Source organism: Durio zibethinus, chromosome 25, assembly GCF_047325235.1.
Source record: "Durio zibethinus cultivar Kanyao isolate XHJ-2024 chromosome 25, ASM4732523v1, whole genome shotgun sequence".
NCBI lineage: Eukaryota > Viridiplantae > Streptophyta > Magnoliopsida > Malvales > Malvaceae > Durio > Durio zibethinus.
Window position 1 is genome coordinate 9,134,663 of NC_143186.1, and position 138,247 is coordinate 9,272,909.

Consider the following 138,247-nt stretch of genomic DNA (forward strand, 5'->3'; position numbering starts at 1 on the left):
ATTTTGATTAAAATTTTCTTTTTTTAATTTCTTATTAACTTTTTCAAAATTTTTGAAATTTAAAATTATAATAATTTTTATAGTTTATAAAAGTATTTCATTTTTTTTAATTTTTTATAAATCTTAAAAATTTTTAAAAATATTTTAGCCTTTTGGAAAGTTTTTAGAAAATTTTAGAATTGTTTTGAAATTTTGAGAATTTTTTAAAATTTTTTAAAAAGTTTTTAGAATTTAAAAAAAAATTCTATTTTTTGAGAATTTTTTTGAATTTGTAAAATTTGATATATATCCATAATTCAAAATTATTATTAAAAAAATTAGAATAAATAATTAATAAATAATGGAATTTTATAAATTTAATAAACAAAAGTAAAAGTTTTTAGAAACAATAATAATAATAATAATAATAATAATTATTATTATTATTATTAGTTAGCACAATGAATTTGTAGACTATAAAGAAAAATAATTTAAAATTTAAACTAACAATGAAAGAAAAAATTCATAATTATCATTAAGAAAAGTTAATAAGCATAAATAGTATTGTTTTAAACTTTTGGTTCACATTAACAACTATAATACATAAAATCCAAAACCAACACAAAAAAAAAATACCAAACAGAAATATTAACCTAATAAAAAATACATTTCAAATCATCAGCATAGATGAGGAAGTAATTATTGGATTTACAATTTTTGTATATTATTATCTCATTTTATTTTTTTACAAAAAAAAATCATAATTTAAAAATAAAAAATTACAAATATTTAAATTATTAAATATTATCTCTTAAAATTATTACATGAATGAAATAAATTAAAACTTTGACTTCGTTCTTTCATCTATTCTACAAAGCAAAGTTTAAAGCAAGAACTTCTAAAGTGATTTTCACCCATTTAATGTGGTTACGGAATTTTTTTTCTTTGCTTTTTTTTTTTCTTGCTTCGTCTGTACCAGTTGCTCTGTTTAATGGGGATTGTCAAGATAGCGACGTTAACTTGTTTGTTGAGCTGGATAATTTAGAAGTTTATTGAGCTGGGTCTTAAGGCCCGTTTGGATTTAAACGGATCCACAATGAAAATACTTCGTTGGAAAAGTTGTGCTAAATACACCATTCATATACTTGGTAAACAACTCCAGTGCAGTTTTAAACGCATCATGCCCTTTTTTTTCATTGCCCACTCTCCTTTTAGTGGAAAATTCAGCCTCCGTGTCTGTAATTGCCTTATACACACACATATATATATTACTGAAAGAACAAAAATATCTCATACAACTGCAGCTTTTAATTTTGTTTTTTAATTATTTTGTTTTTTTATACAAATAATATATAAAAATAATTTTAAATATTCAATAAAAATATTATTTGAAATAAAAATAAATTTAATATTTTCAATTTATTAATTAAAATATTACTTGATATAAAATAATTTTAATATTTATTAATTTTACAAATATCAAATATATTATAAATTTATTATATAAGTTTTCATTTAATGTTCTTAATTATCAATTTTTTTCTTCTTACTACAATTTATCTTACAATCATGTTACTTTTTAATCGAACCATATATCCTACCATTGATTTTAACCATATTATTATAGTATTTAATTTCATCATTATAATAATTAATCTCATATTCACTACTATTTTCAATTTCATTAGAGTTAATTTTACTATTCATTCAAATTTACCCTATGAATCTATAATGAGCGATAAGATTGACTTCGATGAAATTAAAAATAACGATGAATGTGAGATTGATTATTATAGTGATAAGATTGGATATTATAGTGGTAAATTTAAAATCAGTAATGGGATATATGTTTGATACAAAAATAATAGTAATGGTCAAATGAATTGTAATAAAAAAATGACCATTAAAGATATTAGATTAAATATTTATATAAAAAAATTTTAAATTATTTTTATTTATAAATTAATAAATAATTAAAATTTTATTAAATTATTTTTTATATTCAATAATTTTGTTAACAAAAAATAAAAATAAAAAAAATTAATTTTACAAAAAATAAATCATTTGAAAACTTTTAAGTAAAAAAATTAAAAATAAAATAAAACGAAAAAAAACTAAAAAAAAAAAAAAGATAGGAAAAATGGACTTAAAAGTTGCCTTACCTTTTAATACAAAAAGAAAATTATAAAAACGGATAATTATGGAAAAGGGGCTGTGGTCACTTTCACTGGACGTATGAAGGTCCAATCTCTAATTGGAGATAAAACACAATTAAATTGTTTTCATTGTGTTATCTTTTATTATACACACATGTTTATGGTGCGATTATCCTTTCTAATCTCGCCGCACCGAAGGAACTTTTAACTCCCAATGAGCATTAAGGCCCCACTTGGTTTCAACTGCTCGTTCAGTTGTCAAAAACTTTTGTGTTCATCGGTGGCAAACATCTATTTGTATGTCAAATTAAGCAGCATTACGATTGGTTGTGTTTTTTTCATTGATGATTTTAGCTTTAGTTAAAAAATGCACGTCTTCAATTTTTTTTGTTTCCTTTTTAATCTTTTATTCTATATTACTAAGACAAAAATATCCTTATAGTTTAATTTTTTATTTTTAATTTAAAAATTATAAAATAATTTTATTAATTTATTATAATAAATAAAATTTATTTATTATATAATAAATAAATAAATAAAATTTTAATTAATTTATAAATGTTAAAAAATTTTAAATTTTTGTTAATATAATTTTTACTTTAATATCTTTAATGATCATTTTATTTTTTCACTATAATTCACTTTGTTTTTACATCCAAACATATATCTCATTATTGATTTTAATTTTACTGCTATAATATTCAATATTACCGTTACAGTAATTAATTTCTTATCCACCGTTATTTTTAATTTCATCAAAATCAATTTCACCGTCCATCCAAATAAATCTTAAGCCAAACTAAAAGTCTTTTTAAAATAGAAATTGTGCATGAAAATTATGTGGTTTGAGTCATATGTGCTCAAAATTACAGCATATTCTTCGAGTTAAATGAATTACAAATTCCTATCAGTACCAAAAAAATTTATGTATTCACACAGAGTTTGATTTTCTCTATATTATGGATTTAGAGATTTAAATGTTGATTTTGTTATCTGACCTCTGTTATATAACAAAATAGATTGCATCTAGTGTTGGGTGTTTAAAGATGAATTTTATTACTTTACTATGGGCTAATATTGAATTTTGCCATTATATTTTAATTTTGTTAAATTTCGTCACTTAATTTTTAATTTTGTTAATTTCTTAATATGAAATAATGAAAATGATAAAAAAAAAAAGTTCCATTTTCTTTAATAATGTATTTTGTAAAATATTTTAATTTCATTACTTATCTAATAAAAATTATCAAAATTGAAAGTATGGCAGCAGAATTTGCCATTTGCATTAACAATAAATTTCATAAAATTTTCCAATTTCGTTATATTTGTGTCTAATAATCACTGAAATTGAGAGTATAGTGACTAAGGTTAATAAAATTTCCTATACAATATGTTGTTGTTTAAGTGCTCGTGCAACCCAAGGTCAAAAAGTAAAGACTTCGTATTATGGAATTGAGACATGATAAATCATATAAATATATAAAATTCAAATATTTTGTAATAAATGTTAAATTTTTTACACTTAAATTCTAAATTTATATTTCTTAATTTTTTACATAAAAAACAATAGGACTTTAATTTTTTTTCTATTTATGTTCTTTAAAATTATTATTTATTAAAATTTGTTAAAACTTTTGATTTTCTAACATTTATGTTTCTAACTTAATTTTCTTATAACTTATGATTTTTTAACTCTTTTTTTAAAGATGAAATGATTATATAAATGTATTTCATATCTGTATTGCATTTTCTATTACCAAATCGTGAGTTTTTTTTTTTTTTTAATTGCGTTTGTTTTTTATAATTTTTTATCTTTTAATCATGATCTATAATTTTCTATTTGACATTTCAAGTTTTTTAGCCGATTAATGTATTTTTTAGTATTTGCATTTTTATTATTTTTTTATTTTTTTGTCATGATTGTATTTTTCTATTTTAAGTTTGCCTTTTCCTCAATTAAAATTTATCACGATTGCTAAACTAACTATTGAAAAAGATGAGAATGATCAAATTTTGTGTTTATCAATTGTTGGAATATTTATAATTGTAAGAATAAATAACGTGTTAGCATAGAAATAATATTGGTTAATAAAAAGGTAACTAAATAAATTTATTTTTGTTTTTATTTTCATTATTTATTTATTTTATAGTTTTTTGTAATTCGTAGAGATTTTATATTCATAATATTCTTTGAAGTTATAATGCATATCGATTGAAAAATAAAAGTCATGATGGGGTTTGTATTATATCAAAAAAATTTCTATTGTAAAAAATAAAAATAATTATCGACTAATTGTAGCTAATAATATGATTCATTTTCTTACTAATACCGTCACCAAAGATAAGCTCGATGAAGTGTAAATATTTTAGGATTTTTTTTATTTATAGCTTATGATTTTTTTTTATGAGCGTTCAGATAGGTACTAATACTTTAATTTTTTTGATAAATATTTATGAATTTTGAGTTTTTGTACTTTTTAAAAAAATGTTATTTAAAATTTTTTTCATTATATATCATTGGTACTGTTATTGGCATGAATTTGTCTCATCTTCAAATTGTTGGTGACGAGTCTATAAATTGTACAATGTTATGCTTTCAAGATTTAGGGTATTTTTTTAAAATATTTTTTATATTAGTAATATTATAAAAGCGATGATTTGTTTTTAAAAATAACTTTTATTATTATTGGAAGTAAATATCAATTTAATCATTTCTTTTTTTATTTATGTTTTTGTTTTCCTATAAAATATGTGCAATCTCTTTAATTTTTTAATCTTATTTATTTTCATCTTTTAAGAATTTTTTATTCTTATAGTTAAAGATATAATTTTTATTGTCTAATCTCTTATTTATTGCTTTTTAAAAAACAAGAGTTATTAATAATATATTCCTTTTCTATGATGAATTTGTGAAAATGGTTAAAATTTTTTATATTATTTCTTGGTTTCTTATAAAATTCATATTGTATTATTTCATATTAATTTTTGAGTTTTTATATTCAATAAATTTTCTATGAATTACATTAGGTAAGTAAAATTATACATTAATTTAATAGGAAATAAAAAAGTATAGTTTTTCTCACATATTTTTTTACAAGTTCTATTTTGAAACTATTATTTGATATTATGTTATTCTTTCTTATTTTTCACAATGTAGTTTTTATTTTTTTTTTGTTTACTTTTTTGTGTTAATTATTAGATTTCAAGTAATTTTAATAAATTTTATGCGAGCAAAATTATTAGATTACAAGTACATTTTTGTGTTAATTGTTAGATTTCATGTAAGAAAATAAAATTCTATCAAAATTAAAATTTTCAAATTTTTACCTTTTTTGCTAATAAATTTGATTTATTTGTAGTAATCATAAAATAGAAAATTCATTTTTACTTTAAAAATTGTATCATTATTGTTATCAAGTTATAATTAAATATAGGAGATGTTTGAGGTACCTTCAATTTGTCATTAGTTATACTATTTATAAATTGTAATTATTATTGTAGACACCCATCGCAAATCGATTTTTTATTATTGTTATTATTATTGTTATTATTATTTTATTATTGTTACTGGTATTATATCATTATACTATATTATATTATTATTATTATTATTATTATATTGATGACTATTATATTATTATTATTATATTATAGTATGTTATATTATGTTATTATTATTATAGTATATTATAATATCATTATTATTATTTTTTTCTTTTTCAATCTGTGACGAGAATTTTAAAAACTAAAATTCAATCAATTGAATTAGAGGATATGCATGGTCAAAAGGTTTTAATGCAGAACCAAATCACATGATTTTTAATTCGATTTTAGCAAAGATCCAACCTAAAATCATACTCGAGTAGAATCCAATCATAGGATTCAAACCTAGATTAGTTATATCCAATCCTTAAAATTGCTACTAGATACTACCTATAAATTGGATAGATTACTACATAACAGAACACGGTTGATTTTTGGGGGAAAAGTGAAGAAAGAAAAATTTTGGGAAAAGATTCTAGGTTTAAGTTTCTGCTGTTGGGATTTCTTGGATTAGGTTTTAGGAATTTTAGATTTAGATTTTCGGGGTTCATTTGAAGTTTTTGGGTTTGGATTTAGGTTTCTGAGGTTATGATTAAATTTCTAAAAGGGTTCTTAAGAAATTTGGACAAAATTTGGAAATTTTTGGGTTTTTCTGAAAAAATCTGGGTTTTAGGATGAATGTTTGAATTTTGCCATTGAATTTTTCAAATAAGTTTAAATTTTCTAGTGGAATTCCAATGACTTTTCTAGAAACCGATGAAATTTCTTAGTTTTGGGTTAAAGGCTCTTGGTTTTTCTAGAGAGGTCAGAGCATTTCGACTAAAGAAAGCAGGAGGGCTTCTGAAGAAAAAGGCTAAAAGTTGGCTTTTATATCCATCCCAAATGACATCATTTATGAATGCCCAGATTCACGTGTAACCCAAGTAGGATTCACATGCCACCCATGGTTTAACTGACCCGATTGCAAGTTTTTCTTTTTTCATTTTATTTTTATTTTTTTGGCTTTGATTTTTATTTATTTTTTATTTTAAGTTTTATATTTTATTTTTATTTATTTTCAATTTTATTGATTTTATTAGTTATTTATTTTTGTTGAGTAATTTGTATTTTTAAAAGAATATTTTTGAAAAACAAAAAAATAAAAAATATATTTTCAAATAAATTCATAAATCCTACCAAATTATTGGATAACTTTTATAGTTTTAAAATTTTATTAAATCCATCAAACTATTGAGAAATTTTATGAATAAATAAAATTTTTATCGTACCAAACTATTTAGGGATTGTTTCTTTATTTAAGTCTTACCAAACTATTGGGAGGCTTAATGAAATTCACAAAAAAATTTATAGTTCTTTTTTTACAATAAAATCTTATCAAATTATTAGGAGATTTGCCTTAAAGTAAATCTTACCAAACTATTTAAGGACTTTACCAAATAAAATACATTAATAAATATGATAATTGAGCTTCTTCAGAATATGACACTAGTTTTTATAAATACTTCTAAGATAAGATAATTATCTTAAATTGCTATCGAACTATTTGAGTAATTTTAAGATTAATTCTCACTATTAAATATTTTGGTAAACCATAAGTAATTTTTAAGGCTTATATAATTTGAAATCAAACCGATACCATCTTTTGATAGGCGTTGTGAGGGTGCTATAATTTTCTTCACACTTAATCGTACTCTTAAACCTAAAATCTGGTTTCATGGATCAAAATCTACTATTTAAAGATACCTAAGTCAATTTGGTTTTTTTTATTTCTTTATATTGCTTATAATTTGTTTAGTTATTCATTTATTCATTTTTATATATATCTACCATTCATTTGCATATGCATAATACAAGTTCTCCACCCGAGCTCTACCTTTAGGAGAGAGTGAAGTACCTATGCCCTTGTGAGATTTTATGTCTCCGTATAGGCCTGCGAAACACTCAAACTCAAATTGAACCTTTTTCGCTTGTAACCTATGGTGGGTGAGAAGCAGGGTACCTTACTAGTCTGTAATGGAAATGATGTAAGGAATAATTTGAGAATCTTTTAGAAGTAATCCAAATCGCATATAATTAACTTTAAAAGCCTAACCATAGGTAGAGTCATGTCCTTCCATCCTTTATAGTTAACCCAAAATTTAGGGTCATGCTGTTAGTTTATTTGCCTTATAATGTTTATTCTATTAAATTAACTAACTAGTTTTTTTGTCTTCTTTTATTTCTTTTCTTTCTGTGCATATTCATAAACATACATGTAGATTGTATATTGTTCTTGCCCTATAAGTATTTTCAACAAAAGCTTTCATGGAACCTACAAAATACTAAGTTTACATCTTATCTATATTTTTCAAATATAATTTGTCCTTAGATGTGAAGATAAAGTAAAAAAAAAAGGTAATAAGAAGAAGGAGATTATTTATCACATGGTTATATCTTTACGTTACCAAAAAAAGGTTCGCTTGCTCCTCAAACAAAATGATGTGAAAAGCCTATCAAATATATGGAATAGCATGGTTCTTTCAAGCCAGCAGGCTTTTTGGCAGAAGTTTGGGTATATTGCATATCTCATGTCAGTTGAGGTTGATAACTCACTCATTAAGGTGATAGTATAATTTTGGGATCTTTCTTATCGATGTTTCATCTTTAATGAGGTTGATTTGGTGTTAATAATAAAGAAGTATTTGACTTTAGTGGCTATGCATCTTTGGTATCCACACAGAGTGTATGTGAAGAAGCACAAATTATAGAATTACAGGAAGTTGGGTTAAATTTTAAGAGTGGAAAAGGAGCTCATAGATTAATATATTCGAGAAAAAGAAGAGCATAAAGGTATTCCATGAGAGATTCTCAGAGTCACGTCAGTTTGAAGCTTTAGTCTCGACCCATGAACAAGTGGTATCAGTGCGATCTTAAACCATTCGATCCACGTCAAGCGCCTCGAGAGAAGTAGGTAATGTGGCTAGCCTCTGTGATGAGGGCGTCATGAGGTTGGGTGGGAGAGAATATCACGGACCTAAGGAAGAGTCTTGAATCTTACATCGAATATAAAAAGAGGGTCACTGGGGTTTAAAAGGGTTCACACTATCTCTTCCTTGTGAGACACTTTTTGTAGAACAAAATCGTGAGGCCATGGGGCTAAAGCGGATAATACCTCACAAAGGTATGAACTGTGATGGTCAGGCTGATCTGGGATACCAGAAGGGTGAATGCCTGGGTCCTAGAGCCACACGGGTTCAGAGCTTAAGTCTCAACCCGTGACAATAGCATGAAGCTGAACAGTTCATAACATACAAGCTGAATCAGTTTGACTATTCGTATGAAGCGCCTAAAACTTTTAAAAAGATTGATGGTGTAATTAAGGCCTAGAAGAAATCCAAGAGGGTAAGTTCTGGACCATTTGTTGATAGAACCACTTAAAGATATTTGATTTGGAAAGCTAAAAAGAAGCAAGAGGTTATGCTTATGTTCAAAAACCCTTACTAGTTAGTGAACCAAGAGATGGGTAAGGTACCTTTAGAGTCAGAACTTACAAAAAATAAACATGAAGAGGAGAAAAAAAAATTGAAACAAGAAATTCTAAGGCTTCAGAAAGAAAAAGAATAGTGGAAAGACAAAGCGAAAAAATTAGAAATTCAAGTTTATAAGATTTCCAAAGAATGCAATAAGGTTCAAAAGGTTATAAGATAATGGAAAGATACCCTTAAAGAATTGATGGAGCTACAACAAGAACACAAGAGATTTTGTATACAGATGCAGGTCAAAAAAATAAATAACACAGATTTGGCTTATGAGAATGAAAAGTTGAAAAAAGAATGCTCTCAAATGGAAAATGATTATGTTGAAACTCAGTATGAAAATAAAATACTTAGAGAATATATCTAGACACTGAAGCAAAAGTTGAATGAGCAAAAAAATCATATCATAGCACTCACCGAAAGGCACAAAAAATTATCTTAACAGGTGTGGTTCAACAAGAAATAAGGGTTGGAAAGACAAAGGTATATAAAGCATCTCACAGGCAAGACAGACAAGGCAATGATTAAGGTGGGTAAAATGGTAGAGGAAGCTAAGACATTGAAAGCTTTGGTTATGCCAATAAAAAAGTATCAACAGTGACTACTGAAATTCATTGAGGAAGCCAAAGATGAGTATAAGCAAGTTAAGGCACTTTTATAGAGGAAAAGTATTAGATTTGATGTAAAACAAACTCCTGTGGAATAAATAAAATTTACTTTTATTGAAATCATTAAAGGCGTAAATATTTTTTCTTTTTTTCTTTATCATGCGTTGCATCTCATTCATTCATTATCATATCATCATCATTAATTTTAAATTATGGTACTAAAATGCAAGAATAGCTCAACATTCATATAACACCCGAGCTAGAGCCAAGAAAATAGAATAGGATAATGCAAACCATTTTGAAAGATTAGAAAAGGCCTAGAGATAATTAAAGGAAAACTAAACAAGATTTTGGAAGCTCTGAAAAAGATAAACAAGGGCAAGTAGTAGAAGAAGATATCTCACATGAAGTTACTGAGTCCTTGTATCCTCCAGGTTTTGATCCATATCAGGCCTAAACCACTCCAAGCTTCAGCTAAAACAAACCACGTTCTCAAACTATAGTTACCTACGAATGCCTTATACATGTAGTTAAGAGAATGTCTAGAGTTATAATAATTCTGTCTTCGCTGATAAGGTAGTTGATCCCATCCAAATCCCTAATCTAGATGAGGCAAAAGAAAAGCAAAGTTACAGATGGCTACGCCCTCGAAAGACTCTAAAATCGATCAAGCGATAAGCATAATTGAGGAAAGATTGCAAGTTATAGAAAGTACCAATTTTATGGATCCATAAATGCCGTGGGGCTCTGTTTGGTACCAGACGTGATGATCCTACTTAAGTTCAAAGTGTCAAAATTTAAAAAGTACGATGATACTAAGTGTCTCATTACCCAGTCATAATGTATTGTCATAAGATGGCAGCACATGCTAGCAATGAAAAGCTACTTATGCACATTTGTCAAGATAGTTTAACGGGGGTCTGCTCATGCACCAAATTTTACAATCACAATATCTAAGAAAAATCATACAAATAAAATGGTACAATGGTAGCTTTCATTTTTATGATTTATGTTACTAAATTTCTAAGATTAGAAAGAAAAATCATATAAATAAATTTGTAAAATATACAACATAAATAACTAAAAAAATAATTTTAAGATTAAAAAAGACAATATAAAATAATTGATATTTTAAAACTAAAAAAAAATCATTAGGATGAATACTAAAATTTGTATTAGTTATTGTTGTAATATTGTCTATAGTTACTTGATGTTGATGATAACTTAAAGGGGATGTTAATCAATTAATTTTGAAAAAGACTTCGTTGACTTGGATTAGAGGTGTAGGAAAATATATATATATTTTTTACTTCAATTTCAATTATCATATTAAGTACAAATATTTAGTATCATTAGTATTTTCAAGAAATGTTAGTTGTATAGTTTTTTTCTTTACTAATTAATTGTTTTACATCTATTTCCATTTACAGGAAGCTAACCACAAAATAATTAAGTATAGGTGAAAAACTTGAATATCAAATTAAAGTGTTGCTCTGTTTTCCTACTCTGGCTATGCATCAACTATTTTTTGTTAACCTTTGAGATTTTTCTATGGTGGGGATAATAGCTTTCGAAATTTATTCATCAATAATGTTAGCTTTTTGAAATCTTGTAATTTATTATTAATGGTGTCAATTGAATTTAGTCAAACCCTATTTGAAACTCCTTTGAAATAAAGAGACATGTTTTAAATACTACACCTAATGTTTTTGTATAAATTATATGATAATGAAATGAAGTACTAAAGTGTGTTCTTAGCTCATACCCCTTGTTTTTTTCTCTACATTATTCATTCCATTTTTCTTTTACAATATCACAACATGGTATCCAAGCATTAGAAATGATCTTAAGAGCTGTAACTTAAAGTGCAAATCAAAAAAATTTCCTTCTTGAAAACCTTAAAACCTTTAAACCCTAGTGTATGGCTTATAGTAGTTTTGTAACTCCATCACCTCCTATTTTTATAGGAGAAAATTATCCTATTTGGTCAATAAAGATAAAGTCACATTTGGGAGCATTTGATTTATAGAAGTAAAGGAAATAAGGAGAGATCCATCACCCTTAAGAGCAAATCCAACAATTGCTCAAATTAAGCAGCATAGTAATGAGGTTTCTAAAAGATACAAAACTTTGTCTTGCATCTACTCAACTGTGTTAGATGTGATTTTCACAAGAATAATGACTTGTGAAATAGCTAAACAAGCATGGGATAAACTTAAAGAGGAGTTTCATGAGAATGACAAAATAAGGCAAATTCAAGTGCTTAGCTTATTGAAAGAGTTTGAGGTTCTACAGGTGAAAGCCACTGAGACTGTTAAAGAGTATTCTAACAAACTCATAAAGGTAGCTAACCAACAAGGTTGCATAAAAAAGAATTGTTAGATAAAAGGATTGTTGGAAATATGTTTGTAAGTGTTTCCTAGAGGTTTGAATCAATGATTTTCTCTTTGCAAGACTCAAAAGATTTGTCTAAGCTTACTTTGATAAAAGTTGTGAATGTTCTTAAAGCTTTGAAGCAAAGAAAAGCTATCAGACTTGAAGAAGCATTAAAGGAAACCTTTCAAGTAAGGTTAAAGGAAAAACATACAGTCAATGGTGAAGGCAAAAAGTAATCTAGAGTAACAAGGGAAAAAAAAACAAATGGCAATAAAAAGAGAGATAAGAAATGAAGGTATCCACAATGCAAAAAGAAAAACCACACTAGGAACTACTGCTAGTTCAGGCTTGGAGTTAAATGTAAAGTATGCACCCAGCTTGGTCATGTGAAAAATGTTTGCAAAAACAAAATAAACCAAGAAACATGAGTTCATGTTATTGAAAACCATGAAAGAAATGAGGAAAAGTTTATTGTTGCTATATGTTATGCAGCTAATAGTAGCAAAGAAGCTTGGTTGATAAATTGTGGTTGCACTTAGCAAATGATCCATAATGCTAGAATTTTCAAAGAGTTGGAAAACTTTTACATCTTAAAAGTAAAGATTGGTAATAGGGAATATGTTGATGTCAAAGGAAAAAGTGTTGTTGCAGTAGAGACTTCCTCAAGTACAAAACTCATTTCTGATGTGTTGTTTATGCTTGAAATCAGTCAAAGCCTTTTGAGTGTAGGACAAATGCTTCCAAAAAGATTATGTCCTTATTTTAAAAACATGTCATGCATCATATTTGATCCATTTAGTTGTGAATTAATGTTAGTCAAGATATATGTAAAAAAGTCTAAAACTGAAGTGTGGCTTATTGTGTGATTATATGTGGATGACTTGTTAGTCATAGGTGGTGATGAAGGTTCTCTAAAGTAATTCAAGTTGAATATGAAAAAAGAGTTTGAGATATCTAACTTAGGCAAAGTGAGATATTTTCTAGGAATGGAAATCCATTAAGATGATATTAGGACTTTCATTTCACAAAGGAAATATATTTTGGAAATTTTGAAGAAATTTAATATGGAAAAGTGTAAATCAATGGTTACACCATTGTTGGCTAATGAAAAATTATCAAAGAATGACATGGCTAGCAAGGTTGATGCTTTTGTATACAGAAGCTTAATTGGGGGTTTGTTTTATCTTTCACCCACTAGACTTGATGTAATGTACTTAGCAAGTTTGCTTTCAAGATTCATGCAATCTCCTAGTTAAGTTCACTATGGTGTAGTTAAAAGAGTTTTGAGATATATCAAAAGTACAATTGATTATGGCATATAGTACTTGAAAAATGAAAGCAACAAGCTTGAAGGATATGCAGATAGTGACTAGGTAGGAAGTGTGGATAATTCCAAAAACACTTCAGATTATGTTTTTTCTTTTGGCAGTGGTTTTTCTCCTAGAATTCAAAAAAGCAAGACATAGTGGCTCAATCCTCAACCGAAGCTAAGTTTGTTTCTATTGTAGCAATAGTAAACCAAGTCATTTGGCTTAGAAAAGTTTTGATAGATTTGAATCAATACCAAAACGAAGATATTACAATATGGGTTGATAAGAAATTCGCTATAGCAATCATAAAGAATCCAATGTAACATGGCAAAATCAAGCACATCAATGTGAAGTTTCATGCAATTAGAGAAGCTGAAAAACTTGGTAAGTAAATTTAATGCACTGTAACTCTGAATATTATATTGCTAACATAATGACCAAAGCTTTTCCAAAAGTAGGATTTGACTTTCTTAGGGCTAAGGTTGGAGTCTCAAAGAAAAATCTCAAGGAATACTGTTAGACTTTGTGATTTTTGGATAATAGTTTTTGAAATTTCTCCATCAATAATGTTAACTTTTTAAAATCTTGTAATGTATTGTTAATGACGTCAGATGAATTTAGTTCAAAACCATGTGAAACTCATTTGAAAGAAGAAGACATATCTTAACTATTACACCTAATGTTTTTGTATAAATTATATGATAATAATATGAAGTACCAGAGTGTGTTCTTAGCTCATATCCCTTGTTTTGCTCTCTACGGTATTCATTCTATTTTTCTTTCTCAATATCATAACATTTTCTTCACACTTGTTTCAATTGCTTTCAGTCCAATTCATAATTATATTACTAAGGCTCAGTTCACAACATTTTTAAATGTTTTTTCTTGCTTGTTTTCCCTATCACATACGTATCATTTAGTTCTTTATTTTGACTCGGCAGTTTGTAAATATTCTTGTTTGTCTTATCATCGCTAAACCGTTACTGAAATTCCTTGAATCAAAATATGAGATGCTTACCGATTTTGTATCAGGTTCTCTGCCTTCTTTTGCTTTGCTTGAATTTTCGAGTTACTCTTTCTTATGACGAGGCTTCTGCTTTAATGCAATTCAAGAGCTCCGCTTTCAGCAACGAAACAACTTCTGAGAGATGCACTCTATCGTATCCTTAAGACTGATTCGTGGAAGGAAGAGACTGATTGCAGCTCGTGGGATGGAGTCACTTGCGATAATATAACAGGCCAACTGATTGGACTTGACCTCAGTTGCAGCTGGCTATATGGTGACATTCCATCCAACAGCAGTCTTTTCCATCTGCTGTTGTCTGTCTTCATCCTAGAAAGCCAAGGCGATCTGATCAATTGAATAGTACAGTCAATGTTTGATATCTTTTCCTGAGTTGGCTGTCTTCATTGTAAGAATATTATTTCTTATACCATATCACATTGTCTGTTTGATAATTGCTTTGACAAACAAAAGAAGAAAAAAAGAAAAGGTAAAATATTTTTCATTAAATCTAGCTAAACTATAGAAAATGGGAAATAAAAATGTATCAGCTATGCTATCTTCTATCTTTATTCTTACAATTTATAACAGCAAAGGCTTTTTGGAAAGTAGAAAATGTAAGAGGAAGAGGACATCTCATTTATCCTCAGCTGGTTTGGATGCATTTGGATGCCACCACTGACATCTTTTTTCCCCACAACTGCACCTGTCGGTGCTCTTTGGATAATATCGTGCGATGCAGTTAAATCCATATATCTCCTCTCCATGGCATCTATGGACCTGTCCAAAAACAGCTTGCCAAATCATCATCTTCTTCAAAAGATGTTTTTTTAAGTGTTTTGAGTGAGTCATAATTGTTTGACGCCATGGGCATTTGATTTCAAGAATATTTTATTTTTGAAAAAAAAAAGAGACATATTTGGAATCAAAATAGGAGTGGAAATATTGTCTTTTTGGTCTATGTAAAAAGGCTATAGATTTTTGTTTGGTTTCAATATGAATTATTGAATTTGGAATACTATTTTTTGCCAGATATTTTTTTCTGTGGCTTGAGACGCCTATTTGAACTTTGATGAAGCCAATTTTATCTAACTTGGTCAAATCTTATTATGTGGAGAAGATGATGATTTGGCATGACATTATCGGATGAGACTATGAATGACGTGGTAGGAAAGGTCTATCTTATAATTTCACAAGAAGAAGGGTTCAGTGCAGTTACTAGTCTCTCGAACAAAATGCCTCTGTTGTTCAATTTTTATTTCTTAAAGCTTTTCTAAAATAAAACATTTTTTCAAAATTTATATTTTGTTATTTGTGTTTAAATTTCTTATTTTTATAGACTAAAATACTTTAAAAAAAAAACCTTTAAACTATTCCACTTTTCTTAAATAAGTTTTGGTCTTACTTTCCACACTTGACTTTAAAAATGATTTATTATTATGTGTTTTATTAAGTAAATTCCAAAATTTTATTTTAAATTACAATGATATATATTTGACAAATCCATAATTAACATTTATCTATAGAACCAAAGGTAGCTTAACTTACTAGCTTATTAATTTGTTAATTGTTAATCTCTTAGGTTTTATTTGATTGATACTTCTACTATTTATCTTTGGTTTTCCATTCCTTATTTGTTTTTTTTTCTACTTTTTAATTTTTATAAAAATAAATAAATAATAAAAGTATCAGTCAAAAAAATGTAAACATATTAGAATTACCTTGTGTTGTATATATTACTTTGCTATACATTGTACTCACTCTTTATCCAAATTTCTAGTTTGGTTTTAATTGTGAGTAGCAGCTTAATTAGCAACTTTAATAAGATCAGAAGATTATGAAAATGGTTAGAATTTTGGAATTAGAACAAAGCTGAATTGGAAGCAACCTAAATACTATTGTAAACTAAGAATTTTATTTAATTGATTCATATAATTAATAGAGATCTAAATTTTTTTGAGATATCTACTTATAATATATATATATATAAATATATAATATTATTAATGAATTTATCAATTTTATCAATGAAAAGAGTGTTCAGAAAAAAATTTTTGAGGACATTAAGAGAAAATGTTCTTTTAAATGTTCTTAGTTTTCCTACTTTTAGGGTGTCAAAAGAAAACTTTTCAGTATTCAAAGAAAATTTTTTTCTTTAAATTTTCTTGTTTTCTAATTTTATGGGTTAACTGTTCATGCATGGACACCCCCATCACACCATTTGGATTTACTCTTGCATGCAATCACTCTTAAAAATTGATATCTAACGGATCTATATTAAAATTGTAGCACTATAATTCATTTCTCTATCCTGTGACAATGACCTTCTTCGTATTGAAAAAATTGGCTTTCCTTTTCCTTTATATAAAAACTTTCCCAGTGTACAATGTAATTCAAGCAAATATGTTCAAATTGTAGTCTTTTTGAGTTTCATCGCACGCCAATAAGGTTTGATCAAACAATTTACTGTAGATTAAGGAATTAAGATGGGCAAATTGAAGAAATTGCTTTTAATTAATTTACAAGATAAATCAACCATGACTTTGGGAGCATCTAAGATTAGGTCTGGAGACTAATTAAATGTTGGATATTCAACATTTTATTTGCAATTATTTTTATTATAATCTTATAATTATCAAATTATGATAAAAAATTATATAAAGGTTTATCATTTATAAGCGTGAATTTCATATAAACTTTTTATGAATCTCACGTAATTTTAAATTTTAATTTAATTAATTATAATAATATAATAATTATAAATTCATCGAACTCAATCAATTTGAATTTTATGCAAATGAATTTAAATTTTATAATTCCACGATATGAAGTCTTTGCTTTTTGACTTTGGGCGGCAAGAGCACGTCTCCTACGGCAATACATTTCAACCTGAAATTTTCACAAAATTTCTGATATCTTTATTAAACAACATACTCTATAGGATTTAGAAAGACTAAAAATTCGAACAGTCCTTTGGAGCCAAGAACAAGGCAAGTAAAAAAATAAAAAAAGTGAAAAACAACTAATTATGGCTTCTTCTTTACTAGATAACTCTTAAATTTTTAGATCGAACGATATTTAATCTAAAATTAATTGACATTAGATGAATAAATTTTGATTATAACTGTGTCATGACTCAACATATATATATTTTTTTTCATCACCATTTCTATAGGAATATGTACTAAGTTTTATTTGCATTGGACAAATTGGGACTGAAATTTAATGACACTAACTTCCGCGTTAGAAAGCAAAAAGAAGCAGCCCTCAAAATTCAGAACCGGATTTCTACAGTCATTGCATTAAAGCTGCAACTGGTAAGAGTGGCATGAATCTGAGACGCTCATTTACCTGCATGACTTGAGATCATATTTATTAGATTGCACTAATAATCTAAAAGAATACCTACATGCATGATTGGAGTCATAGAAAATTCCAATACCCTGAATAAAATTAGGGGTAATTTTCACACAGACAAATTAAGCTCCAATTATTTAATCTATAATTCCTGTGTTTAGAGAATTTTTTCGGGCTTAGATAATCAATACTCTTAATCTGAAATGGAATCTTCACATCACTTCGAAGGTGAAAACGTTTTCATTAATGTTGTAATTAAACCATTCAACTCAAAAAACAACTTAAAATCTCCAAAAACAACCTATCTCAAATGATTGTATTTTTTATTTTATATTTTAAGTTACTATGATTTGAATTTTTATTACTGAAATTAAAAATTTAATATTCTATCGACAAGTTAAATAATTGCATTTAATTAAAAGACATTTGATCACCACAAATTAAAATATCGGCATAAAGATGAAATTTGCTATTGTATCATAAAGAAGTATTGAATTATATCACTCTTCTTTCAATTTCCTTGAATTTTGCCACTATACTATCAAATTTTATTGAACTTTGCCACTATGCTTTCAATTTTATTGGTTATAGGACAAAAAAAAAATGATGAAATCAAAATATTTCTCGAAATTTATTGTTAATGCAAATGAAAATTTTTGTTGCTATAATTTCAATTTTATTAATTTTTGAATAAGAGAAATGAAATTAGAATATTTTACAAATACTTTGTTAAAGAAAATGAAAATTTTCCATCATTTTCAGTGTTTCGTGTCAAGAAATCAACAAAATTAAAAGTGGAGTGACAAATTTCAACGAAATTGAAAGTAAAATGATAAAATTCAATAAATTTAAAATATAATGACAAAATTCAATATTAACCCACATTATAATAATAAAATTCACCTTCAAGCAACCAACACCACTACACTAGTGGCAATCTATTTTGGCATAAAGCAGAGGTACGTAAGATAACAGGATCAATATCTAATTCCACTGTATGGAAAACGACAAATCAACCCTGTAGGAATATGCCATAATTTCATTGCCGTGTTTAATGCACAATTTCTATCTTAACAAGACTTTAGTTTACGCAATTTAATAAAATTCTAAATTATCCAGCCCAATAAACAAGTTAAAGTCACGATCTCGTCAATCGCGTTAAACAAAGCAACTGGTCCATGATATGAAGTTTCTATAACCGCCTTAGATTGGTGAAACTGAAAATCAACTAGAAAAAGCATGTTGCAAAATTCATTTTTTCTTCATGAAGCATCTTAGAAACTTCACAACCATCTTTCTTTTTCATTTCCATAACATTAAGCAATTATCAATTTCCAACTTCTTTCTTAGCAGTTACTGTTTTCAGATTGAGATATATGAAGAAATTTCAATCCTGTCTGCCCAATTATTCAACTTGGAGCCTAAATTTTCTAATTGAAAAATCTTAGCAGTTACTGTTGTAAGATTGAGATATTTGAAAAAATTGCAATCCTGTCTGCTTAAATTATTCAACTTGGAGCCTAAATTTTCTAATTGAAAAATCCAGTCTACTCAAGACATTGGTTTTCATGAAAATCTAATGACATTTAAAATATTTTTTGTTCTGATTAAAAAAAGTTCTACGACAAGCATCAAAATGCAACTTTCAATGACTTTACTTGGCTATTGTTACCACAGATATAGCTCTTATATTAATTTAAGTGTATCTCTCTTATATATATATAATTTATTTACACTAATATAATTTTTATATTTTTTGAATCAAAATGATTAAATTTAAAAATATTATTTTAAATTAAATAAATCATAATTTTAATTTTGATAATTTCAAAAATATATATGTAAATATAATTAAAGCTGTCCTGAACGTCTCACAATTCTAGACCACATATGCACGGACCCACATAATTTAATTAACGTGTATTATACGTTCATCAACTTGACGCATAATTCATAATGGAAATTCTTAATATTAAAATTGTTCTTGAAATATGTAAGCCTGAGGAAAGGGGATTCAAGTACTATAAGATAATAGGATGTCTTTCTAATTAACTCCCATTCAAGAACTTTTCCTTATTTTCAACACGAAAATATAGAAGAGTAAGATACATTACCACTAATAAGTAAAAAATAGATAAAGTTATTTAAGTGAAATTTATGAAATTTAATATTAAAATTTATTAAATAAAATTAAAATAAAATAAAATATGATAGATTAAAACATTTTGTTACATAAATTAAATTTATTAAATTTTAAAAAATAATAATAAATTTTGATATATTTTTAATAGATATTTATTTAAAAGTTTTAATTAAATTTTCATCTTTAAATAAATATTAATTAAATTTAAATTATAAATAATATTTTTAATAAAGAGCGGGCTTATCTTACACAATAAGATTTTAATAGATTTTAATAGTAACAATTGATTTTAAATTTTTTTAATTATTAATTTTAATAGATTCAAAAAATAAAATTAATATATTTTTTTCTTTTCACTCGATTCTTTCATTTCTAAGATCTATTGAAATCCATAATTAATCAGTATAGTTTAATACAAATATATTATTGATCTTATATCAAACTCTATGAATTTATTAATTTAAATTTTTTATTAAAACTTTTATTTATTTATTTATTTTTAATGAAAAATTTTATAAATTTTAGTTAAGTCTTATCCCAATAATATAAGAATACTTATTAATTTTCCAATTGCAAGCCAGAGAAGAAATGAGAAAAATGACCCCACTGTGTTGGAAATAAAAAATATTTGAGGAAAGATACCGGAAGTGGTACTCTCACTCTCGTAGTCTCATCTCTCTCAACAGTCCCTTCTAGCTTTTCCTCTGTTTTCTAAATGTTTGCTGTTATTGCTTTTGGCTTTTGAGGCAAAGAATAAGTCTTCCCATTCTAATTTGAATAGGATGCATGCTACAGTTTAAAATCAACTAGAACTTTTTTCTTAGACTCATAACAATACAAATTTTGTGCATATCAATGAATTACAACACTGCCAACTGAATATATATATATATGAAACAATTATTTTTCATCATGAAAGATTTAGAGAAAGTTTTTTAAGTGAAATTTATAAAATTTTATATTAAAAATATTAAATTAAAATTAAAATCGAAAATCAAAACTAATGGATTGAAAGGTTTTACTAAATAGATTAAGTGTGTAAAATTTTAAAAATATTTAATGAAGTTTGATATATTTTTTACAATCATTTTTAGTCATTCAAATAATGTTAATATAGAAAGTCAATTATTTATTACACATCGCATGTATAAGTCTATTGAAATAAATATTCACCATTTAATTATCACAAATGATGTATAATAAATTGTTGATTTTTTTAATAACATGACTATGTAGTAAATTTTGAATAGATAAAAAAAGATGAAGGAGAAAGAGAGGATTGGTGTCATTTTTCAAAATTTCATTTGATTTTATTATTTTAATAATTATTTTTGGTAGAAAATTTGATTATAAATATATTTTTTCACATAAAAGATCCAGCTTAAAGATAAGAGAAAAAAATTAAAAGTGTTTTGATTTGAAATCCAAATATATTAAATGTTATTTCGTAAAAATAATTATATTAATCTACTGAATTAAGTTCTACTTTCGATTATAAATATACATGATGAATACTTTCTCACTACCCTTATCCATCACATTACACATCCCTTGAATTAGCAAGATGAGATATTTGCCAATCTTGTATCAACTACTTTGCTTCCTATTATTTCTATGTATTCAAGCTACTCTTTTATCATCTTCTTCTTCAGCAACACAATTGTGCTCTCGTGATGAAAGTTCTGCCTTGTTCCAAATCAAAACCCTATTTTCCATCAAGAAAACTGCTTCCGTAGGTTGTGAAAACAATAGATCTTATCCTAAAACCAACTCGTGGAAGGAGGGCATAGATTGCTGCTTATGGGATGGAGTCAGGTGTGACAACATCAACGGTCATGTAATCAACCTTGACCTGAGTTGCAGCTGGCTTTCTGGCACCCTCCCTTCAAACACCAGCCTCTTCCTTCTTTCAAATTTGCAAAGGCTTGACTTATCTTTCAATGATTTCAAGAAATCCAAAATTTCATCCAAGTTTGGTCGCTTTGCAAGTTTAACACACCTTGACCTTTCCAATTCTTGGTTTTCTGGCCAAGTTCCCTATGAAATCTCCTATCTATCCAAACTACTTTTTCTGAATCTGTCCCCCAATTCATCCTTTTATCTGATTGACAGTAGTCAAGCACTTGAACCAACACTGAAACTTGAAAAATCTACTCTAAATGGAATTGTTCGGAACCTAACAGAGGTAAGAGAAATTATTCTTGATGGAATAGATATGTCCTCGGTTGATCCTAACTCCTTCATGAATCTATCTTATTCTCTGACATCTCTTAGTCTCTTTTATTGTGATTTGCGGGGAAAATTTCCAGAGAACAGTTTCAGCCTTCCCAATATCAAGATCCTCAATTTGGGTGTAAACCCCAGTCTCACTGGTCAGTTTCCAAAATCCAATTGGAGTAGTCCTCTTGAAGATTTGGATGTTTCTCTTACGTCTTTCTCTGGAGAATTGCCTGAATCAATTGGAAATTTAAAGTCTTTAAAGGGTTTGGGTCTTGTTGCTAGTAACTTTTCAGGATCAATTCCAAGATCACTAGGAAATCTATCCCAACTTCGTTGTTTATTCCTTTCATATAACAATTTTAGTGGTGGAGATTCTGTCTTCACTTACTAACCTCACACAACTGAGAATTCTTCACATTTGTTCTAACCGATTCGAGGGTTCCATTCCTGATAAACCAAATGCATTTCCAAATCTCCGCTTTCTAGATTTATCTGATAACTTACTTAGCGGTACAACACCATCTTGGATTTACAGCCGTCCAAGTTTATCTTTATTGAATCTTGGAAACAACCAGTTCATTGGTCATATCAATGAATTCGAACATAGCATTTTGGGCTTTCTAGTTTTCAAAAACAACAGCTTTCAAGGTTCTATTCCAAGCTCAATATCGAAACTTGTGAACCTTACTATTCTTGACCTATCGTCAAATAGTCTAAACGGTACAATAAGTTGGGACATGTTCTCAGAGCTTCAAAATCTAGAGCATCTTGATCTTTCATCTAATAAGCTATCGCTAAGCTCCACTAACCGAGTCAACTATGTCTTACCTAAACTTGAATATTTGACTTTATCGTCTAACAACTTCAATGAATTTCCTAGTTTTCTAAAAGGGTAAAAAAAATTAAAATCTTTAGACCTTTCTTATAATATAATTGATGGCCAAATTTCCAAATTTCCATGGAAAGACATTGAGTTTCTTGACCTCCATTCCAATTTCATTCAAGGTGATCTACCAACATTACCCCGTAATATCACATTCCTATCAGTCTCAAACAACAACTTGACTGGAGATATTTCTGATATATGCAATGTGAAGTTTCTTGAGATTCTCGATATGTCTCATAATAACTTTAGGGGAATCATCCCACAATGTATTGGAAGCTTTAGCCAAAGGCTTTCATCGTTGAACTTGAAGATGAATAAGTTCCATGGAATCATTCCTCAAACATTTGCAAAAGGATGTGGATTGAAGAATCTGAACTTGAATAGCAATCATTTGGGAGGGCCTCTGACCCAATCAATCAGCAATTGCAAAGACTTGGAAGTGCTAGATCTTGGCAACAACAAGATAAACGATACTTTTCCTCATTGGATCGAAGCACTATCAGAGTTGCAAGTTCTTGTACTAAGTTCCAATAAGTTCGCAGGTTCAACAGGTGCTTCTAAGAACCCTCAATCTCTTCCAAAATTGCGAATTATTGATCTCTCCAACAATAGCTTTTTCGGTCCTTTACCGACCAGCTATATAAAAAATTTTAGAGGAATGATGAATCTTGACAAAGGCAAAGCTAGGAGCTACATGCAGGAAAGAAATTACTCGTATGATTATTCTGTTGCCTTAGTCGTAAAAGGGTTGGAGATTGAATTGGTTAAGATTTTAACTATATTCACCAGCATTGATTTCTCTAATAACAAATTTGAAGGGGAGATTCCAAGAATTATTGGAGAGCTTAGTTCACTCCGAGGCCTTAACCTTTCTCATAACAATCTTGTTGGTCATATCCCATCGTCCCTTGGAAATATGACTAGTCTTGAATGGTTAGACCTTTCTTCCAATAGATTGGTTGGGCGAATTCCAAGGGAATTGGTAGATTTGACATTTCTTTCCTTCTTCAACGTTTCATGTAATCAACTTGTTGGGCCTATACCACAAGGCAAGCAGTTCACACTTTTGAAAATGGTTCGTATGAAGGAAATAAGGGATTATGTGGACCTCCACTCTCTAGAGGTTGCAGCAGTAATGAGTCACAACAACCAGCACCATGGATGAACTCCGGGAAAGACGATGGATCAAAACTTGAATTTGGGTGGAAAGTTGTTTTGATTGGTTATGGATTTGGATTCATATTTGGAGTGGCAATCGGATGTTTTGCTCTTCGAATGGGTAAACCCAAATGGGTCGTGACCTTTGTTAAATAGTACAGTCTATGCTTGAAGGTTATGATCTACACATCTTTTCCTCAGTTTGATGGGTTTGTCTGTCTTCATTGTAAGAATATTATTTGTAATACCATATTACATTGTCTGTTTGATAATTGCTTCGACAAAAATTAAGACAAAAAAAAAAGGTAAAATATTGTTCATTAAATCTGGCTAATAGAACTAAAGAAAATGGGTAAAACGAAATAAAATGCCTGAACTCTGCTATCTTCTCAACCTTTATTCTTTTAAGTTATAACAGCAAAGGCATTTTATTGAAAACGAACCAACTGATTTGGTTACGTAGGCAGATGCTGTTGGTTCCGAAGTAATAAATACAACAACATAGAAGCAATATATCATAATAAATCCACAGTAATAGACAATAATCAATAATTAACAACTCAGGACAAATAAAGTATATCAAGATTTACGTGAAAAACCCTCCAATGTAGAGGAAAAAATCATAAACCATTAGAAAAATCTCCACTATTAAATAATGGATATACAAAGTTCTTCTCTAACTAAAACTAGAGCTAATCAACAACTAGAGAGAGACAATTAGAGAAATCTCACCAAATAGGTGACTCAACAAATATACACTATATTTGTTCCTAGAGAGCTTCAAACCCTATCTTCACCATTTAGAATGTAGAACTTTGAATCATAAATCTGTTGACAAATTTTACCTCAATTGGATCACGGATCGACTTCCGTTCAACCAACTCTACCTTCTTCTTTTTCTCTCTATCTTTTTGGCTTTTCTTTTTTCTTTTCTTAGTTTGCGATGCCACATCAAAACAACCCCATCTCTTTTTATTAAGTAGTTAGAGCTCTGTGTAAAAAAAAAAAGACCAAGGCCTTTGGCCTTTAATTGGTCCAAAACCAATTGCATAGGGCTAGATCTCATTTTCCTAACAATTTCCCTTTCCAGCCCCATTAAGAGAAGATTCATCACTATAGCAGTTTCATTTAAAATTTACCTTGGCCAAGGAACTCATTTTAGCCAAGTTACTATTGAGCTCAAGCTTCTTTTTGAAAAGTATTTTAGTTAACATATCTGTTAGATTTTCATCAGTATAGACTTTTTTAAATAGCATTTGTTGTTCCTCAATCACTAAACATAACCAGTGATATCTAACATCAATGTGCTTTATTCTGGCATGGTACATGACATTCTTACTCAAATCTAAAATACTCTGCCTATCACAAAACATCACATACTCTTTCCGATGCAATCCCAATTCAAGAAGAAAACATTTCATCTAAAGCATTTATTTACTCGCTTTGGTTGCTGCAATATACTCAGTCTCTGTACTTGATAAAGCAACACATTTCTGTAACTTAGACTGTCAAGACATAGCTTCTCCTGTAAAAATGAACAAATACCCTGAAGTAGATTTTCTATCATCAAGATCACCTATTATGTCGGTATCAGTAAACCCTTTTAGAACTGGTTGTGAAACTTCATAACTCAAGCACATTTTTGAGGTGCCTCTCAAATATCTGAAAATCCATTTCACTGCTTCCTAGTGAACCTTTTTCGAATTAGAAAGAAATTTACTTACTATACCAACCGCATGAGCAATGTCAGGTCATGTACAAACCATAAGATACATTAAAGAACTGACTGCAGAAGAATAAGAAATACTAGACATAGCTAGTTGCTCTTTCTTAGACACCGGACAAGATTTTTTACTTAAATAAAAATGGTTGGCAAGTGGATTGCTAACTAATTTAGCATGTTGCATGTTGAATCTACTAAGCACTCATTCAATATACTTTTTCTATGACAACCATAGCTTTTCAACTCTCCTATCCCAGATAATGCCTATACCGAGAATTTATTTTGTTAGACCTAAATCTTTCATATTAAAAGACTTAGACAATTATTTTTTAACCTGCAAACTATACCAGTATTTTGTTCCACAATCAATTTATCATTAATATATAATAAAAGAATAATGAAGTTACCATCAGGAAATTTTTTGACATACACACAAGGTTTCGCTATCGTTCTTTTATAGCTATGATTCACCATAAAAGAATGAAACTTTTGTACTATTATCGCGGAGCTTGTTTTAAGCCATTTAAGCTTTTCTTTAGTTTACAAACTAAGTGCTCTTTCTCTTTTACTTCAAAACCCTCAGGTTGATTCATATAAATGTCTTCCTGTAAGTCACCATGCAAGAATGTAATCTTGATGTCAAGTTGCTCAAGCTCAATATTCAAACTAGCAGCTAATCCCAACACCACTCGAATAGAACTCATCTTAACAACTAAAGCGAAGATCTCATCAAAATCAATGCCTGGTTTTTGAAAAAAATGTTTTACCATTAATCAAGCTTTGTACCTCACTAGTTTGTCATTATCATTCTTTAACTTGAACACCCATTTATCTTTCAATGGTCTCTTTTCTTTTGAAAGTTTAACAAGATCATAAGTACCATTTTTTCATAATGACTCAATCTCTTCTTTCATTCTTTTTAACTAGTGCTTTCTATCTTGAGTAACTTACACATCTTGAAAGCTTTTTGGCTCTCTCTCATTGATAACTAAAATAAAATTTGAACTTGGATACCTAGTAGATGACCTACGCTCTTTAGTAGATCTATTAGGCTGAGACTGTACATCACCTGATGTCGAAGGTAGCTCCCCATGCTCAACACTCTCTGATGGAGAGGATTGTTGCCCCTACTCAAAATTGATTGCATCTAGCTCATCACTAACTGTGATTGACTTATTTATAGCTCCAAGTTTTATTTTTTTGCTCATTTCCACCATCTGTGGTTCTTTCTTGTGGAACCTTTATCAATGTTGAAACATCACATTTAACAATAACTCGTGTAGTCTTCTCATTTTTTTCAAGGTCTACTATGATTTCTTTTTCATAAAAGATCACATCTTTGCTTCTAATTATCTTTCTTTTTACTAAATCTCATACCCTGTAGCCAAATTCCTCATCATTATATCTTACAAACACAAACTATGTGGCTTTACTGTTAAGCTTTAACCTCTATTTTTTTTGCACATGCATGAATGCTTTACACCCAAAAACTTTCAAGTGAAAGTATTAAGTATCTTTTTCTATCCACACTCTTTCTGGAATGTCAAAGCTTGAAGGAACTTATGGTAATATGTTAAACAAATAATAAGTTGTGTTGACTGCTTCACCTCAAAATGGCTTTGGTAATTTTACCATCCTCAATATACATCTGACTTTTTCCATAATGGTGCAGTTCATCCTTTCAGCTACACCATTATACTATGATGTTCCAAGTTTTGTCATCTCATACCTGATCCCATGCTTTGAACAATACTTTTCAAAGTCTTTGGATGTGTACTTTCTACCATTATCAGTCCGAATACACTTCAAGAGTAATCCTATCATCCTTTTCATCATGACATAAAATTTTTAAAAAATACTACAATACTTGGCTTTTGTTTTTTAACATATATACACAAGTCTTATGTGAAACATCATCAATAAAATTAACAAAATAACTGCTACCATCAATGACTCAACTTTAATGGGATCACATACGTCAGAATAAATTAATTTTATTCTTTTTTTTCTGAGAACTCTTACTAAAAGAAACTCTACAAAGCTTACCAAACAAACAATGATCACATCAATCAAGATATATACCTTTGGTCAAAAGAATGAGAGACTGTCTTATCAAAATCTGTAACTTTTTCTCACTCATGTGTGCCAACTTCTTGTGTCATAAGTTTGTTGAAGCATTATCCTTAATGGCATTTATCTGATTACCGTTCAATTGTATCCATGTCTTATATATTGTGCAGCATAGTTTTTCTCTTGCAACTACCATAGATCATTTGAGAAGCTTTCACTGTTCATTCTTTTGTCGACTCTCATATCCTTTTTTATCAAGAACATTAATAGCAAGTAAGTCAATTTTCATATCTAAAATGTATCTGACATCTCTCAACGTCAACATGCAGCTCGTACTAGTTTATACAATATTATCACCAATCCTAATAATCTATAACACATTCTTGTTTCCCATCTTGGTGTAACCAAAGTCTCATGCTTTGTAAGTTATAAATAACTCCCTCTTAAGAACATAATGATATGCTGCTTCTGTGTCAACTATTCACTCAATGTCAGGATCACCAACATGATTACAATTATTATATGTACAAATCAAAGTAACTGAATTACTATCTAAATTTACTACTACAATATTGCCATCATTTGAACTATTACCTTTCTCATCTTTCTGCTATTGCTTTAAGATTTTACATTGTCATTTTATATGACTTGTCTTACCACAATGAAAGTACTTCATTTTATCTCTAAACTTGGATTTATGTTTAGACTTCCTATGATCTTCAAAAATGTTAAATGTATTTTTGATATTTGCATGAATTTGATTTCTATAGGAAAGCTTGATAATAAAAAGTTTTGTAACACTTTTTGTGATAGTCAGTGGAAGCTCACTGAAGGTTCTCTGATTGTAGTTAGGGGTACGAAATGTTTCTTATTGTATTTGATGTAGGCAAAGGTATCTAATTTCATTATTAATGTAATAGATAATGATGACACAACTAAGCTTTGGCACAAGCAATGTAGTCACATAAGCAAAAAGGGTTTAAAGATTTTAGCCAAGAAAAATCTTATTTTTGGAGTGAAAAATGTATCTTTGAAGAAGTGTGCCCATTGCTTGGCAGGGAAATAAACCAGAGTTGCATTCAAGACATCCATTGCATCAAGAAAGTTAAGTATACTTGATTTAGTATATTCTTATGTTTGTGGTCCCATGAAAACAAAAACACTTAGTGGTTTCATCTATTTTGTGACTTTTATAGATGATCATTCAAAGTAGATATGGGCTTATACCTTGAAATCAAAAAACTAAGTGTTAGATGCGTTTAAACAATTTCATATTTTAGTTAAAAGACAAACAGGGTTAATATTGAAATGCATTAGAACTAATAATATGGGTGAGTACATTGGACATATTGATAAGTATTGCAAACAGTAGGGCATTAGACATTGGACATTAAAAGTCACCTCTTAAAACTCCTCAATTAAATGGGTTAGCTAAAAGGATAAACAAGACACTAGTGGAAAACGTGAAATATTTGTTTTCACAAACACAATTATTAAAATCTTTTTGGGGTGGGCTTTAGGTACAATTGTACATATTTTAAATCTTTCATCATGTGTTCTTTTAGATTTTGATGTTCTAGATAGAGTTTGATCAAAGTAAAGATGAGTCCTATGATCACTTGCACACTTTTGGATACAAAGCTTTTGTGTATATTCCTAAAGATAAAATATCTAAGCTTGATGCCAAGACTAAACAATGTGTATTCTTTGGTTATGGCTAAGATGAGTTTACCTAAAAGTTTTATAATCCATTGCAGAAAAAACTTATGAGAAGTAGGGATGTTGTTTTTATTGAGTACCAGACTATACAAGATATTAAAAAGATTGATACATCAATTCCACGATACAGTGATGGTTTAATTGATCTAGATTTAATTCTTCTAACACATGTGTCTACAAAGGTTGAAGATATTCAGGATAACCAACATGATATAGGTGATGTCAATACCAGTCTTACACAGGTTGAAAAGGTTGATGATACTCATGAATAGTCACCAGTATCAAAGGTTCAACTAGAGGTTTTACCAGAGTTCCACTTAGGAAGCTTACTAAATATTGACAACCTTCCACATGATATTCTATTGATAAATATATACTACTAACGATGAGAAAAAACCCGAATGTTATGCAAAGGTCATGAAAAATGAACATAGTAAATAGTAGGCTGATGCCATGCAAGATGAGAAAAAATTTTTGTATGAAAATAATACTTTTGAGCTGGTAAAGTTACCTAAAAGAAAAAGAGCTTTAAAGAATATATGGGTATATAGAATGAAGCAAGAAGAACACATTTCACAACCATATTTCAAAGCTCTATTGATTGTTAAGGGATTCAATCAGAAGAAAGGTATTGACTTTAATGAAATCTTTTCTCCAGTTGTTAAGATGTCATCTAATCGTGTGGTTCTAGGTTTAGCAACTAGTCTTGATTTGGAGATTGAGCAGTTGGATGTCAAAATTACTTTTTTCATGGTAACTTAGACAAAGAGATTTACATGGAGCAACCAAAGGTTATAGTAAAAGAAAATAGTACTTTGTGTGTAAGTTGAATAAAAGTCTTTATAGGTTAAAGCAAGTATCGAGCTAATGGTATAAAGTTTAAGTAAGCTGTGGGTGAGCGAGGCTACTAAAAAAATTACTTCTGACCTTTGTGTGTTTATGCAAAAATTCTCTAATGATTTTTATAATATTATTGCTTTATGTTGATGACATATTGATTGTTGACAAGAATGCTTTTAGAATTGACCAGTTGAAGAAGCAATTGAGTAAATCCTTTGTTATGAAAAACTTATGATCAATACAATAATTCTTAAAATTCGAATTCATTGAGGTAAAGCAACCAAGAAATTGTACATGTCACAGAAGCACTATATTGAAAATGTATTTAAAAGGTTCAATTGGATCAAGTCAAAGTGGTTAGTTCTCTTCTTGCTACATATTTTAAGCTAAGTATTAATCAAAGCCCTTCTATAACTAAGGAGAAAAAGACATAAGAATAGTTCCATATGCTTCAATAGTAGAAAGTTTAATGTACGCAATGGTATATACTAGGCCAAACATAGCCCATGCAATTAGTGTTGTTAGCCGCTTTCTGTCAAATTCAGGAAAAAAGCATTAGAATAGAGTTAAGTGAATTATGAGATATCTACGAGGCACTTTCAACTTGGGACTCACTTTTAGAAATGAGAAACCAAAGCTAGTTGACTACATTAGTACAAATATAGCAAGAGATGTTGATTCCTTAAAGTCTTTATTATATTTTGAAATAGGGCTATATCTTGGCAATCGAGACTATAGAAATGTGTTGCACTTTTTACAAGAAATGAAAAGTATATTACAGTAATTGAACCATGTAAGGAGTTGTTATAGATGAAAAAGTTCATACAAGAATTTGGTTTCAAGCAGCAATGCTATGTGATATTTTGTGAAATTCAAAGTGCAATTCACCTTGGTGAGAATTCTACTTTTTATTTAAGATCAAAACACATTGATGTGAAGCACTATTGGTTAAGAGATGTTTTCAATGATAACTTATTTGAACTTGAGAAGATTCATATTGATTATAATGGTTCTTATATGTTGACAAAGACACTACCAAGGAAGAAGTTTAAAGTTTACCGTTCGATCTCCAAAATGGTGATTCCCTTCACATAGTAAAAAAAGAAAAGATTTGTTAGGCCTAGTTTCCTCAATGTGAAAGTAGCTTAAAACCAAAACACATTTACCAAAGACATTTTAGTTTTTTCATGCTTGGTTATAAGGTTTCAAAACCTTATATATTATGTTATGTGGCTGACAAAAACAAGAAAGAGGCATGGCGACAATATAGGGGAAAAAAAAGAGAAAAAAAATGAGGTTTTGTGTAGTTCCAATCAAGTGGTTTGATCGAGGTCAATCCATGATCTGATTTAATTAAAATTTTATTAGTGTGTTTACGGCTCATTGTTCTTCAGTCTAATGGTGGAGATTGGGTTTTGATTTTTTTACCTACTGATTTTGTGGGTGTTTATTAATCCTTAGATTTAGTGAAACTTCTCCAATTTTCTCTTGCAAAATTTTTTATTTACCAAGATTGTTCAATCTTGATATATTATGGTTGTATAACTCTAGTTTCAACTAGAAAGAACTTTGTATTCTCATTATTTTGATAATGAAGATTATTTGTTGTTACCTGTGATTTTTACTCCTCATTTTGAAAAAATTTTCCACATAAATTGCTTATGTTCTTATGCTCTTAGTTTGGAGATTTATTTTTTAGTTTTATTTATATGATTCTTGCTAGATTCACATAAGAAAGTGATGATTTGATTTTTTTCCTATGTGACATATTCGATTTAAATATTGTTTGAGGTTATTTTATCTCATCAAAGCTAACCATAGAATAGTTGAGTATCGATGGAAAACTTGAATACCAAATTGAAGGTTTGCTCTATTTTCCTATTTTGGCTATGCATCATCATATTTTCTTCACACCTGTTACAATTGCTTTCAGGTCAATTCATAATTATATTACCAAGGCTTAATTCACAAACAGCTTTAAATGTTTTTTTCTTGCTTGTTTTCCTTATCACATATGTATCATTTAGTTTTTTATTTTGACTTGGAAGTTTATAATTATTCTTGTTTGTCTTATCGTTGCTAAACCATTATCAAAATTCATTGAATTAAAATATAAGGTACTTAACAATGTTGTATCAACTTCTTACCTTATTTTGCTTTTTTTGAATTTTTGAGTTACTCTTTCTTCCTTTTTGCTTTCCCCTTCACCAACACCATAATGCTCTTACAATGAGGCTTATGCTTTGTTGAAATTTAAAAACTCCTTTTTCAGTAATGAAATAGCTTCTGAGGGATGCATTTTATCTTATCTTAAGACAAATTCATGGAAGAAAGGGACTAATTGTTGCTTATTAGATAGAGTCACTTATGATAATATAACAGGCCCTTAACCTAAATTGTTGCTAGCTATATGGTGACATTCCATCCAACAACAGTCTTTTCCATCTTCCACTCCTACAGATGTTGAAACTCATTCATAACGATTTTAACCATTTGATGATGCCATCGGAGTTTGCTTGGTTTACAAGTTTAGTGCATTTCAACATGATTAATTCATATCTTTTAAGATAAATCCCACCCCAACTTTCCCATTTATCAAAATTGGTTTCTCTTGGTCTTTCTTGGAATGATTATCAAACACTTGACGAACATATTTTGGAAAGACTTGTTTAGAACATAACAAAGCAGAAGCAACTCGTTTTTTATAGAATCCACATGTATGATATTAATCCTAATATCTTGATGAACATATCATTTTCTTTACACTATGTTTGGATTGAGAGGAAGGGAAGGAAAGTAATGGAAACAGAAAAACCATTCCTTTGTTTGGATAAACTTTTAATTTAAAAGAAAGAAAAAAGGTGAAAACTTAATATCCTTTAGTTTTCCTTATAATTCTCTTTTTTTTTTAATACCCTAATTTAAGGGAAAAGCTAAGGAAAAGAAAGTTGAAAAAAATTTATTTTTATAAAAAGACTATTATATCTATATTTTTATTATGACATTAGATTTGATTATGCAACTAATACTTCTTTAAAAAATAATTTATTTTTATGAATATTTTATATAACATCACAGTTTATAAATATTTTATGATTTTCTAAGTCTTAACAACAAAACAAGCCAAATTATTATCAAAATAAATTAAAAGACTGAATTAAACACAAAATTAAGAGTAAATTAATAACTAGCTAATACATTTTACCATATTAAACATGCTCAATTTTGTTAAGAAAGATTTGTTTACACAAGCTAGGTAGTATAAAGATATATTTGTATATTATATGTTAGTTTTCAAAAAATTATAATTAGAAAAAAATATTATAATGAATTATTTCTTTTCTTTTTCATTATTTATCCAAACAATGATTGTTAGAATTTCTTTTCTTTCCTTACCTATAGTTTTTTTAACTATCCAAACATGAGGTACATATATCATTTCCTTTCCTTTAAAAAACTTTTCTTTCATTTTTTTCCTCTTTTTTCTTTTCGTTTCTTTTATTTATGTGTATCCAAACATAACATTAAGCTCTCTCAACCAAAGAGGATATTATTTGGAAGGAAACTTCCTCGAAAATATTTTTTGCATAAAAAACTTAAATCTTTATTTTTCATCGTAGACACCTAATTTTGTCTAAATTGATCTGAATTTATTCAATTTTTATACTTGATTTTAACATTTTAATTTAAGCCAACTTAAGCATTTTAACTGAATTTATCTGATCAAGCTCGATTGAATTTTATTTCGAATTAATCATTTTTTGATCATTTTTGCATGGATTTAAGTCTAATTTAGTTTCATGATTGGGTTAATTTTGAATTAAGATTTGAAAACCCAATTAAAAGGCCCACAGTCTAAATTGTGATCCCAAACTCAATTTTGAAACCCTAATTTCATTTTATTTGAAATTAATTACCTAAAAAAATTATAATAAAAATTAGGAAAAGACAGAAGCTTCTTTCATTGTTAAGCCACTTTTCCCAGAGTTTCCTTCCCTAAAATTGCCTCCCTCATTTCTACCCTTCTTTTTTCACCTCATCTTTTACCTTATTCTACCTTAGCATAATTTTATTAAAACTCCCTATGGCATCACATTGCTACAATGTTGCAAAAAATTGAATTTTTTTTTATATGAATATTGGTCCTACAAAAACCAAAAAAAAGATACACATAGAAGGGAGCCAGTTTTGCTAAAAAAAAAGACATAAAAATTTAAAAAAGACCATTTGGCCATCCTTCAAGAAAAAGCTCCAAATTCCCAACGAAAATCCTAGCCTCTTTATCCCTCATCATTGCCTCATGACCCAAACACAGACTAGAATTTAACATCATCACCATAACTTTTAATTCTTAGTAATCAAAATCCACTGACAACATTCCATCCAAAGCTCTTATCATTGAAGATCCATTTGACCTCCCCTAACCAACCAACACTTACCAAAACTCCACCACAAGACCAAAAACAACAATACAACCACCCTTTCAGCAACTTTAACACTCACAACTCCCCTTCTAAACCAAAAAACCACTGCCAAAAAGAACCAATCTTTGCACGCTCCTTAGTCATTGCCAGTACCAGCACCAATCCCTACACGATCTCAGTCCCTACCCACGCCAAGCTCATGCCTACGTCAAGACCCTAAATCCCCTGCAACTTCCCTCCATTAACCCCCATAATCACCATCACCCAGCACAATTGAAACAAGCAAACAAATAGAAAACCTCACAAAACCACAATTCAAAAACCTTCTACCAGCTAAAACCTTCCACCCTTCTACAAACTCTCATTCTGCCCAAAAGCACCGATACCCCTCACTATGATAGTTATTCTCTCCACAAAAAATAGAAAAAATCAATCAAGCCATAATAAACAGAAACCCAAGAAAATAGAACCATCCCATCTCATGACCTCTCTATTCGACCAAACACCCACCTAAACCAAGAACCTAAAAATCCCTTTCATTTTTCTTTCCAAAAATTAAAAAAAAAAAACTAAAATATTTGATTGGATGTATGCTTCTTTCCTTTTATCATTTTATTATATCATGTTATTAATTGGTTTTAATTTAAATAATATAGTTTCATGACTTATAAAAAATTATATTTTTAGATAAAATAAAATGATATTTTTTAATAAAAATAATTTTATAGGCTTTACCTAGATTTGGAGAGAATCTATATAATTATCTTTTATTAAGAAATATTATCTTTACTCTAAAAAATTATTATATAAATTTCTTAAGTGAAAGATTGATTTTTTTAATTCCACTTAGATATTGAAAAATTAAAAATAAATAATTTTTTTAAAACACCGAAAATTCCATTGCCATCATGAATAAAATTTACCTAAAAAATATAATTACATGCATTATTTAATTCATTTTCACATATGCATTTCTTGCATTAATAATAAATGGAGAATGGTAAGGTAAATTTTTTTTTTTTAAAAAAGGTTCTTTTTGGAAATATAGAATAATATTTCAAAAATAATTTTGAAAACTTTACCTAGATATTGGAGGGAATTAAAGTCTTTTTTTTTAATTAATCTTGAATTTTAAAGTGAATGATTAATTTTCTCAAATTTCGTCTAAATATTGGGGAATTAAAAAAATTTTCCAACACAAAATAAATAAAATTTCTTTTGTCCTTGATTTCCTTTAAAATGGGATAATGTTAAAAAAAGAAAATTAAATAAATATAAAATGGATCAAATTGGTCATTTGCATCTTTAACTTATATTTGCATCGTCCATCTGCTTCATATGATATTGCTTGCATTTAATCATTTTCAAAGAAACATAAATTAAGAAGTAATGATTTTGGAGAATTATTTTAAATAAAAAACTAATATTCCTATGTAAAAAAAAAAAATTGTTGGGACCCTACCTGGGTATTAGAGAGCTTCTCAATAATTATTATTTATAAAAGAATATTATGTCAAGTCTTTAAAGGATTTAGTGTGAAAGTCCTAAGTAAATAAATATTCTTCAAAGTTTTACCTAGATATTGGAGAATTAAAAAATGTTTCAATACTAAAGATTTTCATCTTAGTCTAAATAAAAGGCTCTAAAGTTTCTAAAATGGGATTTTTATGAAAAAAATGATGGAATCATTTTTAAATATTAGAATTTAAACCATTTTTATCAATAGTAACGATAACATATGATCAATTCGTACCAATTTTTTAGGGCACTGTAGGGTATTAATCATTCCTCATACATAATCAATTTTCGAATACAACTCTGTTTTCGTAGACCAAATTTATCTTTTCAATAAATTTTAAACTCATTTTATTGTTTTATTAAAAAGATAAACTTTTTAGGTGATCAATCACACTTAGCAAAAAAAGATTGATGAGGACTCCCCTTGTTTTAAAACTTTTAAAATTTTTGTGTAGTGGTCTCCAAAATCGTTATGACATCCACAGTTCAACCAAAGCAATTATCTTGAACTTTTGAATCTAAGTCACACATGCCTCTCTGGATCACTACCTGATTCTATGGGCAATCTACGGTATTTGAAGTATTTAGATTTATCAAAGACTTTTTTATCTAAAGATTTGCCTAACTTAATTGGCAGTTTAGTTTCATTAAAGCAATTGGATTTATCAAGCACTTTTGTCTTTAAAAGACTGCCAAACTCAATTGGTAACCTAATTTCCTTAGGTAGTATTTTGTATGGGAAGATCACTTTAAAAACCATAGTAATAACACATGATGATTAGATCATTATGTTTGGTAAACATTTGGTGATCTTGCATGATAGTGATCTTGGATCACCTAGAGTGATCAAATCACTGTCATATAAGGTGATGTAATTCTCATACAAAAAGGTGAAAAACTTTTGTCATTGTAGTGAAATGATATGTAAAATTAATAGTTGTCAATTTTACTCATTTAATATATGAATTAAAAATTTGCTGCTACTTAAATTGTAATTATTTTACATTATAAATTTTTATATTTTCAAACTAATATTCATTATAGCAAGTTTAAAATAATTACATTTTTTATTTTTTTAATATTTAATATTTATTTTTATTTTTCTTTTATTATGAATTTAATAGATTGTTTTATTTTCTAATTCAAGTATTTTTACTTAATTTATATTATAAAAATTAATTTATTTATCAATAAATGTTTATTAATTTAATAATTTAATTATATTTTATTATAAAATAAATAACTATTACTAATATTTTATAAATTATTATCTATAAACAACCTTAAAAATAGTAATTTGTGTAACTATTACAGTATGCATGGTTATTTTGTATTTTACATAAAATAATATTTGATTTTTAGTAATATAAAATATAATGATCTTTATTTCCTAAGAATTAATTATTATTAACCAAACAAAGTAATTTTAAATTACAAATGTTAAGATTACTTTGTAATAAAATCACCCCGATAATTACATTACTATGATGATTTTGCAAAAAATACCAAACTCTACCTTAAAAGAATTATTACTCCAAAAATATTAATTTTTTAGGAATAATTATGAGATCACTGGGGAACCTATTGCAACTCAATCATTGGACCTCTGGATGAATCAATTTAGAGGAAAATTTCCATCTTCCCTCACAAACCTAACTCAAGTTGAATTCTTAGACATTGCTAGAAATCAACTTCAAGGTCCCATTCTTGATAAGGTAACTGTTTTTCTTAATCTACAATCTCTTGATTTATCTTCCAATTTTTTTATTTGGAACACTCCCATAATGGTTGTATACCATTTCCTCTTTGAAATCCATAAATCTTAAAGATAACCAACTCAATGCTCATATAAGGCAATTCCAATACAAATCATTGGAAGATATACATTTAGGCAATAGTAAACTCCAAGCTCTTATTCCATTTTCAATATCCCAACTTGTGAATCTTGTTTGGCTTGATTTATCATCAAGTAATCTAAGTGGTATTGTAGAGTTTGACATGTTAACTCTAAAATCTCCTATACTTTCATCTTTCATATAATAATCTATCCTTAAACTCTAATAGCAGTTCTACTAATTAGATATTACCTAATCTTCAATTTTTTGTATTTGTCTTTTTAGCATGTCAATGAATTCCCCTAATTTTTAAGAGGCTCAAAATTTTTAAAAGATTTAGATCTTTCTAACAATAGAATTTATGGCAAGATTCCTAAATGGATGTGGGGTGTTGGGAATGACTTTTAAGGAACTTGAATCTATCTCACAACTTTTTGATAGAATTAGAGCAATTTCCATGAAAGAATGTTGAAACTATTGACCTGAGCTCCAATTTCATTCAAAGAAATCTTCCTATTCCACCTTCGATAACATATGCCTTTTTTATCTCTAATTTCATTCGAAATGTGAGTTCTCTTGAAATTCTAGACATGATTCACAATAGTTTGAGTGTAATTATTCCACAATGTTTAGGAAATTTAACCAAAAGCCTTTGGATGTTGAATCTATGTTTGGAACCATTCCTTCAACATTTGCAAAGGAATGTCTATTGGAACATCTCAACTTGAATGGTAATCAATTGGAAGGGCCATTAACACATTCCATCCTCAGAAGTACAAGTGTACAAGTGCTAGATCTTGGCAAAAATAGATCGATGATACATTCCCTTATTGGCTAGGAACTCTTGGAATTCTTTAAGAGCTACTAGTTCTTGTATTGCATTCAAACCAATTGCACAGTTCTATACATGACACAAGTCATGCTCATCCTTTTTCCATGTTGTAAATTTTTTACCTCTCCTACAATAGTTTTACTGGACAATTGCCATCTAGATACATAAATAATTTCAATGCTATGATGAATGTCAAAGAAAGTAAAGATGTTATTCTGTATATTGGGGCTTTGGGTTGGAACTGTAACACCCCAATCCCACATCAAAAGTTTTAGAGGATCTGCTATAATATATAACTAGAGGCTTAAACCTAAACTTGTAAGGTGTCTTTTGTGGGATAAAATCGTAAGACCTTAAAAAAAGAATCAAAGTGGACAATACCTCGCAGATTTGGTGTGAGTTTAGACAAATGGTATTAGAGCAGTCATCAATTAGACAAGAGCTAAATGTTACACCATGGAAGCCACCTCTAGAATCTTACGAAAACTAAGTGCTACACAATGGGAGCCACCTAAAAAATCCTAACATTTGGTGTAATCTTGTGATCTATGTGTGCTTTTTGTTGGGCTTACCCAACATTTTGTGCAATTCGATAGATCCGTGTACTCTTCTCTAGAATCCTAGAGGAGCTAAGTGCTACACAATGGGAGCTACTTCTAGAATTTCAACATCTGGTGTGATCCTATGATTTGTATGTGCTTTGTGTTGGGCTTATCCAACATTTGGTTTGATTCGGTAGATCTGTGTACTCTTTGTTGGACTTGACAGGGATATCAAGTTTTAACGGAAGAAATTTATAACACCCCAATCTCATATCGAGAGTTTCAAAGGATTTATTATAATATATAAGTAAAGGCTTAGACCTAAACTTGTAAGATACTTTTTGTAAGATAAAACTGTGAGAATTTCAAGTCAAAGCGGACAATATATCATAGGTTGGGTATAGATCTCCACAAGAACGGTAATTTCTACAATTACTTTGTTTATATGATAGTAAAAAAGATTTGGATGTTGAATTTATCAAAGTTTTTGCCGCATTAACAATAGTTTATCTATCAAGTAACAAGTTTCAAAGAAAGATTCCAAAGATTATTGGAAAGCTTAGCTCGGTCATTGGGCTTAACCTATCTCATAATAATCTTATTGGTCATATTACACCATTATTTGGAAATTTGATCAATCTTGAATGGTTAGACCTATCGTTAAACAAGCTTGATGGCAAGAATCCAGAGCAATTGCTGAATCTAAAATGGCTTTCTTTCTTAAACCTTTCCGACAATGAACTTGTTCGGCACATTCCTCAAGGCAAACAGTTCAGCACATTTGAGAACAGTTCCTATGAAGGGAATGCAAGATTATGTGGTTTTCCACTCTCTAGAGATTGTAGCAGTAATCAAGCACAATAGCCACCAGAAAAAATCACTCAAAATCTGAAATCAGATTTGGGTGGAAAGTTGTGTTGATCGGATATATGTCTGGATTTACGTTTGGATTGGCCATGGGATATGTTGTGTTTCGAACTGGAAAACCAAAATGGTTTGTGACCTTGGTTGTAGGCAAATGTCATCGAAGGACAAAAAATTCACACTGCAAATGACATTCATGAAAGCACTTTCATCTTGTTCATCAAATGCGATTTGTGTTTAGCTAATAATAGTTTCTTGGTTTAAATCTGTGATTGTGAAAGTTATTCTTTTCATAGCTTATTTTCATATGGAACTAATCTACTGTGTTAAATTAATATAATGGATTTTCTCTTCTACACGTCTGCCTAATGATCTTTCCTTTCTAGGTGATTTTGGAACATTTCTTCTATCAATACATGAAAAACAAGGATTGAAGTCTTGAACAAAAAAAAATAATCGGGCTGCTAAATTCTTTAGCAACACTAATTTGTGCTGATGATTAGAAATGTTTTTTTTTATTAGGTTAATATTTCTGTTTGGTAGTTTCTTTTTTTTTTTTTTTTTCTGTTTTTGGATTTTATTTATTATAGTTGTTGCTGTGAACCAACAGTTTAAAATAATACTATTAATGCTTACCAACTTTTTTTAATGATAATTATGAATTTTTTTCTTTCATTGTTAGTTTAAATTTTAAAACTATTTTTCTTTATAGTCTACAAATTCGTTGTGTTAATTAATTATTATTTTTTCTTCTGAATTTATGAAAATTTTTATTTTTGTTTATTAAATTTATAAATTATCATTATATATTAATTTTGGTTTATTATAATTTTTATTTAACAATAATTTTGAATTGTAAGAATATATATGTCAAATTCTTAAAAAATATTATAATTAAAAAAATAAATATAAAATGAGCAATAAGATAAGTTACAAATTAAGAGAATGCTAATTTTGGTTTAGTTAAGACTTAAAATATGATTACTTAATCAGAGATTTAAAAAAAAAAAAAGAAAAAAGGGCGTGCCTTGGAAAGAAGAAATCTACGGCACGTGAACAACTCGTGACGCCATTGTCCGCTACAGAAATTCGAATTTGAAAAGGCCAACGGTAACACAAAATTGAAACTCTTCTCTTTCTCGTACCTCAAACGAGAAATCAACGCACAAACACAATCACAAACTTTTCATTTCTCTGTCTCTTTTCCTAATTGATTGTTTCAAAAGCAGATTTCCCTTTTCTTTTTCTCACTTTATTCTACAACTCTTTGATTGCTTCTGATTTCAAATCACAGTTCCTTTGATTTCTTTTAGCAATGGAAGATGCTAACAATTTTCAACTGTGGACTGACCCACTTCTCCTTACCGACGTTTCTTGGCAACAAAACTCCTCTAACTGTAAGATTCCACTGTTTAATCCAACCATCCATCAATTTCCCACTTCGTTTTATTTATTTATTTATTGTTTCTTCCTTGGCAGGTACTGAACCAGCCATGCCATCCTGCTCAAAAAACCCACCAATGTCGAATTCAGATTCCTCTCCTATAACACATTCCGGTAATTTCTTTTCCTTTTCGAGAATTTGGTTTTCTTTATAATTCAGTGGTTTAAAAAATGGGTTCGAATCCTTTTTTCTCGTCTTCATCTAAATTCAATTTGAGTTGTTTTTATCGATGTAGACGATCCTTGGCAAAACCAAAGCTCAAATGAAATTAGCACGCCAATTAGAGAATTTGATGGTAAAACTAAAAACCCTTTGGTTAGAAATGAATTTTTTTCACCTTTGCTTCCAATCTATGGGTTGTGAGGATGTAATTTTTATGAAATTCTTGGTTTCAGGACGATCCATGTTGGGGTTTTCTTTAACATCGCCAGATCTTGTTATATGCACTGGATCACCCGATATTCCATCACAAGCCTATGGAGATTCCCCTGAATTCTTGGAAAAACATAGGTGTTCAATTGAGCTTTCTTTAGAGAATGGCATTGATGGATCTGATAATAAAGTTAAGCACAAAAAGCCCAAAACCCCCACTGTAAAGTTCTCTACCGTGTGCCAAACTTTTGATAAAGAATTGTCCCCGGACTCTTCCTTCGAGCTACTTCCTTTACCAGAAACTGCAGACTATCTGCAGAAGGAACATGAACACCTTCCTGTTATAAGCATTAATGCCGGGTGCTTAAATGAAGCAGTGGAATTGGGTGGTTTAATTTATTCAAATGACAATTGTTATGTGGGTGGTGATGTTATAAGGACTGAAAGTATGGTTGGAGATGGAGTGGGAAATTCATTATACAACACAGCGCGATTTGGCGACTTCTCATACATGTTTCCAACATTAGAGTCTGGTTTTTATACTGTTGATCTGCATTTTGCAGAAATAGTTTTTTCAAGGGGTCCAGCCGGGGTTAGAGTTTTTAATGTATATATACAAGAAGAAAAGGTGAGAAAAAACCCGATTTTATGCTTTTGATTTACATTATAGTGAATGAGTTGGTATTGATATTTGATCAAGGTTGATTGAATATATTGTAGGTTGTGTCCAGCCTAGACATATATGGCCAGGTAGGTGCAAATAAGCCTCTGGTTATATCTAACATTAGAACTTTTGTTGATAGTTGTGGGGGCTTACTCATTAGATTTGAAGGATTAATGAGAAATCCAATTGTATGTGGCATTACTGTACGGAAAGATTCTCCTGCAAGTAAGTTTACATATTGACCACTTATCTCTGTTCTCTGCTTATTATTTTGGCTTAAACTTAAAATGTAGGCATACTTATTTTAATGTTATAAGGGACAAACCTCATGTTATAAGCCACCAGTTTTGCAACATTCTTGATGTATAATTTGCTGCAAATCATTTATTTATGGTTTCCTAAGAAAAAAATCCTTCCATCAGATTTGAAGTCAGGAGGAACTCAAACTTTTGCTGAACAAATTTGTGCAACAGGTTTTAAAGAAGCTGAATCAGCAGAAGTCATGGGAATGGCTAAATTGGGAGGCCATGAGTCACCAAGGGTAATGGAACTCCCTATGGTTTTTCAATGTTTGAATAGAACAGCTCAAAATAGGGAGTTATGAAAATTTGAGATCATTTAAAAATGATTACTTGTAGGATATTAGTGACTGTGAGCTAGAAGTAAAGTACAAAAAGCTGCAAAGTGATTATGAATGCCAAAATAAGGAATTAGCAGAGATGAGGAGAGCATTGGAAGGGCTTAAGATGGAGAACCAAGTCAAGAGTAAAGAGTGTCAAGAAGCTTGCAAATCTTTACAGGAACTCCAAAATGAGCTTATGCGCAAATCAATGCATGTTGGTTCATTGGGTAAGGATTTCTTTTTCCTTTTCCTTTGATAAGTTGTAATTACCTAATAATTACTTATATATGGAATGAATGGTGTTACTTTTATATGTAGCGTTTGCAATTGAGGGACAAGTGAAAGAGAAGAGCAGATGGTTCTCATCATTGAGGGACATGACAAGAAAACTAAAGGTAAAAAAATAGAACTGAATCTTGCATAATGAACCAATACAAAGCTAGAGCTATGATCACAAACGTTTTGAAAAGTTCAAATTTGCAGATAATGAAAATGGAACACATCAAGCTATTAGAGGAGGTATCACTTTATAAGAACTGCATTATGGATATCAATGAAACTGGCACTGCAATTCTCTCGAGAAGTAAGTTAGCATTTACAAGTACATGCACATCTGATCAGACTTTGCAACTTTTAATCACCACATGCATCTTTTCTTCCTTTCATAATCTTATTTATCTTTCCAAAAGTAAACCAGCAAGCAGATTTGCATGAAGATCTCAAGATAAAATTTATCAAAGGGGCCAAAGAAAGGAAAGAACTCTACAACAAGGTTCTAGAATTGAAAGGTTAGTCAAATTGATAATTCTAGATTTAAAAATATGAAATAAGTTGCAAGTTTAGAGCCTAACTGAAATTTCAACTTCTTGCAGGAAACATAAGAGTCTTTTGCCGATGCAGGCCCCTAAATTATGAAGAAATAGCTGCAGGAGCTTCAATGGCTATTGACTTTGAATCTGCAAAAGATGGTGAACTCACTGTGGTATCAAATGGTGCTCCCAAGAAAACCTTTAAGTTTGATGCTGTTTTTGGCCCACAAGCTGAGCAAGGTAATGCCACGGTCGATTGCTGTTTTGGACTCACTGCAATAGTAATATGAATGATATTTATTTATTAATTTCATTGCTCGTGATGTTTAGCTGATGTATTTCAAGACACTGCTCCATTTGCTACCTCAGTTCTAGATGGGTACAATGTCTGCATTTTCGCTTATGGGCAGACAGGGACTGGAAAAACGTTTACAATGGAGGGTACAAAAGAAGCTCGTGGAGTTAATTTTAGGACTCTTGAGGAATTGTTTCGCATAATTAAGGAGCGACAGAAGTTATATCGATATGAGATATCTGTCAGTGCTTTAGAAGTCTACAATGAACAGATAAGAGATTTACTGGTGACAGGCTCTCAGCAAGCCATGGTGGCAAAAAGGTTTCCCCCAATTTGTTTCAGCCCTTTTTCTTTTTCATTTCACTTTTCCAGGGTAGGAAAATTATGAGAGATAGTTTTGTTGCATAAGTTTCATACATCATCTTGTTGCTAATTAAACTTGATGATCTAAACTTTACTACTTTTGGCTGATTAAGACTATAACTATGGTAGTGATTTATCCAAACATTTTTCCTTTACTCTCTGATGACTGAGACTATAACTGCTATTAGCACAGTCAGTTCTTGGGAATTTTCACAAGGCCTAATATCTTTTCACTTTGATGTGGGTACTTTGTAGACTTGAAATAAGGCAAGTGGGTGAAGGAATGCATCATGTCCCAGGGCTGGTCGAAGCACATGTACACAACATGAATGAGGTCTGGGAAGTTCTACAGACTGGCAGTAATGCAAGAGCTGTTGGCTCAACCAATGCCAATGAGCATAGCAGTAGATCCCACTGGTCTGTCTATCACATTTTAATTTAAAATTAATTAAATTCTCATTGCACAGAATGCCTATAAACACAGCTAAATGCCAGCTTATGGGTTTCTCTTGATGCAGCATACACTGTGTGATGGTTAAGGGAGAGAATTTGTTGAATGGGGAATGCACAAAAAGCAAGCTATGGTTGGTGGACCTAGCAGGAAGTGAACGAGTAGCAAAAACAGAGGTGCATGGAGAAAGACTTAAGGAAACTCAAAATATCAACAGATCCTTGTCTGCACTTGGTGATGTCATATCTGCTCTCTCTACTAAAAGCCCTCACATTCCCTTCAGGTTATAGGAGATGAGCTCGTTTAAACTATTAAGAACGTAGAAACAGCATTGTTTCATAGGTTTTAAACTCGACTGTACTGTAATCATGCAGGAATTCAAAGCTTACACATTTGCTTCAAGACTCTTTAGGTACATTTTTATCTTTATTCCCCTATAGTGAAATTACTGATATAGATGACAAAAACAAGTCAGTTGAAAATTTCCTTTTTGTTAGGAGGAGATTCAAAGACACTCATGTTTGTACAAGTCAGTCCTCACGAGAATGACCTTGGTGAGACCCTATGCTCTCTGAATTTTGCAAGTAGAGTTAGAGGGATAGAGTTGGGTCCGGCAAAGAAGCAAATGGATAACTCGGACCTTCTGAGATGGAAACAGATGGTACAACCGGCAACTTATTGGTAAATATGTATTTTGATAATTTTGATATTACTAATGACAATTCCTTTTTTTACATAAAAGGTTGAGAAATCAAAACAAGACATGAAGATCAAAGATTTGCAAATCAGGAAGATAGAGGAAACAATTCATGGATTAGACTTGAAGGTGAAGGATAAAGACCTAAAAAACAAGAACCTGCAAGACAAGGTATTGCATACTGTAAACTTATCAAACAATCTTGAAAATATTCATTTTTTTACTCATAGAGCTGCAAGTCTTCAACTAATCTGTTATCTATTCTCCAAACAGTCTTTTTATGTTAAATTTTGGTCCCCATCAATTTCATTTTCCCAGGTGAAAGAACTGGAGTCGCAGCTACTCATTGAAAGGAAGCTAGCACGTCAGCATGTCGATACAAAGATCGCTGAACAGCAGCAGCAACAGCAACAAATGAAACAGCAGAATGAGGAGGTTAATAATTCAGCAATGAGACCACCACTAGCAACTCGACTTTTGGGAGCTAACAATAATTTAAATGAAGTTACAAATGGTACATTGATGAAAGAGCAAGTAAATCTCACTCGTCCACTTATGGAGAATAGTTTGAAGCCTGCTATGCCTCTTTCTGTAACAGATGGCTGCATCAAGCACATTGATCTAGCAACAGAAAAAGAAAACAATCCCGAGGTGGCTGAACAACTACGACTACCAAAAAGGACGGGAAGAGCCTCAATCTGCCCAACAGCACGACGAATGTCAGTATCCTCAGCCCCGAGGCGCAACTCTTTAATACCATTGCCAAGTACACCAGGCTTAGCGCAGCTGGCACCACCATTTCTCCCATTGCCACTACAGCCAGGTATAAAGGAAGAGGTGGATGAGTTTATTCCTGAACAAACGGTATGTGACAGTCCTAAAGAAATGAAAAGTGGTGGTAAGAAGCTGAGCAGTATTTTGAGACGAAGCCTTCACAAGAAAGTTCAACTAAAGTCCCCAATGCAGCAACATTTGAGAAGAGGTGTAAATGTGGGGATGGAAAGGGTTAGAGTTTCAATTGGAAGTCGAGGGAGGATAGCCAGTAGAGTACTAGTGGGCAATGGCAGAAGAGGAGGAACGAAGGAAATTCAGCAGAAACAAAACCAGAAGGAAAAGGAGAGAGGGTGGAACATAGGCACAGTTGGGAGGACTGCAATCTAACAGATTAATAGTTGTTTATGTATAGTTGTTTATGTATTCCTTCGTTGCACAGGCGACAACCAAAAAAACAAAAACAAAAATTGTGTGGATCTTCCGAGATGATGTTAATCATCTGTTTGGATTCTTGTGATTGCTAATCGTAAATGGATTGATTTGATTACTAATCCAGAAGTTTGTAATTATGTGCTTCTAAATGCTAGGAAATATTGATAAAGAAGTTCCTGAAAGCTGGAACCCCCATTTTCTCAAAAACGTCACAAATGGCAGATACATTATAATTATAGACGTCCTAACATAGTTTTCAATCTCTTTATTCAATCTAGAAAAAGAAATAAACAATAAAATATCATTCATTCATAAAACAAGTAATTAAGGCCTGCCAATCGAGTGACCATTAAGCAAATTGGGTAGAATTTAGCTATCAGCCTTAAACTCCAAATGTGAGAAAACATTCATTATTTACAAGAAGTTTTTACCCTTGTGAAATCAGTTTTTACCCTTTTTTAATTTACGAAATAAGTCACGGCTGGAGGTAAGAAAAAAATTATAAATGTTGAAATTTGATGTTATTTTTAAAATAAATTATATAAATTAATTTAATTAAATTTTCGATTCAAATAAGTTGATATTTGATCCAATATTTTATCGTACACAAAAATAAAATAATAAAATATAAAAAAAATAATAAAAGGAAAAGAGAGTATGAATCTTTTGATTAATACTATATTTGGATTCATATACGTACAAGAAACCATGTGTATGAAAACTAAATTACAACCCCATAAAACTACGAATATCAAAGCCTCATCTTTATCTCTTCTCTTTAATTTTACAATATACTCCTAACGAAAAAGCTTCCCAAAGACAAAATAATAATAATAATAATAATAATAATAATAATAAATAAAACTAAGCATTCTTCCTGAGTTTATTATTATGAACATAATCATAGTAATTAGCATTAATATGTTTAATATTGGACCCCAAAAAACAATATTGAGGATACCCTTTATTTATATTTCTCATCATCAAACAATCAAGTCCTTTCCAAAACCAACGCCTCCGCTTCACATGGCCCACGTGCCCCCTTTTCCTGGCCACTCCACCCACCACCTGTGGCGGTTTGTAGTGCCTTATCAAGGGCCACTTGATCCCATCAAAGAACGGATGCCGTTTAATATCCTGCGCACCCCTGGTGCAGCCTAGTCTCCTCCTTGGGTCTTTTACCAACAGTTTCTCAATCAAATCCTTTGCCTCCGCCATTCCAGCCGCTTCTACTTCCGCCACGTGGAGGAATCTCATTTGCCTGCTCGAAGCTATGTTCCGAAGAGTACTATCCTTACTAGCTCCTTTGAATGGCGTCGTTCCATATAACAACTCGTAAATAAACACCCCAAACGCCCACCAATCGACGCCGTTTCCGTGGCCGTTACCGGAGACAAGCTCAGGTGCTAAATACTCGTGGGTCCCAACGCATGACCGTGAAAACGCTGTTACTGGCTCAGCTACAAATTCAGGAACAAGTTCTTCATCTTCCGACCCCGCGACGGAACCAAAACAACCAGCGGTGAAACAACTCCACTTTGACTTTCCATTTTTGCAGTGGAGGAACTTGAGGGTGGGGACCACATCAGCCTTGAAACACAAATCGAAATCCGACAGCATTATATGCCCATCTTCACGTAACAAAATGTTTTCGGGTTTAAGATCCCTGTAAACGATCCCTAAAGCATGTAAATATTCTAAAGCAACCAACACTTCTGCAGCGAAAAACCGGACCGCCGCTAAAGGGAATCGATTTCCGGGTTGTTTACGTAGAAGAGAATAGAGATCTCCGTTGGGGCAAAAGTCAATGAGGAGACAGGTGTAATGAGAAGCTTGAATATGGGCGTAAAGCGTCGGAAGAAAGGGATGGTCCAGCATGGATAAGATTTCCGCTTCCATTTGAACATGGGAGAGTTTCTTGTTGCTTAATGTGTCCCTATCGATTACCTTTAGAGCAAAGGTAGCGCTGCTACAATCTCTAAGCTGACAGAGGAAGACTCGACCAAGGTTTCCGGTACCCAAATGGCGAATAAGCTTGAGGTGATGAAGGTGGAGGTTTCCGTCGGAGGAGAGGTTGGCGGCTGCTTTAATGGCTGACCAACGTGGATCCCATTTGCGGTGGTGGAGAGTTGTGATATTGGTGGTGCTAGTGTTGGTTGTGGAACAGGAAAGACGGGATTCATTGAAGCTGAGGGTAAGGCTAGATCGTGCTAAACTGGAACGAGCACTAGAGGAAGGGAAGGTTCTGTCGGTGGTGGTGGAAGTGAAGCTGAAGTCCAGATCGGTGTCTGGAAAATAAGTTTCTTCGTCCATGACTAATTCGTTTAGAGCTTAGAATTGAGGGTTTTCACGTCTGCTTCCTACATATATAAAAGAGAAAAAAGAGAGAGAGAAAATGTGAGGCAAAGGGAATTAAATACAAGCCGTTCGTTTGACCCAACTCTACTCTAAAAAAAAAAAGTCTATATGATCAAATTAAAAAAGAGAAGGAGAAAGAGGGAGAGAGAGAAGACAAAGGAAGGTGTCCGGTTGACCCATTAGGGTTTTCTACGTAATGGAATTGCAGGGAATATAAATATATATATATATATATATAAGAGTGTGGTTGAATTGAAAGAAACTAAAAGTGGGAAACAACCCCTTTTGTTTAACCCCTAGAGGGATTACCCAGCTGCGAGTTAATGTCAAAATAAATGAGATGAAAGGGAGAGAGAGAAGCAACGACCAGTCGGCCAGTCGGCGGCGTGTGGACGCAGCTGGTGACGTTTACATTTCAGCTTTGTATTATATGATATCCGAGTTGGAGTGTAGACAAATTAAGGTGTGTTTAAAGAATAGTTGTTTATATTAATCTGATCAGAACAAGGAATTGTCAGAGCAAGGTTTGATTATCAAAGTTGTTAAAATGGATGAAAAATTAAGAATTGACAGCGGCGGTTTGGATCAGTAGCTACCATCTATATTTTACTACATTTAAGTTTCTGTTGTATTTGTGTTTAAAAACTATGTCAGAATGGCTAACAACTAGCATAAAGTTGGCAAATTCAGTATATACCTTCCATTAGTTACTCACATAATTACAAACGCAAATTATGTTTAATTATTCACACAATCACCTTTAAAAAATAATATTTAAATTCAAATTCTAACACTTACATATACTTTTAATCTTCTGCTGCCACCACTGTTAAAATCCATAGATTCATGGACAGATTCAGTCATTCAGTATACAACTTTAGTTTACTAACATTGAATTCTATAATTACCGTCTCAATTTGGAATATTTCAGTTGTTAAAAATTTTTAGAATTTAATTTAGAGATTTAATTATGAGAACTTAAAAATGAGATTTATGGAATAGAAAAATGTTATTTATTATTGTGTGACTCGAGCATAAGTCTAGAAACAAATAAACATTGTATGTAGTTAGACTTACAGTATTTTATATATATATATATATATATATATATATGATGATGATGATGGTGATGATTTCAACATTCATTGTATCTTCACATTGTGAACAAATTAAATATTTATAAGGATTTAAAAAAAAATTATAATTAAGAAATTAATTGTTGTATCTGGAAAAATAAGCTACCATTAGCCTCCTACGTCGAATTATAGCCTTTTAAAGGATGGATTTACCTTTGATGACAATTTAATTAGTATATATGATGTACATATCAGTCAAGTTTTTAAAACTTATGAATTTGAAAGGATTTAGACATATAATATCTTCTTCAATTCAGTTAAATAGATAGAAATTAAAGATTAAGAGTAGATTGAATTTTAAAAAAAAAAAAGTATATTTTGCCACATCCCTCGATCAAATTGATATGTTATCACTTTGTACATTGTATATTACATAATGTGCATACATTGAATACACTGCATCAATGTTGAATACAATACATCAATCTTCTAACTAAGACATACATACATGTGCATATACATATTTTACGACAGATTTAAAGTTTGAAATACTTACAATTCATTCTTTTATTCTTAAATTAATATATATATATATATATATACTTTATATATACAAAGCTTAACATGCCAAGCTAGATACTTTTGCATAACATATATTTAATTCCCATTAGAGATTTAGTTTTTTTTTTTTAATGAAATTCAAATTTTAGGGAAGAATAATAAACTATTTTGTTAATTGAAGCAACATACAAAATAGTTAAAACAGATAATATCTTGATAATCATTAAAAATTATAAATCTCATAAATCTCCCACTATATCTTTTAATTTCTTTAAGGATTTTTGGGAGAATTATATCTACCATCATATATAAAGGAGAACTTTTAGAACATAATTTACGTAATAAAATACCTTTTTTACAGTTATAAGATTGATAAAGAAACTTTTAAGTGACTAATTAAGTATTAGTTTATATGGTTTAAATGTGGTTTAAATTTTTAGGAGTTGCAGGTTTAAAATTATTTAAACATATAATGTTCTTTTCATATGAATAAAGTAAAAAAGATTAAAGATAAACTAAAAATTAAAAAAAAAAAAAAAAACCTCATTACTAAGAACAACCTATGTATGCACTAATTACTATGTATAATTAGTTCAATTGGTTAAAGTTTGTTTTTCTTAACAAAAAAATCTTGAATTCGAGTTTTGTTAATGATCACTTGTTAGAATCATTTCGAATGTACGATCTATAATCATTTGTTTTAAATTATCAGATATGATATATTTAATCTTAATTTAGAGGACTGAACAATTTATTTATCTCTAAAATTTTTTTTATAAAATAAATAAATAAATAAAAGGTATAGTAATTAAAAAATTAACGCAATGTGAGAAATGATAAGCGAAGGTGGGGGAGGTATGTGGAGGAGCCAAGATTACCGCATCTCGCATCTCACTAGGGTTGGGACCCACGTGGAAGACAAAAGGATGCTGTCTGCCACGTGATCAACCAGTGGTCCCCATTGCCCCCCTAACGCCCCAAATAATTCATTCATTAACGAGAACTCTGAATAAATATATTAAACTTTGTGTTTGACCCCAAAAAAATAATAATACTAATAATTCATTCAATAATTCCTAACTTCCTAACTATTTAAATTTGATTGTAATAATAAAGGCAAAGATACAAAGAGGCATGTCTTGGAATTTGTCTGATGAGTTTGGTCACTTTAACCAACTTAAAATTCTATTTACCAATTACATAATAATATTATTGAAAATTGTAGCTTATATTACTTTCTAGGTTAGGAGTTATTTTAAGTTTTTATAAAAATTTATGATAAAGCATTTTCACAAAGAGGTGTTAAGATCATTTAAAAGAGATAGGAGAGAAAAAATTTTAGTTGTTTTGGAACTTTTTTAATTCTCATAATTTATATTTTCCGGTGATCGGTGTTGATTTTTAAAATCCCAAATATTTTATTAAAAAGAAAATGTACATAGCTTCAAATTATGTTCTTTCAATTAAAAAAATTCTAATTTCTTTTCAAATTAAAATTTTAAACACACCATACCAATATAAAAAAATATCTCCTTATCATCTGAAGATGAAATTAAATTCAAACAAAATTTAAAATACCATTAATTATTGTCTTAGCATATAGATCTACAGACTTATAACTAGATATAATCTAAGAAGTCATCACAAATCTTTTATCTAGATGTATTTAACTATCTAATGAATCTATCTTTTTAAGAAACTCCTAAACTTGACTATAGATTCTTTAAAGAATATGTTCTAATCTACTAATTAAAAAAAGGTTTGGAAGTTCAATTACATATGAAAAAAATCATAACATCCCTATATGCCCATTCAAAGGACGGTAATATTTTATTTTAAACTATCTTAAAGTTTATAGTTCTAATGGTCTTAATTTTGATATTTAAATATTGAAGATAATTCTTAAGATTTCTCCATCAATATAATAGAATTCTTAAAAATACTTTTTCACATCAAAAGTAATCAAAAATCTCATTTGTTTTTCTTTAAAAGACTCATTCGTCGAAGAAAATATAATCATTTATTTTTTTGTTAAATTTTTGTTTTATTAAAAATATATCTAATCCTTTCACCATTAAGGCCAAAATTAGAAATATTTTCTCATCTAGAAATGTTTTAGATAATTATCTATTTGTAATTACTAAGAATTTCATCATTGAAATTTATTTTTTAATTGTAAATTTTATTTCTAAATTTTTCACCATTCGTGCCTACTTTAGAAAAAAAAATTTCACCTGAAAATCTTATAAAAGTTCAACCATTTATGATTCTTCTTGAGACTTTATATTTTGATGATTGTCAAATATTTTTACAAATTTTTTTAAGTTATATTTTTAATTTATATATATATATATTTTTTTTTTATTTGGAAAAGAATACAATCACTTTTATTAAAATTTAATCTAAATCATTCCACCACATTAGAGAAATTTCTCACTTAGAAATTTCTTAAAAAATTTATCATTTGAAATTTTAAGGAATCTTATCATTGTATAATTTTAAATTCAATCTCAAAATTTTATTAAATTTGCTTGCCTTTTATTATTTTTTAAATAAATATTAATTATTATTATTAAAACTTCATCTAAATTTTTTCTTTATTTGGGTCCAATTTTAAAAAAAAAATTTCTCACCTAAAAATTTTCTAAAAATTAACTATTTCTAATTTCTAATAATTTTATCATTGGATAATTTTCATTTACTATTACAAATTAATTGAATTTCATAATAAAATATTTAGTTGTACCAATTGAATTAAATTTGTAAATTTACTTTATCAAAACCTATTTTGAATTTTTATTGTATTTTTATATATTTTTATGTTTAAATAATTAAAACATTATCTAATACTGTGCATGATAAAATAGATAAAGACTAAAATACCAGTAAAGTAAATAAACAAAAATACATACCTAAGCTGCACCAATTCAAAGCAAATGGTCCCCTTGGAATAAAGGTAGCCTAACTCACTTTGTTGACTATTAAAACCGATTTGGATTTAGACTTGTTATCACGTCAAATCCAAGGTAATAGTCTTTCCCGTGAGAGTTTACAAAAATCTGCATGCCACCCCTAAGATGAAGGACAAGGTGGAGGGTTGTTTGTCGATAAGATAAGGCTCTGTGGGGAAAGAAATTATGCTTAACCAATTGGCATCGCAACCGAAAAAGACGGCTGCCCATATATTGCTCCCAACTTCTCCATATATTTTCTTCTTCAAACAGAATCAAACTATTGCACAAAAACTAGCCGAATCGTGCTGCCTTGGACAGTCGCTTCGCTTGCCAATGCCGTGAACCACCTTTTCCGTTACTGAATTGCCACGACAAGAGCTTTTGTGTTAAATGCCTCTCCGTTTCTATGTATATTGGAACCAATTTATAAATGAGAATTAAAGTTCAAACTATATTTTAATTAAGATTAAACTCTTTAAAGAGTCTATTTGATTGTTCGACTAAGATTAAATTTTATTTTTTAAAAAATCTTTTATTCAACTGAACAAGTTTTCTTCAAGCAAGTCTTTATTATTTTTTTTATTGAAAAGATAAATAAATAATAAAAAAATAAAATAAAATAAATTTTAAATCTCGGACAAAATGAAATATTTATAATTATGTTACCAAAAAAATTAAAAGCTGAAGTCATAATGGAGAAAGCTGAAGCTAGTCATAATAATAGCAAGAACATAAAACACTAGGTTGAGATAACCTCAAAGTATTAATAGCTATATTTTTAAGATAAATAATAATAATAAAAAAGAAAAGTATGGTATGGTATATATAGATAAGCTGTCCAAGATAGGAACCATAGCTAACAACATTTCCCCCAATTAATGAGGTAAAAACTTTAATACTAATCATGCATATATATTAATGCATGATATATGAAAATTGCTAGATGAAGCATGCATGTTACACATGATTAACCCTTTTTTAAACCCCAAATTAGTTCAATGCTTTAATTCTAGATTTTCGAACTTCCATTACAGAAGCATAAAACACAAAAATGTTCACAAATCGTGGAATATGCCCAACTTGGACCATCAGGTGATCTTTTTGTCATACATATTACTAATAATCAACCAAGTTGATGCCCATCATATGCTACCTGACCCTTCTTTGACCAACATGTTCTATCTCATTTCTTATACCCACTAACCCACAATATGTTTTTTTTTTTTTTGTAACTTTAAGAACTCTTGATTATGTAAAAAGAACCGAATATTACATCTCTCGAATCAATCGTCGAAATGAGAATTCTTCAAATAACATGTCACGTTCAAATTTTTTATTTTCATAAACAATAATAATTTTTCATTATCTGACGGTGGTTCTCAAGAAATGTGCCTTAGAATCATAGGTTCAGATGGCAAGTTCATGTGCCTCCATCCTGCTTATGTTTAGTATTAATTTGATAGGATATAAACTTATATTAAGTTGAGAGAAAATGGGATGTTGGTTTTGAAATTCGTGATGCTCTCGTTCTCCTGCTGCAGCTTCTTCAATTTAGTGGTTCCAAATAAAGAGTGAGACCCACAGAATTAGAAACAACGAATTTATGGGCCCATTTATTTTACTATGGTAGGTGGACCTAAAATGGCCACAAATTTTGTGTTTTTTAAATTGATGGTAGTCATATTCGAATTTTTTTAATATTTTATCAATAAATTATACGATTATTGAAAAAAAAAAATAGCTTTCATTCTCTGCCTATCAAAGATTTCAGGTTTTGTTGGATTTAATTTTTTTTTTCTTTAGATGATTTTAAAAAAGATTTTCCAATATCGACTTAATGTGTTTTGAACTTTACTTTTAAAATATTACCGATTAAATCTTGATTAACCAAAAAAAAGAGAACTCATTCTCTTATTAACTGAAATAATTATTGTGGGTAAGTAATTTATCTCACCAGAAATTTAATTTGAAAAAAAAAAAAGAGTTGTTTGGGGAATTTCTTGTGATCAAGACATGATTGGGATATTCTGGCTTCAGAAAGGGAAGAAATTTGTTTGAAAAACGTAAAGATGAATGGTGGTGAGAGCCAATCGGGAGTAAAGGTGTCCACACCAACATATCGGATATTAGAACATTCGAGAGAATTACGAACATATCTCGGCTATAACGACATTTACACCTTAGGATTTTGAAAGTGCATTTTCAGAAAACGACTTTTTAGCGAAAATGTTAAGAATTCCAATATTAATGGATTTTAATTTCATGCATTGTTTTTTTTTTTTTTTTAAAAGGATTAATGTTAAGCATGCATTGTTTCATGCTTCAAATTTTGAGACGAGTTACGAAAATAACATTTTTTTTATTGTTTAATCCAAAAATAAAATATATAAAAATTAAAAAAATTAGATAAAGATAACAAAAGACCATGGATATTTTGATATCATTTTTATACATAACGATAAGTAATACGATCAAGATTTTGATAATTGACGATTTTAATTTTAAACTTTTTAAGTGATAAAATCCTGATAATATTATTTGATATTATTTTAACAGTGTATAAATCAATCAATTTATCAAAATAATATCAATTATAAATATTTTATAAATCAAACATATAATCAAAATATTTTAATCAATGTTCAAAATGTATCGTTCACCCACTCATAAATGGCATGGAAGGCACAAACCTCTAAACATTCATTTAATAAATGAGTGTTTGTTGCAAGCAAAGGACAAAAAGTAACAATAAAGGGCAGCTAACCAACTTCATCTCTCTTTATTTGGTACAATGTACCCATCCATTCCTAAAACTATATAATTCATAATTTATTTTAGCCTAACATTAACCCAAATAATAATACCTTTGCCACCTATTATTTTTTTTTTAATATTTTTTTTAGTTATATCAAGGTCTTTTCTAGTGGCTCATATTATCATATTGTCACATGCAATCAAGTTCCAAAATTTTAACTTGGTCAGAAACTTCTAATCATTAACTTAGATCCCATTAATTATAAATAATTAGAGGGAAGAAGCATTGTGCAAATTCATGGAATCAGCAATTTTTTTTAATAAAATAATTAAGAAGTTGCAAAAATATTCAACTATATAAAATATGCCAATTTTAGTTTGGGGGTTAAATCCAATTTAGTAAGGAAAGCAGTTTTCTTTCCTTAAAATTTATCAACATTCAATTGGGATTTGAAAATAAAATATTCGAGATAAATTTTATTAGATATGAAATTTAAATTGCAATACTTATAATATTTTTTATTTTTTAATGTTATAATTTTTTTCATACCGAAAAAATAAAATCTTGAATATATATTAAATCACTCTGAAACTTTTCAAAGAAAAAATTAAATCCAAACAAAATTTAAAATTTGTAAGATTGTATTATAACAAATATAACCCAAAAAAAAAAAATTACAATTGGCTATGGCTTGAGTTCGAATTGTGTCTGGTGAGTGGTGCTACCCACCAAAACTGGAATTGGATAAAATTAATGTCAAAAGGAAGAAGGAAGATGTCCAAGGGGGTTGAATTAGCATGAGTCCAAGGATTTTATATAGAAGTGGATTCCCCAACTTGGTTAAATTATAGTTATTATCAGTTGCAGCAGAGAGCATTTTCAGAATAAATAAGTGCTTAAAGATGAAGAAGAGGAAGAACAAATAAGCACAACCTTCTTATCCTCATGGAATAAAAACAATGTTTAAAGCCCAGGAGCTCAGCTGCAATTTGATCAACCAGTTGAGATGCCACCTGGAATATCCAAAAACAAAAATTGTTCACTTCTCCCTTTTTCTTTTATCTACCACCCAGGAACAAGCAGCCCCGACCACCCTTTTTCTTTTTATTGGAATATAGGTAGATTAATTTGATTCCTACCCCTTTATAACATTTACATACACATCTTAATGGGAAAATGTTGGTTATTGACTAGGGTTTAAGTTGAGTTAAAATAGCCAACTCACCATAAGTATTCCAATTAACATCCACATGATATTTAAGTGACAGATTTTGTGAAATTTCTATGACAATTGACAAAAATGAATGATTTTAAAATAAATTTTAAAAATCATGAATTCAAGATTTTAACTTTTAAAAGTCCTAAATATAAATAAAATATTAAACAAAAGCATCGAATTTCTTTGTGCAGGTCACTTAGCCTAGGACCAGGTTCAACTTCTAATTCAGGGTTGCATAATGAACCTAGTAAGAATTTCAAAAATAGTAAAAACAAAATCATATCCTAAACAATCTCATTTATATGCATTTAATGCATATAGAGATATCCCCAGGGAATGCTTCAAACTTCAGTGTGATGTTTGATGATTCTCCTGTTAACAAAACCTGAACTTGCATTTGCACATTTCATGATAAATTCAATACTTGACTGTTTGACATTATCCTGCTGCAATATATCAGACTATTACTAGATCTGGAAATAAAAATGAATGCAACAAAAGCTAACAAAGAAACAGGGAAGGGAGAAGAAGAGACTAATTTCATTCCAATTACACAGTGGCAGTAGTAGTAAAAATGTTTCATACTTGGGATAAATTATACACCGAGATCGATTTCATCCCCGATTTTGAAATGATAATAGCCAAGAAAAGAAGCTTAAGAAAACTGACTTGTACCAGGAAATGCCTTGATCTATTGCCAGAAAGACAATGTTATACATGCAGTTTCCCACTTTCTTTCCCTTATTTTCATCTTAAAATTTGATGAGATTGAACGCATCCCTCTCACCAGTGACATTCTCACGTAACTTGAACCCCATCTTTTCTTTTCATTTTTTTTTTTTAAATTTTCCCCTCCTTTCCTCCTTTTTCTTTTGCTTCCCGTTTCATTCGCTGTCTTTCTTCTCTGTTGAAGAATGATAATCTTTCTCTTGGTTAGAAAGCAGAAATTCTTCACAAATGCCTTGAATCATGTATTCAGGTTGAAGATCTTCGATATTGCCTTTTACTTTTTTTCTGGGGCAATTTAAATGGACTCCAGCTCTTTCTGCGTTTAGAGGTTTCACAAAAGAGCCCAGAGGCCAAGGCCTGCTGAAGCCATAACTCAAATTCTTCTTCATCTTCATCAATCATTTCAGCATCCAAATCCCAAGGAAATCTGCTTGAGTTGGATCTTTGTGTCTTCTCCAATCCAACCATGTTTACATGGAAGCTAGGTCGATGGGTGTTCGGTCTACATGCCATTCCCTGTAAGAACCATTTGCAGGCGGTAAACAGCTGTTAAGTTACTGGCAGAAAAATGCATCACTGTCACCAGGATTAATCAGCTTCAAAGTGTCATGGTGACAGGCTGTCAAATCATTTAAGCAGTATTTGCTGAATCATGGTTGTGATGGTTCTGATACTAGCTAAAGTTTCATGAAAACAAGCTCAACTTAACTTGGAATGTTCAAACCATAATGAATAAGTCAAATTACTAAAAGTACAGATATTTCAGATAATAATGTTTAAAACTTTGAAGTAATCAACACTATACCCATAACAGTGCTCTAAACTGAACAGATGCAACCCAACAATCACTAAATTTTAAGAGGAAGATTTTTACTGGATAAAGAACAGACCGTGTTTTTTTGTTTTTCTAAGTAACCCGTTTTGTTTTTTGTTTTTCTAAGTAACCCGTTTCAAAACCTATCTGGTCTTCAGAACTTCTTGTAGCAAGGGAGTATTGTCTTCTCAAATTATTGGATTTGGATCATTTAACAGAAACTAGTAGAGGTGTATTTGATTAAGTTATGGTTGGATTTTGACAACATTTTCTCTTTTATTACTGACCCCTAAAAACTGGTTTATGAGATACCATAATTGCAGCTTGAACATGTCTTATCTCAAGGGAAGGTCCCTAAAGTGATGAAGGTATACAACTTTTGGTTAGAAAATAAGATTCCCCTTGATTTCAAGATCATATCAAAAACAATACTACTCCCTTGCATTTTCAAAACTATACAGCTATCACTTGACAGGGACAAAGGGAAAATTTTTGTTCCAGGAGGTCAGTCTGATCAGATTTATTTAAGGCTTATACCTTGACAGGCATAAATGGAAGATTTTTGTTCAATGCGGTCAGTCACTCAATCTGATCCAATTTATTAAAGAGTACGTAATTTCATAAAAAGAAAAATTAAAAAATAAATAACTATTTTTGTCAAAAAAAATGATTCCAAACACTGTAATATTAACAGAAAAGATTTTCTTCATATAATGATTGTCAAATACATATGGTAGGCTTCTACCGGTTAAAACTCTGAAGCTTTTATATCCCATCATTTCAAAAATGATGTAATTAGAAGGCATTTTGAAATCAAATCTATATTTGATTAATTTAGTTTGGTTTCTAATTCAATTTGGACATTTATTTCAGAACCAAAATTTTTCTAAACACAATTTAACCAATTATTTGCCTAAAACCCAAATCCAAATCCAAATTTCAAATTTCAAATTCCAAATTTAAGCCAAACTATACAAGGGAAAACTAGATAGTGAAAAATGAACATTAATGGAACACACACACAATAATATTTGTACTTACCATATACATGATATTTTCGGTTCTTTGGTTTGATTTGGTCATAGACAAAAGGAAACTGAACTGACAATGAAAACAAGAAAGAAAGCCATTTTCAACTCTATATGGTCAGCTACATGGATCATATTTTTGTCATTATACTCTATTCAAGACAATTTTTCTAGGTTTGATTTGTGGAAGCTAGGCAGCCCGCTTTTAAACTTTTTTCAAATCATTATGAACAAAGGGAACCTAACCAACAATAATTATGTGACCTGGATACCAAACTGAGCCAAGACTTTTTTACCAAAATCACATCAATTGACCCACATTGTTTTTCAGTTTGAACCAAATAGTCCACACCTGATTGCTTTGTCATTTAAGTATTTGATATTCTGTTATATCTTCTAATTTTTGTCACTTCCTTGTCAGATCAAATTAACCAATAAATTTAGCACATGCATCCACCAGACACACATGTACATGCACATGCCCACAAAACATGAACCACTGACCTGACAAATAGCCCATTCTGAAACATCAAAGATCTTGCTCTCAGCACAAACAAAAGCACGTGGTATTTCCACCTAAAAGACAGGTAAGATAGCAAACTGCTAAGTATAATGAATACTAAATCCTGTTAAACAGCATAATTGAAAGAAAGGGACCAAAACTTTTTATAATTTGACAAAGCAAGACATATAATCAAGCATGCTGCACAAAGAGAGATGAACGCTAGCAATCTAAAGCTTACATCCTTAAAAAGATCTTTTAGCCTCGTATACATTTTTATTTTTTCTGTTATTGCAGATAAAGTACTCACTGAGAAGGCCCTGAACCCATATCCTCCCTATCAATCTTCAAATATTATCTCTGTTTTGTGTTTCTCCCACCAGCCATCCAAATCGAGCCTTAATATACAAGAATAAATAACAGCTTTGTAAGTTCTTTTCTCCCACAATATTATCTAAGTTGACAAGTGGCATGCCTTCCTCATTGCTGATAAAGTTTCAAATACCCAAGTGGACCAAGTGCTTAGGTTAAGAGCCACTTAAGAACTAGTAAGTCAAGTTGCTTTGTTAAAAAGAATCAACATGCCCTTTCTCACGGCTCTTCCATTCACTAAGTAGCCATTTACTTAGCATGCAAGTTATGGGTCAAAGGCTAGAATTAAAGAGCTTTTATAACCTTGGTCAAAATAATCCTTTAGACTCTTTGTAAGCATCTTTCTTATTCCAAAATAAAAAATTAGAGATGTAAACTCAAATCTGTTATTCGTTCCAGCTCCAATCTTAATTTTAGTATCTAATAAGCCATTTTATGCTTTTAATTTAAAACACCACATCAAGAATGCCATGGCTAAGCAATTTGCCAATTTGATAGTAAAAACTGTTGACAGAAAAGACTCACAACTTGATGTCATACCAAATTCAGTTGAATTTGTACATCAAATGGATTAAACTTTTTTGCAAGGAGGAACCTACCTTTTGAGGCCTATCAAACACCAAGGAACCTTTGTACTCAACCCACCCATCTCCATCCTTGGCTTGATGATATTGACAGCAATCCTGAAGGCCGAACTAATCTCAGAAATTTATAAAATGTATTATGAAAAACGAAGATTATATTGAGTTTGAAGACGTGTGTTTTTGTGTACCTATACAGGCATGCATGAGCTTGTATATTTGTGCCTGCATGAAAAAGCGTGTGTATTGTGTGCAAGAGAACAAAGTTGACCAGTGCTCTAAAAAGAGCTATTTAATCACGCCTTGAAAGACGCTATGTATGAGATGCCATAAAAAACCTAAGGGCACAACTTGGAAGAATTTCTCCCTATTCTGGGTGTTTGCTTTGACATTTTGAATCTTCTTAAGGGGTTTGCAGCCATTTTTATTTTTTTGTTTGACAAGTACATTAGGCTTTTCTAGAGCTGCAAGCATTAGATTGAAATATTATTTATGTTTGCACATATATTTTATTATTGTTTTGTAACTATTTAATGTTTTAATTTATAAAAATATTTATTATAATTTGTCTCAACAGGCTTATGCCTAAAAGTGTCATGGTTAAGCCTTATTTCATAACCAGTGTAAAATGCTAGGCCTTTTGAAACACTGGATTTGACAAACAGAAAGAAGAAATCTGACCTGACACCATCTAGCCTTGGCCTTGTTCCTATTAGTACACACCCATATATGTGAATTACCACACTTAGTGCACTGTATACGCCTTGATTCTTCAGAGCAATGATCTGGATTAGGCTGAAGAAAGGAGAGAATGGTTGAAAGGTATTAATTTTACATTATCATTCAGCATTAATGATCTGAGTCAGAATCACATGAATCAGCAATAAGAAACAAGTTATTGCCTCAGCCACTAGCCATAAGAGCATAAAAGACTGAAAATTGTTCGCCAGAGGTAAATATTGTGGTCATTTTGAAAAAACCCTTAATTAGCAAATTGTGAGACCAGGAAACCTCACCATGACTCATAAATTGGATTTCACTCGGGAGGACAAAATTACTGTAGAAACAAATTGACAATTTTTTTCCAAGTTGCCTAAAAATCCAGAGCTTTCTTAAGAAACTCCTAAAAAGAGCAAAACCAAGTGATAAGAACCCCGAAGCTAGATTATAGTATTCTAAGAAAGTGTTGCCTATTATCTTTCTTATACTAAGTATTTTTGCATTTTCATTCCTCTTAACTATAAATTCCATTCAAAAATAGAACTACAAGAAAAAAACGAATGCCACAAAAAATGAAAAGGAGCAATAGAAATCAAAACTACCTGCCGTGAAGAGCTATGGGACTTTTGACAGACACTCCTAGTCCTGGATTCTTCGTTTCTCAGGTGCTCATCATAGTCCCTCTTTTTCATGGAATCAGAAAGAACCTACAAAATCCATGCCAAAACAAGCTGCTTAAAGCCAGTGCCAACATTTTCTCAATTGGATGACATTGTTTAGCTTTCATTTCATATATACACAAAATATGAACTCAAAATAAGAAATATAAATTAAGACTAAATAACAATAACAATAAGAACATAGCTGCTCACCTCGTAAGCACATTGAAGTTTCTTAAATGATTCACTTGCTAAAGGACTTCCCATATTTTTATCAGGATGTACAAGCATGGCCTGTCGAAAGTTGAATTGAGAGAAAATTAATTAAGAAAATTAGTGGGCATGCTGAAAAAGAAAAGAAAACGGAAAACATAAGAAGGCTAAATAAAAGATCCTAATGAGAGGGAAAATAAAAGAAGGATATTTTTACTTGCATCCTAAAGCATTCCCTCCCCGACCATGTTTCCCTTTGATTCCAACCCCTCGAGTTCCTTTACACAAATCCTAAAAACCTTTCCCTTTTCTTAATAATGAATTAGGAAATAACCTATAAGAAACAAAGGCTAAAATAATGAAACATAGCCCAATATCACTTGCATAGAAAAGGAGAACATCAAGTCTAACTATTTTTTTTGTTGAAATAAGTTGTGGGTGAGTAGATTAGATATTTAGATAAATGAAATGTGCAAGCCTTTTTCCAGGATAGAATCTACCTTCTTTCTATATTCCTTTTTCAAGATTGCAGTGTCAATTTTTGTGTGACGGGGAAAACCCAATGCTTCATAATGATCTGTGCAATTCAATATTCTTTTCATTTCATCAGCCGAACTCATTTCTTCCTTGACCACCCTTTTAGCAGAACACTCTTTTTGGATAATTACAGATGTAGTAGCAGATGTGCTGGATGACTTGCATGGGTGCACCGTCTCAGATTCATCAGTAGGAATAGAGTATTCACATTCTCCAGACAAATCATCTTCCATAACTGGTTTGGATTCCTTTGGCTCTTCACATTGCGTGTTTTCACTCACATTATCAAAGCGTTGGAGCAAATAATTCAATACATCATTCGAAAGAAATGCAAGGTTTATTGATAGAAATACACCATGCCAACCAACTCGAACTTTGACACAATAAATAGAGTATGTAATTGCTATCAAGACTATCAACCGTGCATGACTTAAGGAGAACAAATAACCTGCAAAGAGAGATAACAACTTCAGAGATCTCAAATCAACAGAAACAGTCAAAGAGATAACATGAAAATATATTTAAGTCCGTCAAACAAGTTTCAGAGTAAAGAATCTTCATGCAAAATTAGATATGAATTGTTTCTCATTGTGATCACATCAATAATGCGACACTAACAACATAGAAGAAATATGCACAAGCGTATAAAGTAAATACACATGCCAGCAAGGTTTCAGATGATGTAGAGGACTGTTGTAAAGTAACACTCCTTTACATACAGAAAAGGCTGGATAAGGGCTCGGTTGGTCAGTCAAAATTACCAAAAGGATAGTCATGGAAATTCCTCAAAATCATCTATCATTGAACTTCTTGTTCCAGAAGGCTACTTGCCACCAGTAGTAGTGGCAGAAATAATAATTCAAGGCGTGAGAAAAACTTTATAACATCAAAGAGTGATTCAATTAATCAACAAGGGTTTGGCACACTGACAGCAGGCAATCGATTTGGACAAAGCATTTGATAGGGCAGTGAGCATGCCTAGACAAGCACTGGTATTGAGGGAAATTACTGTAGATAGATTGAACTCAAACTAAAGATATGATAATAATTTAACTAAAGATAGAGAACTTTTGAATTTGAGATAGTAGATAACATTAAAACAACAGTCAACATTTTACTTTTGGACTTGATAACATCAAAAAGCGATTCAATTAATCATCAAGGGTTACCAAACTGACTGCAGGTGCTCGGCTTGGACAAAGCATTTGATAGGACAGTGAGCATGCTTAGACAGGCACTGGTACTGAGGGAAATTACTATAGATAGATTGAACTCAACCTAAAGATATGCATAATTTAACCAAAACTAGCAAACTTTTCAATTTGAAATAGTAAATAACATAAGTACTGTCAAAGGATCCTACAATTTTTTATTTTTTGGACTTTATGCTCTTCTGCTCATTATCATATAAAATCTTATTAGGTCTCAAAAATCTAATCCGACAATCAATTATCTGCAATTGCTAAACATGCAAGTTCTCAGCAGTTTTAAGAAGGGAGAAAAGAAAGCCTAAGATAGTCAATAATTAGCTTATAACATAATTTAATGTCTCTCTCAGAGAATAAGAGGCAAAGCTCCTTTCATTATTATTCTTTACCTTTCAACTATTTCCAGGCCTTGTGACACTTGTCACAAACCAACACTTTCCCCTTCAGTTTCTGTTGGCAGAGTCAACATGACCAGCCTTACTTCATAGACAACCAGATCAACAGGTAAAAGAACTTACAAAATAATGTGTTTTTTGTTTTCCTTGTATCTTCCTATAGATTTTCTAGTTTAATTTGCTTTCCATACACAAACACATTTATGTAGGAATGTATATGTACAAACTGGATAAAGAAAGCCGTAAGTCATTTTGACACAGAATAAGGTGGATAATTTCCTGATTGAAAAATGAACATTCTCATACTTAATGTCTGTAATTATTTCTCAAGCAGTGGATGTATGACGGGTAGTGTCATCAACAACATAGATAGACCTATCTCATGTATCATGATAGATGTGTGAATGAAATAAGTAAAAGCATGAACATTATGTTACTGACAAGAAAATTCATAATCAGAGGGCAAGAAACAAGTCATACCTCCAATTATAAACAATGTTCCTGTTATCCAAAAGTTAGCATTCATCCATAATATCAAAATGCCAAACAGTCCCACAATAAAGAGTCCGGGAGTGTAACCTAAGTACTGAACTGTAGCTCCAGCAACTCCCTGAAACATATGAGACAAGATTCTTAGTATCATTCTCAAATTTCTAACTGCCACATAAATAAGATTGATGCCACTCAATAAAACTGACCCTTATGTTTGATTAAAAAGTGAAAATCCAGCATAACACCCGGTAAAACCAAAACATCATTAAGTTTTGTTTAACTTAATAAAAAAATCCACCATTAACATCTCTTAGCAGCTTTTGCTCCTCTAATTTCAGGTCCAAAGTAACCAGTAGAAAGCAAATGCTATCAGACAGAAAAACAACAAATTGTAGGTTAGAAAATAAAATTAATTTTTGATTGCACAATTTTGAAAGAACTAGTAATATGGCTCATTCAAGATTAAGTGTCCAAATGAACTTTAATAGCACTAATTCCCACATTTGTATCAGAAAGTTTTATGCACATTAGTGTGGGTTAAAAATCAAGGGCCAGCAATTCCTCAACAGCCTAGCGATGACATTCAATGAACTTTCAATCAATAAAATCACAAAACAAAAGCATTTTGACATCTCTCACAAGAACTTCAGGATATGATTTCCAATCAACAGTTCAGCAATCAGCACAAGCAGAAGATTTCTGGAAAAACAACTTCTTTAAGCTAAATCCAAACATTTTTGCCAAGAGTCTAGCCTCTAACACATTATTTGAGAAACAAAATTTTTAACTTCATTTTCTTTTTTAACTACTCAACACCAAGGAATCAAGCCGATAAATTTTACCAAAGAAAACTCAATCCTTTTTTCTTCTCAAACAAATTTTAAAGTTATAACAAGGTTGACCGATATTAAATCAAAGTAATCAATCATCCCAACTTGGTTTTAGCTCCTTCCAATCAAATTAACACGTCCATCTAACTAATCAATGCCATATAAAATCTGCAATCAGCTTGAAAAGTGTTCAACAACTCAGATAACAAAAATGTAAAAACAAGCACAACAGATTTTAACAATAACATGAAACGAGACATACCATACTTAGAAGCAAATAAAGCAGGCAAGACATGGAAGTCAAGCTGAGGAAATAACTCCACATTATAACAAGCAAAGAAGCAGAACCCAATCTGCTACATGACTGAAACCCTCTCACTACACAATCTTTCCAATAAATCAAAAACAACCTTGAAAACTTCCAGAAATTAACACACCCACTACAAACCATAGGCCAATGCCTCTCCATTAACAACCCCATTTTATCTCTACAGCAACCAACGGCTGTTTTCGCCTTGGAACAAGCATGTTTCTGAGATTGTAGCCATTTCCAACCATGCTTAAACAGCCCTACATCCTCCATCATCCCTTTAAGCCTCGGATCCACCTCAAAAAAAAAAAAAAGATTAAATATTTCCTAAGGAAATGGACAGAAGAAAAATACCCATTTCAAGAATTGAAGTTTAGAGGAACTAAAACACACCCATTTTCCATTTATCAGAAAAAATAAAAAATACCCATTTGAGGATTTAAAATTAAGAGAGTAAATTCGATCACACTGTTCGTTCAACGCTAAAATTTTGCTTCACATCTAAGCTTCCACAAAAAGATTTGAACAAAAAAAAGCCAAAGATGGATGCAAATTATGACCTTTTTTACTCTGGAAATAAACTAAACCCAAAGACCAAGAGTAAAGTAAAGAAGATGATAAGGTGAGCTGAGTTGGGTGGGGTGAGTAAAAGCTAAATTAAATTAAAAAGGTACAAATTTTTTATTTTTTTGGCATGGTTATGGTAAGAGAAAACCCTAATAATAGAAGTAGCTTTTTTTTTATTTTTTGGTACTATTTTTTTTGTCTGCTTTTTCAAGGAGTACTCGTGAAAAAGAGGACTGAGTTGAAAAAGTTTGAAAAAGTTACTCTAAAGACAGAGAGAGAAGAGAGTGAGCTTTCTCTCGCTCAGCTAACTTGGAAGGGAGCAAGCATCCCTAAAATTGTTTTTCATACTTTAATTTTTTATTATAAAAATATTTTAAATAAAATTATTTAATTAATTTTTTATAAATTATTTTTCCTCTTTGTACACCGATTTTTACTTATTCTTTTTAAATTTTCAATTTTATATTTTTGAAAGCTTTAAAAGTTTTCAAATTTATATTTTCAAAAACTTTTAAAATTTTTAATTTTGTATTTTTGAAATTTTTTTTACATTTTTTAAAAGTTTTTGAATTTATATTTCGAATCGTTTTTAAAAGTTTTTAGATTTATATTTTTAAATATTTTTATAAGTTTTTAAAAATACAAATCTGAAATTTTTTAAGAATTTTGGTAAATATAAATTCAAAATCTATAAGTTTACGCACAATATTTAATCAAAATTTTACAAAATAAAAAATAATTTAATCAAAATCAAAAACAAAATTAAAAATTAGAAATTAATGACTTGATTAACTCTAAAATTTAATTATTTTAGATGGATTTTTTAAATTTATGGTTTGAGAGATCAGGGAGAGACGGTTTTTGAAAGGAAAATGGTGTGAGAGTAGTGTGAGGATGTTTATTTACAGGTGGACATTAGATGAAGGCAAGCTCGTATTGGATTTGCTTTTATTTACAGGAAAATTGTATTACTATGATAATAATAATTCAATCTTCCAAAAAAATAATAATAATAATAATTACTTTTATTTGCATCCTAATTTTTTTAATATATTTAAAAAATTATATTACAAATTTAACCTTTAATGAAATTATTTAAATATTTATTATTAATTTTTTTATTTTTTTACTTTTTTTTTTAACTTTTAAAGATTTCTTAACTATTTTCAAAAATTATTAAAAAATTTTGATTATTTATTTTTAAAAATTTTAAATTTTTGAAAATTTTTAAAGATTTCTAAATATTTATTCTTGAAAACCTTTAAAAATTTTTAAAAATTTATTTTCGAAAGTTTTAAATCACATTAAGATATTTTAACTTAAAATTTTACAAATTTAGACATAAAAATAAACAAAAAAGTAAAAACTAAACAATTTACTTTTGACTTTTATATTTTTTAACTTCAAATTGATGAAATTTTTTTTTAATTTGACTTGATTGGACTTAAAAACTTTTAATATTTTAGGTATTTTTAGTTGGAAAGAGAGAGAAGAGATGGGGTGTGAGAGAAAATAAGATAGGGCATTTGGATTTTTTGGTAAATTTATTTTTTTTGAGTATGGGATGCATTGAGTAAAAAATTGAGTATTAAAAGTAGAAGAGTATGTTGAATAATTGATGGGGGTGCAAATAACAATACTCTAACAATAATTTGAAGAATGATTAATTTTATTTAATGATAAATATAAAAAAATATGAATCAATCTCTAATTAATTTTTTTAAAAACAAATTAATTATTATATTTTAAAAAATTAATAAAAATAATATATTAAATATAAAACATTAAATTTAGAGCTTGGTTAATTAATTTATATAATAATTTTAAAAAATAATATTTAAAAAATTTAAAATTCAAATCTAAAAAATTATTAATTCTTTTATACTCAAATTGTTATTAAAACTATAAAACATTTTTTTAAATAATATTTTTATTATCTTTAATCAATGCTTATAGACACGTTTTAATTCATTTTAATTTGCTTTTCGAAAATCAGAAAATTATATGCTGTTTAATATGTTTGGTAAATTTTCAAAGCATATTAATGATATTGTAGAATGTTAGCAATAGATTGAAGAGCGTTTGGTGATGAAAAATAATGATGGAAGAGGGCCTTCGGACCCACTTTTATTTTAAAGGGACTTTGCTAAAATCGCTAACATCATAAATTACGGGCATGAAATGCTCACTGTTCATGAATTTAGCTTTGAGCTACCTTAGTGTGATCAACCAATTGTGTTTTTTTTTTTTTTTTTTATTAATGAGATGTTGGTTCAATTTCATTAGTTGGTAAGTATATAGTTTTGGATTCAAGTAAAATCCTATCTTTTCCTTTTAAATCAAATCAAACTTAGAATAACAAAGCATGATTGAGGTTCGTCCTATACTTTTTGAGATGTAAGACGAGAAAAGGTGCAACAAAATATCCCATCCTCTTTGCATTTGGTGCATTACACAGGGACCCCCAATGTCTCCCACGACACAACGACTCCATTAGAGAGATTGAATTTTTTTTTTTTTTTTATAACAAATTTATCCAATAACATAATTATTCAGATTCAACGAAAATTAATCGATTAAAGATTTTGAATTTTAAATTGTATGATTTAATTGTCGGTCATTCTAATCATTGTCGAATTAATATAAATATTTTAAAATGTTATAAATAAAAATATAGATTTTATAAATATTTTTTTAATTATATGAATTAAAAATTATGATGTAAGAATTAAAAATATTCAATTATCACTTAAAAATTACAAATTAAAAAAACTAAGCTTATAAATTTTTTTTTAATTTTCAGTTTGATAAAATATATATATATTTTTTTAACCTTTTCTAAGAAAAATAAGTTTTATTGAAAAATATGAAACTTGATTTATTAAGATATAATTTTTTTTAGTTTTTGTTTTATAAAATGTATTTATTTTTTTATTGTTAAACTCTTTTAAGAAAAATATTTTTTTAGTGAAAAGGTATAAAATTTGATTAGTTAAGATAAAAGAGTATTCAGACTTGGAAAACAAACATTAGTAGAAACGTTCAAAACAAGATAACAATCCAGTTTCAATTCCATCAGCATCTTACTAGTAAAAAAGGCTAACAGGTCAGGACTGAAGATGCATAAATTAAGCTCTTCTAAACATAAACACGAGAAGAGTCCACATCTTGACTGCATTTGAGTTGAAATCTTTAATTCTTGACATCTGTGAATCAAATCCTGATGATGAAACAAAATCACCCTTCTGATGCAAAAACTATTTGTCATTAAATCAAGCTTTGGAGATAAAGCAAATCGATATCTCCATCTGGTTGATACGATGGAAGTTCGAACTGCTTCTTCAGCAACAACACAAGTTTTGCACTAATCTAAATCAATAAAAAAGAGGTTGATACTACATTAAAGTGGAAAAATTCAACCTATAACCAAGAGATTTTATCTAATATATCAACAATGTCAACGTCGTATCATGTTGATTGATGGTATCCTTTCTTTTTTTTCGCCATTTATGATGAAAAGTTTTTTTTTTTTAATTTGTTTGAGTCTGCAATGCAGTGAAATTAACTAGAAGATGGAATTGGCCTATTCTTCTTTCTTTTGCACTTGCCTCGCAGATAGGTGCAGCTGAAGCAATAGGCCACTTGCAGTTGCTCCTGAAGCTGAATTCTGCTGCATATACTAAACAAATTCATTTCTTTTCCTCAAAAAGATGTAACACAGCAACAAACATATTACTTTGGAACTGAACTAGCAGGGGTGATAAGTGGATCCTGCATTTGACAGAGGCCGCAGAATAACAAATTATCAGGATTAGCGCAAAAGGGAAGAATGATGATTAATCAACACCAGAAAAATTTTCTTTTAATTTAACAAACATGGTACATTTACAAGAGTATACTCCGGCTATTTCAAGGAAGTACAAAATAATAACACTGCCATGCAATTTACAAATCGGCAAGCTTCAAAACCCAAAAATAGAATAAAATGAATAATATTTGACAAATTCGTTTGCTTCGATGTTTAAACACTCTGGTCATTATATGAAGCACTGAAGGTCATAGTTGCAGAAGTTGAGGTTCCTGATGACAGGGTTGAATTGTCTAGGTTGTTTGAGCCAGTGGAAGCATTATAAGAAGATGTATACTTGGGTTCCGGGTTGGTTTTCTCAGGTCTTCGCACTTTGAGGTCCAAAAAATCAGAAATTAAGCCTGGCTTTGTTATCTTCTTCTCCTCAACATCCTTCTCGCCAGTTAGCATCTTGACCACAGATGACATAGATGGCCGGAGTTTCGGATTATCTTGGGTGCAAAGAAGACCAACCATGAGGAACCTACAAGCCTCCTCCGCATCAAAATCACCATTAAGAAATGTGTCTACCAAGCCAACCAGCTCCCTTCGCTCATAAAGGTCCCATGCCTGCAACAAGAGTTCAGTGTGTAATAAAGCCCAAACCTTTCCAATAAGTAAATTTGCAGAATTAAAAATCAAGTCATTTTACGTTGAGGAGATTGACACTACTCTTCATTCTTCATATACCAGACTATAATTGATTTTAATTTTTTCCAAATATTTTTAAACAGGAAAATATATTCATGAGCGGGTTCAAAATAAGGAAAATAGCATGCTTGACAAGAAACTTAATGCGATCTTCAAAGATGCTCAAAGTCAAAAGAAATAGAAGGAAATAGATACACTCATCATTTTTCTGCATGATCTCTGCATGGATAGAACCATCATCTCAGTAGTTGAATTCCTTCTTTTCTTTTTTTTGAAACAAGATTATTAATAAAGGAGAAACTAGAAATTTACTCAGATGTAGCTAATACTTGTATGTAACGATTAATAAATTTTCAAGGATTAATTTTTTACAAACAAAAGATTAAGGGGTTAAATGCAATTCAATGTTTCAAGGTGTTACAACTTATTTATCACTTGCTAATTTCATACGTCCCTGATTATCTCTGAGCAAAAACTGAAAGGAAGTCCCATCGCCAGTTACTCACAGGTCATGTTCCATCATTGAAATAATTGCAATAAACAAAATTTGCAACTATAATGGATAAGACTCAAATCCATACCTGTTCTAGGAGATATTGTTCTCCTATAGGTAACCGTGTATTTGTGTTACATCTCCCACTGACTATTTCCATGAGAAGAACACCAAAACCGTAGATATCTGCTTTTCGCGTCAACTGCCCCCTAATTGCATACTCTGGAGCTAGATAACCTCTATAACAGTGAATGAAAATGTTAATGACAGATCATATTTGTTGAAAGCAGAAATTGAGAGAGAGAGAGAGAGAGAGGCAAAATTTTGATTGATGAGCAAATATGAATTAACATTCAGTCCCGTAAGTATGATATATGCTTAACTTGATAAATGTAACTGCTAGCTACAGCGACAAAGATCCTACACTTAGTAACAATAAATTTGACAAGCAATTACTTGAAAATAGAACCTAATATAAAGAGAGAACCAACTTTAATTGGACTTTTTTTAAGTCATATCAGCCTTCCTAAAAGAAGACTAAATCAACATAATCAATAAAGACCTCTTGCACTACATAGCAATAACTTTAACTCAATGATTATCTAAACAAGAGTACTTCTCAGGCCAAAAAAAGAAAAACAAAGAGACTTCTTGTTGCTCTTGATGTTCCACTATTCTTCACCTATCCATTTTGTGGGATGTCCTGAAATATGATTGTCCATTCAGAATAGCCAAAACATACTAGACACAAGTTGTCCAAAGTAGCCTCACTTTTTCCTTTCTCTATCTGCTTTCTTGCAGATTTCACAAAGGATATTTTGAAAACCTAAAACCTTTTAAGATAAAAGTGAATAATCAAATGATGCTTGTAGATGCTTATTGCTACAGAGAAAATATCATTCACTAACTAGTAAGCTCAGAGTAACGAACCCTCTTAACAATCATAAAGCTGAAATTCCAACAGACAAAAAGTGATAGATTTTGTATTAGTATTGCTTTATACACCAATACTTACAAGACTTGGATGATAATATGATATTCAGTGCTAATTCAAAACTAAAAATATGTTTGAAGGTATTGTTGAACAAATAACAAGAAGATTGGAGGCTTACATTGTTCCAGCCACCCGAGTGCTGACGTGAGTCATGTTTGCTGGGATAAGCTTTGCCAAGCCAAAATCTGATATTTTGGGTGTTAGGTCTCTGTCAAGAAGAATATTGCTTGCTTTGATATCTCTGTGAACAATGTACGGCCGTACTTCCTCATGAAGAAAAGCAAGCCCACGTGCAATGCCAATACATATTTTAGACCGTGTTTTCCAATTAAACTGGATATTACTGCAACCACTACCTGCAAAAAAAGAGGTTTTAGTTGTGCTCAGTTTCAATGTGATTTAAACTTTATCAGGTAAGCACTGCATGAATTGGGTAAACAAGATACATCTTACACAGCAGCACTTATTCTAAGGTTAGCATTTTAAATAAAGCAGGATTTTTTAAAAAGAAAAGAAGAAAAAATACTCCTACTAATCTACATAGCTGCACTCTTTGAACATGTTCAAAGATAAAAAAGAACCACATTAAACACTGTCAGACTAAATGGTATTTACATAATAATCCAATTGTGCCCTTTCACAAAGGGGGTACCTTTTTCTCTTCATTTTCCCTTTGTATATAGTTTGTATAATGTGGATGACGGATTTTTTAAGATTATTTGTCTTTAAATTTTAGTTTTGCACAACTTTTTTGGGACATCTTAAATTAAAAGTGCAAACAGTCATGTCATGAACAGCAGAGTAAAATATATAGCAAATATATTTTTCTGAAATATATAGTTCTAGGATGGAACTACTACTATGTGGAATGAAGAATGGCCTCAATAAACATAAACTGAACTTCCAAGTGTTAAACAAAATTAGCAAATTACCAAGAAGAGTCTGAGCAAGGCTATTATTCTCAAGGTAGTTGTAGACCAAGATTCTGTGCTTATCTTCTACACAACAGCCATAGAGTTTGACTAAATTTTCATGCTCTATTTCTGAGATCACCTTAATCTCTGTCACAAATTCTCTCACCCCCTGTCTTGATTCAGCTGAAAGAACTTTTATGGCAGCAATCTTCCCATCTTTAAGCCGCCCCTGAAAATCCATAATGAGAATTAAGGACCAAGTAATGTAAAGAAGACAAAGGATCAAGTAACCAATGCTCTATATATTGAAACAGCATATAGATACCTTGTAGACAGAACCAAAACCTCCTTCTCCAATTTTATTGGCAGGGCTAAAATCTTCAGTAGCAATTCTTAATTCTTTGTATGAGTAAAATTTTACATTGTGAATATCAAATTCTGTTACAAAATAAAAAATGCAGATTAGAAGTTTTCAAATTAATATAATTTTAGGCAGAATAATCCGGTTGGGTTTAATCATAAACTGTAACTAAGGAGTCACCAGAATCTGAAGAGTTTTTTTTAACACAAGTAGAACTAAACAGAACATAACAATATACCAAGAACAAAGTTGGAAGAGTAGAAATTGAAGATCAAGAAATTTCTACAAGTTAGCATCATGGTACATAGTTTCTATTACACATAATGAAACAGAGGTCAGGGAGGATTTATTGACAGACTTAGAACAGCATGGAAGCAATGAAGAAGAACAACTGGAATATTCAGTGATTTTAGGAGTGTTTCTGAAGAAACAATATTCACAAAATGATTGTTGCTGAAATAAGAATAGTTAACTGACATTAGAAAGGATAAATTATTTGTATCATTTAAAGTAAGAAAAAAGATGACATTACTTGTAACAGCTGCACAATTAATGCAGGAGAAAACTACATAAAATTGCCAATAGTTGCATGGTCTGTTGATAGAGTGCTGGACTCTGAATGTCAGTGGTCATGGTTCAAATCCTGGTAGCTTCAAGTACCAAACAAAACTACAAATAATATTTGCAGATGTGCTAAAAAGGCCAATTGATATGTACAACTTTAGAATCAATCATTCTTCATTTAATTGCGCATGACAGTGTAAAAGATTTTCTAATTATTAGAAGGAGGCTTCAGACTTACCTTCATCAACCTCAAAAGACAGGTTGTTTGACGAATCTAAAGGTCTACGGAATAAGAAAGAAAAACAAGTCATAACTTTATGATGCGCCTGACCAGTTTTCTGATATGTTAGATCAATGCTTTGTATCGGAGCAGTTCTCAGACCTGCCAAAAAGAACCATTCAGAAACACTTAATATCATACTCATAATTTGCCAACAACCACGAGGCATAGTGACCAGAGTTTAAATCCTGCAACCTCAAGTACAATATATATATATATATATATATATATATATCATACTCGTAATTCCTAGTAAAGCAATTAGCCTCTCCTTAAACATACATAAAGACTGCCATGAGAGGATAAAACTATAGAAGCTACCAAATTTCAACCTCAATTTGATCATAAATGCATAAGTCATGCTCATTTCACCATAATGAAAAGGAGATTATGCCAGAAAGTTTCATCGAATAGAAAAAAATGACCCATCAAAAGCCAGTAAAACTTTATCAAACCAAGCCTAAGTATAAATAACTACATGCTTCAATAAGAAAAAGACAAAAGAAACAAAACCAAGAAAAACCCAGAAAAAAAAATCTGGTAGATAATCAACCTATAAGCTAAAGAGGAAGAAAAGCAAGTAAAAGAAGTAAAAACCATACAGGAAAATTAATTGATCAAATTAATGAAGTTCAAGTTATTAACCACATGCTTCAATAAGAAAAATAGAGACAAGAGACAAAACCAAGATAAACCCAGAAAGAAACCCAAAAAAAAAAAAGCAACCAATATTGCGAAAATTGAACTGACCTAAAAAGCTGAGTCTGAGAAGAAAAGGAATTGTTTGGAAGAAGTTGATTGAGAGAGGGAAGACAATTAAGAAAATTCAAAGTACATGAAGGAGTAGTAGCCCAAAACTGACTTCTCAAATTTTATGTATTTTTTTTTTTTTTTCATTCATATATGATACATTGCAAGTTCAAAGACGACTTTTGTCCAAATTTTCCAAGAGGAAATAGGAAGGAACGAAGTACGGATAATGGAGCGTAATTGTCAATTCGGATAAACTGACTTGGTCAACAATTTGCTGCGTATCACTCTCTAACCTTCAATCAGCGTTTAGCTTACTTGGTTTGATTGCATATTTTGCAAGGTCATAAATGTACAATTGGAATTTCGTGGAGCTGGCGTTGACCGGTAGGAGGATCTCGAGCCACGAGGCAAAGGGATTGTATCTGGTTTTCTTTTTTGGCATTTCGGGGTCAAACAAGGAAAAGGTGTTCACATGAAAGACGTTCATATTTCGATTTTTAATTGAATTAACGGATTAAATTGATTTAATTCTGATTAGAGAGTTGAGTTTGACGCTACGTTGCAACTTGAAACTCTTCTATGCTTCTGTCTAGTGATCTAACCAAGGCAATCATCTCTGCCCAAAAACAGAAAGGAAACCTATTTTTTGTTATGCTTTAATTTTTTATTTTACGGTTTTGTTTGACTTAAAATAACTTGGAACAGCAATAAGATTTCGTGTTAGCAAGCCGGCATGGATTTTCCTTGTCGTAAGTTAAGGTAATTTTAATAATATTAAAAATAATGATAAAAATAAAATTAATTATGATAGTAATAAAATAAAATATTAAAATGATAGGATTAAAATTAATGGTAAAATATATGTTTAGATATAAAAATAATATGACGATGAAATACAATGTAATAAAAATAGAAAATAATTATTAAAAATATTAAATTAAAATTTACATATAATAAGTTTGTAAATTATTTATTATTATGTAGTTATTTATTTAGTTAATTCATATTAATTATAAGATATTTATTTTTATTCATTTATTAATAATTTATTTCATTATAAAATTTATTATTTATTTATGTATTTATTCAATTTCTAGTTGTTTATTTATTATTTTATTCTATAATTATAAAAATTATTTATTATACTAAATTAAATAATTTATTTGAAAATTATTAAACAAAAAATAGAAAGAAAAATATTAAGTGGTATGGGCATTTTTATCTCTATTCTATAATTCTAAAGGAACATTTGATTTATGAAATTTTAGATTCCAAAAAAAAGTTTGATCCTTGAAAAAATATAATACTCGAGTTTTTTTTTTTAATTTTTAGGACATTCCTTATTCATATTCACTCGTTTCGTTAGAGAGAATTCACGTATATTAATCCCTATATAATTATCATAATCTCTTTGACATATATAATGAGTATTTTTTATTTTATTTTATTAATAATAAATACCTAAACGATAAATGATACCTTTAACAATAAAAAAATATAAATATTTTATTTAATTACTATTTTTATTTATAAAAATATTATCAATTAAGATGTTTGGTACTCTTTTATGTAACAAAATTTTATAGGAAAAATTGTTAGAAAAAATATCAATTAATGAGCTCGTCACTTTTTTTATATCATAGAAAAATTAAAAATATTCCTTAATTTATTTATAAAATAATTATTTAAGGTGTTTCTATACAGAAAATACCTTAAATAATCATTTTATAAATAAATAAAAGTCTTTTTATTTTTTTAAATTATGAAAAAAAATAAAAATGATCTGTCTTTTAATTTATAAAAAGATTATTTAAAGCATTTTTTATAAAAAAAAAAATACCTTAAATAATCTTTTTACAAATACATTTAAGATTTTTAAAATTTTTTATAAAAATATTAAATGATCATTTTATAAAAAAATAAAAGAAACATTTAAGGCATTTCTGCATAGAAAATGCTTTAAATTATCCTTTTATTTTTTTATAAAATGAAATGATCTTTTTATTTTTTGTATTATGAAAAAATTTAAAAATGATCCTTTAATTTATTTATAAAATGATTATTTAAGGTGTTTTTCTACAAAAAAAAATAAACATCTTAAATAACCTTTTTATAAATAAATTAAAAGATCTTTAAAATTTTTTTATAAAAATATTATTTAAGATATTTTTATACAAAAGTATCTTAAATAATTATTTTATAAAAAAAATCATTTAAAGTATTTTTTTACAGAAATACCTTAAATTATTTTTTTATTTTTTTATAAAATGAAATGATCGTTTTATTTTTTAATATTATGAAAAAATTTAAAAATATCTTTTAATTTATTTATAAAAAAATTATTTAAAATATTTTTTTATAAAAAACATCTTAAATAATCATAATTTTTCGTACTTGCATTTTTTTTCATTTTTGTCTAATCATAAGACGAAGCTATTCCTGTGAAATGCAAAAAATAAAATACTATTATAAATTTAAAATAAGATAAGGAAAAAGATGTTTAAATGACATTAATTGCAAAACTAAATTTATTTGGGGACCATAACAAAAACCGTGGCCAAAAGTCAAAATCAAAAACAGTTTGCATTACCCTACAAACATTTAATGTAGAGCTTCGACGAAAAGGCCTTATTTGCAAATAAAAACAAAAAAAAATTGGGCCACCCACATCACGTAACTTAAATTACGCCTCAATTATGACGTTTTTAAAACTTAAACGCTTCAATAATTCACTTTCATTTTATGTATGAAAATAAAAAAAATTATTTTAAATTATCAATTAAGATATTTCAATAAAAAAAATATCTTAATTGAGGTCAATGATTATTTAAAGTATTTTTTCATACTAAATGTTTTAATTGTAATATTAAAAATATTTTTTTTTATTTATAAAACTTACAATTGAATTTCAATCATTTTTAAACATATTTTTTTGAAAGAATAGTGATTATTTCATCATTTTTTTATTTTAATCAAATTTAATAAATAAAGTAACTCTTCTCAGAATATTAAAATATCACAAAAAAATATATTTTTAATTCTAAGATTTTAAATACTATTGAAAATTTAATATTTTTTCTCATAATTAAATTATTTTAAATCAAACGTGAAAATTAAATACCTATAATCAAAATTTTAAAGAAAAATTTAAAATTTTCTTGAACAAACTCCATCTAAAGGCATAATAGAAAGAGGAATTGCGATGAAAACTTAAAATTTTCATTAGAGTTTCAAGCTCCAGTCACAATTTGAGGTTGCGACGCGATTGAAGTAGCTTCACCACGCCTTAACTAAGAGATCCAAATGATATATCAATGCAATTGAAACTTGTAACCGCACCGCAATGGAGTCAATTAGGGATGACCCTAAGCAAACATCATGTCAATGGAATAATCCTTGTGGTTCATTTTTTGTATTTCTTTTTTTTTTTTTTTTTTTCATTTTCGTGGTGTGCTAATTATCATTTTTTTAGGTTGCATTTGGTTTCAAACATACCCCCAATGAGACTGCATTTATTATGAAAAATTGTGCTCAATGCACCGAACATCCGTTTGGATGTATAATTTAAGGTGTGAAAACCAAGGTTTTTCAACTAGAAGTTTTAGGGGTTTTAGGTCCAACCAGCAAATGCACAATTATTTTTTTTTTAACTTTTTTGTCCTTTTAATTTTATTTATTCTCTTCCTTTTTTAATTTAATTTTTAAAAAAATTATAAAATAATTCTAATTTAATATAATAAAAATATTATTTAATATATTTATTTTTAATTATTTTTAATTTATTTTATTAACAAATTATTATTTATCATAAAAATATTTTTTAAATTTTTATTATTTATTAATTTTTATAAGTTAAATAATTTCAAAATTTTATTACATTTTTAAACTAATGTCTTAATGGTCATTTTTCATCTCATTCTAATTCATCTCACCATCAATCAATATTGTGTTTATATCCATACACGTATCTCTATTATTGATTTTAATCTCACAACTACAATAATTAATTTCATTTTAATCGTTATTTTTAATTTTATCATCTATTCAAATGAACTTTTTAAAAAAATTGTGCATAAGAGACATGATTACTTTTATTCTTGCTTTTATAAATTAAAAGCATTGTTTCTCAAAACTTTCATGGATCCCTCTTAGCCTTCCATTTATGAGACTTGAGGGGGCAAATATATAGTATAAGAAGATCAATTTCACAACTCCATAACTTTTTGAAAATAGATTATTGAAAAGTGTTATGATTTTTAAGAAATATAGAATTTTGTTAAAATTTTTATGAATTAGTGTAATGAAAAAAGTTATTATTAGAAAAAAATCATAAATTTTGAAATTAATAAAAAAATTTTAATTTAATTATTTTGATTTTACAGAAAGAATAAAATCTTATGAGCTCTTAATTCTTTTAATTTTAATAAAATATATTTATAAAAGAATAAAATATTTAATAAAAATTTAATTTTAATAAAAGAATAAAATATTTAATAAATATTTAAAAAAAATTTAAATTCTTTTTTGTCTCACCAATACCGATGGTATGTCACATGTCAAGTTATTTTCTTCTTTTTTATTTTTTTTATAATTTTTCTATTTACTTTTTCTTTTTTGTTTCTTTTTAAATATTTATAAATTTTTATAACATTTTACCTTGAGACATGTTGAGTTTTTTTAAAGAGGAATGAGTTCAAGTCAAAAGTATATTTATGATGCTTTATTTTAAACTATTTTAAGGTATATATAAAAATTTATATTTTACTATTTATTTAATTTTATACATATATATGTGTTATATTAATGAAATTATTTTTTATCTCAATTTAATAAATTAATATTTTAAACTTAGTGTAGGGTGTCAATGTAGCACCCTTTGTGGCCTTTTTCTCATTTTTTTACTTTTTATTTTTCACTCTTTTTATTTTTTTGTTTTTGATATTTTATTTTTTATTAGATAAATCCATAACATTAATTTTGGTAATGTATGGATGAACAACGTTCATCCATTAGTGTGTCACGTAGCAACGTGTGCTTGGCTTTTTATTTTGTTTTTTGTTTGCATTTTTACTTTCTTTGATTTTGTTTTTTCACTTTTTTCTTTCAAAAAAATTAATAAATTTTGTTAAATTATAAAAAATACATATTTGTAAAGATTGTATTTTTATATTTGGGATTCACTTACACCAAAATTTCTTTTTTGCTTTTCCTTTTTTACCTTTTTCGATTGAATTACATGTATTCAAATTGATTATAATGTTTCTCTTTCTATAATTAAATAAAATTATTATAATGTTTTCTTAACACAATTAATAAAATATCACTCTTACCATAATTGTGAAGTTACTATAATATCCCTACAATCATAATTATGAAAATGTCCTCTTATTATCATTTGTCAAAATTACTATAATGTCCCTCCTATCATATTTACGAAAGCACCCCTCATATTATAATTTATCAAAATTATTATCATATCCTTCAATCATAATTATGAAAATATCCTCTTATCATAATTATAAAAATACCCTTTATAATAAAATTGGCAAAAAAACTATAATATCCTCTTACCATAATTATAAAAAACATCTTTTGATTGCTTCATATAATGTCTATCCAAAAATAATTATGAAAATATCTCTTATATTATGATTGATAAAAATTATTATAATACATTCTAAGTATAATTACGAAAATACCTTTAGAATTGTTTCATAATTATGCATTAGATTTTAATATCATATACTGATATGAAATAAATTTCCTTAGAAATGATCATAATGCCCTATTAATTACTTGATAATTGAATTACATGCATCCAAATTGAATGTCATGTCCCTTTTTCTTTGATTAACTAAAATTACTATTACGTTCTTTTAACATAATTACTAAAATATCCTTATAACCATAATTGGCCAAAGTTATTATAATGTCCTTATAACTGCAATTATAAAAATACCCTCCTACCATAATTATAAAAATACTCCTAATATTATAAATTGCCAAATTACTATGATAAATTTTAACTCAAATTACGAAAATGCCTTCTAACTATAATTATGAAAATACCCTCTCATATTATAATTTGTTAAAATTATTATAATATTCTTTAACCATAATTACAAAAAATACCATTTTAATTGTTTTATATAATGCCTTTATTATCATAATTATGAAAATACACCTTATAATATAATTGAACAAAATTGTTATAATACCTTTTAAGCATAATTACGAAAATATCATTTTAATTGCTTCATAATTATGCATTAAATTTTAATATATGTACAATAATATAAATTAATCCTCTTAGAAATAATAATAATACCATTTTAATTATTGGATGATTGAATTACATGTATCTAATGCCTCTATTTCTATAATTAACAAAATTACTATAATGCCCATTTTAATATATTTACTAAAATATATTTTTTTATTATAATTTGTTAAAATTAATATAATACCTTTACAACCATAATTATTTAAATGTCCTACTATCATCATTTATCAAAATTATTATAATACCCCTGATATTATAATTATGAAAATACTTCTTATATTATAATTTATCAAAATTATTATAATATCTTTTTATCATAATTATAAAATTACCTTTTTTATTATGTCATAATTACGTATAAAAATAAAAAAAGAACTTATAACCCGATCATAGACAGGTAGTATTTCTAGTACATATATTAAAAATGAAAAAAAGAGGTTCATAGAAAAAAAAAAAAAAGGCTTTCGGCAAAGTGTGTCATGCATTCTAGTTTTCATGGAAAAAGATAATTAATGTTAAGGACATAATATATATATATATATATATATATATAATTTTTAATTTGCACAAAATTACGATTTTATAAGAAACTTCAACAGAATAACTAAAAAAAGTAATTTAATATATGATTATAATTATTTAAAAGAAAAGTATTAATTTATACCAATGTAAAATTTATTTAAATGTTATTAGCTTTTATTGTGTTTATCATACAAAGTATTCATGCTATTTTATTTTTGTTTGTCAAAATAAATATTTTATTATTTATTTTAGCACTCTTTTAGCTATTCCTCTTCTCCATGCTTGCCTTAAGCTTTCTTTCTCTCTTTCTTTTTCTCAAATTTAAAAACTATCAAAGGAAAAAAAATGACAAATTAAAAAAAATAAAAATAGAACATAAGAATATAACATGTAAAATAATAGTTGAGCCAAATGTCAAGTCATCAACTACACAGGTTATATATTTTAGATTCATTAATTATAAACGCTACTTTATTAATTTAAAAAAATAAATATCAAAGCAATTGTATATCTATGATAATATTTTTTTAACTTATTTTAAAATATAATTCTTTGTTTTAGAAAATATTTAAGAAAAATATTAAGAACATATCAAAAATTCATTTTAAAAGCTTTTTTTTTTTATCCAAAGTACAATAAACATGTCGTATGAAATTAGCTTTCACAATCAGATGTGGTATGATTAGGGCTGTAAACGAGCCGAGCCGAGTCGAATAGTGAGAAGCTCAAGCTTGAGCTCGACTCACAACTCGGGGCTCGATACTCGGTTCGAGCTCGATCGAGTTTTATTTTTCAAGCTTGAGCTCGATTCATGATCGAATTCGAGCTACTCAAGCTCGTTCGATTAAGCTCGATTAATATGTAAAAATAAGCTCGATTCGTATACTTGACAAGAGTTTGATTATTCATGCTCGAACTCAAACTCGAACTCAGATTCGAAATATTTTATTAATTAAAAAAATAAAAATAAATTTAAATATAAAAGCTCGATTAGGCTCGCGAGCTACTCGAGTCAGATATAAGAATACTCGAATTCGGCTCGATCGATAAGTCGAGCTACTCGAGCTCGAGCTCGACTCGACAATAATCGAACCGAATTTAAATTTTTTTCGAATCGAACCCGAGTAACTTGCGAGTACTAATGTATCATTTACACCTCTAAGTATGACTGCCCTAACCTTAAATCATAGCCAAAGTTGCTCCAATATTTCCAATTCTCTTTCTTTCCTTTTCATTTTTTTTCCTTTCATAGTAAATCCTTCCTAAAAATAATTTTTAATCTTAAAACTATCATAACAATCTGAAACTAACTCATAAAAATTTAAAAATATCCACAACAAACTACCAAAATCCCACCATACCATCCTTTCTTGCAACATGTTACTTACCCTCTCTTCTTGCCACGTCTTATTATCCATTCAATGCATTCAAGTTTCATTAAATTATACAGAGTTAATAGTAATTAATTCAAATTCTATTTTAATTTTTAAATTTTTAAATATTTTAATTAAATTTTTAATACCTTTAAATTATTTTTTTTATGAAATAATCTAAATTGATAACAAATGTTAATTGTCATCATGTGATGACATCAGTTAACATTTTACGTAATAAATGAATGATTAAAATATAATTTTTTCATAATTTAAAGACCAAAATTATCTCAAAAATTTTATAAAAAATATATATTTTATAAAATATTAAATCTAAAATTATATTCTTATATTTTTTGTTGTAATATAATTTATTAGTTATATTTTTTGTTTTTAATAGAAAATAGTTTTTAAAAATTAAAATTAAGTTAAAAATTCAAATTCTTTTTTTAAAAATTTAATATCATTTTCAAAACAAAAAATTATTTTTATTAGAAATATTATTTTAGTCATAAATCATAATAAAAAATTTATTAAAGGAGAAGATAAAAATAATTCTAGAAAAAATTGGTTTTTATATGTTTCAAATATAATTTATAAAATATTTTTTAATTTTTATTATGAATATGATTTATCAATAAATAATATTTTTAATAGAAAATAGATTTTTTAAAAAAATTAAAATTAAGTTGAAAACTTCAAAATAATTTTGTTAAAATTACATTTCATTTTAGAAAATTAACTAAAAAATTTTTATATCGATTCAAGAAATTAAACAAAAATTCTATATTATGTAAAAATTTTTAGATCATTTTCAAAAATAGATTTTGATATTAGTTTATTAAAAAATATATCATGTTGAAATATTAGTCTATTCAAAAATGTACTTTTATAAAATATATTTAAAAAGGAAAAGAAAAGATTTTTAATATTTTAAAAAATATAATTTTTGAATAAAAAATAATATGTTTTACTATAACTTTTGAGTAAAATAATATTTTTAATAAAAAATTGTTTTTAAAATATATTAAATTTAAAAAAAATTGAAAAATTTAACTTAATTTTAAATTTTGAATATCTACTTTTTATTTAAAACAAAAATTTATCTAATAAATTATAATATAACAAAAAATATGCAAATATAATTTTAAATTTAATATTTTATAAGACATATATAAAATATATAAAATTTTGTGATAGTTTTATCTTTGAGCCCTAAACTTTGAAAACAATTCTATTTTGATCCCTTATTTACTATGTGAGATGTTAGTTGAAGTCATCACATAAAGATCGCTAGCATTTACCATTAATTTAGATGGTTCTATAAACTAAATGACCAAAATAGAATAACTATGGGCAATTAGGGATTCGATTAGAACTATTTAAAGTTTAGGGATCAAAGTAAAATTTAAGTCAAAATTTAGAACTACGAGTGCTATTAACTCAATTATATATATAAACTAGGTTTTATGCCTCTACTTTACACGATTAATTTTATAAGATAAAATCATGCAAATTAAATCATCACAACAAATGTGCACAGGAAATAGCAATATGGTTTCAAGATTTGTACCAACAAAAGTATAATAATTTATTCATTAAAATGTATAATAATTTGTTTTTTAGTGTATGAAATTGAAACATAAAAATGTTAAACTAAGCTATCTATGAAAATATACCATTAAAAACCTCTTTGTACACAATGTTTTTTTAGATGATATTTAAAGCTATCATTATCATCTAAAATCACAATTCTTAACCCTAATGGTGATGTCACATGAAAAAGGGACATATACAATTGACCATGACTAAAAGCTAGTTTCGGCAAATATAAACCAACATATTTCAATGATTGTCCTTGACTTTCATTAATTGTCATTGTATAACATGGCTTCAATGGAAACTGCCTTCAATTTAGAATAGATGGCCATCTTGTTTGTTAAGAACTCATCAATATCCTTGGAATTAAAACTTTGGATCCTTTATTGGTTCTAGACATTATTTTACCTTCAGCCACCCAATCACTCAATTAAGTAATAATCAAGCATGAACAGTTACACATTCCCAAGCTCGAATTCATATTCTTTAACAGTATAATAGCCGTACCAATCTTCAACTTTAACAATGACAAGGCATATCAAAGAAATCCAAAACTATTAAGTAACTCAATTGGATACATATCATTTTGTTCTTCATTTTCTATAGAACCTTATATATATCATAGCTACTTCTATAAATTCTCATTTCACCTTCCAATAAATTTATCATACATTCCTTAATCTCATGTACAATTTCATTAGAATGAGTGAAAATTGCCCTTTCAAAAAGGTAATTTACATCATTTTGTCTCTTATAAAAATTTGGATAAGTAGCATCAATTACTGCATCTATTGGTCTTTCATTCGTGTTGACAATAAATTCTTTTGGAATTTCAATCCAACATGGATCAAGTTTTTCGTGTCTACAAATTGCTTATGCTTTACCCTTTCCAATGTTTAATAACCAATGATTGAATTTAACATTTTCTTTATTCATATTACCATTATCATCATAATATGATACTTGCATGTTAGTTTTCAAAGTGAATATAGTGCAATTTCTCCTTAAGTATGATCTGTTAATACAAGATTACCATTTCTTAGTGCTTGCCTTTTGGGATAAATATTTGCCTGAAGTCACCTCCAAGAAACATCATTTTCAACCAACGGGTTTGTTCTTTGTACTTTCATTCTTGAATTCAATAATGTCTCTAAGCGTTTTATCGAAGACTTCAAAAACAAATCTTTGCATCATTAGGGCCTCATCCCAAAAAATCAGACATGTTTCAGACAATAAATGAGCAATGTTTGTATTATGCTTTATTCCGCAGTACTATTTTCAAAAAATCCAATTGAATATCCAATTGACTATGTGCTGTTCTACACCTGGTATCAATAAAGATGCAATTCCTACAAAAAAGAGAATTGACAATTAAGAATACAAATATAAACATGTACTAATGCAATTTTTCTATGGGATCTTAACTTTGCCAATATAGTTTTGTACAAAAATGGTTTTTTTTTTGTGCCTCTATTAAGGGTGATAATGATTCAAATCAAATTGAATTTAGTTTAGGTTTTTTTTATAATGTAGAGTATTATAAATTTTTAAAATCCAATCTAAATCCAAACTAACCTTTTGTATGATCTAATCCGAATTTTATTGGTTTGATCAATTGATTTTTAAATTTTATTTTAAAAAATTTTTTTTATATTATTTTAATATAAATTTTTAATATATTTAAACAGTTTTAGATATAAAATAATTATTTTTATTTTATAAAAATTTAATATATATAAGCTAATAAAAATATAGAACTCAGTTTGGTTAGGTTTTTTTTTTTTTTTTTTTTTTGTTTTTCACTTCTCAATCTGAACCTAATATATATTGTCATAACGTATAGATCTGTGAACTTATCGCTAGACATAAATTAAAGGAGTCACTGTCAATATTTTTAGTTAAGGTGTGATTGCCCATCTGACAGAATCTATCATATTTAAAGAGGAGTCCCAAGATTGATATATGTATCTTTAAATAATAGATTTTAGTTCATGAAATCAGATTTTAGGTTCGAAAATATATTTACGCATGAGAAAAGTTATAACATTATCACAGCACCTATCCAAGGGATGGTACAAATTTGATTTTAAATTATCTAAGCCTTAAAATTTCTTATAATTTTACTAAATCATTTATTATTGAAAATTAGTCATAAATTTGTTCCAATAGTTTAGTAACAATTTAAGATAATTTTCTCACCTTAAGAATATTCATGGAGATTAGTATCCTACTCTAAAGAGGCTCAGTCGTTGGGTTTATTAATATATTTTTATTCAAGAAAATAATTAATAAAATCTTTCAATAGTTTGATAAGATTTATTTTGATGCAGATCTCTCAATAGTTTGGTAAAATTTTTTTGTAAATTTATTTTTAGAAAATGTATTAAATATTTCAATAGTTTATTAATATTTAATTTAAAATGCAAATCCTTCAATAGTTTGGTAGAATCAAAACAAAATATTTTATTAATAACAATTTTTTATAAAAATTGATTTATGATATTCTCTAATAGTTTGGTAAAATTAATAAAAATTTAAATTCATAAAAAATCCTCCAATAGTTTAGTAGGATTCATGAATTTATTTTAGAAACATTTTTTTTTGTTATTATTTTTAAATAAATAAATAAATAAATAAAATAAAATTCATAAAAACATTTTTTAAAAATAAATAATAAAATTTTCAATTTACAATAATGAGTAAAATAATAATTAAAGATGAAAATAATAATAATAAAATGAAAATAAAATAGAAAAAATCAAATCAAATCAAATCAAAATAGAAAATAAGATAAAAAAAGAAAAAGCTACGATCAAGTTGGGCTTGAAGCGCGGATCTTCACGTGGGTCATCAGGTTCACACGAAAACTTCAAATTTCAACTAAAAAGTTCATCTTAAACCCAGAAAAACCTAGTTAGTTTATTGAAGAACATCAAAAACCGATCTTTGAAAATAAAGTTTAAGAATTTCTTAAGCTTATAAAGCATAGTGAGTATAGCGTGGTAGAATAGTTGAATAAGATGCCAGCTAGAATTTTACTATTGTCACTCTTGCTAAGTTCATAATCCCACCATAATGCTTTATTGAATGTGTTGAATCAAGCATATGTATTCCATAATGTATCTGTTAAATATGTGAAACAGTTTATTGATAATTTGATAGTCTTAAACTATATTTCTTTTAACGATGAAGAGATTCCTCCAGAAGGTCGAGGAAGTACTAAAGTTCTTCACATTATTGTTAAGCGCAAGTGTCATATAGTGGTAAAGGTTCTAATCGACAATGGCTCTTTAATTAATGTCATACCTATGACTACATTGGCAAGATTACTTATTAATGTATCTTACATGAAGCTCAATCATATGGTTGTTTGGACCTTCAATGGAACCTGACAAGAGGTACTTAAGGACATAGAAATGCCATTGTAGATTGGTCATTGCACTTTTAATATAAATTTTAAGTTATGGATATCTCACTTTCATATAGTTGCTTGTTAGGTAGGTTGTGGATTTATAAGGCAAGTGTAGTTCCATCTTCACTACATCAGAAAGTTAAATTCATTGTTGATGGAAAATTTACATATATAGCAAGAAAGAAAGATTTATTGATAACCTAACTTATAAATACCCTTTTATGTGAAAGCTATAAATGAAGCTTTGGAATTCTCTTATAAATCTTTTGATAATGCCAATGCTACATATGTGGCTAAAGGGTTTAAATTGTATTAACCACACTTGTCTACTACTACTACTACTACTACTACTCAGATACTTATCAAGCAATTTACTAAAATGGGATAGCAACCTGCAATCGAACTTGGGAAAAATCTACTATGAATGATGAAGCTACCCATAATATATGATAAGAAAGATAGATTTGGCTTAAGGTATAAGCCAATAAGAGGGGACATAATGAAAATGATGAATGAGAAGAAAAAAAAGAGAATAGCAAATATTAAAGGATGTAAGCTAAAGTCAGAGCTGATGGTCATTCCTTTCCTTTATGATTTTTTTCAATTGAAAGGATGTATCTATCTAGATTCACTTAAAGCCCCAAATGTAGAATTGGTAAAAGCTTTTTCTAAATTGGCCATTTAGATAGTGGATGAGAAAGAAAAGAAGAGTAAGGATGAAAATCTATTTGTGCCCTCTTGTCCTCTAGATTTCAAGTTAAATAATTAAAAAGTCATAAAGTTACTTGTAGTTTTTAAAACTTTTGAAAAGTAATGTACTATGAAACTTTAAATCCCCAATTGCTTGATCCATAAGCATTAAGAGATCTTTTATGTTGTGTTTGTCATTTTAATAAAAGACTTAGAAAATGCGTTTGCATTTTTTCTATTATTTTCATTCTCATTCATTCTTCGATTTTTATTTTTCTTACCATGCTAGTGTTGTGTGCCAATATTTTCTTGATCTCAATATTTATAGGTTTCCAAATAATGAATATGAAGATAATCATGACAATAATCTTGGATTTGATTTTAAAAACCTAATTCATGTTAAAAAACTTGACAATGGAAAAAACTCAGATGATTACACTCTACCTTTTGATTTGTTGAAACTAATAAAGCATGAAGATAAACAAATTAAGCCTCATCAGGAAGTTACTGAATTAGTAAATTTGAGAGATAATGAAAATAGAAGAGAAGTTAAGGTTGGTACACCTTTTTTACTAGTAAACAGGTAAAGGTTAAAAGAATTGTTTTAAAAATATGTGGATGTGTTCACATAGTCTTACTAGGATATGTTATGACTTAGCACTGATATTATAGAGCATAAATTGCCTTTAAAACTGGATTGCAAGTAGTATAGCAAAAGTTAAGAGACATGGAACTAAAAATGTTGTTAAAAATGAAAGAATAAATGAAGAAGCAGTTCGATGCTGAATTTTTGAAGGTGGTAAAATATCTTAAATGGATAGCCAATATAGTACCAGTTTTCAAGAAAGACAAAAATGTGAGAATGTGTATCGATTATAAGGATTTGAATAAGGGGATTCTTAAGGATAATTTTTCTCTATTCGATATTGATACTTTATCGGATAACACTGTTTGAAATTTCATATTTTCCTTTTTCGATGGCTTCTCAAGCTACAATCAAATTCATATGGCTCGAGATGATATGGAGAAAACAACATTTGTAACCATATGGGGCACATTCTGTTACAAAGTCATGCCTTTTAGATTAAAAAAATGTTGGTGCTACTTATCAAAAAGCAATGGTGAATATCTTTCATGACATGATGCATAAAAAGATAAAAGTATATGTGGATGACATGATTGTAATATCTGGTGAAAGAGATGATCATTTATTCAATCTAAAAAAGTTGTTTAATAGGTTGAGAAAATTTCAATTAAAGTTGAATTTTTTTAAGTGTACATTTGGTGCTAAATCAAAAAATTTTTTAGGCTTTGTGGTTAGTAAAAAAAGAATTAAAATGCATCTAGATAAGGTATATACTATTTAGAACTTATCCCCTCTTCATGCCCCAAAAGAAGTGTGAGACTTTTTAGGAAAATTGAATTATATTACTCGTTTTATCTTTTAACTCACTATAAGTGTGATCCCATTTTCAAGCTTCTTAAAAAATATGATCTAGAAGAATGGAATGATGAATATTAAGAAACTTTTGATAAATTCAAAGAGTATTTGTCAAATTCACTTATGTTGGTACCATCAGTTTCAGATAAATCTTTAATTTTGTATTTAATAGAATATAAAAATTTAATGGGATGCGTATTGAGGCAAAGAGATGAAATTAACAAAAAAAAAAAAGTAATCTACTACTTGAGTAAGAAGTTCACTAATTATGAATAAAAGTATTTGCTATTGGAGAAGATATGTTATGCATTAGCTTGGATAGCTCAAAGGCTCAAGCAATATATACTTTATCACACTACTTAGCTCATTGCAAAGTTGGATTCTATCAAGTATATCTTCAAAAAGCCTTCATTGATAGGAAGGATAACAAAATGTCAAGTTATGCTCTTAGAATACGATATTGTGTATGTAACTCAAAAGATAATTATAAAAAGTACAATAATTAAGTTTCTAGCTGATTATGCGATTGAAGATTATAAATCAACGAAGATTTTCCTAATTAAGATGTGATAGTTATTTTTTAAATTGAGAAGAAAGAACCATTGAAAAGCCTTGAAATATGTATTTTGATGGAGTTGCTAAGGCTTTTGGTCATGCTATTAGGGCAATTTTAATATCTCTCAATGGATATATTTAACTTATCATGGCTAAATTGAATTTCAATTTCTTAAATAATGTAGTTGAATACGAGGCTTGTATTATGGATTTGCAAGTAAAAATTGAAAAAAAGATTAAAATGTTGGATGTATTTAGAGATTCAACTTTTGTCATATATTAGTTACAAGGAGAGTGGAAAACAAAAGACCCGAAGCTGATTCGATATCATGAGTATATCTCAGAGCTATTCAAACAATTTGAAAAAATTTAGTTTGAGCATTTGTTTAAAGAAGAGAACCAGATTGCTAACTTGTTGGCTACTTTAACTGCAATGATCAAAATAGATGTAAGTACTAAAATCTAACCCATCAAGCTAGATGTGAAAGATGCACCAGAACATTGCTCAGGTATTGAAGAAGAAATGGATGGGAAGTTATGGTGTTATGATATTTTGTAATATATCAAAAGTCAGCAATACTCGAAGCATGCAATAAAAAATGATAAAAGGATTAATAGAGGCTAGTTATGAGTTTCATCCTTGATGAGGATATTCTTTATAAAAGAAGCTGAGATCAGGTGTTTTTAAGATGTGTAAATGTAGCTGAAACAAAGAGAATTCTTGAAGAAATACATGATAGGATTTGTAAGGCATATACGAATGGTCACATGGTGGCTAGACAACTTATGAGAGCTGGCTCTTATTGATTGACAATGGAAAGTGACTACATTGATTACGCCAAAAGAAGTTCTAAATGTTAGATTTATGCTAATAAGATTCATACTTTTGTATCAACTTTGTAGGTTTTAGCACCTCCGTGACCATTCTCCATGTGAGGTACGGATGTTATTAGTCATATAACCCTGAAAGCTTTAAATCGATATAGATTCATTTTTATGATAATTGATTATTTTACGAAATGGGTAAAAGTTACATCATATGCTAACGTGATCTGATTGATGGTATGCAAGTTTATAAAAACAGAGATAATATGTAGATATGGGCTTCCAGAGAGAATTATTTCTAACAATGCCAAAAACTTGAATAGCAAAATGATGAATCTAGTATGCACTCAGTTTAAAATCCATTATCATATTTTAACACCATGTCGTCCGAAGATGAATTGGGCAGTAGAGCCTACAAATAAAAATATGAAAATGATCCTAAAAAAATGATTAATTCTTACAAAAATTGACATGAAAAGTTACCTTTTACTTGCATGCTTACAGAACATCAATCAGAACTTCTATTAGGGCTACCTTATTTTTTTTTATTTATTGAATGAAAGTTGTGTTGCCAGTTGAAGTGCAAATTTATTTATTGAGAGTTTTAATGGAAGTTAAACTAGAAGAAGTTGAGTGAGTTCGAAATCATTACAATAGTTAACTCTAATTAAAGAAAAAAGGCTTACAGCACTTTGTCATGGTCAACTATATCATAAAAGGATGATGTAAGTACATGATAAGAAAATCTACCCTTGTCGTTTCTGAGAAGGAGACTTAGTGTCGAAAAAGATCCTTCCAAATCAATATGACAATTGAGGTAAATTGTCACCAAATTGGAAATGTCCATATGTGGTGAAGAAAGTTTTTTCTGATGGGGCATTGATTTTGGTATAAATGGATAGAAATGATTTGTCTAATTTGATAAATTTAGATGCTGTGAAAAAAAAACTTTACTTAAAAAAAAAAGAAAAAAAAAGGAACATTAGGGATATATCTAAGTTTAAAACCTGAAAAAATAGCTTGGATATAAATGAGAGGCTGCATTATGAAATGACTTCATAACACAAGGGCAAATGTGGTTTGACAAGCTCTGAAAAATCAATGATGTCATCTAGTTGAGTTTCAAAAAAGGAATTCAAGAATACCTTATTCATGATTATCTTGTAATCATTCTTTTACGTACTTTTGTTCCTACCCAAACATTTTTATTACTATGCTTTTGTTATTTGTTTTATGAAATATGTTCCCTCTTCTTTGAAAAATAAAATTAATCATTTCTTTTATCTCATTTGCTATCCTTGTCCACCTTATAAATGAATAAAAGAAATGTGTGATGTATTTTATTTGTTTTAAAATTAAAATGATGAAAAACTAATCTATAACATGGAAGATCCCAACATTGCTTTTTAAAAGTTGATAAAGGTAAGTAGAAAATGACAAAAAAAGCATGACAAAACATTGATATTGTAGATTTCTATAAAAAGGAAAGAATATTGTTAAGGAAAAAATACAATGATTAGATGTTAAATACAGATCGATCTTATGGCAATTGTTGATAATTTTGATGACTAAAGCAAAAAAGATGAAAAGATTTTAAGAACTTTTACCACCATTGAAAGTGAATAATTTGATTGCATTACATACATTGCATTTAGAGCATTTAGTATGTGCATCCATGAAAGGTTAAGATCACAAGTTGTAATAAGAGCAATGATTTTTCATTCCTTAATGAAAGATAGATTTTTTGCCTTTGTAAAAAGATAATGATTAAAGATAAAATTTCAATTCTCAAAAGAGAGAAATTTGTTTTTTCAAAAATGAGATTTCAGTTTTAAAAAAAATATGAGAATTGTAAAGTTGTGGAACTTTTGCTTAGAGAAGCTTTTTAAATTTTTTTTAAAAAAATTATTGAGCCTGTATTTAGAGGAGCATTCATTATCAAGATTCGTAAGTTCTTTGAGCATAATATTTTAAATCTTCAAAAGATGTGAAGCTTCTGCTTAGAGGAGTTTTTTTTTTTTTTTTTAAGTTATTGAGTATTTGCTTAAAGGAGCTTTTATTATTAAGATTCGTAAATCTTCTGGGTAGAATATTTTAATTTCTAAAAGTTATCAAGCTTATTCTTAGAGGAGCTTTTTTAATTTTCAAAAGTTATCAAGCTTTTGCTTAGATAAGCTTTTTAAATTTTTCAAAAGTTGTTAAGTCTCTGCTTAGAGAAGCTTTTTAAATTTTCAAAAATTATCGAGTCTCTACTTAGAGGAGCCTTTCAAATTAAAAAAAAAAGAATAAAAAACCTTCATGTCCAACATTTAGCATTCCATATTTGGCTACACAGATAAAATTATTATCTTTTGGTTTTTGTCTTATTCATGATTCTTAGTAATATATAAAGAGGGACAACTATAGACACGTATTTTGTTTGGGTAATATCAAATTTCTCAATTTTACTCTAATCGAATTTCAAATTTTTTATTAGATCCAATTAGATTTTAGCCCAAATTCAAAAGCTGAATTTTGGTAGAAGTTATTAGTGGCCACCTTTTTTTCCTCTTCAAGTACCATTTTTTTCTTTTTCAAATCTCAGATTATCATTTTCAAATCCTAGTAAATATGGGATTTGATCTTCTAGAGGCTCTATAAATAGAGCCACACAAGGTTACAAAATGGGAGCTAGAATTTAGAAGATATTTCATTAAAACTCACCAAGCACAGTTCTCTGCTCAGCACCAATCATGCACCACCCCTGCACACCAGACCCCTTATCAGCAATAGCTTAACACAAGCCTCGCATCAACCCATAATTAACCCTATGCGAGCCACCCTTGCATGCACTGAGACTACATACTTAAGATACCCACCAACAACATCAAAGTCTATTATGCTAAAACTGAATAAAAGAAAAACAAACAACGAGAAAAAAGAAACCATAGCCTTTGGTAGCAGGAAACCACAGTGCCACAAAAAATAAAGGTTGTTTGGCCAAAAGTTTGGGCCTCGATTTACATTTTTTGAGGTTATTTCTCGCAAAATGAAAGTCGGATTTGTGTTTAAGAACTCAAAAAAAGTCAGCCAAAGTTTTTTAGGATTTTTTTAGGTCATCGATGGTGGTAGTCGACGACGGCAGAAGCTTGATGGTGGAATGGCCGGTGATTGGCATTTATGGGAAAGAAAATCAGAGAAGTTCTTTTGGTCTAATTTTTTTTTTTAAAAAAGAAAAGCTTGAAATAAAATAAAAAAGTTGGTTTATACAGTAAAAAAAAAAAAAATAACATCGTGACCCATGATATGATTTGGGGTCCATGCGTCTAACCCGCGACTTGTTCCCTTATCTGATTTTGACCGGTCCATTCGAACCATTTTTGAACTACCACAAACTAGATCGAATTATCTTAAACCACCCGAAAACCAATTTGAACCACTGAATCGTTGAACCGACTTTGATCGGGTTGGACAATTATTAAACCATCGGCTATTGTTGATTGGCATTGACTCCAACGTTGACCATTGTTGACTGACAAAAAAATTGATATTTTTATTTATTTATTATTTGTTCTCTTCTCTTATTTATTTATTATTTTTATATTTTATATTTTTTAAATATTTTTAATTTATATTTTTTTAAATATTTTATATTTTATATTTTTTTAAATATTTTTAATTTTTAATTTAGGGTTTATTAAAATACATAGTAACAGATAAAATAATGAATGAATAAAAGTGAATAATGAAAAATAAATAAAATATGATAAAACATCTATAAAGTCACGAGTAGCAATTTTATAAAAAATATTCACATAAAGAAATTCTCTAAAATATTTTTAAAATGTTAGAAATATTTTAGAATTTTTTTAAACATAAAAAATATTAATAGAAAATAAAATCACAAGTGGTGATTTTTACTTGTGATTTTATTAAAAATATTTACCCAAAGATTTTTTTAAAAATATTCTTAAAGTGTTGGAAAGGTTTTAGAAAATTTCAAACATAAACATAAAAAAAATTATTAATAAAAAATAAAATCACAAGTGGTGATTTTAATTAAAAATATTTACACAAAGATATTTTCTAAAATATTATAAAAGTGTTAGAAACATTTCAGAATAAAAAAAGCATTATTAAAAACAATAAAGTCACAAGTGACGATTTTATTAAAAATATTCATATAAAGAAATTTTCTAAATTATTCTAAAAAATGGTAGAAATGTGTCACAAACAAATTATTAATGGAATAATGATAAAGTCATAAGTGGTGATTTTATCAAAATTCTTAGATAAGATATTTTTCTCAAAATTGTCTGAAATAAGTAATAAAACATTTAACCAATAAAATTTTTTAATGTCAATAATAAAATAAGTAATAAATGCACATTACAAAGTAGATTCAAATTTTCATCAGTGATTAAATTAAGGAGTCACAAGAGGTAATTTTCCTTCCAAATTTCTAAAATCATACCAAAAGTGTTAGTGTAGGAAAATTATGATATACTTTGCTTTTAAAATATTAAAATAAATTTGACAACGGAGCTTCTTCAAGAAAGTAAGTGATTTCATTGAATACCCTTGAAGTAAAAAAATTTCTTAAGTTATATCAAAAGTGTCAAAAATAACTTCGAAAGTTTTCAACATTCAAATAATAAAAATAAAAAATAAAATTGACAAGGTAATCAGTAGAAGACTATTTGAACAAGACTACTTTTAGGATTTTACAAAATTAATTGGTACCATTTTCAGATGGGTGCTATGGGGGTGCTATAACTTTTCCCATTGTAACCGTACTCCAAAACCCGACCTCGAATTCATAGACAAAAAAAAAAAAAAGATTGGTGACCAATTACACCTCAACAAAAAAAGGTAGTGACTCATTGACTTTTATGCCTGGCGATCAAGTCCCCGAATTGATCCATTTTGACAATGTTTATATTTGATATAAGGCATTTAATTACATAATAATACTTAGGAGTGATGGCTTAAAGATTATTACATTTGGCATTTGCAAAGTAAAATTTTTTCTAAGAAAAATTTACAAAAAGCTTATTTACTTTTGAGAAACATCAAAATCTTGTGGAAGATCTTCTTAATATCAGTTAAGGGCACAACAATTTGATTTGGCAAGCTCCAATTCAATATTTTAGAATCTTGAGCAACTTGTAAGTTCTGAAATATAAAGAACATAAAGATAAATTTTTCCAATTCAAAACCATAAAGGCAAAAAAATGTGAAAATGTATTTTTCAAATGTAAAACTAGATTATACAACCCTCTAAAGCACCACACACCTTTTTTTATTAATTTATTTAATAAGTTTCATATATTATTAAGTTTTACTAAATTTTAACTTTTTAATGTGGAGTTGTAATCGATATAACTTCTTGAATATTTTTAATTATCTCAAACTAAATAGTTAATAATGTAATTTATTATCTAACAATTTTAGAAATCAAATTTATTGTTAACTTTTTTTTATCAAACCATAATATTTATAGTATTACAATCTAACTTATTTTCCAAGCTTAATCTTGAATCTTGAATATAAATGTGTTTTTAATTTATATTTTATTAAGTTTTATTATAATTTTTTAAGTTCATGATCTTCTTAATTCCCATATATGAATATGTTTCTAAGAGCTTTATCTTTTTATCCTTTTTCAATTCATTAATGTTACTGATTATAAATGTGTTATTGATTATCAATATTATAAGCAAAGTTGAGATGACCTTTCATATGCCAATCAATATATATAAATAAAAATGGTGTTTCATTATTTTGTGTCATTCTTTTATTAGAAATAGTTATTTTGTTTTAAATAATTATAAGATAGAAAATACACTACATTCAGAGAGCTTTCCTTTAGAAATTTAGTATACCATATTTGAAAACATTGTTGACAATTCAGCAGATGACTATGAAAGATCGGTTTGAGGTTGCTTTTGTATATTATACCTTAATTCAATGAATTGGTTTGTATTATTCCCAATTTTAAATGTCAATTATTCTTTATTGAAAAATGTAGCAGCAAAAGGTTACTAGATATGGAGAATTTGTCCAAGCTTGTTTCCCAAATGGATCTTACAACTTATATTAGAAAAGTGAATGAAATGTCAATTAAGGGGAAGGAAATTTTATCATTTTATATAAGGTTAAAGAATCCGACATCACTTTTTGTTTTTGGTTTGCATTTCTTTTGGTATGAAGATAGTTTTCTTGAAGGAATAACATGTCTTGCCATGGGATATAAGGTAGGAGATAAACTTTGCCAATATGGATATAGCATTTTTTATTATCTCTTCGTAATAGCCATGAGTCCTTTTTGTTGGAACAATTATTTAACTCAATTTTAAGAAATGAAATTATAAAGTATTGATCTTTAGTGGAATAGTTACATTGGAACCTTTTATGCATTTTGAATTTGTTTCATATCCTTTTTGCCAATAGGTTGGTATTCACCATTGGCAAGTGGATGATCCAATTGCACCAGCACATTTTCATAATTATATTGCATGTTTTAAGTTGTGCTGCATAGCTAGAACTTTATAAGATTGTAAATCACATTATTCAAGTAGCAACTATCTTGCTAATATCAATATTTTCTTATTATTGACCAAATTTTGTTTCATTGTTTAATAGATAACACAAATAAAACATGATTTTTCATTATTTAATAATTAATTATATTTAAAATTTTCTTTGACAATCTTTGATGCATAAATTCAAATATGTAACAAATTTATTATCAAGTAATTTATGTTGGTTACATGTTATCTACTACTTAATTGTTTAAGTTGTTTTCCCACTCATTTACCAAAAGTGGAGTCCACATTTATATACTTATATTATTTAAGTTCTACGTAACTAATTTAAATATATTGATATAAATTAGGATTTAAGATCTATTAATTTTTATCTTTTAAAAAAATTATTTAAATAATAAAATAAAAATAATAAACATTTCAAGTGAAAAATCAAGAATTCATTGCATATCACTTTTTTCTTTTAGTTTAAATTAAATCCAATAGATTTTTGGTAGCCTAACATTTATTAATTCTTAACTTTTGATTTTTTTTTTTATTTATACTTCTTAAAATTTTAATTTGTTAACTTTTATAAACTTTTGCTTATCTAACATATATATATATATTATTAATTTTTTATTTTCTTTGACTTATGGTTGAGCTATCCCAAAATGTTAGGTTAAATAGAATGATGTTTGGTTATATCAAATTTTTTTTTTACATAAATTATAAACCTAAATTTCTTAATTTTATTACATAAAACTCAATAGATTTTTCATTACCTACCATTATTTGTTAACTTTTTTGTAATCCTTTGGTTGTCTAACATATATATTCTTAAAATTATCAATAACCTTAAGTCATTAGTAACAGTTTTTTCATACCTTATTGTCACCTAATAAGAGCTTTCTTTTTCTTCAATTCTTGGGAATCTCTTTTATTATAATTTTTTTTTGTCCAACAAAATTAATTCAAATTAAACACTTGAAATAAGAAATATTTGATACTAAAATATAAAAAATAAAGATCATATTATTATTTTAAAAAATTCAACATAATAAAATAATACTAAAATAGTGTATAAATTTAGAAAGTATAAAGAAACAATAAAATGACATAAATATATATTTTTTAAAGAGAAACTTTTAGAGTTTAGAAAACTTATACATATGTTACATACATACACACATATTTATGCATATATATTATTTAAATATTCAAATAAGCATCCTTAAATGTAAGAGAAATATCCAAAGCATCCAAATGAAACCATACAAAAATAGAGTAGAATGTTTTAAAACGTAATGAAATAAACAAGAATTTATCCATCATTCAAGTCAACATCATTGAAAGTAGGAGAATCATCCAAAGTTGCAAAATCAACAATCCTTTTTTTCCTAAAAAATAAATAAGCAAACATGATAAATTCTAAAAAATATTGTAATAAAGAGAGAAATCCATTTCCTGTTCCTCTTCATGGTCTTTTGCTTAAACAATAACATTATGTAATGGGAGATTTGCCATTCCATTAGAAGTAGAGTTCATTTCATAAATTTCTCCTTCACTAACATGCTTAATAGTTGAACCATCCATCAACGAATTAGAAACACCTACTTCCTGTATAGCATTTCACTCCAAGATCAAACATCTAAATAACTATCATCTATAAAATCATATTAATATATATATATATATACACACACAAACTTACAAACATTTCTAAATTAGTAGATGCAATTGTAGGTTCTCTCATTTCACTAACAACAAAACATTTAAAATTGTCATAATCTCTTTGATATACAACTCTTAGCTCAAAAACAAAATTAGATCCAATGAGATTGTTCAATGCAAAGAAATAATCATAAGTATTTTCCTTTAAAAAAGATAAACAATTATTTATCAAATGAACTAAAGAAAATAAGTATAAAAAATTTAAGAAATTAAAAAGATGAAACATATTTTACATTTGATTGAGAAGACACCAATTCATCAACAATGACCTTCAAAGAGTTGGAAACAACATCATCAAACAAGAGAAAGGTTGTAGACCCACTCAAATCTTCAACATCAATGTAAACTCGAAATCTATAAAACCATGTGAATAACAACCAATGAGGACAATGTGAAATTTCTTTAAATGTACATTATCAATGGTTGAGGATATTGAACAAGTTTGTTGCACTTAGGACATAACATAGAACAATCCATAGGGACAATATTTTTCTTACATGTACCATCTCAAGATGCATACCACCATCCATCACACGTTTGCATTCTAACTACCAAAGCTATAATAGGATTCACCTTGAAAAACAACAAAAAACAATAACAATTTAAAATAAAAGGTATCACCTTCACTCTAGAAATTAAATTATTAACAGTAAAATATAGTACAAATTGGTAGCCTTATTGGTAGCAAATTGACAACGTTGTTTCATCTCAAGAATTATTTTTTTTGATTTTGGAAGAATTAGATCGACTTGACAACCCACGACTGTTGTTCAAATTTCAATTATTGGAATTATGTTAAAACAATTTTCTTTAAATAAAATTAAAAACTCCAACTATTTTGAAAAAAAATAACACTAATAAACCAAAATCAAATAATAAAAATGGTGCAAAGTACTCACGTTAAACCTAATTTAAATTGAATTATTTTAGAAATAGTGTTGTCCATGTAAATTTACGTTAACTTTGAAGAGGAAAATGACATTACACCTAGAAAAATTTATTAAATTTTAACAAACCTAAATAAGCTATTAAAAATCATATAAGTAACTATAAAAACTGGAGATCAATTTCACAATTTTTTACATATTGATTAACCTCGAAAGCTCTTAACAATCAAAGAAGTAAGTATAATAATTTGGGCTTCATTTCCCAAAGCTAAGCATTTCTCTTCAAATTCAAAAACAAACTTATCTCACAAATTAATAGTTGTAAACCTTTCACTAAAAAATGATTAAATAAAATTTAATTTTTTAAAAATAAATCATTCTTCTTATAACATTGTAAATATATAAAAAAATTAAAACAAAAACAATACCATATCTTTTACGGACTTGTTATCAACAATTTAATGATGAGATAAACCCATTCCATTAACAGTACCAATAATATCTAATGAAAAAATAAATTAATTTAAGGAAGGAAACAAAAACTCAAAATTTCATAACAAATTATCAAAAAAGTAACATGTTAAGCATTTAGTTGAATGTTCATCAAAACGATCATAAGCTATGAACTCAAAAACATGTCATGGAATATTTAATCCTTCATCAAGTCTCTCTTTAATGATGATATTAGCATGAAAATGAATCATACTCTCATTCGCGTCAATTATCAGATAATCTTTATTTTTTATAACAGAAAATTTTTTTATATAATATAAACCCCCTTCATGAATCTTATTCTTTAATTGATACGCATTACGACTTCGAAAAATAGTATGAATATAAAAACCCTACAAAGGTAGCAAAAAAATAATAAAATAAGTCAAAAATAAAAATAGAAACAAAAATATAACAAAAATAAACCGGCCTTACTTCTTTGAGAAGAGATAACTTTCGATCTTTAATCTTCTTTGTGATCTTTAATCTTCTTTGTGAAGAAAGAGTCTACACTTTCACAAGGTTCAACAAAAATCAACCACTCCTCATGGCATGAAACTATATCAAAATGTTTCATTATGCATGAATGCTTGAAAGAAATGAAACCATTATAAAGGATGTCTACTTCTTTTTCATCTTTTTCACAAGTTATGAAAGTGGTAACTAGACACCAATAAGAGCTTAAAAAGTCAATGATATATATAATTAAGATTTTTTTTGATGATATAATAAACTCTAGGTTTTCCTTACAATACTTGAACATGATAGCAAGTAAAACGTAAGAAATTAAAAAAAAAAAGCATTTTACAAAACTAAAAGATCCTATGAAGACGAAAATGTGATTTATTTGTTAGATAACATGGAAGGTTATGTGAGGCTATATTTGAAGGTTCTAATCCTAATCTTGTAATATTATAACACGTGCAGAATTCTTGAAAAATGGACAATCCATGGATTGAGATTAATTTTGATGGTGTGTTGTGGAATTATCATGCTAATTTCAAGTCCACAATATCGTAAATCGAGTAATATAATGATAAAAAGTATGTTCCCATATAGATTTTTACTAATCTTGTTAAATACTAAAATTGTACCTATCTAATTTTATCCAAATAATTGAAAAAGAATTAATTAAGGTGAAATTAAATTAAAAAGTAAAAGCAAATAACAAATTTTAAAATAAAATTAAAGACAATAGTTAAAGAAAGAAAATTCCAAAGTGACTAAATTTTAAGATTTTAATTTCACTCGATCTCTTCATTTACTTTCTTCTTTTTGATTAAAATTCATTAATTAAGTTGTTAACCAAAAGCACTAATTTATCTACAAGCTTCTTCCGATAGTCATGTAAACATTTCCCCCACTAGATAACCCTATATTTCAATGGTGATTAGTATAGTAATGATTTATCAAGTACAAACTCATTTTGATGGTTAATGTAGGTATTCTATTTTGTCCAGAAATTTATTAGAATTCAAATGGGTTTCATTGTCAATTAGGCCTTAATGCAAAATTTTAGATCCAGTGATTAAAAGCCCAAACAAACTTTTTGGGTTTTGATTTAATTTTCATTTTAATTTAATTTTTGTTGTTTAGGTTTGATTTTGTTTTTGGTCATAGGAAAAGTGAAAATTTTTTTTTTTTTTCAGAAACAGAAAAAATGTGGGAATTTGAAGATCTCAATTTGGAGAATCAAATATCCGATTTTGTGGTTTAATGATTGAAGATCTCAATTTTGAGAATCCAAGATCCGATTTTGTGGTTTAATGGTTGAACTGATTATGAAAATACCTAGGTCCTAATTTTCATGCAAAAAGGAAAGATTACAATATCACATAAGAATTACTAATTCGGTGGAAATAATTTTTTTTTCCAAATTGAAAGGGTTTGAATCCCTATTTAAAGACCCTTAATTTGCCAAAAGGGGCGACAGCAATCCAGTTCACAATCAGAGGCCATTGTGGCAAAAATTTTTCAACAAGGGCGGTGAACAATTTGGCACGACTACTAGCTTCAATCAAAGAGCCAACTAGCGATTCAGCAGAGAAGCAATTTGCAGCATAGAATCGAGCAATTGAAGAAGAGAACATACAAGAAGCATCGTTCACAGACATTAGAGATCAACAGCAAATTTCCAATTCATCACATTCAAGCCTAAATCCCAAGAAATCCAAGCAGAAAAGAAGCATTGATCAATTAAAAAGCAAGAAGCAATCGCCAGCAAAAAAAGCAAGCTTAAGCAAGAAGTAACAACGAGGAGGACCTTCTCCTGTCACCACTACCCTTCGAAGAAGCCACAAACCAGCAAACATGGCAGAGAGATGGTTATCAACGGCTATATTCGGTAGTTTCTGGCGGTGGACTTTTGGCTTTGGTATTTTGGTGTAGATAGAAAGCTAAACAGAAAAGAAAAGGAGAGGAGTTTCTGGCACGAGCTCAGTGGCCAGCGCTGGAAAGCCAACGTGAGATGGCGATGGCGATGGATCATCATCGGTTTCTGGGCTGCTTGAAAGATAGTGGCCGGTTGTCATGCTATTGAGACTTTGAGAGAGACGAAAATTGTTTTGTAGAGAGCGAGTGAAAACCTGAAAATTGAAGGAGAGGGGAAAATTTTAGATTTTATAGAAAGCCAAAACACCGCGTTTAAACATCCCTCAGGACCCGCTTTGACCCAACCTAGCCTAGGTGCATTTGACCCGCTTTGGCCCAATTTCAGAAGCCAGCATCAGCTCACCCAGGCCCAGGAGTCAGCCCAATTCACCAACCCTTCATTTTAAGCCTAATTAGAAGTTAACTTAGGACCATTACAAGTTCCATTGGTTTTGAACCTCAGCTTGGTCCAATTATATATATATATATATATATATTAATTTTCTGCTTTTATTTATTTTATGTTATTGTATTTTATTTATTATGATTATGGATGATTTAAAATATATAAAAATAATAATTTAAAAAAATTAATCCATGATGTCCTACCAAACTGTTGAAAAAATTTTGTGAATTTTTTAAAAAATATACTTTTAATTATGAATCCTATTAAATTATTAGAAGATCTCATTCAATTAAAAAATATTTTTTTAATCTTACCAAAGGATTGAAAATTTTAAATCTCTATATTAAATTTTACTAAATTATTGGGGAACTTAATAAATTTTTATGAAAAATAAATTTTAATTTTACCAAACTATTGAAGAATTTAAATTTTGAATTAAATCTTATAAAATATTTAATGAGTTTTCTTAAAGTAAATTTTTTAAATGGTTTTCAAATAAAATCTCACTAAATTATTGAGAGATCTATATCAAAGTAAAATCTTACCAAATTATTAGAGGATTTTAATGATATTTTTTAAATAAAATATATTAATAAATTCGACGACGGAGCTTCTTTAGAGTGGGGATACTAATTTTCGTGAATATTCTTGAGATGAGAAAATTATTTTAAATTGTCACTAAACTATTGGAGTAATGTTAAAATCAATTTTCAATAATTAAATTATTTGATAAAATTATAAAGATATTTTTAAAGCTTGGATAACTTGAAATCAAACTGACACCATTTTTTGGATTGATGCTATGAGAGTGCTATAATATTTTTTATGCGTAACCACACTCTTGAACCTAAATTTTGTTTTGTAAACTAGAATCTACCATTTAACACTTAAGTTAAGCTTGGGAATTCTATTTAAATGAGATAGATTCAATTAGGTGGCTAATCGCGTCTAAGTAAAAAAGATTGGTGATAACTCTTTAAATCTATGTCTAGCGATAGGTCAATGGATTTATTTGTTTTGACAGTTACACATGCAATGTAAGCATACTTCTATCTCACACATTCATATGTTATTCTCTTTTAGTTAAGGCTTTTAAATCCTTTTTTTAGTTTCATTAAAGTTCCCTTTACATTCCCATGTAAAGTATATTAAGGTTACTAATCACTTAACTAATGGCCGATTAATTAAAAGCATTAAGCACAAATAGAACAACCAACTTAATTGAAAAAAATAACAAATCAAAGAAAGGTAAAAAAAAAAATTCAAGCTACATGGTATGAATTATATTAAATTTTAGATTAAAGTTTTAGTTCATGCTTAAATTAAAAATCAAGATCAATAAAAATTTTAGCATCATGAAAACTAAATAAAATAACAAAAGTAAACAAAATAATTTTTCAAAAGAAAAGTAAGAACCAAAGTTTGACCATAATTTTAAGATGCAGAATTTAAAATCCATAATTTAATTAAAAAAAACAAAAGCTGAAACATAAAAAAATAAAAAGAAAACATTAACGAGTATCATTGCTCTTTACAAATTATATCTTAATGCCATTGCTTTTTGCTTTTTCTTTTTATATATTGATAATTTTTTTCCTTTGACCCAAATTTTTTATTTATAAAGAAGGTTGAGCAATTTTCATTAGAACTTAGAGTATCGAATTTGTTAGATAAATACATGCACTATATATATATATATATGAACATAAATAATATATACTTGTTTAGTGAAAGTGGAAGTGGAAGCGAAAGCTTGACTTGAATTACTTATTGTTGAACAAAATTACAGTTTATTTTTACAGCATAAGTCATTCACACTGAATGCAAGAATCTCTTCATTGAGAGTTGTTGACTATCAATCTCTCTTTCTCTTTTTCTCTATTTCTTCTTATTGTGTAAAGAACTTTCTCTCTCTCACACACTTTCTCTATATATTTAATGGTCGAATGCCACAATGTTTTTAAGAAAAAAGGGTAGTAGTTTTTTACTTTTGCTTAAGAGTACGTAAACTGCCTACCAGTTTTTATATAAAAAAGTAAACTACCTAATGGTAGTTACTTTATGATAGGATTATAACCCATTATAGGTGGTTATGCCAACATTTCTCACTTGCACAAAATGGGTGTTAAACTTTTAAGATATCAACAATGTTTTCTCTATTCTTTGCATCAGGTTCATACAAAAAAATAAACTATGTGACTAGCATATTTCAAGAGCTCAATTGCTATACGACTATTAGGTGTATATAGTAAGCTCATAATCACATCTACCTTTTACTCACTTTGTAAGTATTAAGTATGATAGTAATTCTTAAGTACAAGTAGAGTGAGTATGCGGTATCTTAGACCCATTTAGTCATATTTCAAGTTTCTTATGATCTCTTTTTTATTATATTACTTGATATACTTATGCATTCATAATTATGTTTGACGTTTCAAACATAATTGATCGACTTATAAATATAACCAAATGTGACACCAGAATGATTTTTTTTTTTTAAAAATCTCTTTATTTTAATTCAACTATTATTTAAATATGTTCTATTGGATCAGATCATCCATGACCATGATAATAATCTAAGATAGCTAATATTGAACTAAAACTTTAAAAAATGGTCGAAAGTCCTTGAAAGTCCTTGAAGGTACTAAATATGAGATCTTTTGATCTTAAGGGTCTTATACAACAAGAAGTAAAAATTTATTCTTTTATTATCCTTGTTGGTCGAATAATGTACATGTGGTATGAAACACGTGTTATGATATTACTTTTATTTTCTTAGGAAGCGTATGTCTTTCATCATTTATATATCAATATCATATAAGTGATAGTCCAGATACTCCTAGTATCAAACTTGAGTCTACAATTCTACTTGATTTTATATAATGAATAAGATTTTCATCTGACATATTAAAACAAAGTGAATTATGGGTTTATTCACTTTTGGTTAGAAATCTCAATATCGAGTGATCTCATCTTAATCCCTTATAAAGTCAATTCTGTTTTAAGCTTGGGCTTTTGATCTATAGTTTTAAACTAGTATCATATTTATAGTGCTAAACCATTGAGGCGATTGCTTGTATAAGAAGGCCAATCATTGTCCAACATATTTTTCAAATCCTATTGTATATGTACATATATATACATGTGTGCATACATCTTAAAACAAAGTACTAAACTTTAATAGCATTAATTGTATTCAATATAAGTAAACTCAAATGGGAATATATCATACATTGTTATATATAACTATTCAATCAATACATGTACATCAATATTTACGCAATCCTAGAGACTTATTTGGCTATTAAACACATATCTAGGTATGGGCTTAGTAAATGGATCGTAATCATCTAATGTGTAAAAATGTACTGTATGTTGGCTTTCTTTTGTGCAACTATGTCTCTTATGTAGTTAAACTTGGTATCTATATGTTTGGTCTTAGAATGATATTTAGGACCCTTTATAAATGTAATTGCAACTTGACTATCACAATTCACCAAAACTAAGTTAGACTCATTTTTCTCAAATCTCAAATGATTTAACAATCTTTTAAACCATAAAACTTTTTGCACTATCGCTAAAAATACTAGAAATTCAACTTTCGTTATAGATAATGTTATACTAGTCTATTTCTTACTACTCCACAAAATTGCCCCACTATTTATAAGAACATAGTCAGAGGTAGTTTTTTTTTTTTATCTAAATCTCCTTCTTAATCGATGTCTGTATAGTTGACTAAATACAGATCACTTCCTTGATAGCACAACAAATAATTTACATTACTTTTTAGATATCTTAATATCCTTTTAGCAACTTTTCAATAGGATTGAGCTAGATTAGATTGATATCTATTTACCTTGCCCATGATATAACAGATGTCCAACCTTATGCACATCATAGCATACATAAAGCTTTCAATAGTACTAGAGTAAGGAACTCTTGCCATTTGTTCTTTTTTTTTTGTGGAGTCTTAGGATGCATTCTATAGCTAAAGCCTTTACTTTTTGCCATATGAGTGTCTATCAGCTTGCAATCTTGCATATTGAATTGTTCTAGAACTTTTTTAATGTATTGCTTTTGTGAATGAGCGAACAACTTCTTGGAATGATCTTGTATGATTTTTACACTAAGTATGTAAGCTACTTTGCCCATATTCTTCATTACAAAATTTGAGGACAACCAGATTTTTATTTCAATGATATATTTCTTATCATTGTCAGCCAATAGTATGTTATTCACATAAAGTGATAAGATCACAAATTTATCTTTGTCTTTTTTGACATATACATAGTAGTCCTCGTTAATCATGATAAAATCATATGAAATTATCACTTGATGAAATCTAATATACCATTGTCTAAAAGATTGTTTAAGATTGTAAATCAAGTTTAACAACCTGTACATTTTGTGTTCTTAACCTTTATCAATGAAACTTATAGGTTGTTCTATATAAATTTTCTTTTTCAGTCTTACATTTAAAAAGAAAGTTTCACATTCATTTGATGTAACTTTAAATCTAAATTGGCTATAATGGTTAAAATTAAGCATATCGAAGTAAATTTCACAACATTAGAGAAAATCTTTTTATAATCAATTCCCTCTTGTCGACTATACCTTTTCAATACTAAATAGGCTTTATATCTTTTAGTTTTCCCATATGATTTATGCTTAAAATCAAGAGCCCATTTCTTTCCAATCTTTTTATGACTTTTAAAAAGATCAACTAATTTTCAAACACAGTTTGATCTCATAAACTCCATCTCTTCTTCTATTTCTTTCATCCACTTTTCTTTTGCAAAAGATAATAGAGCTTCTTTAACATTTCTTGACTCTTCTTCATATTGTAGGGCAATTAAGAACACTTCCCCTTTTATGTCAAAACGATATTGGAGAATATTTTCATGATTATTTTTCCTGACTTGTGATTTTTGGGAAACTAATTTATTAAATTACTATCTTTAGTCTTACTTTCACTTGGATGAGATACTGTTGGTTCTTGATATAAAACATGCATTAATTGATTTGAAACTAACAAATCATTTACTTACTCAATCTCATAAAAAAATATTTTTTGATCTATCTCACCTTTCTTTGAAAATTCATTTTTCAAAAAAGTGGCTCCCCGAGATTCAAATTCAATTACATTCTCACTTGACTGTTCACTTATGAACACATATCCCTTTGAATACTTGGAGTATCTTACAAATATACGTTTTTTGCCTCAAGGACCTAGCTTGCCACATAGATGAACCGTCTTATGTACATAAGCAACACAACCTTAATGTCTTAAATTATTGAGATTAGGTTTTCTCCCAGTCTATAATTTATAACATATGGAACTAACTAACTTAAAAGGTACTTTATTAAGTATATAGGTAGCAATTAATAATGCATCACCCGAAAAGTGATTTGCCAATTTGCTTGGGCCATCATAGATTTCACCATTTTCAAAATAGTTTTATTTTTTCTTTCAACAACACCATTTTGTTGTGAAATCCTTGAAATGGTCAATTGCCTATCAATACTTTTTTCATCACGTAATTCTCTAAATTGATCAAACAAATATTCACGTCTTTGGTCCATTTCTAACATCTTAACATTTCTATCTAATTGATTCTTTACCAAAGTCATATACTTTTTAAAGCACTTTAATGTTAAGAAATCAAATAGATGAACTCAAAGTGTGTAAAATCATCAATGAATGTGATGATATACTGACCTCTTTTCTATGATTTAACATTCATTAGGCCACAAATGTTGAAATGTATCAACTGTAATGGAACTTCAGCTTTAGTTCCTTTATCAAATAGTTTTTTTTTTTTTGCTAGATAGCTTTCACATAATGGTAAATTAACTTTTTTAATATGGCTTAGTAATCTCTCTTTTGCTAATCTATCCATTTTTTGTTGACCTATATGGTCAAGTCTAATATGCCAAATATTCAAATCAATATTTGCATTAGAATCAATCATAAGAGAAAAGCTTAGATTATTGGATGAAATAATATCTAATATGATAAAACCATCTAACATATATCCAGATCCATAATAAATTATATTCAAATACAAACTCAAACCACCACTATTGAAATTTAAAACAAATCATAGACTGAGAAGAACTGTGACAAAAATTAAATTTTATCGAATATTAAGAGTAAAAAGTACATCATTAAGATAAAGATTTTTTCACCACACATGCATAGCTTAAAATGCTAATTCCTCTTCAATTCGTACTTATTTTCTACATAGATCCATTTTGTTCCACATGTTATTCGATGAAAATCCATGAACTTATTCTTGTCTCGTACTACATGGTTTGTGGTCACTGAGTCTACAATTTACAAAAGATATGATTTAGTCATCATAACAATACTAGAAACAAACACAATACTTTTAGCATTACATTAAAATGCTTTAACGATTTGTACCTTTTTTGGCTCGTTACATTTACAAGCAAAATAACCTTTTTTGTAATAGTTAAAGCACTTGACTTTCAGTTTGTTCTTCTTAAGATGAGTTCTAGGACCTTGTCTTTTGTCAATTTGGTTACTTTTTGACCTCTTAGGAGCTTTTTCCTTATTCTCACCATATAGCCTACATTTGAAGCTAGAAGTTTTTTTTTTTTTTTTTAACTAAATGATGCCATATAAGCATCAACTCTAGGCTTATATACTTTCATACAATTTTCTTTCAATTGAAGATGATGAAAAACATCATCGAGAATCCTTATACTTTTATTATGGGTAAGGTGCAACTTCATGTGCTCTAGTTGTGTGATAAAATATAGAAAATAACTTAAACTTATTGTTCATCTATCAGAGTGTGGCCATCCTCTTTCAGTTCACTTATTATGTTTGACATCTCTCTCACATGTTGCCTTATATTATGATTAAGTCATTTCTTGTATGTGTCAAATTTGATAATAAGCTTCCTTAATTAGGTAACCAAAGTTGCACCAAACTTTGTTTTCAGGGCACTCTACTTTTCTTTGGCTATTCCATGATATTGAAAATTACACATAATATCATTTTCCATATTGCTAAGCAACGTAATACGTGTAGTGGAGTTTTTCTTTTTTTAAGCCTCATAAACCTCTCGATCCCTTTTGTGTTATTATGTATTCCTTTCTCAGGCTCATCAAGAACCTTGTTCAAAACATAAAAAACCTTTTGTTCTTCAAGTATATACTAGACTTTCATATTTTAGATATCATAATTATCCTTATTTAGCTTCTCACCCTTATTTAACTCAGCAACAATGTTCTTAAAAGCATAAGCCATTTTAATGTATAATTTTACATTCGAGAGATATATGCACTAATTAATGCCTAGCATTATACACTTCTCATTTTTCACAATGTCACAAACAAAATAATGACAGCCTTTCACATAAAAATGAAACTAAAAGGTCACTATGTTCGTAATTAAATTTCATTTTTAAATTTGTTTGATTATTACTAATTTATTTCATTATACAAAATCAATTATTTTAAGATATAACAAATCAATTGTTTTAGAACTTTCACTAACCAAAGGGTTACAAACATATAATTAATAATATATATAATGATTTCATGCAAAAAAGCCTTACAAAACATAGTTTGAATCCAAAAACATGTTCATAATAAAAATATATACATATTAAATGTTAATTAAACATGTTCCTAATCATTTCAAATGAGTTGTTTAAAAATAGGGATAGATTTTAAAAACTCCTATGATAGTTTTGCATTCACATTGCCCATCTATGGAGATAAAAGAATTTTGTGTTTTCTATTATAGAGACTTAGGTAGACCGAGAGGGTTATACTCTTCTTTGCCCTCATTCTCATGTTTTCCTTTATAAAATCTTTAATTAATGTTTCATACTTAGGATCACTATCCAAAGACATCCAAATATCTTTAAAAATATTCTTTTGTTTAAGAGTTAAAAGTGTATCCATCAATATTTCATATTTGATTTTGTCATTTCTAATGTACATACAGTCATGTTAGATCAATTTTTGGATCATGCCATTGACCTTAATGATATGTCTCTCAATATCATCATTTCGATCCATTTGATATTGCGTCAATTCCACATTCAGCCTTATGACTCTAAAAAATTATGCCTGTGTCCTTATAACAATTGGAGTTCTCATAAAAACAATCATAATTTTTTGTAACAAATTATGAGAAAAAAATTCATGAATTCATGAGTTAGCATAAGTAAAAAAAAAATTAATAAGACTCATTTCATTCATTCTTGTGCGATTTAACATCCCGAAGTCAATTAACGACAAATATATATTTTAAATTTTTGAAAAAACAAAGGGAATTTGAGTGCTCTAAATAGAGCATTTGAATGTTTGGTTTTTATTAAAAAATAATTTTTTTAAAAATTTTGGCTAAGGCATTCGACGCCCTATCTGAAAACAAAACAAAAATCTAAAATGGGCAAAACATCAATGGCATTTCCCTATTTTTTTTTTTATTTCAAGAATTATCACAACATTAATTATACTAAAAACACAAGAATTATGTCAACTACTATGGATGTTCGCAAGCATGTAAGAACATATCATATTTTTAGTTATGAAAAACATACAAATGAACTAAAACACATGCCAACCTGATTTTGATACCAATGTTAGAAAAATACATGCAATATATGTATACACCTCATTTAGTTCAAAATCTAAGTTAATTGGGCCTGATTTAATTTCAAGTCCAAAGGTTCAAATCGATCGGGCTCGAATTCATTCTAAACCAAATTACCAAATTATTTTTATTTTTATTTATTCATTTAATTTTATTGCATTTATTTATTTTATTTACTTATTTATTTATTTTTATTCTTTTCATATCTATTTAAATTTTTACTATGGTTTCATTTATCTCATTTAATTATATTATTATTTAAAAAAACCAAAAAAGGGATAGTTAGCTTAAATTCATATGAAAAAAAAAGATAGTGATGAAGCTTGGTGATGAGATTGGTTTATCAAAATTGGATTTGTATTTATATTTATAAAGATAAATGCTAATTTCTCTTATGGTTGAATCATGGTTGATCTAAAACTCTCATAAGTTGGTCTTATAAGTAAGTTTGCAACCAACATAATCAACACACAACAAAAAGAGTAAAATCAAAGAAAAAATACAAAAAAAATAAAGACATAATGGAGGAAATAATAGTTTTAGTTTTCATCTTAATTAGCATATATTTCTTAGCCAAAACCATTGATAGCCTAGAATTGTATTGAGCCATCCCTTAAAATAATACCTAGAAATCAACACCAAATATACTATCCTTCCTGAGACCAACATTCCATTCATCTCCATTTTTATTCTTTCTTCTTGAGAATTTAGCACGTCTAAACCAATCACCACTAGCATTTTAGCACACATTAACCCATAAAACTCAAAACCCAACATAATTGACCAAAATTATAATCAAAATAAATATAATTAGAGACCCGAACTCATTCAACAATTGTCAATCAAATCCCAAAGCAAAGCCATTCACTGTCATAATTAAAATTGATCAAGTTGCTCTTAACCAGATCCTGCCACCATTATCAATTGCCAAACAATCACCTATTGTCAATTAAGCACATCAACATATATTCAATGGAAAATTGAAGTCAGAAATGAAAGAAACCAAGAACAGAAAAAGAGAAAAACAAAATTGAAGAAGTGAGTGTTAATTGATTTTGATTTTGCCCTTTTATAGGATTTTAAGTTTCTAAATAAGTGAGGAGATAGCCAATGACCCAAGGAAGAATATACCTTGAAGCAGTAATAGTTGAAGTAGCAATTAGGTAGATTATAAAAAAAGAAATCGTAATATTTGAATCTAAATTTAGGCAAATCCATCAAGTTTCTAGGAAAATCAACTAAAGAATGGAAAATAGGGGGCAAAACGAGTTTAGGGATAGATTTTGGAGCAAAACAATGGTAAGCAATGACCAACAATGACAGGTAACAAAATACGATGGTCAGAATCTAGGAAACTTTAAAGAACTTATCAGTGTTCATAAACTTTATAGAGAAAGAATGTGAGTATAAAAAGGAGGAAAGAGAAAAAACATGAAGAAATGAGGCAAAACATAAATTTTATCTTAAATAAGCCAAGTAAATGCACCATTTCATTAAAGAGTGAGGTCTATGTGTTTTGGCTGATTTGACTAAAAAATCGTGCTTGGGACCTGACCCGTTTCACAAATCCAACTTCAAGCCATGAAGCCATTGAATTGCACCTTAAGTTAGGCCAATCTCTTATAAGAAAGGAGTCAAGTTAAACCGCACCTAAATCGAGTCTAGCCGAATCGAGATTTTGGGTAAATTTAGTTTATTTATTTATTTATTTGTTGTTTTGTTTATTTATTCAACATTCTTTGGTGAACTTTTTTTTTTTTAAAAAAAAGTAAAATAATTGCAAAGAAATTTAAAGAAAAAAAATAAAGTATCAATTTTTCCTTAAATAAAAAAATAATTTCAAAAAAAATTTGAGAATAAAGTTGAAGTATTAAAATTTTCTTAAACAAAAAAATAATGTCAAGAAATTTGAAAAAAAAGTTGAAGTATCAGTTTTCATTGATATTAGTTTTTCTAAAAAAATTTCATAAAAAATAAATATTAAATGATCTAACGATAGAGCTTTTTGAGATAGGAACAATTGTTTTCTTACATATTCTTAAGGTAGGAGAATTTTTTTAATTTTTTGCCAAAGTATTGGAGTCAATTAAAGAACAATCCCAATAATTAAATTATCTAGTAAGATTTTTTTAAGCTTAATGGACAGCACGAAACAACTAGTACCATTTTATGATCGATGTTTTGAAGGTGTTATAACTTTTCTCATACATAACTATACTTCAAGACTTAGCTTGGTTTTGTAGACCAGAATCTACCTTTTAAAAATACCTGAATCAAGCTTGGGATTTCTTTTTAAAATGAAATAGATTTAGTTAGGTAGCTAATCACATCTAAACAAAAAATATTGGTAGTAAATCTTAAGTTATGTATAATGATAGATTTTGAATTTATACGTTATGACAATATATATACCAACATAATCATATATACTTGTTTAGCGAAAGCATAAGCAAAAGCTTGATGTAAATTATTAATCGTTGAACAAAATCACAATTCGAAAGTTATTCATTTTTACAACATAAATCCATCACACCGAATGCAAGAATTTCTTTATTGAAAGTTATTGACCACCAATCTTTCTTCTCCCTTTCTCTATTTCGTCTTATTGCTTAAAGAACTTTTTTTCTATATGTATTTGTTTAATGGCCAAATGCCATAATGTTTTTTACGAAAAAAAAGAGGTAATTTTTTACTTTTGCTTAAGAGTTTGTAAACTGCCTAGCAGTTTTTATATAAAGAAGTGAATTCCCTAAAGGTATTTACTTCATGATGGGATTATAACCCATTATGGGTGGTTATGCCAACAAAATCTTATTATAATAAGAATAATCACTCATAGTCTTATAGCAACTCCATCTTTTTAAATCCTCTTTAACTTGGCTTTTCATTTCTTTTTTTTTTTAAATTTATCTAATTCAATTGAAAGTCTCATACCTACCCATAAATATGTAAAAGCAGATAAAATCACAATTAAGTTATATAAAATGTATAAAATTTAAACTTATCAAATACCTCAAACTTCAAATCTACTAGTCTTTTAGCAAAAGAATAAACTAAAGAAAGAATATATAACCAAGTTTCACTTTAAATATTGCCTCAAAGATTTCATAAAATACATGATACAAAGAAAAATACAAATACCATAAAAATTTATTTATATTTTTCTTTTTTGTGTTTGCAACGCTAATCTTATCTTGACATTTGCTATTCAAATCAATTTATGTTAAATGAGAAAATTTGAAAAACATGATCTCTAGTTATAATGTTCAAGTCATATAAGTTTGTTTTTTATTTCTTTATCTACTAATGTAGACTAGTACCATACAATTTTTTTATAAGCCATAGCTTTATTTATTATAATAGGCCATAATGCAAAACAATACAAGTTTGGGAGATTCCACTTACAAAAGCTAAACCCTTTGAAAAAAACCTAGAGAATGAATACAAAAGAAAATAGAGACTGACTCCTTAAGACTCTACCTTACAAACATGAAATGAGAAAATATTACCAACATGCTAGGAAGTTTTTACCTTATTAACTCCTACCTTTGCTAATGCATCTGTTATACCGTTAGCTTATCTATAAATTGTGCAAAACTTTACTAAAGAGATCTCGGATATCAAACTTTCAATTTTGATAAAGATATCATAAAGTCTCCAAGGCCTTATTTCCACCTTCTTAATCCAATTTAGAGCGGTCATCAAATCTGATTCAATAATTAAACCCTTAAAATTTGTTCTTTCTACTTTTAGAAATAATTCTAGTGCAAATTTAATTGCATATAATTCTACAACATTTGATTGTTGAACACCTAAAAGACAAGAAAATATGGAAACCATAACACCATCAGCATCTCTTAAGACATTTTCGTGCCCTACATGCCTTACATTCCCTCTAATAGATTTATCCACATTAGGTTTCATCAAACCAACTTTTCGAGGAGTCCATGGAGGACTAGCACCATACAAGATACATGAAATGGAATAAACCAAATTAATCGAAATATAACAAAAGTAAAATATAAAATTAAAAATACATACAATAGACTATTTCATTTTATAAGTTGTCAGAGTTTTTAACTTCATACTTTGGTATTTGACTATTTTGTTGGATGATTTTATTTAGGTTATTTCAAATATAAGACATTAAAAGTTTAAAATATAACTCAAATATATTTTATTATTAAGTTAATTCAAAATTAATTGAATTAAAATAGGCTAATTAGATTTTCAAATTTAATAAATTTTATTTGATTATGACAATAAAATAACATAATTTAAATAATTTGATTTTGGATAATTCAATTCAAAATTAATCAAATTAACCAAATGAACACATAATAATAAGATGAAAACTTTAAAACCTAATTATTTCATATTTAAGTCTAGGAAAATGAAGTACATAAATTGCTTTTAATTTTAGAAAAGATTCTTTGTTTTATATTTTGTTGATTAAAAATAAATAATAATAAAACCCATAATCCTAGAGTTTGTGGTGATTGAATGATTTGAAGATTTTCAATAAAAATATGCAAATAAGAAAGGGTGAAAAGGAAGAAGTGACTACATTATGGAGTGAAACCGATGTAACCATTGTGGTAAATAGTAGAGGAGGGTGGTTGTGGGTAGATATGGCAATGGGTCGGGTCAGGTGAGTTTTTGCTCGCCTTGAACTTGATCTGATTTTATATCCATAATATCTAGATCCAACTTGACTAGACTTTTTTATATTATTTTTATACTTGTACCAAACCTAACATTGAATAAAATTGTATTTGACTTGACATGACATGACTTGAAATTAATAAAATTTTATTTTTAAAATATAAATATAAAATTAAATATATATAAATATATATATAAATATAAAATTAATTAATTAATTAAAAAATATTTCATATATTGGGTCGGGTTAGGGTTGGGTCAGGGTGGGTTTGCTTAAAACCCAACCCCAAGCTAACTCGACCCAAAACCAAATTAAAAAAAAAAAACACTATGGGTTGGGTCGGAACCTAATGGGTTTGAGTTAGGTTGCCATTTCTAGTTTTGAAATTTGATTGAAGTGAAAAGAAGAACAAAAAATAAAATGAAAAAGTAAAAAAAGAGATGAAAAAGAGAAAAAAGAAAGAAAGCAAAAAGAGTAAAAAAAATTAAAGCAAAAGCCGAGTTCCATGTAAGTACCCCAAATTTTTTCCATATTCATCATCCCCACTCTTTTGTCACTTTTCTTTATTCTCTATCAACTTTTTCTAACTCTTTATCATTTCGTTCCATCATCTATCTTTTCTTTATTAACTTTTTTTTTTTTCATATGCAAAAGCCAATGATTTTGGTTAGGGATGAGAAAAAATTGAGAAAATTAAAAATCTATTTAAAATCGTAGTGCTCGGTTTGGTTTTATTTGAATTGGTTTTTTTATTCGATTCAGTTTAAGTTTAGATTTTAAATGTTTTTATTAGGTTTAAAATGAATTTTAGATTAGGAATTCAAAAAATCAAAATAATTTGAATCGAATTGAATTATATATTTTTATTAGTTTTTATAAAATAAAATAATTATTTTATATTCAAACTAATTAAATATATTAAAAAGTATATTAAAATAGTATTGAAAAATAGAAAATTAAATTTAAAAAATCAATGAACTAAAACGGTATAATTTGATTCGTATTGGATTGATTTCATGGAAATGACAGATTGAATTTTAAAAATCTATAAAAGTTTTTATAATCTGAAAAAATTAAATTAAACTTGATTGATCCAAAATGTTCTCACCCTTAACTGTGGTCATAAGAAAAGAAAAAAAGATAGCATGGCAAGTGGATAGTTTTAGGAAGCTTAAACACTTGTAAGATTTATTGTGTACGTATATATATATGTATATATATATATGTATATATATATATTTATATATATATATATATGATAACAGTTTTCTTAACATATTTAAAAGTATAGTTTCTTTTAAAATTTTTTTGAGAAAAAGTAAGAACAAAATGAAGTCATTCTATTCACATAAACTCTTAAGGGCGCATTTAGTTTGTGTATTCTTAGATTCTAAGAGAGAAAGTGATTTAAAGAGAAAGTGATAATACAAAAAGTGTTTGATTTTTGAGTTTTTGTTGATTTAGGAAATATAAGATTTCTATGTTTGGTTTACAAGAATGTAAGATTACATAATAAATTTTTTTATTATATTATTCTTGATAACATGTGAATAACATGTGACATTTATAATATTGAAATGTTGTCCTTTTAACAAAATTTGTGTTTTCTATTTTAGGAAAGTTGTTTCTGTTGAATTTTGAAAAATATTTTTTTTCATATTTTAAACCAAAACTATATTTTCTATTTTAAAAAGCGTCATCGTTGTTGAATTCTAAATTTTTTTTCATGTTTTCAATAAAAATTATATTTTTATCTTAAAAATGTTATCTTTTTAACAAAAAACTATATTTTTATCTTAGAAATATTGTATTATCAATAGACTGTATTTTTATTTTGGACACATTATCTTTTCAACAAAGACTACATTTTCTATCTTAGAAACGTTGTCTTTATTTAATTTTGAAAAATATATATTTTTTATTTTTAACAAAGGCTGTGTTCTTTTATCTTATAAGTGTAATTTTTGTAAAATTTTGAAAAATATATTTTCATGTTTTTAACAAAGATTACGTTTTCTACCTTGAAAATTATAATTTTCTACAATCAACTATGTTTCATATGTTTAAAACATAATGCTTCTAAAACTATAAAAAATTTAAAATTCATATTTTTCAACAAATCAACTACGTTTTCTATTAAAAATATTATTTTTATTATAATTAATTTTTTTCATAACATATTATGATATATGACTACGTTTCTAACAATGTTGTGTAAATAAAAAAATTTTGGTTTGGTGTATCATAATGGGTCTCAACTTATCATGCAATTACGTTGATTTTTAAGAATAAAATAGATCATAAAAAATTATTATTGAGGTTAAAAATGGGACAAATTTTGCATTCCACTAATAATCTTAAAAAAACCTCAAGGAGAGGCGAGTTTCTAATTTAAGGCTATCATCTTCCTTTTTTGATACTTTTAGAAATCTTAGAAAATATCAAAAATCAAATTTCATTAACTAAATTAAAGAATTAAATTACCAAAAAGAAAAAATCTAACCAAGAATCTAACTTTTTCGCAAACCAAATACCTTTCAAAAATTAAAGATAGTTAAAAAAAACACATGGTTTGATTTTAAACCTTTACAATGAGACAAGTGTGACCACTTTAGCCTTGTCTCTAAAGTTCATTTACTAATGTATCCTTATTTCTTTCTTTTCCTTTTATTTTCTTTATCCTAAAAAATTCTCCTTAAAACAAATTTATAATGTTAAAAATATCCCAACAATTTAAAACTAACTTATAAAAATAAAAATATCCATAAGAAATTAAAAATTTTATGTTATACAATCTTTTTTTACCACATGTCATTATTCCTTTTTGCCACATGTCACTTTTTCATTTATTGCATTCAAGTTTCATTAAGTTATAAATATACATTTGGAAACAAAAATTTAACCCACATGACATTATTTACTCTTATCACATGTCATTCTTCATTTTTACCACATGTAACTCTTTCATTCAATGCATTCAAGTTTCATTAAGTTATAAATATAAATGGCACTCTTTTTTCTTACCCCATATTATTCTTTCATTCAATGCACTCAGGTTTAATTAAATCCAATTATTAAATGATTTTGTTTTTAATTATACTGTAAACATTTACATAATCAACATCTGTTCAAAAAGCATTACAAATGGAATATTTAAGTTATTAGGGTTAAAATATGATATTATTTGCATGATTTATTTTTTAGCAATTGTTAAATAAATAAATAAAGGGAAAAAAGTTCAAAAAGAGTAGTTATATATATTTTTATACACATTAATAATCCTAAACTAATGGTAGGACCCAGTTTCGCCCGATCTATTATAATAACTTTTAGTACTTTACTTCTAGCTTTGTTATCTTTTTAACACCCTCCATATAATGCTTGTTAGTTATATTCTTTTTATCATTATGAATTTCTAATTCTTTTGAACTACATGGAGTTCATACTTTAATAAATTTATTTTCCTTTCACATGATCCAATGTTACCCTTCAGAAGCTCAATCTCAGCTTGAACATGTGATTTTTTTCACTAAACTTGATCAACACTCTTGCAAAGCCTTGACATTGCAACATTTTTAGTTTCAAAGTTGAAGAGTTCTTGATCTAAATTAGCTATCTTAGCTTCAAGCTCAAACTTAATCTTTTCACATTGCTTATTTTTGTTAATTACCACATTTTACAACTATTTTTCATGTTTTTTTTTATTAGATTCAAATTCGTCACATGCACTTTTTAAGGTACTATTTAAATATGATTCCTTATCTTCAGCAGTGAGCTTTAAAAATATAATAAACTCTAGATGATTTTTTAATGCCAAGGCCTTCGCTTTAGTTTTTTCCCAACTTACAACAAAACCATTGACATAGATTGAGAAAATTTTATGTCAAGATTAATTGAAAGAATTTTAGCCTTACAATCGAATCTTTAAGCATAGACAAACTTGGGTGTGCTGTTTCACTAGGTCTTTTTTGGTAGTAATATTTAAATTAACTGCAGAGAGATTTTCATTCATGTCTTTAATCTCATCCTTCAATATCTGAACTTGTTCATTATATTTTTTTCTTAATTCTCCAAACCAGTGAGATGTGAATATAATTTCACAAAAATTTGAACATATTTTGATTTTTTATAGGTCTCCTATTCAACAAAAAATAACCAGAAAACTGAAAAAATAGCTAAAAAAGTTTAGATGATAGGCAGATCCAGATCCCTGCTCCAGTTGAGATAATGTACTTTGAATTAAAATTCAAAATGCGAAAAAAATAACATAATAAAAAAAATTCTCCAAGCAAGCATGTTTGATATGTTTTAGTTAAGTAAAATTTAGTAGAAAATTGAACCTAATTGACTGGAGATGCAACTAAAGCCAAAGTAGCAACAACATCTTTCTTAACAATGACTTTATTAGCTTTATCAAATAAATTTTTTCTTCCAAGGTCAACGAATGGTCCATTACTGGAAATCCTTTTTATTTCTTAATTCAATAAGGTCATATAATTTGTTTAAAAAAATACAAAGAAAATACGCAAATTGAAACAACTATATCTTAAACACTAAGTAAAATGATTATATCTAAAAAATAAAGACATCACAACCTCCCTTTAATCTACAAAAAGATAGCATTATGACTAAGGCTACACACATTACAGCCACATGATTTAGGTCATATTATAAATATTACTCTTAGATAGGTTACAATTTACAAAAAATCTCTTAACAATGTCTGGTGACAACTAATTGCTTCACATATTCAGTAAGGAAAACACATATATATATAAATTGGGGGCCACAAAGTGCTTTGGTAAGTGTCAATGTATGTTTTATCTAAACATATTTATAGACCAAGAAAAACCAAGTTACCAACAACACAAAAGTTGTATTCAAAGATAAAATATAAAATGCCAAGTTCGTAATTAAATTGTAAAAAACATATTTATCAGTCATATTGTTTCATCAGCTTCTCTTAAAAAAGTAATCCTCTATCCTTTTTGCATACCTTTTTCAACAATAACCTCAAAGACTTTTTCTCTTGCACAACCCTCTCATCTTTATGCTATGGGCAGTGATTCTTGTCATTAATGGTCTCACCAGTACCCTTGCAATCATTGCAAGGATGTTGCATCTGTTGGATCATGCTAGGACCAAGGTGTCTAATGAAGACTTTACACTAATTTTGCCAACTTGAATTTAACCACAAAAAAGAAAAAGAAAAAGCAAAAGCAAAAGCAAAATTAAATTAAAATGAAAGAAACTTGTTAACAAACAACAAAAACCATTGTTCATACTTACAATAGCAACAAATTTATTTTTAGGGTGATCTTTTTTGTATTGGTCATGAAACTTCTCTATTTTGGATAAATTTCTTTCTTATACTTTTGAAAATAAAAAATACTAAAACCTTTTGAAAATGAATAAATCTAAAAAGAAATTGCATCCAAAGCAAAACAAAAAAGTACACTAAACATGCAAAAAAATAACAAAGGGTAAAGGAAAATTACCCATTTATAGAGAATTCAATCTTAGATAGGCCATTGTAGAAAACCCAATTCAATTTAAATTTTTGCCACCATCATCTAAAGCAACAACAGCATTAAAACCACCATAAAGTTTCTTTGGAATAGCCTAGTCAATGGCTATAGGTTTTTTACCAAACATTTGCCAATTAAACTTTTGAATGTCTTGAAATTGAAAAATAATGTAACTCTAAAGCCTCACATCTAAGACTAAAAGATAACCCAGAAGGATTGCATTTTTTGCATTCTGTTTACATGTGAATTTGACAACCCTTAATAAATTAAAAAAAAAAAAGAGGGGATAAAACCATTAAATGAATAAAAAAATTATAAAATTTAATTAAAAATTTTAAATGATTTATATGATGAGAAGATACCCCATTTCAAATTTATACAAAATAAATACATCCAACACAAACCCTGCTACTGAAAACATATCTTTTATCTCATTCAATTTAGCCTGCAACAATTTTTAATATGCTACTTTAAAAGTCAAGGGCTTTCAAGTTTCAATCAGCAAAATCAATTATAAAAGTAATATTCTGTTAGTATCAAACAAACTTGAAAGGAAGATTATTGATAATTAGTTTCCACTTTTGAGTCTTGTAGCTTTAGACCGTAAGTACCAAAGAGTAATAATTAGATTATTTGAGGCATAAATAGTTAAAAGTATGAACTCAAAATAATAAGCTTAAAGAATTTTATCACTAAATCATTCATATATAAATAAATACTAGTTAAAGCATGACTGCTTTATCATGGTTACTTTACCTCACCATCCAACTGGTGTGCCCACAGAATGCCTCCCTGTATCTCTTTTTTGTATAGCATTGCCATAGCAACATGCGTTAATTTCACACTTACGAAAAGTACAGTTGAAGCATCCATTTTGCATCCATCTTGCACAAGACCTAGTAATTTTGCATTTCATGGCTTGTAATTATTTGATGACAATTAAAGTAATCCTTAAAAGAATGATCTTGATTATCAATCAATTTTTAATCTAGAAAGTAGAAATCATATGCCATAAGTCTTAACATAGATAACTATGACAAATTTGGATGCACAAAAAAACTGCAACTTAATAGATTCTTGGTGAATCATGAATAAAATATAATTTGGCAATGAAAGCGTCCAAGTTTGCATGGAAAGCCATTACAGCAAGGATGTATGCACATGCCAAAGATAATCACATAGCGAATTAGATGTTATATCAAGTATCGCATATCACAACCAGATTGCTTATATCATAAATTATTTCAACTAATAATATTTTATAAAGAATATATTGTACACTAACAATGTAGAAAGTAGGAATTTTTTTAGTTCTTGATCAAACTATCCAAAGAACTCTTCAAATATAACATTATTCCATTATAGAGCTTTCATTTTCTGAGTTTCATAGGGGGTTGCTTTTTCACTTATCATGTTGTTCAAGCTTTTTTTTTGAAAAATGATAAATTATAGCATAGGTTGTGCCACTTTTCTTTGCACATTGGTGAACATTTTCTACCATGTCAGTATTACAAAAACTAGTGAATATAACAATCTTAGCAACCCTTCATAACATTGAGAGGGAAATAGGAAAATCATGCCATGATGTGTCAGAAAGTAATATCATTATCGTCAAATAATAATTAAAAGTACATCAAAAAAACGTGTTTCTAATATGATCTGGAAAAAGAACATGAAGCATTCAAAAGATTAATTTTAAAAGTGAAAATCAATTCAAAACTCACTATTAGGAGCTAGGCAATGATGTTAAAGGTCCATATCTAACTAATTCCATGGATGAAATTAATTCCTATGAAAGGTTCAAAATAAATCAATCATAATTAATAAATCTAAAAAAATTGCATGCAAAGCAAAATCAAAAGAGTATATTAAACATGCAAAAAAAATGGGAAAGAAATAAGCATGATCCATTTTTCCTACATGTATGAAAACAAAAATAACTTACAACATAAACTCAAACTAAATTTATACTGAAAACACACCTATGTTGCTTTAGTTGTAAGAGATTTAGTAATTCTAAGAGCTATACCCATATAAAAGCCTACGAACATGATCAATTCAAACGAACTACATAACATTGTGAATGTATAACACATGATTAAAGAAGGGGCACATGATTAAAGAAGGGGCCATTAAGAAAAGTCCAAAACAAAATATGTTACATACAGCATATAAGTAAATAAAAAATGTTAACATCATCACAAAATTGAAATTAATGGGATGGTCATTAGCAAAAATAAAAAGTGAATGAATATACCTCTTAAGCCATCTATGACCCAAACCTTAACGAAGAGAGAAGACAAAAAAAATTCAAATCACAACAAAAAAATATATAAAAAAAGCAAAAATCATAGACCTCACAATTTGTGAGGAACCTAGCAGAAAAAAAAGTCTATTTTGATCGAATAGTGAAAGGTTTGGACTATTCGGGTATAAATTTGGCAAACGAAAAAGGAAGGGAGAAGAGAAGATAAGGAAAAAAAGAGAAAGAGGAAGAGAAGAGAGTGGGTGACCAACGATTAGGCAAGGCCTAGATTTAGCTGGAGAGAAGAGATAAAGGAAAAGAAAGAGAAAATGAAGGAGAAAAAAGAAAAGAGGGGAGAAGCTTCAACAAATTTTTTTCTTTCTAAATTTGTCCTTAAAATTGTTTTTATGAAATTGCACAATTATTGTATAAATTTGCTTTGGGAATAACTTTTATTATAAGGCATAGACTTGATGTCACCTATTTTTTAGTGGAAGAGAAAAAAAAAAGTTGAGCAAAAGGATAAAGATGTTATATATATAGAGAAAATGAACTTTTTCTAAAAGCATATGAAAATTAAAATAAAATTTAAAGGTAAAAGCAATTTAATGACTTCTGTTGAATGGGTCTTATATCCAACATAGTAAAAATTTTCATTCTCAAGCATATGTCAAGCTATTACCTAGTTATAAATATAAATTTGACCAAAAAAATTTAAGGAACTACATAGGATAGATAATCAACACATCTTTCCCTTATCATCCTTGCATAATGGTTTATCAAAATATGTTTCTCACCTACATTTTAACATTAAAATTATTTTTTAGTATGAATAAAGAAAACATGTTTATGATAATTATATAAATTATATATTGCTTACGTTTTATGGATTTTGTATATCGATTTCAACTTTTTCTAAAACCTACAAAATAGCCATGGAGTTAGAAGTGATCAGTAAAGATATACAATCTCATCCATCAAAGAAAATACAAGTGAAAGTGTAATATAACTCTTATCCTTTTATATTTATCATCATTGTAATAACAATAAGTATTATAAGAAAATTGTACGCAATCAATATCTGACTTATACTTAATTGGAGATTCAATAATCTAGCATAATTGAATATAGCCAAAAATATTGGATATTATGCAATATTTTTCATCTAATTAGCTGCTCCACTTCCCCTTTGCAATTTGTCATCAACAATTTTTTTTTGAATCACATTACTTTTCATGAAGTCATATAGATTTTCAATAAATTTGTACATGTAGAATTTTTTTTTTTTTTTGGAAAGAAAATGAATTTCATTGATTCAAAGAAAGCATATCTTGTGTAACAACATCTGAGATATCATGCGGATAACCCCCAGTCCACATCCTAGATACAAGCCTGTGCATTGCCATTCTTGCTAGTTTATGTGCAGCTCCATTTGCCTCACGGTTCGCATGGGAAATTGACCATTTTGCATGATTTTTCAGTATCACATCCATCACTATAGTCCCTGTTGCTGATAAATTGGTTTCTCCATTTTGAGCAATTTGTCCTGTGATTCATGTAGCATCACCTTCTAAAATAACTTCATGGAGCCCCATCATACGCACAAATTCTGCAGCTTTCACAGCCGTCAGTCCTGCAATTTCTAGATCCTTGATTACTGTTTCTCGCGATAACTCCTAACCCCGCGAATGATCTTTCTTTATCCACAGCTGCATCAAAATTGAGCTTCACAATTTCTCCTTAGGGTGCCTGCCATTTATTCATTCTCCTTGTTTTATCTGATGGTTGTTGCTCGTGCACACTTGCATACTCCTCCATGTATTGTTCAACAAACTTCACCGTGTCATGGGCTGTTCAGTACACATTATTCTTGACAGTGTCATTCCTATTTCCCTATATAGCCCGACATATCATGGCTATTTTGACAAGGGCCTCCCTGTTGGTGCTGTTTGCCAAAAAAGAAAACCATTCCTTTGTAGATTGGGTGTGAGCATTATGCCAGTCTCCATTCGGTTGTACTAGGTTCCACACTTCTTTTGCGTGAAGACAATCTTTGATTGCTGATTACGCAACCGCTACTGCAATTTAAATCTTTCATTCTGACTTTATTTGCTACAGCTAGCTTCCATTCGCGCTTCCAGACCAAAATCCCACTATTATCATTCAATCCGTCCTTGTCTTCATCTCCCTGGTTGCTCATGAGTTCCCTCAATACTAACTAGTAGTATCCACTCTTTACGCTGTAGGTCCCCTCCTTTGTATAATGCCACACCATTGTATCCGATTGTCCGCTACTACTAATTGGAATGTCTCTAATGTATGATACTGTTTCTTCAGAAAACAACCCCTTAAGTTTGTCAACATGCCATTGCCCTCCATTTGGATCAAACAGTTCATGCACCATTTCAATCCTTTGAGTATTAAGTCTGCTAGGAAAAAGAGTGAAGTTACCATCATGTGGGATCCACCTGTCGTGCCATACCTGAATTTTCTCTGCATTCCCAGCCCGCCATCTCAGCCCTAGCTGCAATATCTTTCTTCCCATCCACATGCTCCTCCATAAGTACGATGGTACACTACCAAGTACAGCTTCAAGGAAATCAGTTTTAGGAAAGTATTTTGCTTTTAATACCTTGTAAACTAGAGAAGAGGTGTTTTGTAAAAGCCGCCAGCTCTGTTTCGCAACCATTGCTTTATTGAACAAATCCATATCTCTGAATCCCATTCCCCCCTCCTTCTTCCCAATACAGATTCTTCTCCACGCCATCCACCTGATCCCTCCCTTATCTGAAGACTACCCAGTACCTACTAATAATCATATTAATCTCATGGCACAATCCTTTCGGCAACATGAAGTAAGACATAGCATATGATGACATCGACACTAGCACCGATTTAATAAACACCTCCTTGCCCCTTGTGATAGCCATTTGTTGCTCCACTGTCTGATTTTCTTATCCATCTTTTTCAGGATATCTTTAAAAGCTTTCTTCTTCCCCCTGCCTACAAAGATTGGAAGCCCCAAATATCTTTCTAGAGTTGATGTGGCTTGGATCCCCGTAGATACTAAATTTTGGTTACTAATATTTTATTCTTTTAAATTTTTTTAAAGTTATTAAAATTGAAGATAAGTCAGAATAAATGATAAGACTATTTCATTGAACGTTCTTTAACGAAACAGGTGATAAGACTGTTTCAGTGAAGATTATTTTACAGAATAGCTATTTATGGAACAAACCTTTTACAAAATATCTGTTTATGCAACAATTATTTAAGGAACAACTCTTTCACGAAACAGCTATTTTCGTAACAATTTTCTTAAGGAACAAAACCAACACCTTTACCTAAAACTCCTAAAACACAAGTTGATTTGCTAAGAGTTATTCCACAAAAGACGCTTTACCGAATGTTATTTCACTAAAAAAAGAAGTGAAAATAACCTAGACATATGGTAAGGTTCTTGGGTTAATTCCATTATTAGAATATTCCGAACAGTTTGGCTTGGTGGATCAGATGTGAAGATAATTAAGAAGTTTCATCTTAACCTTTCCCTGAAATATGAGTGCTTTTCATTTTCTTTCAGTGAACTTTTATGTTTACTATACTTATCATCAAAAGCTAATTAGCCTCCCATTAACCAATACATTAATACATTTTGTAATGGTCAATTCTTCCATTATTCACCATTATTCCTATTCAATACTCGAGATATGTAACTCATATTCTTGAAACCTATAAATAGGAGTTTTCAAAGTTCATTAGAGGACTTTTGGGGACTTTGGCAGATTTCTCACAACTTTTTCTCAAACTTTCTCTATAATCCATTCTTTCTAAATCCTTTTTTGAGCCTTATTCTCTTCTTTACTCAACCTTACTTCACTACCTACCATCACCTGCCATTGCACTTAATATTTCAAGGTCTACTCCAATTTTTCTCTTCGTCGCTCCCAGTATATCTTATTTTACTTATTTGCAATACTTTCTCACCTCAATAAAGAACCCGTTTACAATTTCAAAATTGTTCTTAATCATCTTCATAACCTTAGCACCCAATATTTTTGCTAAAAAATAATCTTGATTTTTCATAATTGACCTATTGCCCTGAACCTTCTTCACATATCTTTAGCACATTTCTCACTTGATTGCATTCTTCTTGGTTCACTTTAAAGAAAAGCAAATTGTCATAAAAAAATAAATAAGTAATTTGTGGGCCCCTAACACTGGCTCGTACCCCATGTAACAAGCCTCCACTTTGAAACTTAGATAGTAAAGTTGATAGACCTTTTGCACATCAAGAAAAAATATAGGGTGAGAGGATTTCCTTGCCAAAGTCCTCTTCTTAGAATGATTTTGCTAGTCACATACCCATTAATAATCACTTTATAATTAACAAAAGTAACATAGCTCATAATTATCGATTTCCATCTACAATTGAAGCTTAATTTCTCCATAATTGCATTGAGACATTGCCATTTAACCCGGTTATAGGCTTTCCTCATGTCTAATTTCAGTGCTACCTATTCATCCCTACCCTTTCTCTTCCTATTTATCTCTTCTTATTCATACTATGAAAGATTTCATAGGCAACAATTACATTATCTGATATCAATCACCCTCGTACAAATGCAATTTGATATTCATTAATACATACAAAAAGCACAAGCTTCGTCCTATTGGCTAGAGCTTTGGCAATGATCTTATAAAGAACATTACATAAACTAATAGGATGGTATTGGGACATTTTCCTAGGGTTTTTTGTTTTAGGGATGAGAACAATATGGATCTCATTGATATCATTCAAACTACCATTCCTATTAAGCACATTTAAACAAAAATCAATAACATTTGACCCCACAACATGCCAAAGTTTTTGATAAAATAAGGCAAACATATCATCTGATCCATAAACTTTATTAGGATGAATTTGTTTAATTGTCGTATAGACCTCTTCAACTATGAACTCTGCTTATAGCTTATTGTTCATCTCATTTGTAATACAACAGGATATTGCTTCCATAATTTGATCAAGAACCAATGGACCTTGTGATTTAAACAACTTGTTAAAATAACTAGATGCTTGCTCCACCACCACCACCTTATCCTCGTGCCAGACCCTGTCTTCATCTTCAACACCTTAAATTTTATTCTTTTTTCTCTTATTAGATGCCTGGGCATGAAAAAACTTTATACTACGATCCTTATCCTATTGGTAGTTTAAAAAGTGGTGCATCCCATATTGAATAAAAAGATTTAATTATTGATGAATAAAATTAATTTTTGTATTAATTTTATTCATATTTTAAATAATTATGTTTGAACACAAATAATTATCATATGACAAATGGTCATAACTATTTGAATATAAATAAATTATTATTCATAAATGTCATAATTATACAAAAAATCATAACTATCTGAATAGAATTTTATGTCTGTTCATTCATTATAAATAAATCTTTCAGTATAATGATTTTCAATATTTCTGATTGAAAGTTTGAGGCTTTGTTGTATCCTAAAGACATAATTACCTTTAAGAAAAGGTTCTTTACGCCTCAAAGCCAAAATTCTTTTCTATTATTTCTCTTCTTTTATTTATTTTTTCTAACAATTTAAAAGCAATTATAAAAAAGTTATATTTTGCATAAGGAAGATACAAGGAAAAGAAATTGGCATGATTTAGAGATCAGTATTAGAAAAGGCTCATAGTGTCAAAGGATTCATGTTTTTATGGATCAAAATGTTAATTTTTATAAAAATTTTCATTAGAGGCATGTATTTTATTTTTTGCATAATTGCTGGTAAAAAGATTGACTGAATGAGATAAACACGTTAACAATTTATTTTATTAGTGTGTAAAGTCAAAACACAATATGCAAAATATTGATTACATTGTATAAGTTTATGCATATACTGAAATTGACTCCATAATTAGGTTTAATGAATTGTATTATATCTATTTGAAAAATTGATACTTATAAAGACTGAGATAGGAAATAGCCTGAAAATATAAAATAAAAAGACATAAATTGATTTGCGACCAAAAGAATTATTAACTATAATAAAGTAACGAATTAAATTGGGTTATAATGAATGATCGATTATTTAATTGTCATGTCTGGGTTATATATATAACAGGCAAATTGTCCCATGGTTTCTATGAAAACAATCAAAAATAGATAAATGTATTTACCATGAAAAATTAGATATAAGTGGAGAATATATGCAGAAAATAAGATTTGGTTGCAAGATTAGTTTTATTTTTAAATCATGGCACCAAAATTGAGATAATAAGTTGAGTCAAAATATTTGTATGGCTCTATCTTTGTTGGTCATTTATAAATCCAATGTTGATATATATTTTTTAAATTTGTTATTGGTTTAAATTGTGACTTGTGTTCAATTTTCATGAAAACCAATTAAAATTAAATTGATATATGTGAATAATTATTATTAAGATATGGTGTTTCATGGATTAATTGGTGGATAGTAAACCAAATAATTGTTATTATAAAAAATATGGGCAGTGTGACAGGTATTTTTGTTTGCTAGGTGTATTACACTAGAAGTGATTTTATAAAATAAAATTTTATTATAAACAATCACAAAGTTGAAATCATAAATAGCCGTCAAATAGTTAATCAATGGTTACAAAAAAACATTGTTGCTTTTCGCATATGGGATATTGATTAAACGAAAAGGCATGTCATTGAAAAATATTAAAGCATTTGTCTGTTACTAGCATTTTGAAGGATGCTCATCAATGTCTAATTTGGCATGTTTATAAATTAGAAAAGAACATGCAAATTCAATGTTCCAAAGGCACCAATATATGAATATGTTTAATTCCATTTTGTGGTAATATGAAGAACATTGGTACAATTTGCCATATATTATGAAAATGAATTGAATGAGATGAAATTTTCTTTCTTATACATATAAGAAAGATATGGACTATGGAGATAGAATGTCATCATCCAATTAATACATTATTGGTTAAAAATAATGAAGGTATTTTTACTTTTTATACTTGACAAAATTGCCCTTTTGCAAGCTATTAAAATAAAAAATGAACAAATTCTCGAGGTTTTCTATAGTTTCATGACAGTGGTAAAGATATAGCTAGTTATATATTATAATAATATATGGGCTTAGATAATAATATTGGTTTGTGAAAGCTGTAAGCCTTATAGTTAGCCAATCAGCGATTTAACTAATGCAAATTCATCATGAATTTTTGCATGAAATATAAGTAGACTTGATATTATAATTATTGTTTATTCTATTTTATGAAAATAATTCTTTGGATTCATGTTTCATGACTTGTATTGATATGGTGATCTAAATATGAACATATTGATCATAAAATTATTGTGAAAGTATTTAAAATTGGAGTTAAATATACTATGGACTCTTATTTTACATAGGCATATTGGTCTTATGAGTAAAGTTTAAATTTATTATATATCCGAAAATGTTATGACCAATTAAAAATAGAAAATAACAGAGATATATAAGTTGCACTATGGTGGAGAAATAAAGTTCTCATAAAAAAAATTTGAGATTAAATTTAGAGGTTTCAATAGTCATGAACTTGGAATTAGCTACTAAGCAATTAATATATGCATTGGAAACTTATAATAACATTTGAGATAGTTGGTTTTCACAGAAAGCCATTATTGTAAATGAGATAATTTCAATAGCTAAATCTACATGATTATAGGTGTGATATGGATTATTATGGTTGGCTTAGAATAGCCATAAGCCAAAATTGACGCCATAATCTTGATCATGTTGTGATAATTTTTTATTATGTATATGATCTAATTCATGGATTGTACAAATGATTTATCATTTATGGTTTTATATAGTGAAAATTTCAAAGTATATACTTTGGAAGCCATGAATGATTTAAAGATCTTATGAATATGAAAACTTTTATAATAGCAAAAGGAATGCCTTTTGATCCATTTAGGTGATGAAAATGGTTTTGTTCGTGGTAATAAAAAATTATAAATAGTGTCCATGATGAAATAGATTTATATAAGTATTTATGAATTGACAAAAAAGTCTTAAAAGGAGACTATAAAAGCATGATTATATTTAAAATCTGCTTATTGATGTAAACTCTTATATTGAATTAAAATATAAAAGTTTTGAAACTTTTATAAAAATATTAAGATATTTGCTAGTTATCTTTCACAAATGGTGGATTTGGAGGCTTCATACTTAAAAAGAAAAAAAAACCACCAAATAGTGGAAAGATAAATAAAATAGCAACTTGATTAAGTATATAATATCTTTAATAATTGAATGAGACATTCTTTAATAAAAGAATGCATACTTGCACATGGTGGAAGTGATAAGAATCAAAATAAATAAAAATTACCTGCATAGTGTTGTAAGATTTTAGTATAATTTTATGAGCAAATTATACAAACTAATGAGTTTAAACACTTATTAAAGTAAAATCATAATGAAGGTCCTTAAAAATCTTAAAAGGACTAAAATCGTTTGGTTTATTCATTAAGTTTATCTAATTATACTAGAAGTATAATTATATTAAAAATGTATAAAAGTATGAAAATAGAATGGTTGAAATTAATGAATATAGAGTTGTAGCCATAACCAAAACCAATTATTTCTTAAAATGATAAGAATGAGGCAACAATGTCTAGAACATATAAATGATATGCAAAATGAAAAATTTGGACATATTAGCCTAAAATGATTACATTAGAGATTCAATTTCAAGTGGGGGTAATTACCATAAAAGAAAATTGAATTCTAAGATATTTGGTTAGTAGTACTACAAGTAGAATGGATTTAAACTCTTACTATTAGACACCAATAATGGGAACCTAACTTTTAATTAGTAACTTTTAATTACAAAGTTTAATGAGTAAAAACAAGTTATTGTTTTGTGTCTGTTAAGTACTACTAAATTCCATTCAAAATTTTAAAAACTAGTGTAATCCATTACGTGGGAATGATGAGTTTTTATACTCTTAATAGAGTTTTAAATGTCTAAAGCAATGAAAACATAATGGAAACTTTACCTATATAAACATAAAAGTGATGCCACTTTAACAAGAAAAATTATGATCTCTCTTCTAAATGTTTACGAATATGATAAACACATGACCATAATAATGCTAAAAACGGTTATAAACCTCTGACAGAAGAATAAAAAGTATTATGTGTTATATCTTCAATTATAGTACTAGAAGTTGAGGTTTAATTTGTAGATACCATTAACTTGGTTAAAATTTTAAGATATATAAGCTAATTGAAGATTTAAATTGAGATATATTTTTTGTATTCATAATATTTATTTGTGTAAAAGGTAAAAATTAAACACCAACATTCCAAACTAGTGGGGGATTGTTGGTAGTTTAGAATGTGATATATTTCACATTAGATAAAAAGATTTAATTATTGATAAATAAAATTAATTTTTATATTAATTTTATTCATATTTTAAATAATTATCATATAATAAATGAACATAACTATTTGAATATAAATAAATTATTATTCATAAAAATTATGACTATACAAAAAGTCATAATTATCTGAATAAAAATTTATGTCTGTTAGTTTATTGTAAATAAATCTTTTAATATAATTATTTTTACTACTTTTAGTTTGAGAGTTTGAGACTTTGTTGTATTTTAAAGGCATAATTATCTTTATGAAAATATTTTTTACGCCTCAAAACTAAATTTTTTTTCTATTATTTCTCTTTTCTTATTTATTTTTTTCTAACACATCTTCCTGCCAACTAACTCGAGATCGTTGCTTTCAGAATAATTCCTCTTGTTCTAGCAAAATGTTTAGGCACGATTTAAGCTTCTTTACCTTGGCCAAGCTATCATCATTCACGGTCCCATTTTGCCATACGTGAATATCCTTTTTTAACTTCTCAATATTAATCCTCATCCTTGGAACTTTTCTTTGCCCCACACATACAGCCGGTTACGTGTCCATTGTAGCCTTCTTCTCATTGTTTTGTTGTCACCATTTGCCCAAGCTTCTGCCACTATACTTTTGCAATCATGTTCATTGGCCCAAATGGCTTCTAAGACTTGTTTCCTTTTTGCAAATAAGCAACGTCTCTCAGCTTTAGCCCTTTCAGTAGTAACTAAAAGCAGATAATGGTCCAAATATGAACAAGCCAAATTTCTTACCAAAAAATGAGAAAACTTTCCCATCCACGCTCTGTTAGTAGCCGCTCTATCTAGCCTTTCTCGAATGCTACTAATTTCAGTATTGCCTCTCTCCCACGTAAACTTTGGCCTTGTAAAACCCAAATCATGAAGATCTGCATTTTCCACAGCCGAACGGCAAGCCTCCATCTGCCACTCCGATCGCTTGCCCCTACCTTCCTTCTCCGTATCCCACATTATCTCGTTAAAATCTCCCAAAGCCATGCTTGTTCACTGCCCCTTGATAATCTATGTAACATTTCCCAAGCTGCATGTCTTTCACTCGTGGATGGCTCACCATAAAAACCTGTGACTCGCCATGTTATTCCCTATGAATCCTCAACACTCATGTCGATGTGATATTGAGAAACTCCGCAGTTCAGTTTTACTTCCTCCTTCCAAATCATTGCAAATCCTCCACTCCTTCCATTTGCATCAACCACAAACATACTGTCAAATTGGCGTTGTCGCCTTATTGTGTATCTTTTAATTATTTGAGATAGTCTTGGAAAGAAATACCACCTCAGGATCTTCCCTCTTCAGCATATTTCGAAGAGCTCGAACTGCTCGTGAGTTCCCAAGCCCACAG

The 138,247-nt window shown here is 28.5% G+C and overlaps 6 protein-coding genes and 2 pseudogenes across 11 annotated transcripts; 4 read left to right on the forward strand and 4 right to left on the reverse strand.

Annotated features, from left to right (window-relative positions):
* Nucleotides 1-21,520: 21,520 nt before the first annotated feature.
* LOC149511591 (receptor-like protein 6) lies at nt 21,521-24,616 on the forward strand (annotated as a pseudogene).
* Nucleotides 24,617-38,111: 13,495 nt separating this feature from the next.
* LOC149511592 (uncharacterized) lies at nt 38,112-39,111 on the forward strand (annotated as a pseudogene).
* A 747-nt stretch (nt 39,112-39,858) lies between these two features.
* Nucleotides 39,859-40,895, forward strand: LOC111276361 (receptor-like protein 34). The gene is given in 3 exon segments (XM_089754352.1): nt 39,859-39,889; nt 40,263-40,634; nt 40,637-40,895. Coding segments are annotated over 3 exon segments (579 nt in total). The 3' UTR covers nt 40,813-40,895.
* Nucleotides 40,896-41,733: 838 nt separating this feature from the next.
* Nucleotides 41,734-47,656, forward strand: LOC111276052 (Di-glucose binding protein with Kinesin motor domain-containing protein). The gene is made up of 18 exons (XM_022861786.2): nt 41,734-42,018; nt 42,101-42,178; nt 42,301-42,360; nt 42,461-43,065; nt 43,158-43,326; nt 43,575-43,642; nt 43,740-43,950; nt 44,042-44,118; nt 44,207-44,306; nt 44,413-44,511; nt 44,596-44,772; nt 44,863-45,148; nt 45,446-45,607; nt 45,709-45,924; nt 46,016-46,053; nt 46,139-46,302; nt 46,384-46,509; nt 46,657-47,656. Exons 1-18 carry the CDS (start codon nt 41,937-41,939, stop codon nt 47,497-47,499), a joined length of 3,561 nt encoding a protein of 1,186 aa, XP_022717521.2. The 5' UTR covers nt 41,734-41,936; the 3' UTR covers nt 47,500-47,656.
* Nucleotides 47,657-48,375: 719 nt separating this feature from the next.
* LOC111276610 (serine/threonine-protein kinase WAG1-like) lies at nt 48,376-49,928 on the reverse strand. Its single transcript, XM_022862359.2, has one exon. The coding sequence runs from the start codon at nt 49,855-49,857 to the stop codon at nt 48,409-48,411; it is 1,449 nt and encodes a 482-aa protein (XP_022718094.1). The 5' UTR covers nt 49,858-49,928; the 3' UTR covers nt 48,376-48,408.
* A 9,061-nt stretch (nt 49,929-58,989) lies between these two features.
* Nucleotides 58,990-68,749, reverse strand: LOC111276051 (uncharacterized). Of its 5 annotated transcripts, XM_089754224.1 has the most exons (10): nt 67,985-68,607; nt 67,810-67,900; nt 66,706-66,835; nt 64,586-65,070; nt 64,086-64,166; nt 63,816-63,920; nt 63,175-63,288; nt 62,512-62,595; nt 61,543-61,614; nt 58,990-59,712 (listed from the first exon to the last, which is right to left on the reverse strand). In XM_089754224.1, exons 1-10 carry the CDS (start codon nt 68,131-68,133, stop codon nt 59,443-59,445), a joined length of 1,581 nt encoding a protein of 526 aa, XP_089610350.1. In that variant the 5' UTR covers nt 68,134-68,607; the 3' UTR covers nt 58,990-59,442. The 5 variants fall into 5 exon arrangements, with proteins under 5 accessions (XP_089610350.1, XP_089610349.1, XP_089610352.1 ...); XM_089754223.1 differs by having other exon boundaries at nt 67,810-68,749; XM_089754226.1 differs by lacking the exons at nt 67,810-67,900; nt 67,985-68,607 and adding an exon at nt 66,924-67,078.
* Nucleotides 68,750-72,260: 3,511 nt separating this feature from the next.
* On the reverse strand, nt 72,261-77,593 carry LOC111276050 (Protein kinase superfamily protein). Of its 2 annotated transcripts, XM_089754317.1 has the most exons (7): nt 77,279-77,593; nt 76,487-76,630; nt 75,649-75,761; nt 75,342-75,552; nt 74,528-74,765; nt 73,504-73,654; nt 72,261-72,841 (listed from the first exon to the last, which is right to left on the reverse strand). In XM_089754317.1, exons 2-7 carry the CDS (start codon nt 76,557-76,559, stop codon nt 72,446-72,448), a joined length of 1,182 nt encoding a protein of 393 aa, XP_089610443.1. In that variant the 5' UTR covers nt 76,560-76,630; nt 77,279-77,593; the 3' UTR covers nt 72,261-72,445. The 2 variants fall into 2 exon arrangements, with proteins under 2 accessions (XP_089610443.1, XP_089610442.1); XM_089754316.1 differs by lacking the exon at nt 77,279-77,593 and having other exon boundaries at nt 76,487-76,800.
* Nucleotides 77,594-137,388: 59,795 nt separating this feature from the next.
* LOC111276360 (uncharacterized) lies at nt 137,389-137,883 on the reverse strand. Its single transcript, XM_022862102.1, has one exon. The coding sequence runs from the start codon at nt 137,881-137,883 to the stop codon at nt 137,389-137,391; it is 495 nt and encodes a 164-aa protein (XP_022717837.1).
* Between the last annotated feature and the right edge of the window lie 364 nt (nt 137,884-138,247).

Bases quoted from the DNA above. Each gene is read 5' to 3' on its own strand.
- LOC111276051 (XM_089754223.1), bottom strand. From the start codon at position 68,133: ATGATGGAGGATGTAGGGCTGTTTAAGCATGGTTGGAAATGGCTACAA. The intron at 66,836-67,809 runs GTATGTCTCGTT...CATATGTTTCAG, and splicing joins TTTATTTGCTTCTAAGTATG to GGAGTTGCTGGAGCTACAGT. The intron at 59,713-61,542 runs GTCAGTGGTTCA...TGGTTCTTACAG, and splicing joins CAGAATGGGCTATTTGTCAG to GGAATGGCATGTAGACCGAA.
- LOC111276050 (XM_089754316.1), bottom strand. From the start codon at position 76,697: ATGCCTCGTGGTTGTTGGCAAATTATGAGTATGATATTAAGTGTTTCT. The intron at 75,762-76,486 runs GTAAGTCTGAAG...ATTTTGTAACAG, and splicing joins GTCTTTTGAGGTTGATGAAG to AATTTGATATTCACAATGTA. The intron at 72,842-73,503 runs GTATGGATTTGA...CTCTTGTTGCAG, and splicing joins AACAATATCTCCTAGAACAG to GCATGGGACCTTTATGAGCG.
- LOC111276360 (XM_022862102.1), bottom strand. From the start codon at position 137,883: ATGGCTTTGGGAGATTTTAACGAGATAATGTGGGATACGGAGAAGGAA.
- LOC111276052 (XM_022861786.2), top strand. From the start codon at position 41,937: ATGGAAGATGCTAACAATTTTCAACTGTGGACTGACCCACTTCTCCTT. The intron at 43,327-43,574 runs GTAAGTTTACAT...TTTGTGCAACAG, and splicing joins ACGGAAAGATTCTCCTGCAA to GTTTTAAAGAAGCTGAATCA. The intron at 44,307-44,412 runs GTAAGTTAGCAT...TCTTTCCAAAAG, and splicing joins CACTGCAATTCTCTCGAGAA to TAAACCAGCAAGCAGATTTG.
- LOC111276610 (XM_022862359.2), bottom strand. From the start codon at position 49,857: ATGGACGAAGAAACTTATTTTCCAGACACCGATCTGGACTTCAGCTTC.